Source organism: Haemaphysalis longicornis, unplaced genomic scaffold (genome assembly GCF_048455015.1).
Source record: "Haemaphysalis longicornis isolate Haplotype H1 unplaced genomic scaffold, Haemaphysalis longicornis Haplotype H1 scaffold_6, whole genome shotgun sequence".
NCBI lineage: Eukaryota > Metazoa > Arthropoda > Arachnida > Ixodida > Ixodidae > Haemaphysalis > Haemaphysalis longicornis.
In genome coordinates this window covers 163,719,728-163,863,906 of record NW_027526407.1, presented here as the reverse complement: position 1 = coordinate 163,863,906, position 144,179 = coordinate 163,719,728, and the positions used below count along the sequence as shown (strand labels likewise).

Sequence of the window (144,179 nt, the reverse complement as noted above, 5' to 3'; positions counted from 1 at the left end):
GGTTCCTTCTTCACTGGAGCCCATATGCAGTCCGCGCCCCCTGTGCTCTGCCTACCAACTGAAGCTGCGTAGACAGACGGGAGCTGGAAAGCGACATCTCCCATTTCTCTTGTTGGGTCGTTGACGCAACGAGAGAAGGGTGTTCAGGGCTAAAGTCGCACACCCCGATTATGTGGTGGAGTGCTTCTACTTGTGAGCAATATTTACATTCAGCGTCGTAGCGATTAGGGCGCATTAGGTGAAGACGCGTCGGGTGTGTGAAGGAGTCGGATTGTAAGTGCCACAGGGTTGTTTGTTTTTCTCTGGAAACGTCCGGGCAAGGCGAACGTAGGGTCTCTCTCTTAAGGCGATAATGCTGGGTTATCTCCATAAACGTGACAAGCGTGTGGCTGTCCTCGTGCAGCTCTAAAGCACAGGAGGTAAAAGCGCGGGCTTGTTGGTGGGTGTATTCATTGCCCTCCATGGAAGCGTGAGCGGGTGTCCAGATGAGCTGAATGGAACCATTTTGGGAGGGGTTTGTAGCACACGCAGTGCAGGTCGGGACACCCAACCCGACTAGTAATCCCGGTAGGCTAATTGGGAATCGGTGACTACCTTCCGAACCCCTGCTTGATTTAGAGCCAAGGCTATGGCTGCTTCTTCTGCTGCCGTCATCTCTTGCTTCTTAAGTGAGGTACACGCAAGGGGGTTAGTTCTTGAGGTAGCCATGATGATGGTTTATTGCTGCCCTCGATGTAAGGGGGGCGTCTGTGTAGATAACTGCATGATCCCCACCGAGGGTGGTGTTGAGTGCTCGAGACCGCGCTTGTCGGCATCCATCGTTATGTGAGTGGTTCATATTTCTAAGCAAAGGGAGCATCTTTATTTCTTGTCGCCAAGAGTACGGCAGTTCAGCAAGCTGAGTGACATTCTCTGCTGCCTAGCCAATCTGATCAAGGATGCGGCGGCCCTCCGCGGTTCTGCTCAATCGGAGCTTCTGGTTAGAAAGCTGGCCATCTATCAGCTCTTCCCCATTGTTGTGGAGCCCCGTGCTAAGCACGGCGAAGAGCACGGCAAGAGCAATAGCCTCATGAGAAGACCAATGGCCTGCTCAACCACCTTTCTAATCAATATAAAGCATCTTTACGTCCTCCTTGCCGAGAAGTCAGGGGGTTGACGTAAGTGGATCTCGAGAGGACCAAAGCTTGAAATTATCGAAAGGTATCGGAATTTTTTAGCCCTAGCTTCTTGTTGGCAATTCGCCTGATCTTTTGTATGATTTATGCTGAGTTTAAGGCGCTGAAAGGATACGTCACTCGAGGTGCTCGCCTGGAGACGTAGACCCAGGATCTTTATGTTGGGGCTTGGAGCGATGACCTGGCCATCAAGAAGTATTTGAATGTGTTCCTGGATGTGTCGTTTGGTGTGAGGGCGTACGACAAGGAGCTGTGATTTTTTTACGTAAACACTGGAGGCCAGAAACTACGAGATTGGCGTACTAGACGTGAGATGCTATGCGAGCTTCCTTTATTTTTTTTAACTCTTAGCACATGCTCAAGGCTCGCAGAGGGCCGCTAGACCTGCCGTGGACGGACCGCATAGTGGCGCTAGAGATCGCGTGACGCTATCACGTGGCATTCAGCGAGAATGCAGGGGGTATACCCGTACATGTGCTTGGTGGGTGCGCCACCTGTCTTCCCCGTCTCCGCGTGGGAACGTAGCGGAATCGGTAATACAACTGGATCTCGCTTTGTTATTCTGTTAGTTCCAGGTTGGATTCATGGCATGGCCAGTAAACTCTCTTATTTGTTACCAGGCGTTTTCTGTTGACACCAACGGTCGGGAAAAAATCCTTAGGGGGTAGACGTACAAAGCTTTGCTTTAAAAGAAAGTCACAAAATGAAAGAAAAAACAAAGGTGTTTCAAATGCGACTAGCAAATCACGCAGTTTCGCTCCACCTTGGCAGTAGCGATACATTTTTTAGTGCTTCAAGAAGCGGCAGAAGGAGTGAAAGCGTTTATAGAAAGTGTTGAACAGTTTGAACAGTTTATTTAACTGTAATATGCACTGCAAAGTGTTTTCTATGGTGGGCAACCATAACAATACTAACTGAAGTGAAATAAAGGGTTCGCAGGGACACTTAAGCCTGCATATGTGAGTAAATGTGAAAGCATTAGTTTTCATGGCCGCAAGTCTATTTTTTATATTTGGTTCTATTCGTTTTAATATTTTACTTTTTTTTCCTCCCTAATAAACCCGCAGTTCCGTATCCTGGAGTCGCTTTCTTGAGGAAACAAAAAATGGCTTACGATTACGATAGTCGCTCAAGCGAAATTTCAGTGCAGTGCGAACTGCAGTGTCCTAGGCAACAGCGCATAGAGGCTGCGTCTTAGGCAGCGATCGCGTTTCAGCAAACGCATCGCCGCTGGGGAACGTTTCCCTCCCACACTCTAAACCTCCGTTTTCCTACAATCTCTATCTTCGGTGGCCTCTTTGGTCTCTCGGTTACAACGAGGCCGACGCCGAGGGAAGACGCGAAACCACAGGAGTGGGCGCTTAAGACCTGCGCTCTAAACCATTGCCCTACGTAGCCGCCGCAGTGCTCCCTTGTGATCCACTTCCTCGCCGACCAGTGATGGTCTGCACCTTGTTCCAAATAATGCGTCCTTGCCCCAATCTTCTGTAAGGAAAGTATGCAGCCTTCCGGCTAGTCGGCAGCACCCCGTTGCCTCCGATGCTTCCTGCATTTCTCTCCTGTTGTGGCATCCTCGCCAGAATCTTCAGGCAATGGGCAGTATACCTACAGCATGTCCGTTTACCCATCCGTACACTAAGCAGGCGACCCGTCCGTCCACCATCGCTTTTTGGTACTCTCAAGTGTCGCCATGGAGTGGCTTCGCGCCCTTCCTCTGCCCCCTGACATACCGGCTCTTGATGGGCCGACCCTCGTCTCCAAATCCCGCATTGTCGGCGCAACCTCCTGGCTCGTAGCAGGCAGACTGGTATAATTTATGGACAAGAGGAAAGCCTCTTTTTAGGGCAGGCAACTATCTGGGTAGCAGACAGCCTGCGCGCCCGCCACCTAATTTGGTACCACCAAATGTCCACGCACGCACGCGCGCACGCACACATATTTTGGCCCAGTGAAGCAAAAATTTTGCATTGAAAATAATTTCCATAGTTTGAACGGCGTTTAATCTTCAACACGATATCATTACCAGCGCTTGGTATGCCAAGCTTGGTATGTGGCGTTTAGAGGAATATCATTCTCCTGCCCTACCGACAGCTAACAGACCGGCTAGAAGGAATGAAGCGCTCACTGACTGACAGAATATAGGGAAGCACCGCCCATTACAACTTGCTAATAGCACTTCAGTGACAGGTGGCAGCGATTGGGCTCTAGGAAACATAGTAGCTTAGTGAACTCACAAGCAGCGGTAATGGTCGCTCGCAGAGAGAGAGAGAGAGAGACAATAAACTTTGAATAAATCGAGGAAAAGTTTCGAAGAGGGGTCCTCATTCAATGATGCCTTGAGCAAGGGCAGAGCTGACAACCCCTTCGATCAGGCGCAGCAGATATTGGAGGCCGGATCCGGCGAAAACTCTCTGCCAAAGCTCCATTGAAAGGTGGAGGGTGGGGGGAGGTGGGGCTGGGGTAGATCTGTAGCAGCCACCCACTAGGTGTGTCAGTTTCCGAGGCTTTTGACAGAGCATTGGACTCTGAGCCCGCAATTTTCCTCGTCCGGCATTTCCCATAGGGGACAACCGCTTTTATTTTTTTCAGAACAAACAGGCAGGTGCAGTTGCTATTCCCGTTGGCAAACAAAAAAAAAACATGCGACCTTTGTGTGAAGTTTGAGCGCGGTCCGAGCTTCGGTCCGCTCAAGAAATGTTTTAAGAAGTTTCATTTATCGTCGTAACACCTTGGATACCTGTTTTGAAAACCGATGGACAAATATAAAATATGGACTATGCAATTACTTACTAACTCAGTTCAAGATGTCAACCATATATAAGCTAGAAACAGCATGCTAGCGCAAAATAAGCATAATGAAACACATTTTACAGCATTCACGTGGTCGTTACATAACTTTCCAGATATTTTCGGCAGTAATAAAAATTTTGATTAATAGAGGAAAAGAGCGCCGCAAAATTTACAAACACAAAGGACCACAAAGTTATCGTGGTTGGTACTCACCTCTAATCTACGATAACCGACCCGAAAATTCCTCTAGACCAAATGTTTCCACACACTAACCCAACTAATTCCTCTTAGCTCATCCACTCATCTCCCTAATCCACTCGATTCGGCGTGCAAATCCGCATTATTCAACTTTTTCCAGGCTCCCCTTAACGTTAATGTGGATAAGATTCAAGATGATATGGAATTACTTTCGGTCTACTTTAAAAATAGAAATGAGAAGCCACCCAAAATATTTTTCCGTTTTCATGCTCTCTGATAGCAGAGACGACACAACGGCACTGTACATATATGGTGCCGATGACGTAGAGAACTAAGAGTATTTGTGTCTTACTGCTGTGTGTATATAACTTCCCATTCAATCTAGAAGAAGTGGAATATATATATTTATTGTTGATGATGTCCCTGGAGGCCCTCACAAGAAGGCAGGGATGCATTCAAATTAACAACACATTGAAAAGTTTACACAATATTCAATACATGTAGACCGAAACCAGCAAGAACAATCCACGACATGCTGCGTCGGATTATACGTTCTGGCTAAACTTATTCTAAATGCAAAGGGACTTTTGGGGAGATAGGCAGTATCTAAAGCTAACTGATACTGTATACGGGCAGCTATAGAACAAATTGAGGGTAATAATATTAAGAATACCTGGTGGGTAATTGTGAGGACACAGACTATACAAAATAAAAAGTGGTGCTGTCGGCCAAATGGTAAAAATATCTTATGATGCATGGTACGGCCCCATAATCGAAAACTAGAAGTTACAGTTTTGAAGTCCCGAACGGGTTCAGAACTGTTCCTTTGATTCGTTCCGTTTCGGGTTCAGATACAAAATTGCAAAACAAAACTACGGTTAAGGTTCAGTTTCGGTTCCAAGCAAAAGTTCGGTTTTTGTTCCGGTTCCAATCCAACACACTGCTGAAGTGTAAAACGAGTGTATGGTAGAGTAGGGGCAAAAAAGGTGGAATATCAACGTTTTGGGTGGTGTACCGAGAATACTTACTGGCAAAGGTTGTAAAAGTACAAGACTTCCATGTGAAAGAGGCAAGGGTACTGTCAAATCATGTTTAACAACGTTATGATGAGGTGCTCAAGTAAGGACAAAAAAAGGTTTATCCGCAAACAAAATCTTTTTGAATATTTGTTATGGGTTTTAGTCAAATGAGTAAACGATATTCACTAGCTCACGCCGAGAACAAAGGTCTACATTTGCCACAAATAAATGTACCTCTTACTTGCCAATTCAGCACCATATTAAACAGGAAAAGACAAAACAGCCAATTATAAAATATTAAAAATAGTTCACTCAGACTATATCTGCGGGAATAAAATAGCGCTGCTCATCGGCCTGGCTTGGTGCTCAAAAAGGCACTTTGTTTAAAAAATACCTCTCGCTGTCACCACTCCAGAAAAATATTGAGGAGGTTTACACTTTGATGCGCATCGTTAGAAATTCCGACCTACTTCAGGGATGATGTTGATGAACAAAAAGTAGGAATACTTGTGGCACTGTTCGGTTGAGGAGGGTACGAGGAAGATGTGATTAGAGGTTCACTGGTGAAATATCGCAATCACGTTGTGAAATATTATGTTTCCTCGGCGGGTAAATTATTTTCAAACAGTGTTCTAAGGTGGTGTATGCAATTTTGCCCCATGATTCAGTGTTATGGCGTCTACTGTAAATAGGGTATTTATTTTCTCCTGCATGTAATAACGCAGGGAAAGGCTAGAGTTTGGCTCGATTTCGTCGTATAAGTGCCATGCGAAAAATGCCAAGTAACAGTCCTTTTTATTATATGCTGCCAATGACATTCTAATACACTAACGTTTCAAACAATACTGATAACTGCTCGAGTAGCTACGCAGTCCGAGTCATGGTGGCATTGCCATTTAAATTCCATTGAACGCATTCGGGGCTGAGCTCTTGACGGCCACACGGGGCAACGGCGTTTCCTTTTGTACACCTAAATAAATTACAATACAATTTCAGCAGATGCTGCCTTTTTGGTATTGCATCTACGCCATGCTCGATCCAACCCAAACTTGAACGCCTGATACTCGACAGGCCTGGAAGACAATTTTTTCGCAGAAAACCTTCATTTCCGATCTCAAAATCGAATTTATGTAGATACTGCCGACGATGCTTACGAGTGGACCTTGGTTGAACATTTCACAAATGTACTGCGGCTGAACAGTGCAAAAGCACTTGATCTTTATTTGTCGGTTGTTTCAAAATACACAAGGTAGCTTATTGGTTTGATACAACATCAAGCAATAAAAACAGCGTCATCGTGTTAAATCTCGTCGTCCTCACTTGTGTCGTCGTTGTTGAAATGGTTTTTGCCGTTTTCTTCCTCATTTTGTGTTGGGTAGTTGCCATGTTTCAGAACTGTGTTTCGTCTGCTTAACACGTTGTGACCAGGTGTACATATCTAAAAGGTCTGTGCGCCAATATTGAATAAACGGTAATCTACAGATGCATGCAATTTTATTTTTGGGACAGAACTGAACTGTTTAAAAAAATGCCTGGTCCAAAATGTAGAATCCACAACGGTCACTTTAAAAAACCATGCATTCAACAGGAATGCACTTTGAAGAAAGTTGACGCTCACTACATTTTCGAAAAAAAAATCGAAGTGCTTGGCAAGCGAGTTAACAAACAGGTGCGAATGACTCGGACAACAACGTCAAAATTGCTTGTACAAATGGCTGCAAGTGCACCTTTCCCGGCATGATGCCTATAGTTTAGTGCACTCGGCGCTGTTCCTCTACATTTATTTCTGACAGCGTTGTGAAGGCAGAACAAAGCCTCTCTGTCAGGCATGGTCATCAAGATCACGGGTGTGCGAATTACCGTGCCTACCGCAAAATTTCGAGCAGGCTCCTATCTGATTGATTCATTGTAGGGTTTAACACGCCGACGCAACGCAGGCGATGAGGCGCGCCGTAGTGGAGGGTTCCGGAATAATTTTGATCACCTGGGGATCTTTTCGTGCGCCGAAATCTCGTACACACGGGCGTTTTTGCTTTTCGCCTCCATCAGAAAAGCGACCGCCGCAGCCGGGAATCGAACCCGCTACCTCGTGCTCAGCGGCGCAACGCCATAGCCACTGAGCCACCGCGGCGGGTCAGGCTCCTATCTGTAGGCGAGTTAAGATGGCCAGTAACATGGGGCTGGGGGCGGTGTTTTGTAACTGCACCAAAATTTACGGCGACCACGACGAGGTAAAAAGAACGGAATGCACATGCACCTAACGTTATACCGAAAAATGTTAGTCATAGCAATCGAAACCACAAAAACACTCCTCTGAGTCAGTCCCGAAGAAAGGTTCGCAGCACTCCCCTTGAAGTACGCCCCGGTGTTCGGTGGGCACGGCTCCAGAATCCGCCAGTTAACCACGCTGATCGCCTCCCTTCGCACAATGTTTGCGTTGCTTATGCCACAGCCTGTGTAGAACCGTGCCACACCATGTCGTCATAAAATCTCAAGACGTTTTGTGCATGTTTTTACTGTTTCCTTGATTCCAATAAATGACCGTGATATTTTTCCCCCTTCGTAGAAATGCATGGGAGCACGGACACCGCCGAACGAACAAGGAGAAATAGAACGTGGCGATCTAGCTATCGGGCTGCAGCCAGACTGAATTGGTTGGCATTAAAGAGTCGACGTGGCATGCGATGCTCACTTGGGTGCGGTGAATTTCGGGGCGAGGAGCGAAGTAGGGGTTCGGGGCGTTCTCCGGGAATATCGTGGAAAGTTGGAATTAGCAGTGTATTTAGGGAGGGGGTGGCCCTCTACGTTGGCGGCGGAACTTCTTCATATTACGATAGGCATTTCGAAATCAAGTAAAGAATATGTCAATTGGTGTTTTCACGGTAGTCTTTCCTGGCCTTCCCAAACAGCGAAAATGTTTGTTTTGCTGCGTGTTGCCTGCCTATCTCTAGGCCGCTTTACGCTGCCCCTAAAAAGATTCACCCACAGCTAAAGAACGCAGTATCAGCAAAATATTTCCATACTGAAATCATACTGTGAAACCTACTTTGTAAGCTGGCTTTGCCGCTGTGCATTCGGACGCTACATCTAACCCTATTGTTGAGGAATATAAAAATTTGCTTTATTAAAACCACCCTGATGCTTCAAACAGGCGGCCTTTATGCAGGCCCAGTCAAACCACAGTCGTGTTTTTGGAGAGGTGTCAGTAGATTACCTCCAGAAGCAATTCGTTTTTCGCTGAAGTAAGCAATACAGTAACACATACAAAGAGAAGTTGCACGCTCCCTCAACGGATTTCCCGCAAACCGTGCGAGCTCGGGATAATTGGAAAAAATTAAAAACACCCAAATCGCATTGCAATTTAGTAAGTGAGAGAGGAGGGGCAGAACTTTTAGATAAAGCGAGACTACGGTGCGAGTTTGCGACAGAAGCGATCATCTTACTTGGCAACGACGGCAGAATATAATCGCGTTTGAAATTTATTTTCAGCGGAGCTCGCCGAAATCCAGCAACGTTTTTTCCCATCAAATGCACCTTTATTTAATTTCGGCTATCTATGAGAACCAGTGTGATCTCTGAAAAAATTGGCGTTATTCTTCCAAAAACACACACATTTTCAGCCATCACATCCGGCGTTGGGGTTACAAAAACGGGCAATGATCGTCTACAGCTTTATCGCGAGCGCACAGGCAGTTCTGGAAATACGTCCGTAAAGGAAATCCGGCAATTGTATGCACTCTCGGTATATTCTGCTTGGAACACGTGGCTGACGCAGTACCTACGACTATAAGTTTCCCGCATCATGTCCAGGTATGATGTCGTATGAACGTTGTTTTTACACATTATGCGCGCTAGGTAGAGTCGGCTGCCGAAAAGTGTGGATATTTTTAGAAGAGTGCCTTCATGCAAAGTATGGACACCATTTACTCTCGGAGGGTTGCTTGGTTAAAGTTTAAACAATTTAAAGAAATATGGGTTGCTCCTTGAAGGCGCTTCTTAACGTCGTCGTAATTATTGTGTTCGCTCAGTTCCGTCGGGGGTCATTTGCTACAGAGGGCTCCACTCACAATTACGCTGTAAAAGATGGTCTAGGGCCACTGTCGATGGGATTAAACAATCCGTACTTCGACGATTTCTCGCATACCTCCACAACTGGAGGAGGGCACGCCATGGGCAATTAAGAGTAAGATCCCCGTTCTACTAATTTCTAAACTGAACAGCATTTCTGTTACGTGCCATGCCTCGTAAAATATCTCTAATTGTCCCTCAAATGGTCTTTCAAGCGTAAGCAATACTTTTTCGCTGCTGCTCTTCGCTCAGTTTAAGTTTACCGTACAGTCGCAACATCGCCGGCTGTCTACTGGCACCGGGAACGTGTTCGACACGTTCAGGGGCGCGAACTTCCTGTTGCGCCACATTATTATCTAACAAATAACAGCTTGTTATTTGTCTAAAGGAAACAGGAAATTGATAATGTAAAGAATAAAATGTTTCTTGTTTAATTGAATGATACCAAATTGCCTTTATTGGCCCAACAATTACAGCACAGGGCCTACAAAAGAGGGTCCGCCAAATATGATACTTCATTTTTGGTTTGATATCTTGGTTCAAACAAAGCGGTGATCCTTCTATTATTACAAACTAAACACCGGCTGTGACATATCAGTACCTATGTTTTTCATCGGTGCCACTTCCGCTTCTTCCGTTATTTTACGTACGCGTAAACGTTAAGCGCGCACGGCCGCAGAATTTTCTCGTGACATGCATTGACCCCCATTGTGTTCATTTATGCGATATAGATTGGGAGACGCTTTATTTTATTTATCGGTAAAACCCGAGCACAGGCTGATGCACAACTGTTTTGCGTCAATATGGCTTTCCGCCTGCCTTCTCAGTACTGAAAGACTACTCTCAAGGGCACCTCCGTTGGAATACTTATCGACTTGTTCTCGAGTTTTCCATTCCCTCTAACTCATGGCATAAAACAAAAGCTGCGTACTCTCCTTCGTCCCCCCCCCCCCCCCGAACTTAGTCTTGACCCGTTTTAATACAAGCACACTCATTACCCGTTTCCTTCCCTAGCGTTATAAGTTAAAGTGTCCACGTAGCGGACCCGCATTACTTTTAAAGATTGATTGACTGTGGGATTTAACGTGTCAAATGTAAGTAAACCGGCGTTACAAGGCGCACGTAGTAACGGATCTGGATTACATTTGAACACGTGGGGATTCTCGCGTGCGCGAAATTGGGAACATTTTGTCGTTTTCGCTTTTACCCTCAACAAAAAACAACCACCCTAGATGTTATCGAACCCGAGTCCTTCGGCTCTGCAGCATATTGCCTTAGCGAGGGGTGTGTTACTTTTTATCCGCAACAATGACATATTCTGTTCTTGTCATGTGTTTTAACAAGTGCGGTTATGTTTATCGGACTCGATATGACATGAATAAATTAGGGCACTCCGTTTTGGCTCCTTTTCTAATTGTTTGGAAGGTGACGCAGAGTGACGTTTGGGTCTGCTTGCTAGTTGTTGTTCTGTTGTCTCAGCCGAAGTGCTGTGTGGTGCAGGGTAGCGCCTCCTTGACGACGTACAGCGGCGTTGAGCGGCTCCCGCAAAGTTCAGGCTATCAGTAGTACTTCGAGGTGGCAATATTACATCGCCCCCTCGTCCAAACTTTTTTGGGTAATCGCGAAGAAAAACCTCTACACCGTTTTACTGGGCAGTTTGCTCTAGAAGATGGTTTTCTGGATGGGTAAGTCCAACACTCCCGCATGCCATGGCTAGGCTGCTGAAGTACAAGGCCAATTGCAGTCTGCTTTGGTCGCACTTTATTTGAAGTACTTGCGGTATGCACCTCCTACACTTTACTAAATACCTGAAGAAAGACTCTTCATTCTTATCTAGGGACGTACTTTCGAAACTTATCAGAAGCTTGGGAAGCAACCACCGCCTTTTAATGGTATATCATTTGAAGTATTGTGAATCGCATGTGTACCTTGCCAAGCGTACACTTGAGAGACATTACTGCAATGGAATAAATAAAAAATGGCGACAAAGTAATTAGGCTGTCAAAAATAACAAACTTACAGGGTGCTAGTAGGTCTGCGACCTTTCAGCAGGTGCGCCGGAATTTCGATGCTTGAGGGGTAGGGAATGAGCCATGGTGTCGCCGGTACGGTTGCCTTCAAGCCTTCGAAGATATTTGTTTGCTTTTATCTCTAAGCAATTGAATAAGAACCCATGTAAATTTTATTAGTCTCAGGGCCATCAGCTTTACATCTCCCTAATCTCATCATAACCCCAAGCCAACATCACAATTAGCAATCCGTGTCCTGGGCCTGAGCCAAGCATTCTCACAGAGCATATGGAACACGATCCCCCACAGGCTTCTTAGCATGACTTTGCCACTCGCAGTTTCTGCCTGCCTTGGGCACCCAAAACAATTTCTTGCACCGGTTCTTGTAACAACGTTAATCAAGTGTTTGATCCGCATGAAACCGTTTTATATCCTCTACTGGTGTACGGTCTATGCTGTTATAACTCAAAACCAAAGCGTCTTGTGGTCCTGATGGCATACCTAGCGTCTTTCTCCAACGATACGCTGAACATATTGCAAAAGTTCTAGTGATCATTTTTCGCTCCTCTTTGTTGGCGTCCACACTACCACCGGACTGGAAGGCCGCTCGTGTCACTCCCGTATTTAAAAAAGGTGACTGCTTGTCACCTCAAAATTATCGTCCCATTTCTATAACATCTTCATGCTGGAAGCTAATCGAACATATAATAGGAAACCAACTCTTCAACTTTTTAAGTGAACACTCAATCCTATCTGATAAACAACCTGGCTTTACAAAGGGATATTCCACAGTTACGCAATTAGTTACAGTTATTCACACTTTTGCCTTAAACTTTGATAACAGTGGACAAATTGATGCAATATTTCTAGATTTCAGTAAAGCTTTCGATAGGGTTCCACATGATAAACTAATAATAAACTTCAACGAATTGGCCTTCCAGCCGCTTTGGTAAATTGAATCGCGGATTGCTTGAGTAACCGGGAACAATATGTTTCCATAAATGATCACCAATCAGCATCTCTTCATGTTACATCTGGCGTACCCCAAGGAAGTGTCGTGGGTCCAATACTGTTCCTCGACTACATCAATGACATCGTCAATATTATTGATTCTGGTGTGCAGATTAGACTGTTTGCTGACGACTGTGTTCTATTCAGGGAAATTAACTGTCCTGGTGATCAAACCGAACTTGATAACAACCTTGCAAATATTTCAAAATGGTGTAGTATGTGGGGATTGATGCTAAATACTGATAAATGTGTCTATATGCAGCTTACCCGAAAGGAACGTGATTGATTGGTGATTGATTGATTGTGGGGTTTAACGCGCCGACGCAACGCAGGGATGAGGCGCGCCGCAGTGGAGGGCTCCGGATTAATTTTGACCACCTGGGGATCTTTAACGTGCGCCGAAATCTCGTGCACATGGGCGTTTTTGCTTTTCGCCTCCATCAGAAAAGCGGCCGCCGTGGCCGGGAATCGAATCCGCGACCTCGTGCTCAGCAGCACAACGCCTTAGCCAGTGAGCCACCGCGGCGGGTTTTTTAAAAGAGGTTACAAGCTACAAATACTTAGCACCAACGATTATTAATACCCTCTCTTGGAACTTGCACATTGAAAACATATGTGCAGCCGCTCTTCGTAAACTTGGTTTCTTAAGGCATAAACTGCGCAATTCTCCCTCAAAAGTAAAACTGATGTGCTATTTATCATATATAAGGCCTAAACTAGAATATGCCAGTGTCGTATGGGACCCGCACACGAAAGGTAATATTAATAAACTTGAACGAATACAAAGGAAGGCAATTCGATTTATCTACTCCGAATACTCACGAACCGATTCCCCAACCCAGCTAATGTTTGATAACTACATCCACACGCTTGAATCACGCAGGCGTGATTTGCGACTTGATTTTCTTTTTTTGTTGCTGAACCGCAAACTGTCGGTAGACCCATTCCCGTACTTATCTTTTCTTCCAACCAGGCCAACTCGGCACTTCCATTCTAACTTACTAACCCCGTTTTTCGACAGAACTGATACGTTTATGTATTCGTTTTTTCCTCGGACCGTGTCTGACAGGAACAAGTTAAGTGAACCGTATTCTGTGCACATTCTTTAGAGTAATCGCAAGTCTTGTTGCCCTTTTGTTGTTATTTTTCTTGTACCTCTATATCTACCAAATGCCCGTCCTGCTTGGACCTACTGTGGTCTGCAGTATGTATGAAATAAATAAATAAAGCATTGCAACTCACAAATTGAGGGTGAGGCTGCTTTGTACAGGTAGCGCCCAGGCGCCACCTGTAGAGCGTGGTACGCCTCGGACTCTGTCGACAGGAGAACGGCATGGTGACCATCGCCCCACTTAAACAGGGGTTCGAAAGCCGCTGTCGTGGAGCGTGAGTTTTCAAGCTCTACTGTACTTTCTCAAACGGCTCGCAAGCCCTCCAGCCTCTCGGCAAAGCTTTCGGTTGAGTTCCGGAGCGTTCTCGATGTATTCCGCCAAGTTCAAAAACCTACAAAATATCTTCCGCTGCAGGGCTCACACTCTACACGTTCAGGCGCAGCCTGGCGGCGCCTGCAGCGCGAGAGGTACCTCTATAGCATACACCTGCTTCGCTGCCGTTTATTGTACCTTGTGCACCACCGGCGTTGTCTGTTGCCACTATCGTCGGTCTTCTGGACCTTATCTCCTGTACGGCTTCCGTAATCCTTTGTACACAATTGTACGTAATCCTTTGTACTTCGACACCCACCAGTCACAACCCACCTCGCCCTCTTATACCACACAGTGCGAGGTCCACGGTGATGATTTAGCGGTGTGACCGGACACCTTTTAGTAGATTGCCTACAGCAGCCGAAGTACATAAAATAAAGAAAATTTGATTGCGTGTTCATATCTGTGTATGCCTCTAGATCACTTTTCTAAAGAAAAAGGTTACATAGTGGGACCCTTGGCGTTCTTTCTCATAGACAGGTTGGTCGGCCGAAAAGCTCCGATAAGATCTCTTGACAAAGGGCGCGTATTCGATACACGCATTTTCTTCGTGGATGCCTTTATTTACGCAGCGAGAAATTGCCGCATGGGTATGTTCTTCGTTGGAGAGTTGATTCTTGGAAATTTGGACGATTAGGGGAAGGCTTTGACGCACTGTTCATGCAGGTGTGCTATAGAAAAAACCCTATGCGGCGTTTCGCAACGTGCTTTATGAAGCCTTGGTATTTTAAACCGTATTAGATGCAAAGCATCTCTTAGTCGACCCTCCGTCATTCGTCGGCGTCCGGCGTCCGCACCTCTCCCCGTCGTCCCCCTCTCTACGCCAGCTGTGATAATGCCGCTCTCGTCCTCGCCGCTTGGGTCGTCTCGTGCGGGCTCAGGAAGACACCGGAAACACTGTCGCTCCAGGAGCCCTTAAAGGGGAAGCGTGCTCGTCTTGTGCCGGCCTAGGAAGACACCGACGAACTGTCGCTCCAGGCGCCATCTCACGGTCGGGGCTATGTCTCACCATTGTGGTTGCGCCATCCACACCACCACTGCGCATGCGTGTCTCTCTTCCGTTCTCCTCTCCTCCAGCTGTATAAAAGCAGGTGCGCGCGCTGCGCAGCGTTCAGTCGGCTCCGAGACACCGCCTTCGCCTGTTCTGCTCCGGTGTGTGACCTACACGGAACCCCCATGCTTTGCATCACCACATAGTTCCCTTCGGAGAGATGGTGTAATTTTTTCTACATTTTCTTCATAGCAAACTTCACCCAACCGGTTGATCCGTGTAGTGGTGACACTATCATCTGCGTTTAGAGCCACTACAATAAACAGGAGCGCACACCATCACAATCAGCGGTGCCAGTCGTATAGGGCGTGACTAAAACCGTGTCACAGATCAGAAGGAACACTTCCGCGCGCCCGGGTTATGGAAGGACCTAGCTTCTCGGAGCTCCGACCGGGCATCGGCACCCAGAACGTATCTAGGAAGCCCACACCAAACTTGGTTTACGACCTCCTCCATTCCATGCTCTGCATTAAAGACTTTTATTTATCATTGTGTTTACCATATTATTTATTTATCATTTATTTATTTATCATTTTATTCATCATATGCTTGTGATTGTGAACAAGGAGTGTGAACAAGGCTTCCGTGCTGGAAGCCGAAACGTCAAGAACGATCTTTTTTACTGGTCGGCATCACGCGTGTTTGAAATGTATTCTCCCGGCCAGACGGGATTCCGTCATTGTTTCGACTTCAGTGTAAAATTACACAAAACCTCAGGACGAAAGAAGGCGGCAAGCACTAAGAACGTGTTTTTATAAAAAAATCTGATTTTCAGAATACCAACAGCTGCATTCCCCAACATCAGGAAGTGAAAGCGCCGAAGGTCAGGACAATGCGTAGTAAAAAAACACACTCTCTGATTGGTTATATTGATACATCAACCTCAATATTGCCGATGTGGCATGTTTACCACTTTTGCTTCAGCCCACGCTCAATGAAAATGAGTGGCAGCACTGGTACGCAATTCCCCGCACATGCAAGCGGGTGTTTGCTTTGTCTTAGGATGATTACTAGCTACTAGTGACCTAGTCGCGTTAGTGGTGGCACCTAAGTAGAATTACCGAGCTGTAGGTCCGTCGCCTCGAAGGTTGGTGCATCTGTTTAGTGTTGGTTAAGGAATGCATAACACAATTATGAGGTTCCAAGCGCACCCTGAGATAGCTATGTATTGTTGTACCGGGGTTCTTGCACCCGGCCGCGGTTCCCCAGAAAGACACTGCACCCAATAAAACCACACCTTTACTAGGAGTCCTGTTCCGGCAAGGTCCGCTCCTCAGCCGATCCGGCTGCGCACACCTAACCCAGCCGAGTCCACCATGTTCTATCCCAGCTCGTCTCGCCCCACATCTTCTTCCTCAGCCGACACAGGTCCATCCCATGAGATTGTCCCCCGCCACTATTGCGGGATTGCCACACTCTCCCCCCTCCGAAGAAAAGGCCAACGCACAGTCCTCGAGCCAACCAAGAATAGACAAATAGCAATTCGAAGGCATCGGCATCAGAGCCCCAAGATGACGTCACAGTCCACGAAACAGCTGTCAACAGCAAGCTTGAAACTCGGCACATCCTCCGGGACAGCAGCCACAGGATCAGGTCAGCCAGGAACAGCCATGGACGCCGCTGGATCGCTGGCGCCACTGGAGGAATCCCACCAACCGATGACGGTATGTTCAACAGCACCAGAGGGAGGAGATAGGGCCTCCCGGCCAGAGGTACGCAGCGCCGGAGTGGAACCGAGAGCACCACCGAAAAGTCCGGTTCAAGGCCCACAGCACACACGCCAAGGCAACACAGAGTAGAGGAGAGAGCAGGAACGGCCCGGAGCAAGTGCCGTGAAACCGAGGTGGCCCCAAGGCCAGGGAGACAGGAGCTCAGGATGCCACCGCGGCATGCCAGCGCGCATGTTGATATGGGAGTGGTGAACGTCCTCCAAACTGTGCGGCGGTGAATGCGGGCGCAGCCTTAGCGAATGCCAAAGTGGATTCGGGACGTGAAAAAAAGCAAAAATGAACGCCTTTGAACGAACACAATTCTATCTGGGGAAAAAAATGAAAAAATAAAGAAGCGCATCACGTGGGACTGATAAAGCATCAAATTCAGGACCAATAAAAGGTAATCCGAAACAAAAAAAATGCCTAAAAAGGATACTCTAGAAACATCCCATAGGAAGTTAACATGACGGGTGCGCAGACGCCATTGAGAAACAAGAGGCGTTGCGGCCAAAAGTAGATCAGTCCACGTGGTACTGTTTAAGGTCTGCTATATTAACCGGGCCTGCATGTTCACCTGTACTGCTGTGGCGTAACAGATACGTTATGGAAGACAGCTCCTCGCTTACGGTAAAAGGGCCCTCCCATTTAGGGGCTAGCGACACGGCAAACTTGCGTGAAGCATCGCTCAGCGGATGAGTGCGCCGGGAACCATGTCGCCAACCGAAGCTGAACATCTCGACTACCCCGGTTGTACTGCTCCGCCTGCTGGAGACGAGCAACGTCAAGCTACTCCCGGGCAGCCTGTATCGCGTCACGCAGGCGCTGACGGACGGCCACAGCATGAGGTGACAGACGAGAACCCGCGTCCGTTTCTGTAAGTGTCCTGTCGAGAAGAAATGGCATCTCCCGACCGTAATTCAAATAGGCCGGCGTAAACCCGGTTGAACGATCCACCGTGGCGCGAGTGGCAAATGCAATCTCAGGCAGCGGAGCATCCCAATTCTTGTGGTGCTCCTTATGAGCAATTAGCATCGCCTTGAGGTTGCGATTCACACGCTCAGTTATGTTTGCCTGAGGGTGAAAGGTGGTCGTACGTTTGTGTTTCACGCCTAGAGCTCGGCAGTTGTCCTGAAACAATTTGCTCGTAAAATACGTAGCATTATCCGTTATGAGCTGTGCGGGGAACCGAAAGCGCGAAAACACTTCCACTACGCACCTCCATACACTCGGTGTATTGACGGTACGTAGCGGGAACAGCTCTACCCAGTTCGTGAAATGGTCCGTCACCACAAACAAATAACAATTAATACGCGGGCTGCGGGGGTAAGGGCCCATGATATCGCAAGCAACGATTTTCAAGGGGCTCTTACTCTCAACAGACTGCATAAATCCGAGCGGGCAACCAACTCGGGGTTTCGCTGTCTGACACACGTGACAGGTCCTGGCATACCTCAGCACATCCTGCCTCATTTCAGGCCACGTGAGAGTCCGACATAACTTCTCATAAGTTTTGCTGCCAGAGCTGTGACCATCCAGTGCTGAATCATGAAAGTAACGGATGAAAGCCCTCCGAAGCTTACGCGGTGCAACAGCACGGAATGGGGAATTAGCTTCGTCATCGTCCTGCGGGATATACCGTAGCAGCAGACCGTCTTCCACCAACACATATGTATCAAACTCAACGCTGTTGCTGGTGAGAGCAGCGCCCTGTGCACCGACGTGCTCAATGATCTTGCGGCAGAGTCCGTCGGCACGTTGCGCCACGAGAAGATCTGCCCTGCTCACCAGCGTACCCCAGCATGCGTCAGCATCCACTGCAGCCACCAGCGCCGGCGCTTCCGCGTCCGAAGGTGGCGGCAGGGGCGCACGCAATAGCGCGTCAGCGACTTGGTTCTGTGAACCCTTCCTGTGCTGGATAGTAAAATCGTAGCGCTAAAGCGCAAGCACCCAGTGCGCAAGACGACCAGCAGGGTTCTGCAAACGCTGCAGCCACGTTAATGCCATGTGGTCTGTCTGAATGGTGAAAGAGGCACCGTCAAGATACATGTCAAATTTCTTTAGTGCAAACACAATTGCTAGACACTCACGTTCTGTGACCGTGTAATTGCGCTCAGCCGGAGTGAGCGTATGGCTAGCAAACGCGACCGGACGGAGAACGCCCTCAAACTCCTGCATCAGCACTGCGCCCAGTCCATAGTTTAAAGTTGATCGAAATGCCTTTGCTGCTTTGGTACACAACACAATGACAAATGAGGCAATGGCAATGCGAACAAAAGTAACAATGCTACCGTTACCGATTTTCGGTTGCTGAAAGAGGAGGGATGGGGAAAGAAAAATCTAAGGGTATGTGACGCAGACTTTCCGAAAATCCGCTGTTTCAACGAAAGTGCGCGATGATGCCGATGCAGGAAAAAACAGCCAACGCCGAACAGTGATGAAATATGCAGCATCCAGGCGGTCATGCTTTTGAATTATTTACATGTTTGCGTACAGAATTATTTTCAACTTGCATCTCTCTCTGCTGAGAAAGGGGTCGTTTTAAATTGAGGGGGACATCACTTTTTTCGCAGTCATCCGCACTCTCTCCGGCATACAATTGTTGAAAACATTTTTGTTGAACATTGCAGAAATTATTGGTTTTGCTGAACACACATTCGCTGAGACCGTTTCGAAGGAATCTTTTTCACCGAAGGTCCCAGTGCAGTCATACACACAAGCTTTTGCCTTGATTCTATGCATATGCAATACATTTTGCTGGTTAAAAACAATACTCCAGGTGCCGTAATGTTCGGAATGACATGAGGACGCCCGTGATCCATATTTTCAGCCTAAGGCATCTTCATTTTGCACCCGCACATTGCCTCATTAAAGGAAAGAAACAATCGCTGCAGCAGGTGCAGTACACAGCGAACATTTTTTTTCTCGGTTCTTGGTTACGACATCATATCGGGCTAGAAGACCTAGACGACAAGAAATGGAAGGCCGGCGGTGCCTACATCACTTTCCTTCGGGCTTTCCATTTCAACGATGCTCACATAAGAGGAACCACCGCCACTGCCCAAACAATAGCAACAAAACAGTTAACGGGTGGTGGGTTCACATTTTCAACAACAGGCATGCTTGCTTCTGCCCGAGGTAACCGCGATGCCGGGGCTGACGTAAACCTCTTTCGTGCAACACAGAAGTGCGTGTCTTCAGCAGCGCCTAATCCCGCCGCCGCCACCGCCCATGTACCAATTTCCGGAGCCACCAAAGCTTCCGCCACCAAAGCCGGAGTGGGCCATCATGCCGCCAGCTCCGGAGCTGTAGCCATGAGATCCCTGGCCCATCGATCCCCAGATAATGCCCCCACGTTGGGCGCCAAATGTGGTACTGGGGTTCTTGCACCCGGCCGCGGTTCCCCAGAAAGACACTGCACCCCCTAAAACCACACCTTTACTAGGAGTCCTGTTCCGGCAAGGTCCACTCGTCAGCCGATCCTGCTGCGCACACCTAACCAAGCCGAGTCTGCCATGTTCTATCCTAGCTCGTCTATCCTAGCTTCCTCAGCCGGCACATGTCCATCCCGTGAGATTGTCCCCCGCCACTATTGCGGGATAACCACAGTATTGATTTGATACATTTAAAGATAGTAATAACGTTCTGCCCTAACTGGGCCTGCTGTGTTCAAGCAACGAGTTTCTTATATCCCTCTTGCTAGCAGTGTGGTGTCCAGAAGTTATTTTTCACCCTAGGTATAGGGTTTGTCCTTCCAGCTGTTTAATGATCTCTCAAAAAAACCCTAATGACTGTTTTTTTTTTCACAGCCTAATCACGATAACAATGTGACCGGACTTTTTCTTAGTTTATTCTAATACCAGAGTAACTTGTTGGTCCCATTTCGCTCTAAATTTAGTATTAGTGAAAACCTGAGAGGAAAAATTTGTTTGCAAGTTTTCGCTTCGTTCAACCTAAACCTGCAAGAGCTATTCTATATTTTATATTTCTAGAATTTGTTCGGTTACCTCCTATACACATCTCTATCTGTCAAAAAATACCCATAAGCCTTAAAACAAAATTTACCATCTTTGCAGTATTTGAGAGCTCCTGCAAGCCCGAGAGCGGTGTGCTGAAAGGTGGGTGTACCTTCCTGGGATTTAAATTTCAATGCCTAAATGCACTGCACGCAAATGCGGCTGCCCTCGACGCACCCGCTGCCTCGTCAGTAGAGTCTGACTTCTCGAGCAAATACAGTAAAGCCCGCTTATATCGACCAGCGCGAGGATTGTAAAATAGTGCGATAAAGCACAAATTCGATAATAAAGTGAAGCAAAAAACTTACGTGAGAGAAATCCTGCCGATGGAGTCATAGGATTACGCTGAGCTCATACCACCACGCAGTTCACTATTGACACGAGATTTTCCCGGAGACAAAACAATCATTTATTGGGGCGGAAGAACTGCGTGAGTATAGCCTGCTTCTCCGAGCGCACCGCGTTGCTGGTGATATCTTGCTCCGCGTTATCTGAACAGTCGACAAGCACAAGACCTATGCCCTCAATGACACTGCAGTATTGCCGTAGCAGGGCCATGGCAGCGACGGCTTCGCTCGTGCTCGGAAGCGGTACGGAGTCCTCGGCGTCGTCGACAGAGCGGAGATAAGCACGGATACAAGCGAATAAGGGCGAACCAAGCAAACCGACAAGTGAGCGCAGGGAGTGGCGCGGACATGAAGATCGGTGACACCACAGACCGCAGCGCCCAATGTGGCGCTTTCGGCTCCAACGGCATGCATGCGTGGAGCTGGTACACCCTCCCACGGCCGGTTTGGACGCGCTCGAGTTCGCGCGAGAGTCGCAAGCGACACCCGCACCACCGCTGTGCGCCGATGTATTGCGGGAAAGCCTGCCGCACGCCTTAGGAGAGCGAAAAATTTGGTGCGGGAGAGTTCGATATATCCATTGTGAGCAAAATCGCGTTCGATATGAAAAATGATAAATGCATGTATTTTTATAAAAATTATACAAGGGTTCGATATAGGCAATATTTCGATATATCCTTGTTCGACATAAGCGTGCTTTACGGTACTGCCTGTCAACCTTGGGCGTCTTACACAAGCATAAAATTGTTGTCGAGGTATTTGAACTCTTCTGTTATTCGCGGCTTTAACGCAACTCCGTATCGGGGAAAACAACAGACGGATGCAGACCACAGAAAGGAAAAAAAAGCAATCAGGGCTGTACAGACCCTGACTAACAACTGGGCGTACTTAATTGCGTTGTGCAATAAATACCGAGGCACGAGTGACGTCACAACATTACAATAAAAAATAAGACACAGAAAACATATAAAAACAGTGAACTGTATAATGGACGCTTTGGACAACGTTCCAGTACTGAAAAAAACAGTGCAACGGAGGGCTGACCAACACAAGTTTTTCCTTTTTCACTACTGTGCATGCTTCGAAAGGCTAGCGCATGCACCAGCCCAAGTACCTCTTCAGAACCCCTGTGCTCTCAAAATGTGATTTGCTACCACGGGCCTTACAATCAGAAACAAGGCTGCTGCCGGTGTCATTTGTTTTGTGTTTAAACTATTCCGTGTTTTTCTTTTAACAAGGAAGTCATTTAGCAAATGCTTTTTTCGTGTGGGCAGCTAAAAATACCAAGAAATTGCCTTGCCAAGCGCGCGTGCCTGAGCGCGGGCCTCGCGGCCGCTGTCCGGCTATTACAAAAGCCAAGCAAGTGCCCAGTGTTCGTGTGTGCGCGCCTTGCGACGACCGCCCAGCGTCCCCGGTACTCGTTTGTGATGTCAAGCATACCCGCTTAGGAAGATTAGCGATGATTCGCCCCAAAAAAACTTCACTGTTCACCGCAATCGTGGCAACAGTTCCTCCGGACAAGAAATACACGTCATAGCGTATGGCCCTCCAAGGTGATGTCCAATGTTTATAACTTCGGAAATAAGAATGGGGCTCACAGCTCACAGTTATACCGATGATGATGGAGTCATCATCGGTATAACTGTCACTGGGGCAGCAAAGAAAGAAATCGGCTACAATTGTAGACATAAACACCTGTGATGGTTGTGATGGTTACCTACAGCTTCGCTAAATAAATTCGTGTTTTACGGGATTTTGTGAGCTGCTCTAAGTTCTTTCTTTTAATTTTACATAGAGTTGTGGCGTCACTCATACATTTGTAGATACTGTGAAACGTAAATAAATTGCGGCCAGTTTTTATTCAGTGCATGTACAGGCTTTATCTTTTCTTTTTCTTTCTTTCGTCCTCATCCCTGTGCTGTTTCCTGTGATATTTTATGCAACAAACTAGTCCAAACCAACAGTAGTTTTGTAGTTTACTTCTCTTCCTAAATACATTTTAATCGCATATTGGGGTGTGAACTGTTGTCTTTTTTGTGGCGTGCAATAAGGATGAGCTCTTCCGGTACCGTAATCGTAAATCTTATATTTTAATCATATATTTGGGTTGAAGGGCTGGTAAATCCACCTTATGGTATACTCGTGCTCGCTAAGGAGCCGTGTTTCTTGTTGTTAATAACAAAGGCAGGCGCGCTGGGGGTTCAACTTCCACACTGCTGTGTTTCTTTGCCATATTTCTATAATACAACCGTAGGAAATAAATATTGAAGGTTAAGTGAGGGTATCTGCATGTAGATTGTTGTGGAGAGAGTGACTCTTAACAGGGAAAAAAAACAGGAGAGTGGTCAAAAGCATCTGACTCTGCACACGGCGCAGTAAACGGGGCGCTGATGTGGGTCTGAACGCAAATGGAGGTATTTGTGTCAGTTTTAGTGGGAAAAACAGGTAAAGTAGCATCCAGAACGACAGTCTGAACAAAATGAAGCAAGACGCTTTTCAATTCCTTCAACGCCATCGTGCAACCTGTGTTTTGTTATATTGGATGTCCTGGCACAAGGGTGGCGAGATTACTTTCTGCTAAAAGAGTGTTGTTTGTTCCCTAGAAATATTTGAACTTAGATGCGGGTACATGTTTCAGCGTTACTTGAACCCCATTATACTGTTTTCACAGTACCAAGTATTCCTTCAAGCCTAGGTGTTCATATCTCGAAGGTCGCTGATAAACTGACATCAATAGCTAACACAACAAAATCAGCCTGCCAATGATAGTTTCGGGCTAAACTTCTGTTGCAGGTTGTCTGAAACATTTTGTTTTGAGATTTAGCTGGAATGTTTTATTAAGGGAGAGTGCATTATCGCTTGAGCAAAATACCTCTGTCAATAAAAAACTGACTCATCTCGAGCGGAGTACAAAACAACAGCCAGGACTGTACCAAAATCACCATTGGTTGGAGTTGACGCCTGGAGAACTAAGAAATCCGGGGGCAATTTGATGAATATGTCAGGCTTTTAAGGAAGATTTTTGTAGAGGGTTGACACGAAGTTTTGTCAGCTCATGTGCTGCTTCAAATAGGTTTATATACAGGTTTTCTCTGTTACCACTGGAAACGGGCTCGAATGCCGCTGGTCTGCGGCAACTGCAGGGCAACCTGGCAAAAATTCAAAACTCATCAGTTAAACAGCTTACCCTAAAAAGAAAGCGAGAAGGCCGTTTTCATGAAGTTTTTACTTTTTAGGTTCTCTCAGAATACGAGCTGACATGTGTCAGTTTCCTCGTGGAGAAAATCCGCACTTTTTTTAGCTTTGCATGACTTCTATGTACCAAAACAAGATTTAAATAATCGACTAAACAGCAGAAGCACTTCAGGGATGTTTTTTCAGGCAGTTTCTGAAGCCTGATTGGTATGGATCGAAATATTAAAAATGGCTTGACCAAGAAGTTTAGTCCGAAGGGTCATCAAGATGGCTTTTACAAAAAGAACTTGATATCTAATATAACGAGCACGAATTGTTCATGAAGGGGAAATTTAGGAATAACTGCTTGTCTAGTAATTTGAGCCACGTAAGTATAGCATTTTGTTGCAATTTATTCTGCTGAGTTAATTGTCTTGGTAGTGCTCACAGTAATAATGGCGCGAAAAACCATACGTGTGCATTGGACGTTGTCATTCCTCTTAAATCCCTGCGGATAATTTTCTCGCACGCAGCATATTTGTGTACAGTGCCTAAGCGAACCGCGCACGCATACTTCACAGTGACAGAAACAGGAATTATCCGTCTGCCCAGGTAGTGCGGAAAATACATTACTGTCGGAATCGAATTCCCTGGCTCGGAACGTCGGTTTTGATGCGCAGTCACTGCTTGGACGGATGTCTGCGCTACACCAACAGCAAAACATTAGATAGTGTCGGCCTTAACCTTTTGAGCACAACGCAAAACGTTCGTAGCGACGCAATCAAGACCGACAATGCAATGCCTCTCTTAACAAGCATGGGCGGGCGGCGGGGCGTGTTGGTGCATTAGCACACGTGTCTTTTCTCTAACGGAACTTTTATCACGTCCATCATCGAGAGATTTTTCCTTCCCTTCCGCTTTGGCGGCTCGAGGACTCGCATGCCGAGCCACCGAGGAGCCTCCGCTGAGGTCGGGAAGAGACCGCATGGTCTCATACAGGGAAATTACTAATCATTACAGATTCGAACGGGCCCGTTATCCTCCCGCTCATCCATCCCTAAACAAAAGGCAGTCGGTGGTCTGGCGTCTCCTCCAAACGAATACCTACCCAAACCCCATGGCATACAGTCACTACTACCCTGGCCAATATTCAGGCATGTGCGCACTATGTAAGGACCGGGCGGACCTGTCACATATACTATGGGCTTGTCCTCAGGCGACCCAAGAAGGCCGTAAAATCGCGAATGACGAGCAGTGGGAGACCGTGCTGCTCAGCTCTGACCCAAAAGACCAACTCTGGGCCGTCCAGTTGGCTGAAAACGCCGCCAGGGCCCAAGGGCTGCTGGCCGCCGTTTAGGAAGGAGGCCTCCTTACAAACAACTGGACAAAAATAAAGTTCTCTCTCTCTCTCTCTCTCTCTTCCGCTTTGACTATTTTACTCAACACCATAATGACGATCGTGCACAAATTTTCAATTTGTCATTTGTATTTCTCCAATTTATCAAATCGACTAATGTTTTTCATTATCATCATCAGCAGCAGTAGCACCAGCAGCAGCAGCAGCAGCGGGGGCGGCAGCATTGCCAGCCTGTCTATGTCCACTGCAAGTCTGAGGCCTCTCGCAATGATTGCGATCCTTCCCAATCATAAATTTGTCGAGTAAATTATGTTCTCCTAGAATCTTTAGCTCATCGATAACTAGAATATGAACTACCCCTACGAACCAAACTCTTCCCCATGTTGCGCTTAATTGTCCTTTACATTGCTATAGTCATTGTTTTTTCTTCTTTGTATTCAGTCTTGATTCGCTAAGTCGGCCACGTTCATAATATTTTCCTATCCTATTTTACTTTCGTTCACGTGGGTGCGCTTTCATTCAAACTGTATAACTTAGTCATGTGCTTTATTGAACTATTTGTCACTTTATTTCCTTCATTTTTTAATTTCCACTGATTCCTTTTAATTCACGTTGTTATGCATTAATTCAGCTATTCACACACTTAGTATAGCCGTAAGCAACCAGCTGGTCCACACGCGGACTAGGCGAAATGATCGCGCTTTGTAACGTCCTTGGTCCGATTCTGAAGATCTAGATTCAATTGACACTCAGTTGTACCGAGCTTTCTTTTGTGCGTCCAGAAGTGTGTTAGCACGTTCTGTGTAACCGATGTTTTTTCGCTAGGTCGACAGAGCGGTCAGCTCCATACGACGTTTTCCCTAATCAAATCGCATGTCTCATCTGAGAGCAAATAACCCTTCGCTGAGAAAAGCAGTGGCACAATCAAAAAGAAGACACACACAAAACGCAGGAGGGCGCATCTCACCGACAGCCCCAGATACGTACACACGTGTTTCGCGTATGCCAAGAATGCGACCAATGATGACGTTTGCCTGTTTTTTTTTCCGTACAAATCACTGTCTACTGAGAGGGGGTATAGACACGGACTGATTGGTTCCTGGAAATACCCAGCACAGAGCCGTTGATTTTGATTCTTCCAGTTCCGCTCATTATTCTCGCTCCCGGAGACTTGTATTCTGGCATCCAGGTAAAGGTTGAAATGTGCGCTCTTGTTTTTTCCTTTGTATATTCTACCTGCAGAACGGGGAAGGAAAAATGGGAAGAAAATATGTACACAGCGTTTTTTTTGGGTCCTAAAAGCTTTTGGAGCTGTACTGGGACTGCTTAACCACGTTGATATCATCTAAAAGAAATCTAGCCATGCCAAGGCAGAGGCACATAAGGCACGCCAAATCAACCGGATCTGATTATGAACACCAGAGCTTAGGCTCTCAGCTATATCGCCAAATTTCAGACATAATTCATAGTCATGAATAAAAATTGTGTATTGTTTTTATGTGCATTTATACCAAACTTATTATATACATCTAAATATTGATAGCAGTTTGAGAGATGAAATGTAATCTTCTACGGCCAAAAGTGGCCGGAGCTGTTTGCTTCTACTGGTTATGATGAACCTTGCTACGCGAGTTGAAGTTGTCTTAGGTGAGAGGGCTTTATGCGAACAACTTGAACAACGTGAGTCTTACGGGAGCCATGCTTTGTAAGATTGTTAGGCATTGCTCAACCAGCGAAAATTTTGAAAATGCTACATGTTTCTATTAGGGCTACACACTTGGCCAAAATGGTTACCGTTCTTTCGGAAAAAGCAACTTTCATTTTTTTCTAGATTCCCAGAAGTCTTACAAGTTTGCTAACACCAGGTGCTGCTGCTTTGTGTTCCACATCATTTTACTATTCACAGCCTCCCATAAGGACAATACGTGACGCACTTGAAGTCAGAGACCTTAAATTTGCGGTGTGTGTCCCTTCTATGTGCAACAAAAAAGACGTAGGAAGAATAGCAGCGTCTTGAAAGAATGTCAAAAAAAGATATTTTCACTTACTTTCTTTTCGAGCTTACACGCAGCATCCAATTAAAATATGTGTTTTAATGAATCTTTGGTAAACAAAGAAAACATTGGCTCACATATTTGCAAAATTTCCTTTGTCAATTGCTTTCACGGCAGCAAAAGGCTATCTTTCCTTGAAGCAAGGTCATATAGCTCTGCCTAGTAAATTGTACTGTATTTCTATGGCATCACACAACAATGTTTATGAGGTTAAGGCGTCGTTCTCTTATCGATGTAGTCTTGAAAGTATATCGACTTCAGACATCACAGATGTATTTGACGTATTACGAGTCTCCGATATCACAGACCTAGAAAATATCGTTGTCCGATGCGACATCATTTTATGTATGATGTAACAAGGTCAACAATATCAAACAACTGTGACAGAGTGCGGTGTTCCACAAGGTATTACGGGGGAAACTACTGGAGAACTTTACAAGCACCACTTTTTTATGGAAGGGTCGAACGGACGCTTGATGTCATCCTGGGTCGAGGTACCTGCTTATTTATGCAGTTGTATATATTCGACTATAGTTAGCAGGAATCCCCGAGTCCGAGTGAGATTCTGAGAAGAAAATTTTGACATCCACCTCAATGCAGCTCTAGGGCTGCATTGAGGCGGATGTCCAATTTGTCTTCACAATGTATATCATCAACTCGTTTGAAAAAAGGACAGCTTCAAATTTTGTAGACTTCCAAGATGAGGTTGGTGATGTACCCATTCCCACGGTTTAGCAGCTTTCCATGAGGCGTTCACTTAGTCCATCTGGCGTTTCTCTAAAAATTGATTAATCGGTACCGGAAGACAAAATACAACTTTGCCGAATTTAAAATATCTATCATTTGGAAACTGTCTAAACTACATTCCAGCTACCAATCACGTTTAAAGGGGAGATGGGTGGTGAACGTCTTTTTTGTGGCCATTTTAACTACCCTCACAGCAATTAGTCCCTTTTGCTGTAGCTAATCATACGCCCACGAATGAACCCAAACAATTTCTAGCCTTGGTGCTAGACTTTAACCTTTACTAAACAATAACTACCCCTACTAGAGGTGACAACGTGGTGGTTCTTTTGCTCACCAACTTCCCTGATGATATATGAAGTGTAACAGTACTGCCCGGACTTAGCGACCACAACCTTCTTCATGTAGCCCTCTCTATGCCACTAAAAAGACGGTCACCTACGAAGGAATTAATCACAGACGATCGTAGAGGAATCTTTCAAGTAATCTTTCAACTTACTCGCTACTATAAAATTTTTGAAACGTCGTACAAAGCTCGTTTTGTGAACGCCAACTGGAAACTCTATAAGAAATTTCTCTCAGCCTAAAAACGATATATATACCTACAATCACTGAAAAGTCAGAATCAAAACACCCACGCTTCAACAAACACCTAAAATCACTGCTAAACCGGAAAAAGTGCCTGTATAGAACCGCAAAAAGCCAAAAAACTCCAGAAGTATGGGAGCGACACCGCCTGTGTGAGGCAGAATATATCAAAACATTAAACGACGCCAAATACAAATATTTTGAAGTTGACTTGATTTCAATACTCCGCACAAACCCAAATAAATTCTGGCGCAGCAATTCGACGAAACCACAAACTAACCAGATAAACCTTGTCGACGCATGTAAGGAGCCCATTGGCCTCAATGATTCCGCAGCAGCGCTAAATTAATTCTTTACATCGGTCTTCCACGATTTTAATTCTTGCCCTATAGAACCTTTTCCCAACTTCTACTCCAAAACAATGCCTGAAATACAAATAACCCTGGATGGCATAAATAACTTAATTCGCTCTTTTAAAATATCGTCATCAGCAGGCTGCGACGACATAAGTGCAAAATTACTTAAAGGCACTATACATATCTCTAGTAAATTTCTGTACATTATATTCAAGCAATCCTTAAGCACAGGAAGCTTCTCTGAGGGTTGGAAAAAAGCCAAAATAGTCCCTATTTTTAGAGGAGGTAGGCGCAATACACCATCCAATTACCGTCAGATTTTTCTTACCAGTATCTAATGTAAGCTCCTCGAGCACATCATAGCATCTAGCCTAGTGGATTACTTAGAATCAATCAATTTCTTTTGCACCTTACAACACTGCTTTCGTAAATCTCTGTCTTGCGAAACTCAATTGGCCGAATTCATACACAACCTACAACACATGAACGACAATCTTCAAATTGATGCCATATTCTCGGGTTTTTCAAAGGCCTTCGACCACGTTTCTCAGAAACACCTGCTTGCAAAACTATCTTCCCTTCGTATATGTCCAAACATTATAAAAAGACGAACATGTTTTTAACAGGACGCGTCCACTTTACCTGCGCTTACAATTTCCAGTAAGTCCTTACCAATGTAACCTCAGGTGTTCCCCAGGCCGCAGGCTTAGTCCAACTGTTGTTTTTGATTTACGTGAACGACCTCCCTACCTACATAACATTAAAATTGCGCCTATTTGCGGACAATTGCAACCTGTATTATCCCCTTCTTACATCTAATGACACTATCGCCCTGCAACATGATCTAGAAACCCTCGCTGACTGGTGCGTAAATGACATATGTCTTCAAACCTTGCAAAATGCAAAGTAATGTATTTCACGGGCAAAAGCACAACCATAGATTACATTTATTACATTCACTCGGTTCCTATTGACCACACCAGTGCTTACAAGTATCTAGGACTTTATATGACGTCATCACTATCATGGTTGACCCATATTCAAACAATCCGCTGTGAAGCTTCTAATACACTTGTGTGCTTGCGACGCAACTTAACATCCGCATCCTCCGAAATAAAGAAAAAAACTTCCATATTTAACGTATATTAAACCAAAACTTGAGTACGCATCATTCATTTGGCAACCACCCCAAGCTTACCTCACTGACGACCTAGAAGCCGTGCAAAAGCAAGCTGCTCGTTTAATTGCTTCCCAATATTAAAGACACATCAGCATACCCGCCTTAAAACCAACTCTGTCACTTAAATCGCTTGCTTCGCGGCGCATAAACTGTCATCTCTGCTTTCTGCACACCTTCTTTTACTTCACCCGGTCAGGACACGAACTCATGAAAAGGCCGTTTCGGACATCATCCCGTATATCCCACACTCACTCCTTGGCGGTGATAATGTGACGCACGACGCCGATGAGCAGCTCATTCTTCCGGCATACCGGCACGCTTTGGATCGCGAACGCGGATTATATTGCCTCGTGCACCGACCGCACAATATTTCGTGAGAAACAAACCTATAACAGCAACTAAGGCGAAGCCACCTAAACACCACACTTGCTTTCTTCGTCATGTTTTTTTTATTTGTTTGTCTTGTAATTACACTGCTGAAAATTTAGTCTGTCTTGCTGTTGTCATTGGAGTGTTCACTGCCTATGTTTATTTCTTTTTGGTGTGGTTTCTTGTTAAAACGTGATCATTGTCACATTTTTAGATGTTACAACCTCGACGTACGCCCTCTCACTTCAGTGTTATTTCTTTCCTTTTAATTTCATTTTTTTTGTTCTTCCTTGCTAAAACGTGTGATCATTGCCAATTTTTTATGAAGTGGGTGAAACCGTTATGTACGCAGTCACTTGGGTTTTCCTTCCTGTCTTGTTTATTTCCTTTTTTTGTAGCATTCTTACCTTCTTCTGAAGCTGTTGCAACCTTGATGCATGCCTTCCTTCCTTCCCCCCCCCCCTATGTAATGCCCCAGGCCCTGAAGGGTGAATAAATGAAATGAAATGAAATAGCTTATAGCTTATCGTCTTTCGAAGGCCATTGGAGAGACCAAGCACACAGGTGGCCAACCCTTTTTTCCATCAAATGTAACTAGATTTTGTTTTTGCCGTTTTCAGACTTTAGCCACGGCGAGAACTCAGCAATGCTCACCTGGACACTGGTCATCCGTAAACAACGGGCAGATTTTAAGCACTTTCCTCCAGAGCACGGGTTAAACATGGCAATAAAATTTTTTCCGAGCTTCGTCCGTAGCACTGAGTCTGTTATCTAAAAACGCTCGTGAAGGAAATCCGGCGTTTTTAGGGGCACATAAAATATCCTGCCCGAAACGAGTGGCAGACACATTACATTCCCCTATGACAGAAAACCTGAGCCAGCAATTGTCATCGCAGCTGTTCAGTTTATTCGCATTTGACTCATGCTACGTACAGTCCACGAATACACCATCCTAAACTCATTTGAAAGCCTGCCTTCGTACCAGGTCTCACCATCGTTTACAGCCCGGCTGGAGATTTTCGTAGCTCGGCCCATTGCATGAAACAACATGCCTTGCTTCTTTAAGATAGTTTTTTACGTCGTTGTACTTATTGTGTTCACTCAGCTCAGAGAGACAACATGTGCTAGAAAGAGCCGGATTCAAAATTATACTCTCAAAGAACGTCGAGCATCCGCGTCGATGGATTTAAGCAAACTGTGCCTCGAAAACTTCAATTTCTATCTGCAAAAACTCGAAGAGGGCACGGAATGGGCGTTAAAGAGTAAGATTCCCTTTTCCCTCATTTCTAAACTTAGTCACCTTTCTGTCATGAGCTGTTCCTCACGGATCAGCTAGAACTGCCCATATTATGATGATCACTGCGTAATCGCCACGGCTACGCCGCTACTTCAGGCTGGGTTGGCGAAAGACGGACCGCGCCCATATAAGTGCCTCGCCATTTGTGCCACAATACCTTGGCACGTCAGGGAGCTGCGGACGTGGAGATGCGCTCCTGTGAATAGCCATGATGACGCTGCGCCCCATATCACTTAAGAAAAAGGGTTGGTTATGAAATTCTCAAATTTAGTGGTCTTTTTTTGTAAAAACACGAAATGAACATGCTCCCTCAGGAGGCCGTAACAACACATGGAGAGAACGGGCGTAAAAAATGACATTTCATTTGTAAAGTGCACGGGGCATGGAGTATTTTAATGAAGCACGGATTCCATTGAGCAGCCCAACCATGAAAAAGCGCCGTACACTTTTAGTATCAATTTTGTCCACGAGCACCAGGGATATTTTTACCAATGATATCAGCCTTGCGCAAATAATATTATCCTAACGCAAATTATTACCCTTGCAATTTCCTCGTGCCAGGCATAATAAGGCAGCCAGTGTCGCATGAATTTTTATTAGTAGAGTAATACCACATGAACTTTGTTTTAAGAGTAAATTTGCAGTAACGCTGCTATTGACAAAAAAACAGCTAGAAAATTTGTGTCTTCTGCCTATTTTTCATCTGAACCTGGTTGAGCTATTCCCACCTCTTATCCCAAGCCATCGTTCCACACCTGTTTTATATCTATATATTTGTAACCGAATATCAGTTAGTTTTAAACAGCATATTTACCTTCCTTGCAGTGTACGATAGCTCCGGCAAGCCCGAGAGCGGAGTGCTTAAAGGTGGCCACACCTTTTTGGGCTTTTATTCTGAATGCTTGGACGCACTGCCAGCAAATGCGCCTGCTCTCGACACACGCACAGGCTCGATCGTGGAGCCCGACTTCTCCAGCAAATATTGCCTGTCAACCACGCGTCTGACACCCGAGGAAAAAATATTTCACAAGGTATTTCTCTTTTTTTTTTGTTTTGCGGCATTGAAGTGACTCCGGAATTATGCAGATAAAGCCTTTCACCATTTCCTTCTCGCCTGGAAGCTTTTTAAAGTGGCTATTTGTGACTTTGCCTTAAGACCGATTGTGTTCACTGCATGACTAAGGTCTCTCCCAAACATCCCCAGTCATGCCTATCAAATGCATGGAGGCCGATAAGGGTGATTCAGTGACTCATATTATAAAACCACGGAAACTTTTTTTCTGAATCACACTATCACACTGAATCCTCAAATATGGCTGCATAAGCAGCCACATTAAGTACAGTGTGAAGACAAATGATAGGAGGTTGCACCTTTCCATGATAGCTGGTGCAAAATAAAAGTTGTCAAACCGTACACCCATGGCACCACGCATACATTGTAAAACATTACTCCCACCTCCCCTCGCGGGAACCCCTGTGTAGATGCGACGCTAGCGGGTTCCGTTGTTGTTTCCATTAGGTTGATTCTCCCATCGCGTTAGACGTGCCGTGAACCCCCTGCCGCGGCTATGACGCAACGTGGCGTGGCTATGACGCAACACAATCCAACTTTAATCCAATCCAAATTCAATCCAATCCAAGCCAAGCCAAACCAATCGAATCCAACCCAATGCCCCTCGCGAGAGAGTGTTCGCTGTCGGAGAGGAGATGGGGTGAGCGGCGGAGAGCGCAGCTCGCTCGGAGAGGAGAATGGGGGAGGGGTGTGGACGGAAAACGACAACGCCGTATGGAGGGACAAGGCGAGTGAATGAGATGCCGTCGCATCTAAAATTTTATCTGGTTGATAGAACAACCCGGAGGTAATGTATTGCCGACCACTTTCCCTGATTTGGAAAACGGGAACTCTGTAACACGGGCTATTTGACATTAGTACTGAACTTCCGTGCAAGCTAAATGTAAGGTGTCCGTTTTCTGCTAACAAAAACTGCAATCTGAAATTTTACGTAAGGAACCCGTTCTGTCAAAATAACGATTCCTTTACTCAAATGTAATTTGTCCGTTCTCGGGTAAAGGTCCCGTAACTGGTATGTATAAATCGTGGTTGTACAGCGGCTTAAGAGACCAGGTGTCAAAAACATACATGCGTTCCATGCGAGCCCAGTATATTTGATCATGCACGTTCACTATATGTATGCACGTAGGCAAAGTCTGTAGCTCTGTCTGCAAACGTTTTTGACACTTGTTGGGTTGGGCGCAAATACATGCAATTTATTTTTTTACAAACTGGACCCTCTGCCTTGTTTCGTGGCATCACCTAAAAGGAGAAACAAAAAAAACACAAGAGCAAATAACCCTCCACACTAATTTAAATTGGAAACTAATTTTTTTGTTACAACTTTCTCACCGCCATAAATAGAAAATAAAGGGAGTGACGGAAAAAGCTGCAGTGTAGTAGACAGCTTGACAAGGACTCAGCCGCCTTTAAAATAAACAACAGTGTCGTGAGAAAGCCAATACAGTTATAACAAAGACAACCAGAAAATATGATAAAAGCTTCCAGTAATACACTTCTTTGCAACACATGTAATTCCCATTATCTTCAATGGCTGCACACAACTAAGCAAACAAGAAAGCGAGAAAAATACAGAAAAAAGGCTAACCACACACACATTTTGCTACACATACTACACATTGCACGTAGTTGTTTGGTTCGGACATAAGTACACATCAAAATCAGCACACTCAAACATATTTGAATGAGAAGCCAGAGTATTCAGTAACCCCTTTTTCCCAGTATTCAAACGAGCCGTAGAAGCCACTCAAGGTTCTTGATTCCTTAAAACGTAGTTTTTTTTGTCAAAACAGTGTTAAATTACGCATATGGTTTATATTAGTGTTTTTACTTTAAATGGGGCGTGAAGGTAGAATGAAAAAAGTTCTGGTTCATTTGAATGCCTCGTTAGAATAACACTGACTTTTAAGAAAAACTTTACTCACATAAGCTATACAAGTATGGGAAAAGAGAATGGTATGACCCAATAGCTCATTTCCCACACTAGAACCTAAAACGTATTATGGGTAGCTGAGCGACTGCCTGAGGACGCCAAAAGCAAACAGAAGTTAATCCAGGCTTATCAGCTTGTAGAATGAGCTTATTACAATTAAAAAAATGCATAATATTTTTATAGCAGTAAGAATGGTGGGCTTCAACAACGGAAGCTACCAAACTACGCATAATTTTGTAAGTGGTTTTTCTTTTGTTGCGGTAGACAGAATCGTTCCGTGACACATTGGCTGCACTCGATAAGCAGGGTCACGTAAGACAATTTCGCTTATGCCAATTGGTCAGTGTCATGTGAGACAACCAAAAGCGCCGGATTGCGCTCTGCAGCTGTAACAAGCACAATGCGCTCAGTGCGCGCTGGTGCTTCTAGTACACGTAAACATAAAAGCATCTACTAGCTGTTTGAGCGATTTGTAGCCAGTTTCTCTGCTATAGTTCATGTTTTGCCGAATTCTCTTTAGAATACTTCACAGGCTGCAAGCTTTCTTCTCCAAGCCTTCTGTAATCGAGGAAAACCAGTTCGGATTCCAGAAACAAGAATCAACCGAGAATGCTCTTCTGCGTATAAAAGACCAAATAATTGAGAATATTGAACAACGACACTTCACTTTAGGGCTTTTCTTCGATATAAGAAAGGCCTTTGACTCGATAAATCACAGAATCCTAATCAATAAACTGCAGATTTATGGAATACGGGCACCTTCGATTGACTTGATTGACAGTTACTTTAACTGTAGACGAAAGTTCTTGCAGACCGGATTCAGCTATTCTACGACCCTAACACTTCTACAAGGCGTACCACAAGGGTCAAAATTAAGCCCATTGCCATTTTTATCTATGTGAATGACATCGGAAACCTTCGTAATTCTTCGCAAATACTTATGTATGCGGACGATACCAATGTGCTTTTATGTCAGACAGAATAGACGACCTTGAAGATAAAGTAAATAGGTACTCGAATTGGCTATCAGTCTGGTTAAAACAGAGCCAACTACCACTAAATACTTCCAAAACCACTTACATTATATTCTACCCCATCAATAAAGTAATAAAAATGCCACTTACGATTGAATTTCGAGAATATGTGATCAGTAGGGTCAAGCAGCAAAAATGTTTAGGTGTGTGGTTTCAAGAGGATCTAAAATGGAATGCACATGTCAACCAACTTTGTAGTGAATTATCTAAAACCGTTAGAATAATGCACAAAATAGCGCACCTTATTCCTAATTTGTTGAAAATACAACTTTACGATACTCTGTTCTTTTCAAACTATGCTATGGTGCAGTGGTATGGGGCACAACAAGTGCGCTCAACTATACAATGATAATTAAATTGCAGAAAAAAATTATTCGGATCGATATGAATTACAACGGTCCTATGATCAACTTGGGAACAGAACCCCTCTTTTTGAAATATAGCATGCTCAGATGAGATCAGGTTTATTCTCCTGAACTGCTACAAATTGTGTACAACGACAAATTGGCCTTGGCAACAGACACTGCATCAACTACGCAGTACTCACTCCGATGCATAACAAGGTATGCGCCCAAACCGAGGACAAACTATGGCAGGCAATCCTTCTTGTTTCAGAGCGTCAGCCTAATTATTAAAACTACAGCAATAATTAATTTCTCTTGCGCTCCCGGTGTGTGTAAGAAACAAATAAAAAATCTATAATGGAAAATAACCTATGTTATACGTCGTAGAATACTATTGTATGTGAATTAACACTGTTACCGAAAGAGTGGATATGATGATTTTCATTTCATTTTATATTTGACTTTCGCATGTTATGCGGATCTTGGAGGCCATGATGATTATTCAAAGTATTTTATAATCCAGTGTGAAAACAAATTTAGTTATGTATAAGTGTGTGTACGTTGAACTTGTAAGTGCTTATGTATGTCACAAGATTTCTTTTTTCGGAGTCATTTGTGTTTCATTATTAGTGTACTTTATGGCTGATGGGAGGCAATGTGATGCACACAATATCTCGCGAGTGTTTTTCAATTTCTCCAATTTTTATTAAGATATGTAACCTTGCGCCTGTGTCTGGGGCAAAAAGGGGAAAAAAATAAAGAATACCTTCTTTGTGTCACATGGAACAAAACCGTTCAAGCAAAAAAAAAAGTGCCCCACGTGCGATTTGCACTTGCGGCCGCCGGGCCAACCCAATGTTACGGCCAGCCTGCATTGAAGTCAGACATTTTAGTTATTACTACACTACCGATGCGGAAAGTGGGCATGACAGAAAAATGCGGCATAAAAGCTGCTTCTGGTTTTCACCGAGTACTCTGGTGTGTTTTTATGAATTCATATCAACCCAGAGCTTTAACCGCAAACTTTATGTGGAATAGTTTCTGCAGTAGGCGAAAGGGGAGCATATACCATCAACGATGCAAAGTTAACCGTATTTTGTATTGGGGGAAACCGGTAAGCAACCACACTTCGTGATGGTGGAACTCGGCGACTCGGCACGGCTCAGCCTTCGGCGTCTCGGATGGTCACTAGTTATTTTTGTGATTGACAAGTAAATGGCGGGTTAGCTTAAGTTCCGACTATTCAAAATTCTTTCGATAAATGTGTTTATATAGTAAATACTCGTTTTAAGCTTTTGGTCAATTATCTTGTCAGGTCAGAGGTTTCATGTTCACGCAACTCACATTACAGGCTACATGAGACGGACATCGGCAGTTTGGACTGGTGTAAAACAGCGTAAACAGTTTACAAATACCCAGTTTTCTTTAAACGTGGCTACTTCTCATTGCGGCACTCGCTCCCGTTGTTGACAAAAAGTTCGACAATGTTGATCAGTCGTATCGGAGATTAGACATCTCCCGTTAAGTTGTAGGGTGAGTTTCATCATGCCGCCTGATGTTGTCGCTCTATCTGACCCTTTGCGAGCCCGCTCATAGCCGACATGTGCACACTAGGGGAAACTGTGATTGGCTCCTTACCAAGACATCACTTCACGAGTTGAGGTAGAGAGCCTCGGTAACCCGGTAACTGCATTTTTTCCCATATTTGCCGATATCCGGCAATGAAACGGGTATGCATTGTTTTGTTTATCATGGCTCTACAAGTACAAGTACCAAAACAACACATTTTTTTTATTTATTCCTGGCCCCTTTTAATTGTTTTAATTTAAAGTGGATAAAGCACTGCTCACTGTCAGACAAGCGGTTGGTCACTATAAAGCAACAATCCGAAGTATAAAACATATTTTCTCTGCACGGCCCCTGTAAAATCAAAATTTTTAAGTAAATAAATTTATTCCCCCTTGAAGTACCACAAATAGGTTGAAATAATTTATATTGGCATACCGAACAGAATTATACAGTAGCATTTTCACAGGCTTGAGGCAATATATATTCTAACAAATGCTGTAAGGGACACTTTTTCTCGGTGCAACAAAACACTAAAAAAGCTGATGGTCTTAAATTGCTTTATATTTGATTCACTTGAAAAAGCAAACACTAGAAAATAATGGCCAGAGGTTGCCTAATCAACTGCTGATTTGTAAATACCTGTTCAACTCCAGCCTGTCACCGTCCTATAAGCATACTGAGCCTACCATGGTGCAGCATATAACATCATGCCCAATGCTTCAATTATGAGCTTGTTTTCAAGAAACAAATTCTATTTTATTTCTCCACTTGGTGCAACCAGTTGCTGGCACCCTGCCTGGCTGCAGAGCCAGAGTGAAAAAGTTGGCGGTGCGTGTTAAGGTTTGTATAACAAATGTTCGGTCTAGCTAGAAGACCTCTTAAATAAGCGTTTCGAGTGGGGCCATTTGGTTCATTCTGAACTTACAAAACAGCGCAGACGACCAGGGCTAAGAAAGAAGACACCGAAAAGTGCTGACAAACAACTGAGCGTAATTTATTGCCGCTTGCTTATAAATACGCTTGTCACACACAAAATACACTACAACAAAAACGAAATATTTACACAAACATGAGAAGACATAAACACATCTTGTCGTATCTACACTCCCACGTTTACCCATTCAGGTAATTTATCGCTTTCAGTGTTAAAGCCACCGACGGCTCACTGGCGCATTTTTCTTTCTGTATCGCACTTTTGAACGCTTCGTGTATCTCCCTCGTGTCTGTATATCTGCACCTCCTCAAAATGTCGCAGCCATCCAGACGGGGCACGCAGCCGCATGATGTGCAATCAAGTGCGAGGTTGCTTCCCGTGCGTGTCTTCAGCGAGTTGGCCTGTTCACGCAGCCGATCATCACGCATCTTCCAGTTTTCCCGATGTACGAACGACCACAACGAAGTGGAATGTCGTAAACAACTTCCTTGGTGCACTCCGTGGAGCGTGTGGCATGATTCCTGGTACACGTTCTTCAATCTTCATTATGCGACTCAGCATTCACTTTGCCGCACAAGTTACTCAACTTGTTTTTTGCTTAGAATACGACCTCTACACCCGTTCGGTTTCCTACCTTCTTGAGCCGTTGGGATACACCATTAATATACGGTATAACCGCCACGTTCTTCTAGACTAGCTCTGGCTCCTCCTGCCTTCGAGTCCTTCGTCCCGTTAACTCAAATAGGAGCCTTTCCACTACCGCTGTCAGGAATACAGCAGCTGATGTGTTTGAATCTTCCCAATGTGCCTAAAGCGGACTGGGCACAGTCAGAGTTAGCATGTTCCCAATGTGCCTAAAGCGGACTTCGCACAGTCAGAGTTAGCATGTTTCCAATGTGCCTAAAGCGGACTGGGCACAGTCAGAGTTAGCACCCAACACAGATTTATTGTGTGGTATAACCTTTAAGCATCACGGGCATGACTAAGATGCGAAATGTAGTTTGACGCAATAATGAGAACTGTAAAATTTTAGTCATACCGGCAAGATCATATGTTTGATAATACGCTTTCTGGTTTTGATAAATTCCTGCTTGAGCCGGTTGTTTTATTGCTGCACAATGCTGTAACTAAAAACAACAACAAGAAAAGATGACCGGCTAGCTAAAGAACAGTGGTGATATACCTTTCAGTAGCCACCATGTCAAGCTCTTTTTTCAGGAATAAAACTTTGTTTATGGTTATTCAAGGTTGCTTTATCTCCGGTATAAATGGTTTGGCCATATGCCTACCAAAATAGAGGTGCAAATCACTATTTCTTCAACATTGAATTGTGCTCTGCTTGTTTTTTTCTTTGTCCGCAGCTTCTGAAATGCTGAGGTTTGTAAACACCAACAGGGCAGGCAGTGCCTTTTGAAACTCTGAAAGTGCTTATGGCATCACTTCTTTCTGCAAAACCAATTGGAAATCTCTCATTAGGCACAGATAAACACACGCTTATCCTGTCGTCCTAAAATTGTCTTATAGTGGCATCAAAAAATATGGCTAATAAGGGAAACTGACGTATGTCAAAGGACAACAATAAATAAGACCCAGAATGCTTTTCTTCTGTAAGCACTTGTGCAAACCTTCAAGAGTTATACACTGAAAATTCAGTTAAATTGTAATATTTAGACTCAGAAATAGCTGATCAGCTTTAAAAAAGTACAAATTTAAGAACGCTGCCAAAAGAAGCATCACATTGTCATGAAGCAAAGACGACGCAGTTGTTTTCAAGGAAAACAAGTTTATTGGAGAAAACTTGTGCTCCCCTAACAACTCAATAACTACAGGCGGTGAAGCAGCAGTCAACAAAGTGACGTGCGAAGGCGGGGACGACGATTCGAACTAAAGCCGCGGCGTCTGCTCTGCAGGCTTTTATCTTGAGACGCAAGTGTTTCTCGCACCGTTGATTTACATTCAGAACAAAGATGATTATTCTAGGTTGTTCACGTTATTTCGGAACACATGCGGCTTAGAAGGAAAGAATGTAACACGCGCTCACCTTGGCAAGAGAGTCCAGTTGGTTAGCGAGGTTTTATTGTTCTCGAACCACGTTCGGGCTGTATCTTCCAAATAGAAGAAAACATGGCGGAAAGTTTCGTCGTCATCCCACCTGTTAAAGATGCGGATGTGCTCGCTTTCTTCAACGACTCCTCAGGGTCGTCTCCGGGGATCTGTAGAATGGTGGTGGTTCCCGGGGCAGTCGCCGGACGAGGGCAGGATTAGAAGCACTGGTCATTGTGCCTGCGTTGATCATGGTGGTTTTCACGTTGTCTTCTTTCTTCACGTTATCCGGAAACAGTCGAACCTCCGGCTGAAGGCGACTGACACGAGTTCGGCTCGCTTGTCGGCTTGATGAGGGCTTAGGGTGCATGTACCCCACATCTCTACCAGATGTCACGAAGCCAAAGACGACGCAGTTGGCTTCAAGGAAAACAAGTTTATTAGAGCGAACTTGTGCTCCCCTAAAAACTCATAGAATACAGGCGGCGAAGCAGCGGTCAACAAAGTCACGTGCGTGGGCGAGCGCGACGATTCGAATTAAAGCTGCGGCGTCCGCTCTGCATTTATCTTAAGGCGCAAGTGTTTCTCGAACCGTCGATTTACATCCAGAACAAAGAAGATTATTCTAGACTGTTCATGTTTGTTCGGAACGCTCTCCATATCAGAAGAGATAACACATGCGGCATGGAAAGAAAGAATGGAACACGCGCGTCCTTTGGCACACAGATAACACAGACCGGCGCAGCCGGGCGGCAAAAGCAAAACACAAACAAAACAATCCCAATGCATGCTGTGCGGCAATATAAAAAAAGTAAAATACTTGCCATCAGCTTGATTCACTGGTCCGCAGCCTTTGCATCAACTCCGTCAGCTTCCAGTACACGCTAGTGCGCATCCTTTCGCTGCCTGTTTGTTTGTTTATTTTGTTTGTTTGTTTATTTATTTATTTATTTATTTATTTATTTATTTATTTATTTATTTATTTATTTATTTATTTATTTATTTATTTAGATTACCCTCAGGGCCCGGGTAGGGCGTTACAGAGGGGGGTGGGAACAAAACAATTACTTGCTGCCCGTGGCGAGTTGACTTTCAGCAGCTACCTGGAAAAGATGGCAGGCACGATTGATTTTCTTTATGCTGCCGAAATTCATGCTGTACTGTATTCTATACAGTGTAGGCACTGGCCACTCAGCCACACAGTGGAGCCGATTTTATTTCTGTGGTCGGAGAGGTGCGCGAGCAGTGCCGTCGATAAAGTGCCATCGTTTCGTGCTAGCTTGGTACCATCCCGGAGCGTCCGTTTGCTTATTTCTTGCATTGCTCCAAACGAACCTGCTGGAGTTACAAAAATGTTTCTACCAACACTTGTGATAATATTGTATGTGGTAGGGGCATGTGCCATGAGCCGCCTCTATTACCATCTCACCAAGGCCTGCTGCGTGCTTCTTATGGAGCGTGAGAGACGTTGAGGAGCTCTAGCGACAATATTCGTATGCATTGAACAAGTGACCATCCTCAAACTGGGTTTCCAACGAAGTTAAGCGATTCAGCAAACCGTCTGAATTGAAGTGCTTGTGAAATGCGTATGTACTATAAATAAATGCGGCGGGGACGATTCGCTCACATAAGGTGACGACGATATCGCCGATCGTTTCCAAGTGTTTTTTTCCGATGAACACGAAGCAGAAATTAGAAACAGAACAAGCTCACAGAACAGGCTTGGCCAATAGGGAACAGTCGAAAGCAAATGGTTCCAGCCCACAAATTACCAGCACGTTCACTTCAAAACGCTCAAAATAGCCCAGGTTGATGCCCAGTGCCCGAACGGCGTGCATAATCTGTAAATTACGCTGTGTGAACTAAATATTGTAACAGGATGGAAAGTTGGGCGAGTTGATGTTGATACATCTTGAAAACAGGCGCGGAAAGGCGTTGACTCTGAAAAAAATACACAGGATGACGCATCATTTCGCACTAATTGAGTTTGAGCACTAATTAAGGTTTCAAGCATGTGAAGCGGCATGAGATGAGAGTTTCAAAATTGCGTCGTCCTCACCTGCAACTAAATGTGCACCGGAGATTTGGTATTGATTTACCTCATTAATAATCCCTTCTTTGCGAATTCGTTGCATGCGTCCATACCGTCTTTGAACAGTACCCTATACTTCGCTTTGAAACTTTGAAACAGTCAAACACCTGGCGGGTGTGTTCATCATGCAGCCTGTTACAGGCCAACGGTTGTAGGGAGCATGCCCATGCAGTCTGGCATCCCGAAGTGAAAAAAAAATCTGGGTACTCGTTACGACAAGGCCTTTGTAAACCGGCGAATCACGCAGGCAAAAAGCGCCACCCACACATTGGTTTTTTCAAACACCAAGCCACATACCATGTTTGGCGTCGGAGAATGCGCTGTCGTCTTGGCAGCATTTCACTAATAATAAAGTCAGCCCTCTTGTGAGGGTAGATCCGCCATGTGGTTTAGGGACCAGGGCATACAGCCTATAGTATACTGGGTCCTCTTTTTTATATGAAACCGGGTTCTTATGCCTTGAGCCGAGCCTGTGATATTTGCCATACAATGGTCCCCAAAGTATTTTAGGTCCCATTTTAAACGGGATAATATGAACACTACACATCCGAAGGCGAGATAACCATCAGTCAATAAATGTATTATAGTGGATCCCTAGAGCAGGCAGGCATGGCAGGGGCAGCCGAAAGTTAGATGGGCTGGCGTGATCAAGAAGTATGCGGGGATAAATAGGTCACAGTTAGCACAGGACGGGGTTATTAGAGATCTATGGGAGAGGCCTTTGCCCAGCAGTGGACGTAGATAGGCTGATGATAATGAATATGAACACATGAACAACTGATTTAAATACACCCACTTCAACCAAGAACCCCACCGTTTTGCTAAGGAGGACAACAGGTTTCCTAGTTAACAACCCAGGTTAGTCTAGGTTTATTCTGGTTCATATTTTTCATAAGAAACCTATGAGACCAGCAAAAATTTATGCGCTCGACGGCTGGACTGAATGGCGTGGCTGACACAAAGAAAAAAAATTGTTAAAAATTTAAAAACTCATGTCTGCCCCACATGTCCAAACTATACCAAGAAAATTAGGGGCATAATAAGAAATAAACTCAGCACCTAAGTATACGCTAAAGAATAAAAGAATGCTAGTCCTGCTGAAAATGTAACTAACCTCTGGAGAAATGCCAGAGGAGTAGCTGCTGGCTCAGCATATTACAGGTGAAGTTCACAGCACACGAATACAAAAAGGCGCGTTCACTCCCTGTGGATCGTCAGCTCCATTTATAGTGACCCTTGCTCACAAAAAACAGTAGCACCACTGATAGATGCTGCCGGCAAAAAATTGACAAAGCTTGTGATAAACCTTGCCTTGCCAGTGTCTGGGTAGTGGTATTTGATTAAAAATAAATGCCGGGCTCAACGCTCGTCAGCTTGCTATGAGGCGGGCTATAGTGACACACTCCCTATTAAAGGCCAACTTCACTCATAAATGTGAACTCTTGAAAACCTCATTTCTATTTTTTCTGCATAAAAAGACAGCAAGATACAAAATATGGCAGCTGACATACGCTTATTCATAGCATAAACGACCATCAAAAATCGGCGACTCTGAGACCGAAATTGAGAAGCGTGCGGACATTACAAGCCAGCCAAGGTGACGTCACAGCCAGCAAGCCAGAGCAAACCTCAACCAACAGCTTCACGTATGCAGCAGGGCAAGGGGAAGCGCTCCCACAAGAGCTTGACCGGTTCCCCAGGCTGGCTGGAGGACCAATCACCTGGCTGGCTGCAATGTCACTTCCGCTTCATCGTTGTTTGCACGACCCGCTTGCTGGTCTCACGTTGTCTGCGATAGAAATTTTTTTTATTTTTTAAACGTTTCCAGCTGATTATCAAGGCATTTCCAGGGCTACCAGTAATGTCCCACTTGGTTTAGTGATAGCACTGTACGTCCAAAATAAATTTTCCCCACGAGACATTTGAGTGCAGTAATTGGCCACCTGGAGTTTTTTTTTAATGTGCACATAGCACCTACACAATCCTTTCAATACTTCACCAGCAGAAACAGGTTACAGCCAAACATCAAACTTGAGACCTTGTGCACAGCAGCACCATGCCTTTGTCTCTGAGCTACGGGCAGGTCAACAAGCTATTCTGAGTGGCTTGAAGGTAAACACGTACAGAATTCACTATTAAAGCAGGTCTCCAAAACAAATCTTATATATGTAATACATTTATGGGATTAAGCGTATCAAAGCTACACCGGTGCTATGCGGTGTGATTTTGTGCAGGGCTTCGAATCCATTTTGAACACCCAGAGACCTTTCACACGGTTGTTTTAGATGCAAAGCACCTCTTGCTCTCGGCTCTGTCGTCCGTCATCCGACCGTCGTCCGTCCGCACCTCTCCGCGTCTCCCCACCAGCTGTGCGATAGCGCGCGCTGCTCCTTTACTCCCTCTCTCCACGCCAGCTATGCGATAGCGCGCCCGCTGCTCCTCCCCTCACCCTATCCACGCCAGCTGTGCGATCACCGCAGCTGCGCGATAAGGGCGCATGCGCGTCTCCGCTCTCATCTCCTTCTCTCCCCTCCATCTGCTCTACATAATAATCCCGGTCCACGCGCCGCTCCCTCAGTTGCTTCTTCGGTCGAGGCACGCTGCGCCATCCGGAGTTTCGTAATTTTCCGTTATTTGGTTACATAATCACGTAAACGTTTCGGAACCTCCGAGATGCTTTGCATCAACTCAGGGTTCCCTCGCGGGAAGGTGGTGTCATTTTTTTAAGTCATTGTTCACACAGTTCCTTTAAAAATTACATTGGATAATCTACCGTCACGGAAAGCCTAAGCTGAAACGACAGTACGGGAGCCAGGAGCCAAGAGGTGCCGAGAGGGGCACGAGGGAAAAGAACAAAGTAAACTCCATCTCGTTCCAGCAAAACATAGTTATGCGTTGCAATTTATTTTATTCTTGTTCTCAGTATTTTTCTTGTGCGAATATTAAATAAAATACCTCTGGACAGCCATTACGGCACTTGTTGCTGGCTCTGCACCTGGAGTGAAACAGTGCAAAATTTGCTGTAATAAGGTCGCATCTTAGCACGGGCTAACAATGTGCTCTGCTTGCGAATTAACGTAAATGGGCTGGGGCCCTGTGATTGCCTTAGGGCAGTTACTTGAGCCATTTCAATATTGTTGTTTAGGACGTCAGAGTGCACTGATGTATCCTTCTCTTCTTTGTGGCACCTAGTGTCACTAGATAAGGTCACAGAGTATCGGCACTCTTTTCTGCTATTGTTCGGTGCCGCCGCTGTGGTCATTGGTCAGTTTGCATCACGTGACATTTGTTTACACTGCAACTAGAGTGAACTAGAATAGGGGAGTGGCCCGAGCGGGCGGAGACGGCGTTGCTTTCGGCGTGCCGCGCACCGTCGACCACCGCTAGGGTGGCTAGGGGCGCTCGTGCACGATCTCGCAGCCGGTCAGCCGCGCCCGCGCTGTCGCCGCAGCCCTCAGACCGGACGAAACGTAGAACTTGGAAGGCGGTGGGCGCACGTGCGTTCAGTAGAATCGGTGTGGAGGTTCTGACGTGTTTTTTGAAACAGTGAGAGAGTGCATTTCGTCAAGGACCAGCATGTGAGGAAGATGGCGAAAAGAAGAACTGATGCGCACTGTTTTGACCAGGCTGTCACGCCGGCTATCAGGGCGCTCCAAAGGCGTATTTGTTCGCCGCCCCAAGAGACCAAGAGGTTCGAAAAAAGTGGAAGCGCAATTTCCGCCGGCAGGAGAGAGAGAGACAAAGCTTTTTTTATCGAGCTTTTAGGGGGTTGGTTCCTCATTTCAGGTAACCATGTGCCGTCCCGGCTCGACTGGCCCTCTCGACCAGCAGAAGTTGATCTTGAGAAAGGGAGCTGGAACGGAGTATGTCCCACTGCTCAGGAGTAGGGAAAGGAAAAGGAGGTGGGAGGTCTGGGTTCTTGACGCACTCCCATTTTATGTGCCATAGAGTGCCTGGTTGAGTACAGAATTTACATTGTGCGTCGAATTGTCTGTGAAATAACAGATGCATCCTGACTGAATGGGCAAACGTATTTGTAACTATTAGGACAAGCCCCTCGCACAATCGCCGGCTGCAGTGTGCGAGCTCCACTTGGTGTACAGGCCGTTCTGCACCGGTTTCTGCTAAACATAGAGAACGCGATCACTGAATGCTTCAGTGTTCTTGAGCTTCATTGGGATAGCATCCTTGAAATTTTGAGTGTGGTGAAGGCTAAGCAGCAGTGGGAACTTGGGTGCAGTGATCATTGTAAGGCTGTTGCGGCAGAGGTGCGTTTTACCTCACGACCCGCATTCACTTCTACATTAAAAGCATCAACAGAAGCAATGCAAAAAGACGGCAATCTGCAAAGTATGCTAAACTAGGTGAATGCCCGTAGTACTGGACCAAATTGCGAAATAAACATGACAGCACACTGAAAGGTAATCTGTTCTATCTCGTTCACTGTATGTATATTATAAAAATTGTAATCGGGTTTGAAAAGGTCAAGGTGGGTCATTATATAGCTCTACACAACTTTTCTTAACATGTAGCATTGCATGTGTTAACATTAGTTACTGTTCTTTTTTATAGTAATTATAACAAGAAATAACTACAAAATAATTTGCCTTTCGCCTTATAGCACCCTTGATCTCTGAAAAATAGTAAACACTCCATACCATATTGGCAAGCAAGCAGCAGTTAGTTTCGTTTTTGTGCTATGCGGCGGGTCTAATCTTCCTTTTAGGAGATTGGGGATGAGGGGGGTCAACGTGCTTATTTGCGCACATGCGCCGAATAATACATCAGAGTTTACTGCAACACCTCGGCTGCGGAGAACACAGGTGACAGTTCATTGACATTCAGAAGCGCCCGCGCCAGATATAAAGCTTGAGGTGAATCAAAATCGTGGATAGCGGAACTAAAGTACCTGCAACCATAACGGCTCACCACATCGAGGTCACAGGGGCTCGACTTGGAGCAGCAGTAAGTAAAGCAAAAATTACATTTGTCCGTTTAGAATTTCGCTTAGCTTAGCTTATTAGGCCAGACGCGTAGTCTCACTGCCCCAGACCAGCTGCGAAAGGGCGCAGTCGCGCCACCTCGTGGTGTCGACGCCAACTGCGACTGTTCATGGGCACCGCCATTTTGTTTCTTATGCGTTTTCTGTCCGTCAACTGTGATAGTATGAGCTTGTCCTCCCTGCTCTGCGGCTGCGCGCGACAGGCGTCGTTCCGAACGTGAATCACAGATAACGCGCTTCACAGCATTTAAGCTGCAGAAGTGTGTCCGAAGATGCCGTGTTGCTGCGTCTTCGGAAGTGACAAATGACCTCGTCAAAATGAGTGGTGAGGCCGCGCAAGCGGCAATCCGGCAACACTGATAAACACCAAAATGGCCGCCGTTGCTCACTTGCGCGCCTCAGTGACGGTACTCTGTAGCTTATCTAGTGACACTAGTGGCTCCTAGACTCGCGAGTCATAAAAAAGCCAGCTGACCTCAGCACGCTGACACAGCCTGTGAAAGAATGCAGAACAGACTGTCCTATTCTTAGAGTGGTCCACAATGTGGGGGATAAGCTTCATGCGTCCTGACTAGTGGCTCTCGCATGACGGCAGAGAACACAAAAATGTAACATTGTTTGTTTGTCAACCCTGGTATTTTCGTGTCTGAAAATGTGGCTCTTGAAGGTTTGCATTTACATAAACACCTCACTACGTAAACTACTGAAACAAAGCATGACCCTAGGTACACTGCTGAGACACGCAAAATATTCAAAGCATGCGAGACACGAAGTAAAGGTTTCTCTACACCAGCTGCAGCTTTTCATCTCGCATTACTACCTGCGAATGACATTATAATTAAAAGGCAAAAATCACTGCAGCCAATATTCTTCTGTAAATGTTCAGTACATCACCCCTTTTCTACACCTGGGAGAGATTCAGCTGCGTAGTTACACATTTGGCACACCCGTACCCGTATGACCTGTACCTTTGTTAATACAGAAATGCGTTGCTCTGATTCCAAAAGTGAGCAATGCCTTCGACGTTAAAATGAGGTTCGTAAAATCAGAACTGGCAGATTCGCTGCAGCAAAAGATGTGCGAGTAAAACCTATTGAAGAAGAAACAGCAAATTCTCGCCGCATGCTCGGAAGCGCGCTTCTCAAAGGACATTACACAGTAATGAGAACTGAACGTGTACCCGCCGCGGTGGCTCAGTGGCTAAGGCGTTCTGCTGCTGAGCACGAGGTCGCGAGTTCGATTCCCGGCAGCGGCAGCCGCTTTCTGTTGGAGGCGGAAAAACAAAAACGCTCGTGTGTACGAGATTTTTGCGCACGTTAAAGATCCTGAGGTGGCCAAAATTAATCTGGAGCCCTCCACTACGGCGCGCCTCATCGCCTTCGTTGCGTCGGAGCGTTACACCCCCACAATCAATCAATCAAGAACTGAACATGTATGCGGCGATCGGACAGTTTTACTGGACGGCGGAAATACTCGACAACGCGACATTTATGGCCAGCATAGGTTTGAAATACACGCCAATTACAACCTACGGCTGTTTAGAACCGCCAACTAATTTGTTATGCTTTCCCGTGCAAGGTGCACTAAGCCCCATAAGCGTGTTTTGCAGTACAGCTTGGCAAGTCATTTTATATTTCATTCGCCCTGCCAACCCACGCCACAAATAACTCGTGTGAGCGTGCAAAGCTCGTAAATATCAGGCTTGCACTACGACTAGCATAGTGGGGAAAGTCTTAACACTTCAAGGAAAGATAAAAAGCGAGCTCACTTTCTGGAAATTGGTGTCTCGCGGCGACATGTCGGTCACGGCTCTGAATTAGGGGACAACAAAGCCAGGTTCGACCAAGGCATTGGTTAAATGCGCCCCGCGCAGTACATGAAACCAAGCAATGAAATGACGCTTACCTGCTGCCACGCTTTCGGTCGGTTGAGCGATAAGTGCGAGCATGCGAAAGATAAAAAAAAACACCACAAACGCGGCGCGAAAAAATACTTCTCCCGCCCACACCCAATGCCACAGCAAAAACATCACATCCCATGCGCGATGGACGAATGCATTGGCGTGTGCACAAAGTCCTTGAAAGCAACCAGCGATGTGGTGCGGTAACCTGAGCCACCACGATTGCCGGCCACGTTTGAATTTTGTTTCTGCGACGCGTTGTAGAGAAACGATACTGCCGCGAACCATGCATTGTATATGTTTATTTATGTTGTGTTTTTACCGCCCGGCTGCACCGGGTTGTGTTATCTGCACCCCAAGAGAAGCGCATGTTCCACACGTTCTTTCTTGGGCTGCATGTTTCCTCTCATTTGATCAGAGGATGTTTTTGCCGCACGTTCATTTTTAAAACACGTTTTTTTCACGCACGATTGGCGATTGGAATAAGCTTCCGGAAAACATCATTTGTGCATCTGGTGTTAGGTTTGACACCGCTCTGAGGTGTTATCTGAGGGACGACATTGAAAGCGGTGTTTCTTGAATGGCCGCGACCTTGTTCCTCCAATAATTTGTTTTTGTTTTTTTTTATTCATTGTTTTGCTGCGTGTTGCTGCCCATGCAAGTTTTGATGACCGTTGTGACTTGCTTTATAGAAAGCCCTTTTTTTAAATTTCGTCTTTCGGCTGGTTTTCTTTTTTTGTCTTTTATATTATTTTTGGTCGTTGGCTCTGTTATCCTTTGATGTTGTACAATGTTCCTTTCTGCAAGCTTTTAAAATAAGCCTGTGTTGATTGGTATCTTTCTATATTACGAGATTCCTGATTTTGTTTCTGCACTGGTAGCTTTTTATGTATCTCCTACAACAATGCCCTCTGGGGGAATGCAGTAAACTGAATAAATGAATATTATTAGAGAAAATGTTTCGCCCTAACGTCACTAGCCTAGAATAGTCTTCTTTGAGCTATAGTGTTCTCGATGTAATTCAACGGTTCGAGCAATACCCGCGCCAAAAGATAAATGCCGAAGACCAGAAGTAGCGGCATTCAATTCGCCGACAGCCTCCTGCACACGTCACTTTGCTTACTGCAGCTTCGTCGCCTGTGTATTCACTGAGTTGTTAGGGGAGCACAAGTTCGCTCCTATAAACCTGTTTAGCTTTCAAGACAACTGAGTCGTATTTGGGTACGTTACAATATATTTAGGAGGTCTTCATCACGACTGAAGGTGACGTAATTACGTTCTGCTAACATATTATTTCAATTAAGCCAGATGCAATTTTGTTTTCCTCATTCTTTTTTGTCAAATTACGGAAATTGTCTTCGTTTTGTAAAATACGGAAGCTGTTTGCGTTTTTTTATAGACACTGTTCTCAAATACGAAAGCAGTTTACACTTTTTGACGTATGCTTTGTTCGTAAAATACGGATGGGCAGAAAAAAGTGGGTTTGGGATAAGGTGTGCAGGTTGCTATAACACCCCGTAAGAAATTTCGCTCTGTTTGCCCCAAAGCTGATAGTAGGACAAAGCGTAGTCCTGATAAGTCGCACGTTCCGGTGTTATACATACCAACCGCTGTGTTGCCTGCTGATTAACTGGTGTTGTTTATAGAATTAAGTGGGCCAAACGAGCGGGCGCCTGAATGTGCGTTTTTGAACCACCACTTATCATTGAAAGGTCCAGCCTTCCCTCATCTGTCTTCAAACTGCATTAAATGTAGCTACTTACCGAATCTACGTGGCACTATCCTTTTGTGTAAACATCTTCGGCAGCTTACACGGGAAGTGTAAACCTTTCCACATTGCGGACGCAGAAGACACAAGCGTAAGCCAAACGAGTTCATTGCTCCCTTCAAAAGAGATTGCATATCTGAGGGGCTCATAATTGATTTTTGGCGCCTGTATTATTTCACTTTCTTTCTATGTCTCTTTTTTAGTACTTTTCTGCGAAGTGGATATTTTCGCTTTTCGTTTTTTTCGTTGTTTGGTGGTGTGGTTTGTTTTGCTTATGTATTTCGTTTCAGCCTAAACAATTCACTTGTGACACCAGCGCCTGTCCCGAGTGCTCTTCTATGCGTTCCGTATTGTCTGCGCTGGTTTTATTTATGATCCACTTCGAACCTGCCCAACTTGCAACACTTCCTTACTCCATCAACTTGTTGGCCTTGCCCTTCTAAACCTGTCTCTCGGTATCCACTCTGTATCCTGGTGGCCCGCATATTGTCAATTCGCCTCACTGCGTGGCCCGCCCCGAAAAAATATCTACTAAAGTTCCATTCTTGGCCTAGGAAGCACTCTTCCTTTCCCAAAAGTGTTACTCCTCTCCGTCATGCCAGTTGGCCCTATTTAAGCTTGCTTTCCACGTGTGCAGTAAGGCACTACGTTTGCGCTCCCCACATCAACCCTGGCAGGATGTATTTGTTGTATATTGTTGTTTTGTGTAATACAGGTAGCTTAATTTCTATTATTTGGCAGTGCCTGAGGGCGGTAACTGTAGCGGCCGGTCTAATATTTACGAAAAATTCTCTCGAGACATAAATAGGTAGCCGCGGTGTAGTTACGCTTGGTCTTCACGATTTTGCTAATGGCGGATGCGGCAGTGGCCTCCACTTCTTTCGGAGGTTTCACAATCATAGCACCGACGCCTATTGCACTGGTATCTCCAGTGGATGGGTACATCTAACATCGGTTAAAACGCGCACCACGGGACTGGATACCAAAGAATAGCTCAACCGAGTGACAAACAGGTGACAATCTGCAGTCGACTCAAAGCCGTGCCTTTACGAGGAAAACATGTGAGTGACGGGTAGTCTGAAACAGTCGTGTTTAAACCGTCAAAAGTATGAATGCCGTCCAGGAAACTCCGTCAACTATTCACGGTTGGCGGGTTTCCAAAGCAGGCACGGCAGAAATGTTCTGTAGATCTAGCTGAATTACGTCACGGTCAAAGGTAATTGGCACTCAAGCGCATTGCGCTTTTCGAAGTGGCATTTCTGGGCCTTTCAGGCAAACTTACCCTGATTGATGCGCTGAGAGACTACGTCACCCACAAGTTGGGCTCCTCAAAATTCATCCCAAAAATTATTAAATTACATAACTAAAATACGGGAACTTTTTGTATACGGCCCGGATGGCCGGTATGAAAATACACCTTCAAGGTCGCAGTGGTGTTGCACAAGCCCAACGGGATCACCTTTAAATGCAAAGAGGCTATGTGATGCTTAGATGTTAGGAATAATATCTTTCTCTTGTGCGCTTACCGAATGTAAACAAAGCAGTAGCCCTATTTGAGATCGACTGAAAAAACGTAGTGGGCTTATTGCACATAAAAGAGGCGTCAGTGATTCGCAAAATTGGGTGGGTACCATATTTGCCGCACTCTGTGGAGTACTGTGCTGAATGTAAAAGAGTCACGTGTTTTGCGTCTTTCTGATCATACAGACAGTTACGCCCTTGGCACGGAAGACGCCACGATGATATCTTTACGAAGTATTTGTGACGTTTTGCTCACACATGACCATCCGATATTCTCGGGGATACCGTAAGGGTGGACGGCGATTTGTTGTGTCACTTCCGAATGGCCCAGATGCTGAATTTGAGGCTGTGGCGCCAGGCGAAAAAAAGGGTGTTTAACTTGCGCAAAGTATAACACCGTGACGTGCACATCTAGCCATTTTTGTTAATTTATGCCATTGTGCGTGATGCTCCAATTGGTTATTTCATTTCACAATAAAGATAATATATGACTAGACGTCTAGGAAGGTAAATGGCATCCAGCGGGATGTCACGAAATCTAGCGAGCCTGCAGGAACGACGAGGGTATGCAGGATTGGAAATGCAATTAGTGTCCACAAATCAGGTACCCGTCCACTTCATAAAATAAAAATAAAGGGCTGAAATTTTTCATTTATTGTTCTACTTGATCCGACCATAAGCTGGGCCTTAATATTGGTTTGCTAATTCCCCGCTAAGGGTTGACCCGACTTGTATGGCTATGCTTCACGGAAATAAACATGGCAGGAATGGTTGGGAAGCCCCGTCGTCACAACCAGCGAGCAATACCTTGCGAGATTTTTATAACATCCGGAATGCCAGCCCGCATAACGCTTAAATGCGAAATATCGTCACTTTCGCTATGTAACTTTGCTCGACGTTGTAATAGAGGTTGAACCTCAAAATGATGGCCTCTGTTGCACTCACGCATACAGGGATGTTTGGTCAGAAGGTGTAGCTGACAAGCTGAACGTTTCCTGAAATTATTACGACAGCCAGCAAAGGCTCGCCCCCTACATCATTAAAATACCTCGTTTCATCCCACTGAAACATACGAAATCCACCAGATGACGTATGGGATGCGCCAACACTTCTCATATGCAGATGCGAGTCCTTACCTCACCTTATTTCCACATCTGTTATTCACCACTACCCAAGGTAAGGTGATGACTTGAGTCCCCCTCCAAACCTCCTGAACCTGTGTCCTGAACAATTTACTGTAGCGTGCTTGCGGCAGCAACATGCTACGATAAGAGGCGGATAAAGTGTTGCAGATCGTCGAGTGAACACAATGGTACAAAGACAGATACTTCCGGCTTGCACAGTCGCGTCAGCTGCACAAAGCAAGAGCGAAAAACCAAGAACTCGGCTGCTGGCAGCGACCACAGAAGCATGAAATGTAAAGTCCCCCCACAAGACGTACCACGTGGTGCACTATGCCAATATTTTTGTATTGCAGAACGGTTAACAGCCGGGAAACAATGGTATTTTATCCCAGTGGCTGGGAAGCTTGCTGAAGCTGGTACCACTGGTGCTGTGTTTATTACAAGCGTACGGAGTCATTCTACTTTGCTTCATTTAGAGGAGTACTACATATGGCAATACTCATACATCCCACTGGTGCTAAACGTCGTTTATGGACGGCGTGTGGCCGGAAGAATGGCTGAGGTAGAATTATCGAACTATCATGCTTTGTTTTTGTTTATGTTACACAAACCCGATGAAGTGGCGTCCTGGAACAAACCGCTGCCTTGCAAAAGTGACCGCGTTTTTATAAAAAAATTTTGGGCAATTTCCGGAACCTGGAAGGCCCGACACGCGGTGATGTCGTATGCCTTCACAGAAGCGGGAGCTACACTTTCCGTCTTAACGACAGTGCTAACGCCTTCGGCAATTGCCTGGAGAAAATTGCCTACTTCGAACTATTCATCTATTCTTACAATAACAAGTGTGCCCAGTTGCAAGATCTGGTGTTGTGTGGTTCATATAACTCCAGTTAGGGCCTGTCGGTGGCTCAGTGGCTAAGGCGTTGCGCTGCTGAGCCCGAGGTCGCGGGTTCGATTCCCGGCCGCGGCGGTCGCTTTTCTGCTGGAGGCGAAAAGCAAAAACGCCCGTGTGTACGAGATTTCGGCGCACGATAAAGATCCCCAGGTGGTCAAAATTAATCCGGAGCCCTCCACTACGGCGCGCCTCATCGCCTGCGTTGCGTCGGCGCGTTACACCCTACAATCAATCAATCAATCAGTTAGGGCCTGTGCTTGCTGTATGCGCGGTTCGGCGTTCTTTCTAGGTAGCGCAGAGCTGCCGAAACATTTCCTCTCTCATATCCCAGTGGACGCTAACTGTTCTCAAACAACAGCAAGGCTGCTTCAGGGAGAAAAAGCCGAAAACCCCATAACTCCATATTTGGAGTCAACCGGTTGCGTTTCTTGATTGTGACCCTGTCGTGGCATAAAAGGTACGTTTGTAATGAAAGATCCCCAGCATTTATTATAAGCAAGCAAATGAGTCGTGGTACGAAGGCACGGAAACAACTGCAAATTGATAAATTTTTAAAAGATTAAAAAAATAGAGCGAAAACCCGCGAGCACAAAAGCAAAAGAACATAATCCAAGAGGAGCACTCCGAATCTTCAGAAACGAAAATCTAAAAAATCAAATGTTGTCCACGAAACCATTGTTCAAAGGCCTTTGCTGGCTGTCGTAATAATTTCAGGAAACGTTCAGCTTGTCGGCTACACCTTTTGACCAAACGTCCCTGTATGCGTGAGTGCAACAGAGGCCATCATTTTGAGGTTCAACCTCTATTACAACGTCGAGCAAAGTTACAAAGCGAAACTGACGATATTTCGCATTTAAGCGTTATGCGGGCTGGCATTCCGGATGGTATAAAAATCTCGCAAGGTATTGCTCGCTGGTTGTGACGACGGGGCTTCCCAACCATTCCTGCCATGTTTATTTCCGTGAAGCATAGCCATACAAGTCGGGTCAACCCTTAGCGGGGAATTAGTTAGCAAACCAATATTAAGGCCCAGCTTATGGTCGGATCAAGTAGAACAATAAATGAAAAATTTCAGCCCTTTATTTTTATTTTATGAAGTGGAAAGGTACCTGATTTGTGGACACTAATTGCATTTCCAATCCTGCATACCCTCATCGTTCCTGCAGGCTCGCTAGATATCGTGACATCCCGCTGGATGCCATTTACCTTCCTAGACGTCTAGTCATATATTATCTGTATTGTGAAATGAAATAACCAATTGGAGCCTCACGCACAATGACATGAATTAACAAAAATGGCTAGATGTGCACGTCACGGTGTTATACTTTGCGCAAGTTAAACACCCTTTTTTTCGCCTGGCGCCACAGCCTCAAATTCAGCATCTGGGCCATTCGGAAGTGACACAACTAATCGCCGTCCACCCTTACGGTATCCCCGAGAATATCGGACGGTCATGTGTGAGCAAAACGTCACAAATACTTCGTAAAGACATCATCGTGGCGTCTTCCGTGCTAAGGGCGTAACTGTCTGTATGATCAAAAAGACGGAAAACACGTGACTCTTTTACATTCAGCACAGTACTCCACAGAGTGCGGCAAATATGGTACCCACCCAATTTTGCGAATCACTGACGCCTCTTTTATGTGCAATATGTGCAATGTGCAATACTGTGGACGCACGATAAGCGAAACTCGCATAAACGTAAACGTCTCTTAAATGAAGGAATTAAAAAAAAATAATTGTTTTCCCATGAACTCAGTGCAAAGTTGTGCTCTGCAATATAAACACTGTTTTCGAAAAAGGCGTATATTCTAAACCAGAACTGAGCGCCATTTTGAGTTTTTCAGTTGACTTGAGCCATATTGATTTCTATTTAGCTCGAGTTTCTCTCGGCCGATGTCACAGCCGTTCTTTGGCTGATAGATCTGCGCTTTATTCAAAATTTCAAGGTGTTTCACCTTCCCCGGGTCTTGCAAAGGATGATGCTGTGCATGGACTGGGACGAAGGGTACACCCCACACCTTCTTTCTCTCATTCACATCATAGCCTTAGGTGATTCCGCTCCCGCGGGAGGGTCCCCCGTTTGCTCTTGCCGGGCCAGCGCGTCCTCGAGCCGCTAGATGGCGAACAGCTGTGCCGCAGAGTCGGGCGAGCTGATGTAGTCCACAATGTCTGGCGGTAGTGAGTCCGGCTCGGCACCGTCTTGCTGCACTTCACAGCCCCACATGATGTGGGCTAGAGTTGTGGTTCACGCGCACAAACACTGCACTGCACTTGTACATAGTATCCGGGGCACACGTGTCCGGCGAGGGCCGGCGTGAGCACCGCGCGGGTCTGTAGTTGTCGGAGAAGGACGCCTTCGCGTCTGCCCAGCCTCGGGTGAGGCGGAGGCAGCGCTCGGCGCCCCTCTCAGTACCACGACAGGATGTCGCCGTACGTGGTCAGCGTTTCCGCTTGGAGGTCGACGTCTTCCGCGGTCGAGGCGCAGGGGGGCGTCGCACGGTTTGGAGGCTGAGAGGTGCGGCACTCGCAGGGTGACAATAAACGACACCGCAGTTAGTGAGCACTACTTTGTCACCCGCCATGCGGACACTTTACCAGGTATACTAAAGGAAATTAAGGAATCAAGGCTAGAGCTGCGCACAAAAACCAGACGATAGAAGACGAGAACACACACAATGCATGGTGTGGGTTCTCTTCTTTTTCTCTCGTGCAGTTCTTCAGCGCAGTTCCAGTCATGAACCGTTTTCAATTGTGCTTAAGTAGAAGAAGGCTCAAATGGCGAGAGTAAATAGGGGATCAAAAAATGACGACCGCAAGAGAACCCTATAGAAGCAAGCCCTGCAGTAGAAGTACCTTATTGGTACTTGCAGAAAGAGGGCTCCTGGGGGCATGTGTGCAGCCTAAACAATATGAATGCCAACTACGAGAAGCAGTGCCATGCCAAGTGAAGGCAAATAACCTTGGAAAGCATTTTGTGAGTCGTGACCCTTCTGCGAAACCCCTAATAAATAAGATTTCCCTGTCCCAATCGAGCTTCGTTTAAAGGCAGTGTAGTGTAAATGAGAAGTAAGGGAATTAAAAAGAACTAACCTGAACTCGCACAGTTTAGGATCGAGGTACAAACAGTTACGGGGATGTCAGGTCAAGAACGTTCTTTCGGTGGCGGACTGTGCAGGGAAGGAAAGTGATCTCTTTTGGTCATCTTGTTAGCTCGGCTGGTCGATACGCGAACAGGAGCTGGCAAGTAGGGTATCGCCTCATGCTTCCGTTCCTCTGACCGTCCACACAACCAGGATAAAGAAACCCAGGTCGCACACAAAAATGGCTAAATGGTCAACAACCTCCTCAAAGATGCACGCTGGCGGACTGCTTTTATGTCGTCACGTAATGTTGACCGCTGCGTCAGGGCCTCTAGCCGGCCCTCTAGCCCTTTTGGTGACATTCCAATATTCCCAAAGTCGGTGTTTCCCGCACCTACCGCCTCTTTTTGTCTTCTTTCCCGTTACCTATAGCCACTAATGGTTTACTCGACCATAACTACACGCATAAAACAAGGCTTCATCTTCAACAAAATCATACTCTTCTCTAAACTTTTTTATACCTCAACATATTAGTACTGATTTCGATATTCTTTAATATCATCGTCAGCGTCGGAGGAAACTTTTCTTGATTCCCTCAGATGACAGGCACTTCCCATAGTATAAAAAGAGTTGCATCCTTTCTGTCATGCCTAGTCAGCCGGCTTCGACGCCATGCGACGATGTGCCTACCCAGATTAAGACGTAGGGGTAAGTTTCCACCCACAAGATCCAGGTCACTCATTCAAGCCCCGTGCCACGTGATCGAGATTTGTTTGGTGATACCGTATCGTGGTAACCTGGGGCATAACCATCGGAGTGATGAGGTCGGACATTGATCACTGCGGGATGTCCTATTTCTGTTAATGTACAATAGGCTATACAAAATGGCATTCCTTTATGAGCCCATATTTTGGGAGACGCTATTACTTTTGTAAATTGTTATTTGATAATACACACTCACATGCGTGCGTACATATATATTATCCCAAATTACCAAAGTGGTGCGAGTAGACGTGAAATTTGCTGTCCCAGCCACCGGCAATTTTAGATATTACAGAATGACTGGAGGAATTCTAAGCATAGTTTTAACGAGACAGACGTGCACTATTTCTGGACTACGTATATTCGAAATCTTTTTACACTATTTGCAAACATTTACCACTGAGCGAAAATAGTGTCGAGCTACTTAACCCGTTAGAGCTCGCGACAGTCCGCCTCTCGGCCACCTCTTTCTGTTCATTTGAGTTGGCCTTTATGTGCATCCACGGTGGCACGTACACACGAAAGGAGTGTTCCATAAACTGACCACAATGTCATTCAGTGTACTGTGTTGTTACAGTACGATGTTCCCAGATGTCCCTAACAGTAGTGAACATTTGCAGAATGGATGTATTTAAAATGAAATTTTTCGCGTTTTAATTAGGGAAACTACGCTGGTTTTACGTTTTCTGTCGGAAACCGCTATTTTCACTGCGGTGAATAACTTCGCGTGTTCCTACTGTTTATTTATATTATTTCAACATTCGCAGGCTCCCCTCAGGCCAACGTGTGACCTACTTGAAGGTATCGACGCTACGTTTGCTCTCTGCGCCCCTTCCACGTGCAACGAAGAAGACGTTGGCAAAATGGCCGCGTTCTGTAAGATCACCCAACAATTTATATTTTCACTTACCTTAACCACAATTAGTTTTGTTGCCCAACAGTTCTAACTACACATAACTGGTCCGGACAGTGGTTACAGTAACAGTTAAAAGAACAAATGCTTGGCGCAAGACCGCATAGCCCTACAGAAAAATTGTGCAATTTTTGTAGAATGTTAGAGAACAATATCTTTGTATATCGGTGGTGTCGTACAGTAAATAGTAGTTTAACAGTTTGGCATAGGCTTCAGCAATACGTAACACATATTTGTAATTATAGGTACCGGGCGGCCATTGTATGGCACCACTGTTGCTTCAGCAAACAGCGCCGCTCGTGGCGAACCGCTCGTCAGTGGAATGCCGGTGGCGGTCAGCGCAGCGTTATTGTGCATGTCTTTCTGTCGTTTTTCTGCGGTGCGGCTTGCAAAGCGTAGGTAACCACAGGGACTTTTTTCAGATCGGTAAATCTTGAGCGTGGATGTGACTTTTACGAGGCATGCCATGTGTGTGATTTATGTCCATACTCAGTACTGCAAATAGCAGACGACGCACAATGCGCCTAGCTGGAAGTCAAGCTGGAAATGAAAGTCCTTTCTTTCACGTGATTTTGTCATGCCTGCATGTAGTTTCGCGTATGGAGGAATATATTGCAGCTAAATGGTCCCACAGAGCCGGTGTGTGCAACCGATCGAGGAATGCTGCGGCGCTGGCCTTTGCTGTTGATGACGAAACGGCGTCGTGCGCAAGCGAAACACAAAGTTGGGGGGTGCGTTTTAAGATTTACCTCAAAACAGAAATTGTAATGGACGACGCTTCCGTAACTTCATTAACTACGGCTGAAACGTGTTTTTATTTCCACTGAAATGCTTTTACTACGTCATCGGGAATCATTTACAAAATAAATACCGCATGATATAACGTTATTGCTTGTGATGGAGAAGCATTGCTTTACAAGAATTACAATGGTTGCTGGCTAGTATTGGTCAAAGGTTTTTCAAAAACCAATTACAGCGTAACTGAAGGACGATAAACAGGAGGGTACCGAAAACCTGTTGTAAGTTTAACAACTGAATGCTGCGGTCGTTTTACAAGCTGTCACGAAGCCTTGAAAAATCATGCACTTATCCGTCTAATGACGATGAAGGCTTCTCGCAAATCTTTCTCGTGTAGGTTTTATTGGTTGCCTTCTGGATTAAAACTTCGACTACTTGGGCTTCGAATTTGACCAGCACGCCGTTTGGTGTTTTGATCGCAGAGTCTTTGACGAATTCCCACTCGATTTCACCCGAAAAAACCTGTGTGTTCTACCATCGTAATCATTAGACGGAGGGCTAGATGATTTTGCTGTTTAATTTTGAACTTCCCTGCACCCCTCTCCAAATATAAACTTTTTCCAGCCTGCCGGAAATGTGTTTGTGCCGGAAGACTCGGGCTGATGCACCCATATTTGAGACAACTAATCGCGCGTTTTTGGCATGTTCACAAGGCATTACACGATTTCTTAAGTACTCTGTAGGGAATAATTAAGCATTAAAAAGCACCGGCTGACGTTAACGCTGCCACAGTTTTTTACCTATCGGTGCCAGACTTTTTTTAACGCAGGTGGTACAACAATACAGGGAGTAGGAATGGTTTGTAGCTTGGGCAGTTTGGTGGGTGAATAAGTTTGGCTGATAATATGACCACCACAAACGTGGGAGTTCCACGTCAGCATTCAGGCGCCCATGCTATCAAAGTGTCACTCCCAAAAACCGAAGACACAAAATTCACGGTTACAGAAAGAAAGTGTACAATACCGCAACATTTCTACGGCTACACAGTAATTCATCTTGTACGCAAGTGCCTTTCTCTTCAAAGCACACGTATCGATGTATCCAAGCGCTAAGGCTTGAGTGGAAACCGTAGTTATTGAAGCCAGGGAAGATTATTTAAAGTGGTAGAAATGAATACCAATATTTATAATAGTTTTATTCGTACTCAGACCGCGCAGGCCCATGCGCAGAGCGCTGCAGAAAGCGCCCATGTCAGTGTAGTCCGTTCCCAAACTTAGACGAGTGAAATACATTTATATAGAATTTATTGCATTTAGGAAGAATTGAATACTAATAATAGTAGTTTTATTCGTACTGAGAACGGCTGGGGCCAAGCGTAGATCGCTTCAAAAAGCGCTCATGCCATTGTAGCCGATACCAAACTTTAGAAGCGTCCGACAAGTTTACATAGCCGTTACTGAGTGTAAGAACCCAACACATCTGTTTAGACTTCGTTTCATCTCACATGCCCACCTACAAAGCCATCAAAACATTCGAAGTACCGAAGAAAACACGACAAAGCCTACAGGAGGCTGAGAAGTCCAATGCACCGGCTCATTCAACTGACGAAGGGAGCGCCGAGTGGTGGCGCCCCTGTCCAGCTGCCCGGTCAATATAGCAGTCGCCGGTATCGTAGGCAAATGCACAGTCGTAGAATGATGCGTTTTCCTTTCACGTAGAATGTCGCAAAATGGACCTCATTGCTGGTTATGGCATCGTATGGCGTTTGACATTGCGTTATTTGCAAACCCACTTCCGAACAATATTGACATACGAGCAAGAATTCTCCATGCAAGGATCAAAGCAAGTGTGATGTCCTCCATGGCGGAGGTACCTGCATCGTCGCTCATTTCCAAAAAAAAACACACTTCGTGCAAATACACGCCCAATTTTTTCACGTCGTATGGCAGGTTGGTCATGCGTCGGTTCCACGTGTTCAGCTGCTTCGTTTAAAAACTGTGTAGTTTGTGCAACCTGCTCACACCTACAAAGTAATTTGGGCACCCTTAGAAAACAGGAAAAAAACGACGTTCTGAAAAATACAACTTATCGAAGGCAACAATTTCTAGGCGTGGGTAGTTGCATCTCTCCCTACGAAAGCTACACCAAGAAGGATTGTCAGATTGCAGACGTATTATGAACTGTTCTTGTGTAATGTAGGCCGACGTAAAAATCGGACCACCCTGGGTTACTGTTTCCACTGAAATATTTTAGGTAATATTTCCTTAATATCTAAAGCAGCGAAAATTTGCGTGGAGTGCATCGTCTTTTCTAGTAGACCAGCCAGCCACAATGGTTCGTCCTCGCTAGGAATCCCAATGTCTAAAGGTAATCTTTACCATGAAACATGGTGTGCTGGCTGAGGGTTCCTAGGTTAGGTTTTTGTTGGGTTTTTGTAAAGTATGCAGTACCTTTAAATAAGACTTTACTGTGGTCTCAACCACGATTTCAAAGTGGCGCGTTTTTGGGCTGCTCTTCGTTGCAAGCTACAGCAACGCGCAAGGACGCGTGTGCTTATGAGCGCTTTGTTCTTTGGAATTCGTTCGACCTCACTAGAGTTTGAAGTAATCTTCAAGAGTGCGGTCACGTTGCCCCACAGGTTCAATGACGTTTTACAAAATTCCCACCCTTTTCTGAATAGAAAGATGGTTAAAACACGAATCTTTTGCAACCACGTCCCAATTGTGCTTCCAAATAGACGTCGGCTTTATGACACGAGGGACGCAGGAATAATTCCGACCACCGGAAACATCTTTTTTTCTAGAGGCGGTTTCTGTGCGTTCGCTGATGATAATCGTCGTTTCGTGAAACCCACTGTGAAAAGTTGGCTTTTCTGCATTGGGTTTTGGCGCGACACCGAACGTAACAAGTGAGGCATAAAGAGCTTTTTTCGCTATAAAATGCAACATGTTGCAGCCTTACGAGAGTCCGGATGCAACGCCAATGTCACCTCTACGGTATGCCGTATGCCGATTGAACCCTTCTTGGAGGATGGACCCGCTCTCGCGGTAGCGTAAGTGCGGCAATTTTTCATCATGCTTAAGAAAAATAATCCCCGCATCACAAAGTTCGTCGAATGGTTCAGGTGGAATGACTGAGAGTAGATCCTCCAAACGCCCATACCACTTACGCGCACATGAGTTTGGAAGCTGCACCCTAAATTAGAGGCGGAAAATCTTGCAGGTGTTATTGCTACCACTACTGCGTAGCTTCGAATTGTTCCGTTGTGTGGCTGTAATAATCACTATTAAAAACTTCTGCCGCCCTTTTATTGGCTACTTTGTCCTTGCATACCCAGAAAACGCCTATTTGGGTCTCTGACGCAGTACCTGCCGGGTAAATAGAATAAAACGTAGTTTGAGACATGTTGTACGTCCGCTAAGAAGCCTCCCGTAGTGAAAGTTGAGCTACCAGACACGTGGTAACAAGTTACTATTTAGAAAAGGCAGTTATATTCCACCTGAGGCACATGATTAAACCGCACGTGTGACAAAGTATAGTTTCACGTTAAAGATTGCCGGAAAAAAACATAATGAAACAAGAGTGTTGCAATTCCTGCACGACGTAGACCGTGCGCGGCATACACCACCATTAAAGCATTTTTAATTTTTCGCGTTTACACATATTGCGGTTAATATTTCACGACGATAGTATTCTGTAAGTAACGCAACGTTCACGTTATAAAGCTTTAGGCAACACGTAATAAATTAAATCTGCAGAGCAAACATCTTCACACATGTTAAATGAATTGCAGCTTCAACGATAAATATGGCGGCAAATTTCTATAGCCTCCTTTCGTCTATACAGTGTAAGCGGCATTCAGGTAAAATGTGTTTTAAGAAAATGGCGCCATTTTCGGTACTCCGTTTCAAACACATCTCATATAAACCTTCACACAACATTTGCCCGCATGGCCAAAGTCCAGTCTTCATCCCTTTTAAGCACGATATGTTGCTCAGACGTTATTGTGGTTCCATGCGTGTAGGCCTGGCGCCTATCATTGTGCCATGACAACGTTCTGTACGATAACAGGGGCTGCAGTTAGGCCCGTATGTACGACATGTGTGACGATGGTCTCCGACATCCTTAGCCTACTCTTTGCTGTCCTTGTGGTTTTTGTCAGGGCTATTTCGCCAACTTAATAGCACCGAAGCATGGCGGATTATAAAACCTTAAAACGCTATGGGGGGCAAAAACATTTTAGCTTGTTTCATTTGTAGCGTTCCCGTACGCAATGTTCTTTTTACTTCTAACGAGGGAATATGCTGGTCTGATATCTACAATTTCAGAGTGTTAATGCGCATCTTTAGAGCAGTTTTTTTGACGAGCTAGATGCCACACTTACGTCCCCAATAGCCCCAATGTGTCACGTGAAGCATTTGTTAAAATTTTGTAGTCCGCGGTGCCGGTGGACGGACTGGTCACATCGCCCAGCAGAGGCGTTTCTGTTGCGGCTGTCAGCGGGTTGCTCTGTAAAAAGGGTGCGACGAACTTTCGCTTTTGCCTTTGTTGAGTGGCTAAAAGGGCAGGTCCGGCTCCCGGCGGTGTCACAGCGCAGGCAATACAATGACGGAGGAGACAATGAGGCTCCAGGTTGAATTTGGTACGGCGATATTTCACGCATTGTTTCTCATCGTGTGAGCTTTTTTTTTCCTCTCTCTCAGAAAGTGCTCGAGCGCGTTTTTCCTACTCCTGCATTGCTATTTCTTGTAGACTTTTACTATATGCACGAAACACCCTTTGCAAGATCCACCTGAATTTTTTTTCGACGGCGCACATATTCCAGAACGCCCGAAGACACGAGTAAAACTGAGCGTGTCGCTACGCGGTCGTAGATAGCCGCGTGTAATAGGTGGAAATATTTGCTGCGTACCTGTCAAATCGGTCAAGTGTGGATAATTGCCAGATAAAAGTCCTCTGGCACTTCAGAGATGTAACACCAGAACAAAATGAAATCACGTGGCTCCAGCCGACAAACGCGACACCCTGCCAGAATTTCGACTTAACCTAGACAAAGTTATGTCACATAATTATTTTATGTAGGGGTTCGAAGGGGGTTTTGCGTCGTTGACATTTCGCAAATGTTAACCACTGGAGCTGGTTCAAAGGTATATCGAATCAAATAGACCGTTTTCAAACTTTTGTGATTTAGTCTCTTGTTCCACGATTAGGTGATGGACTTAAAGCGCAAGCCAACATGTTTATGCCATTACTGCTTTAAAGGATGTGTGTTATGCAAAAATAAAATCGGTTGTAGTAACGCCGCCTGACAGGACTGTCAGCTAACTTCGACTACACTCTTTTAGACTTGCGGTAAATGGGGGGTTTTACGGCCGCATGACGTGCAGTACTCGCGTTTTTAAACATGCAAATATTCCAGACCTTTGTTGTTGGCGCCCCGTCTGCCATCTTTCCGAACATCAGAATGTGGTAATGACGGCCACATTTGACAAGGCTATGCAGCTGTGATGGGAGCGCATGCTGGCCCACTTATCTTCGTTGTATTCAGCCTGCTATACGCGTGCTGAAGCCAGCTGCAACAAGCCTAGGCCGAATCGTTGCTCTTCCATAATTAGCGGGTGGTCTCAGCCATTAAAACAAACCCACGTATAGACACGTCCACGTAGAGAAAAAGCTGCAAAGGAAAAGCTAGTGGAACACGTGGTGCGAGTGACCGTATTGAACAAAAAGAGACTAAAAGAAAAGATATATTTTCTTCGAATAAAACTTTGAAGCTCCCACAAGCAGAGACACTGCTCAAGTCCTTTTCCGTCTGTAACTGAAAGTGGCGAAGTTCGGAAGACAATTCCTCTTTTTGTGAAACACCGTGGAACGTGAACGTTTATGAAGTAGTTTTAGTAAATTGGTGGCATTGCTGAGGAACCTAAGAATTTCCAGAAGTTGAGTACTAGCCAACGAGTGTGTCACAGCGACCCAATTTTGCACACGTGTTGAAAACAGGTCACTAATGTGCAGAGAAGCAGCAAATATTTCAACGTACTTTACACCCCCATCATTAACGCAGATAGAGTAGCTCTATTTTATTTATGTGTTCGCGCGCCATCGAATGTGTGCGCAGGCCAAAAAAACTTTTCAGGTGCAAAATGCGAAGGGCATTTCATGGTTCTAAAAGGTACTGCACAAAATAACAACTCAGCCTTGCACATACGCGTTCGCGCACTTTCTGTTGAAGTAAAAAGCTCGGACAGTGCATCGACGTGCCTGCACTGCGAAAACGGCCGTCCGCTGCACTTGTTCCGCAAGCCACACAATGAAGGCTACAGCGAAAGTTCCCAACGCTGTCTTTAGCCTCAATAACAAATCACAACCACAACCGTAGTGCCCCCTGGTGGGTGGCATGCCCATTCCGGCAACTAGTGACGTGGCCTACAAAATTTTCATAGTCTACCTTTATAGCAACGTCATCATTTCTATGTTTACAGCAATATTGCAAGAGGCGCAGCTGAAGGGGCACGCACGGGTATGCTCCTAAGTGATATCACTTCGCAATCTCCAACGTTTCATCTGTGACTATCACTCTGCCAAAACTGCATTGAAACTTCGTGACATCTCAACGGGAGGGAGCGACTGTTGCGAAATCTATAGAAAACACCGAAGGCCAAAATTGGCAATTCGCATCGCGACAGTAAAACACTGAATTATCTCCCGCCATTTCTTCAGTGAGTTGTGCCGCATGAAATGATGTTCACGCTGCAACTCCTCGCGAAACTATACATGAGTCAAAAAATTGAGAAACGTCGATCGGTATCCATAGACACATCATAAATTCAACTATAATGCTTCCTATAAACAAATCAGGAATTGATATCGTTCGCACAGTTGTGGGGTATTTAGGAATATTAGAAGCGTTTTGAGCTATCAAAAACATCTCCCCAATAGAAACAAGTACAGAGTAACCCAAGTGACCATCAGCGCACCTCGACATGTGCTTGTTTTGGATGGATTTTACAACAATATGGCCGACACTTATAAAATCGCAGAAGCCATTCTCCTTTGCTTTGACCGATGAAATGAGTTCACGGAAAACAATTCAGCCAAATCCCAAAGTAAAATGCCTTTACCAAAGGCATTGCGGTTGTGTTTCACCACTGGAAACACCACGATGAAGTTTTTCTCCGTGCAGGGTTGTTCTGACTATTTTAGGAGCTGTCGTTCTAGGAGCAACACTGTTCGATCGGAAGCGAAGGAAGGTTGTACAGGAGAGCAAAAGTTGCCCATGCGCGGTTGATGCTCCAACGTATGAAAACTCTGTTCCTCGTATTGAACAATCAGGTTGGTGCTCAAAGATTTTTTTCTCGGAGAAACATACTACTTATCACCATGTTGCACAAAATGAATTCAATTCATCCACTAGTGTGCAATACACAAAAAATACATAACTGCTTCGCCTATAACGTTTTGCAAAAGAACCCAGGCTTCTAGAAAAAAATTTTGGTACCAAAAAGAATGCTTCAAAACAAGCAAACATTTACCACACAATCTCTCTCATGCATAGAAACCTAATATGCTGTGAGGCTGAGAAGATGGCTTCCGTGCATTTTCCAGCCACCAAATGAATTCATATATCCACTTGTGCAGTACATCTGGGATCATGATAAATAATTTTTATTTCATGTTTCCCGGGCATTTACTTGTTTTTATCTGCTCGTCCCCATATTGCGTGAAATCACTAAGCCCACGCAATATGGACAAAAACAGATAAAAAGTAGAATGCATAGGCAACAAGAAATGAGCATTTAAGCATGATACCGGATGTAAGCACATGTGTAAATTCTCTTTCGCTGCTCAAAAATGCAGGGATGCCAGTTTCTCAGGCAAACAACAAATTCGCGAGTGAAACCACTTTCGCAAGTAAAATTCTTTTTATTCAGGGTAAGGCACCGTCTGTGCTGTCATGCCTGTTAACGTAATATATCCATTATGCCCAACTGCAGTAGGTATATCATACACCTCATACTATATATTAGCTATGCTAATTACTTGGCATGATATCAAATCCTATTGCGGTGCTTGACGCCAAGCTCAGGTAACCGTAATGAACAGTTCGCAGAAATATTATGTAGTATAGACTGTGATTTTACCAAGCCGCGTATATTGGGTAGAAATATGTGGGCTGATACCCAGTTTTAAATAGGGAGTAAAAAATGAGGGAAATAAGTACCGGAAAAGGAGGCCTGTATACATGGTCTGCGGAAGGGACCCAACACAGACGCCAAATTGTAAACTACAAAAGGATGGAGAAGTTAGTGTTTACTGTCAGCTCAGAAGATTGGCGTATAATACCTATAGGAAAAATGTGTTACTAAAACGCAGGGTTCCAGTGTTCGCATCTTTATTGCAAATGTGCATACTGTCCTCCAAACAAACAGTTTTAAAATGATCGGTCACTTTGAGTACATGTGACATATCCGGTTTGTCTTCAGGCATATAGGCACGTTAATGGTACAAAAGTGGTATAACGAGATTCAGAACTGTAAATAAGGGATAACTTGTTTCATTCCCGCATTCGTAATATGTGGTATTTGGGGGGTTGCACTTCAACCATGTGCAGCACTTCAAAGGGGTTTGGAAGTTTGATTGGTCATCATCAAATCCTCGAGGTATGTTCAGTTGGTTCCCTAAAAGCGTCATTATCGGGCTCAGAGCTCCGCAACTGCTCTAACTACAAAATAGGAGCGCTCAAGGAAGCTCGTTATGCCCAACCGCACTGCGTACCAATCAGCTGCCGACTATGCTAAATTCACCAACATTGCTCCTACCCCGCTCAGATTAGCTGATGAACTGTCGCAAAGTCGTTCCGCGAGGTTGGTGTTACAGTTTTCTTTGTCTTAACGCCACCGTTTTCCGCAACATGGCGATACGGTGGCGGTTGCTGAAGCCGTCTGCACTGATGCTGTAGCTCTCAATTGATTTTGCAGAGGGTAGCGGCTTACACGCCATTTGAAAGCAACTTTGCTTGGCGCGGCACGGATAAACGGTAGGCTGCTGCTCCGAAATCGGGTAAATCGTATGGTAGGGAGCTTCTCCTCTCGCTCAAATTGAGGCTGACCTCTAGATCGACGTTGTGTATTCAAACGATCAGGACCGGCCTTCCGGATCGAATATTATATATCAGCAATCCGTGACCACACACCTGATACATATGCACAAGTGTGATGTCCCAGTACTAAAACATACGGTGGCAAATGTAAACACAAAATGTAAAACATAAATTTAAGCAAGCTCAAACTTTCTTTGTTATACGAATTGCTCATCCAACCTGCCTTCTATCCTAAAAACACTACTTCACCGCACAGAAATCGGTTTGAGCCTGCCGCCGCTTCATTCGGTTCTAAAGAAGTCGTTGAGAGAAATTTCTGCCTCTGGAAAGGGAGGAAAAAATTTCGCGTTTGCAAATCTGTTTGAACAAAGAACGAAAACTATGGAACCTTCGCAAATGAGACGTCATTTTGCAAAGAAGACCACATGTAACACATATCTATTTGAATGTAACAGACGTAATACGCAAGAGTTTTATTTGTTGACTTCAGGCCAGTCATTGCGGGAAATAAAACCTCTCGTAAAACATTTTTTAGTCGTAAGAAGGTATTGATTGCGGTTGTTCACAACAATTAAATAGGTGAATTTGGTCTAAAAAATTATTCGATAAACCAAGATAAATTGCGTGATTTGTTGTTGTCTTTTCACTTTTCTAGAACCGAGCCCTGTCAGCTGCACAGAGAATGCACTCCTGTGCTTCTCTCTTTTTTCAAATGGGAAGAAAGTATTTGAGAATGACGGCACAAAAAGCGGTTCCATCCGAGTTCTGCATGGCCTGCGCTTCTTCTCAATGGCCTGGGTCATATGCATCCACAGCTGGAATACATCCGTAGAGATGACAACTTTTCGTACGTGAACGAACTTTCAATATTTCAACCTACCTTGTATTACAATATTAGATAAGGTTCCTTCTAAGTGCGCAATGGCACCTAAGGCCAAGTTGTGCCTGCGATTTTTAATAAAAATATATGTAATATAGGGAAAAAGAAAACTCACAAAGAGACGTACGAAAAGTGGGAGTTAACTTGCGTATCTGCCATGGTCTTGCCTTCACCACAGTACGTAACCGCCCTTGTTATTGTTCTTCTCGTGTGCCCTACTTTTACTCATATTAAATCTTGCACGCACGCGCACACACACACAGGTGCACGCAGCTATGTTAGTCTGTGCGTGTAAATATATTTATATATATATATATATATATATCATCATTACCAGTCTTTTCACGCCCACTGCAGGGCAAAGGCTTCTCCCACTGTTCTCCAATTACCCCGGTCCTGTACCAGCTGTGACCAATTTGTCCCTGCAAACTTCTTGATGTTATCCGCCCATCTAACTTTCTGCCGCCCCCTGCTACTCTTGTCTTCTCTAGGGATCGACTCTGTAACCCTTAATGACCAAAGGTTGTCTTGCCTGCGCATTACATGCCCTGATGATGATGATGATGATGATTGGTATTGGTCTCCCCTTTGAAGCGGGGTGATGACATGTCATCTTACCAAAAAGGACTAATATAATCATGTTTGACACTCTTGGTTTAATACTAGCGCTGCTTAGAGCAGGAACTAAAGCTTATTAGGCCCGTAATACTTTTTTCCCCCAGTTACAGGTGGTAACTGTCCCAGGCAATATCCCCCTTTCTGCTTTTCGTCCGCCAACATTCTAATCTTCTTTTCGTCCCCTCGACAGCCTCGAAGTCAACTTCCTCTGTGATACCCTTAAATCCAAGGGCTTCTGCAAGCCCAATATTCCCTTCATGTAGAGTTGGATGGATACCCTCACATTCTAACACTATGTGCCGCATAGTTTCTGTTTCTTTTCCGCAGACCACGCATACCCCATCATTTTGTGAATACTTCCCAACAAAACTCTTAGTTCGCAGGCAACCTGCTCTAGCCTCGAAAAGCAAAGCACTGCCCTGGGAATTATCGTAGAAATTTTCCTTTCTGATGTTCAATTTCTCAGCCCTATACATCTCTAACGACGTTTTACCTTCCATTTTTTCCCTCCATTTATTCGTTTCAATCTGCCTTGCCTCTTTTTTGGTTACCTTGGCTGTTTTGGATTCGCCACTGTTCTTTCCGTATTTCATCGTTAGCCTTCTAGTCTTTCTTACCACTGCGTGTCCACGCTTTTCAAGTATAGGTACCTAAAACCTTAGCTGCCCACCGTCGTTATTCATTGCCCTCAACCTAATCTCAAAGCATATTTTATTCTGAGCTCCTCTAACTTCAAACGACGCCCAGCCGACATCTACCTGAACTGCTTCTTTAGTTTATTTTCCATGCGCGCCTAGGGCCAAACGTCCTACCGTTCTCTGGTTTACTTCAAGGCCTGATAGAACGTCTGTTTTAGGCACAGTACAGCATTCGCAAACGTGAGACCCGGAACCATTACTCCTTTCCACATTCCTCTTACTACTTGATATTTGTTATACCACCACAAAGCTCTATGCTTCATTATAGATGCGTTTCGCTTTCCCTTAACCTTAAGTTGCTCCTCGTGAGTTCTTAAGTAGTTATCCCCTTCGTTTATCCACACTCCCAAATATTTATATTCCTTCACTCAAGGCAATTCGCCTTGCTGGATAGACACTACATCAGTGGTAGCGTCATTGCAAACCATTATTCCTGATTTTTCTGCACTGAAATCTAACCCGAGGTCGGTGGCCTCCTGGACGCTAATATTTATTAGCCGCTGCATATCGGTTTGGTTATCAGGTAAAAGAACAATGTCGTCTGCGTATAACATTCCCGGAATATGCTGTTGTACCACTTCACCTTGCAGCATATGGGTTAGGCTAAACCCTACTTGACTTTCTTCCAGTTTCTTTTCTAACCCTGCCATGTAAAGCATGAACAGTATTGGGCTCAAAGGGCATCCCTGTTTCAGTCCCCGATGGATGTTGACCTGCTGGGCGCATTTCTGCCCTTCCCAAGTAAGGTGAACTCTATTGTACTTATAGATTGCTATAAGGAACTGTACTAACTCGTTATCTAATCCTTGGAGTTTCAGCGTTCTCAACAGCCGTTCTCTGTTTACGTTGTCATATGCCCCTTTAATGTCCAAGAACGTAATCCATAGTGGTCTATTCTGTGGTCATTCTCGTGGTCTATTGTCGTCCTCCTAGTGGTCTAATCATAGTGGTCTATTCTCGTCCTCCTGCACTGTGTCGGCTGCAGGTCTCGTCGCCTCCGTTTGGGACGGAAGAGATGGAGAAGTGAGATCGTCTAAAACAGGGTTTAATTTTATGAAAAAAAAATTAATTTTATAAAACAATTTCCAATCTTGTGCTACACCAATACAGCTCAACAAACCACTATTCATGCATGATCATTTATTTAACCTTGCCAATAATATCTCTGAAATAATAAAGGGTGTGGCTAAGTGCGTTTTACTATTTGTAGAGCTACGTGGCTGAATTTGAGGGACGTCGCACAGGTAATCGTCGTGGGTGCCGTGTGCAGCTTTGCTTTCCAATCGCATTCACCGGGTGGATTGGCACATTTTTTTGGCCTTTATATATATATATATATATATATATATGTGTGTGTGTGTATTTGTATATATATATATATATATATATATATATGTGTGTGTGTGTGTGTGTGTGTGTGTGTGTGTGTGTGTGTGTCTGTGTGTGTGTGTGTGTGTGTGTGTGTGTGTGTGTATTTTTGTTTCCTGTGCTTGGGGGTGGTACCCAGTGCCACTCGGACTACTCGGGGTGCAGGGGACCTTCTTTTTAACCCCCGGGCCGTGACTCCTGAGTCAACGACAGGTCGAGGGTGGTCGACCAGCGTTGAACCCTCTTATGCTTCCTATGGCACCAAGACTGCCAGAACAGAGGCCCTCGCTATGCTTGTAGTGAATCAGAATAGGAAATGACAGGCTCTTTGAAAATAACACAGAAATAAGGGTTGGCACTCAAGAATCCCCGGAAAGCAAAGGGGAAGATGTGGTAGGTCATTCAAACAGATAAAGAATTTGGAAAGAAAGAAAGAAAGTGGAGAAGAAATGCCCGCCAGGTGGGATCTGAACCCACGACCTCCAGAATACCGGTCTCGTGTGATAACCACTACGCTACCGGCGGGGCGATTTCCCCTCCACTTTCTGGGGTATTTATGTTTGCGTATTTTTGTTTCCTATGCTTGGGGGTGGTAGCCAGCACCACTTGGACTACTCGGTGTGAAGGGGACCTTCTTTTTAACCCCCGGGCCGAGACTCCTGTGTCTAGGACTAGTCGAGAGTGGTCGACCAACGTTGAACCCTCTTATGCTTCCTATGGCACCAAGACTGCCAGAACAGAGGCCCTCGCTACTCATGTAGCGAATCAGAATAGGAAATGAGGGCCTCGTTGAAAATAACACAGAAATAAGGGTTGGCAGTCAAGAAAACCCCGGAAAGCAAAGGGGAGGATGTGGTAGGTCATTGAAACAGATAAAGAATTTGAAAGAAAGAAAATTGGAGAAAAAATGCCCGCCAGGTGGGATCCAAACCCACGACCTCCAGAATACCGGTCTGGTGCGATAACCAATACGCTACCGGCGGGGCGATTTTCCCCTCCACTTTCTGGGGTATTTATGTTTAGGTATTTTTCTTTCCTGAGCTTGGGGGTGGTTGCCAGCGCCACTAGGACTACTCGGGGTGAAGGGAACCTTCTTTTTAACCCCCGGGGCGTGACTCCTGTGTCTGCGACATGTCGAAAGTGGTCGACCAGCGTTGAACCCTCCTATGCTTCCTATTGCACCAAGGCTGCCAGAACAAAGGCCCTCGCTAAGCATGTAGCGAATCAGAATAGGAAAAGAGGGGCTGGTTGAAAATAACACAGAAATAAGGGATGGCCGTCAAGAAAACCTCGGAAATCAAAGGGGAGGATGTGGTAGGACGTTGAAACAGACAAAGAATTTGGAAAGAAAGAAAGAGAGTGGACAAAAAATGCCCGCCAGGTGGGATCCGAACCTACGACCTCCAGCGCTATGCTCAGCTTCCAGAAAGAGTCATAGCGTATGCTAGTCGCTCACTGACACCCGCTGAGAAGAACTACGCCATCACGGAACAGGAATGCCTAGCTGTCGTCTGGTCTATGCAAAAGTTTCGCACGTACCTCTACGGTCGTCATTTCACCGTCGTTACGGATCACCACGTCCTCTGTTGGCTATCCACGATGAAAAACTTATCTGGGCGCCTCGGCCGATAGATACTGCGTTTGCAGCAGTTTGACTTCACCGTTACATTCAAGTCCGGCAAAAAGCATTCGGACGCGGATGCCCTTTCGCGATGCTCGTTATCCTCCCCGTTGCACGCTGCGTCTTCCGAGCCACGGACGCCTCATTTACGCATTTATCCATGGCACCCCTCAACCATGCTCCAGTAGAGACGGCCACCGAGCTGCCTTCGCATCAGCAGGCCGATACATATTGCCGAAATTTAATGGACCGCCTGAGTCGCTCGGCGCGACCACCCAATAGCCGGTTGCGACGCCAACTGAACAACTTTCGGGTTATGGATGGCGTGCTCTACCGCGCCAATCATCATCCTTCGGGCCATAAATGGGTGCCTGTCATTCCTCGTCAGCTCCGCCTTCGCAGACTTGAAGCTTTTCACGATGATATGCAACAGCCGGGCACCTTGGCTTCCAGAAGACTTATGACCGTGTTCGGAGTCGATTTTTCTGGCCCGGCCTCTCCACGAGCGTCGCCAAGTACGTCGCCTCTTGCGCGTTGTGTCAACACCGGAAGCGACAAATGACACCTCCTGCCGGTTTGCTGCAGCCGGTTTCTTGCCCTTCGGTTCCATTTGACACAGTAGGCATTGACCTCTACGTGCCGTTATCTTTAACATCGACTGGATACCGCTGGACAGTGACTGCTGTCGATCACTTGACCAGGTACGCAAAGACCGCTCCTCTACATTCTGGGTGTGCTAACGACGTGGCCGACATCTTCCTGCGCAACATCATCCTCCGACATGGAGCGCCTCGAGTTTTGCTCAGTGACCGCGGCAAGACGTTTCTTTCACAAATAGTTGCACAAGTTCTTCGCGCTGCCAACACCATCCACAAAAATTGTTCTAGCTACCATCCACAGACGAATGGACTTACTGAACGGTTCCACCGCACGCTCTCTGATATGATCTCCGTGTACGTCAGCCCCGACCACCGAAATTATGATATCATTATTCTCTTCCTTACGTTTGCTTATAATACCGCTGTCCAGCGCACCACCGGTTATTCACCCTTCTTTCTGGTTTTCGGCCGCCTACCCTCTTTTGCCCTCAACACCATTTTTTACTCTGCCCCAGTCTCCGCTACTTCATCACTTTATAAACAGTTCGTCGATCGCATCGCCCAGTGTCTACGTATGGCGAAACATAACACAGATGCGAGCCAGCAAGTCCGAAAGGGCAAATATGACGACACCCACCGCACCGTTCAGCTCTCAAAAGGCGAAGAGGTCCTGCTTTAGACACCTGTTCGAACATCAGGACTCTGCGAGAAGTTCCTACACCGGTACATTGGTCCGTGCGTCGTCATCGACTAGAATTGTCATGTCAATTATTGCGTGTAACCAGTTAATTCTTCTTCAGACCGTCGCTGTAGTGGGACATAGTGCACGTCACCCGTTTGAAACCGTTCAACCGTCGCCAAATGTAACCTTTTGCGGGCAGGTGCCCGCTTTCAGCCGCCGGTGGAAAAGTGTGAGCATCAGGGATGTGCATTGAGAATATTCCGCGTGAACCTGGCATCACCATAATCTATTCTGGTCACCAAGAGGTATGCTCCTCGATCACTCATAGCCAGCCACCCATCGTCATTATCATCGGGGAATAATCATCATCATCATCGTGCGTTCGGCCTCCTCGGAACGTTCGGAGTCAGCAAGCTAATAAACGCGGTCTCCAGGAACAACCCATTTCTCTCAGTATATATATATAGTAATCAATCAATCAATCAATCAATCAATCATGTTTATGTACGTGCCCAGGAACAGCCAGAGGCCTGAGTGCTGGCGCACGGGCAGTTACATGAAAACAAAATACAAGAAACATATAGCAAGAAACAAACAAGCGACAAGACACACACAAATTGAAGTAGTGAAAATGATAGAAATAAAGCACAGGCGGAGCCTGGGTACAGGTAAAAAATAAAGAAAGAAGATGCCTATGTTGCTCTGCCTGTCAAAAAGGCCACGCGGCAGGCAGAGCAACAAAGTTTGACGGTAATACAACACAAACAACGCCAAGAGTGTACATCTGGTGCCTGCGCGCACCATTCTTTATTTGAAGCTCCGTTAAAGTTGTTCACTCACTCACTCACAAATGATAAGACGAAAAAATGACAGTAAACAGTTTCAAAAATAGGCAACTATCAGTTGGATAGACACAACTACAGAGAAACCAATTTCCAGAAAAAAAAGAACGACAGACATATCAAAGGTGTTTAACATCCTGTATTCAACACCGCTGTACGGTAAATTGTAAAGGATTTCTGAAAGATGTCAATGCGTTTAAAGAAGCGGGTGTAACAATTCTGTATTCTGCGCACAGGAGATTGATAGGAGTTGCACGCAGCGGTCAGGAACGGGCGATGCGACCTGGTGGGCCTTTGTGGTACACTAAACTCTAAACAGGTAAGCAGGTCTGCGCAAGAAAGGTCACCATGAACAATTTTGTGAAGAAATGTAAGGTCTGCACGCAAACGTCTGCAGTTCAAGGAAGGAATGGAAGGGACTATGGGTAAGTAAGAATCAGGATGAAAACTGTGATTGTGATGACGGTGCTTAAATATGGATAAAAACGTCTTCTGCACACGTTCTATTATTTCACTAGTAGATTTGGAGATACCGTTCCAGGCAACAGAAGCATATTCTAACTGTGGTATACATATTGCATTGTATAGCATTAGAAATGGATCTGGAGAAGAGAATTCCTTTGTAATCCGACACACATTTCCAAGACTTCGGAGGGCTCGCCGGGTGATGAGCCTAATATGACGATAAAAAGAGAGGGTACTGTCGAAAAGCACCCCTAGGTCCCTAATCTCCTCACCCCTTTGCAGAGGAGCTCCCTCAATACTGTACGTAAACAGCAGACGCTGGGTTTTCTGGCTGTAGGTGACAACCTTTGTTTTGGGGGGGTTTAAAATTAAGCAGTTTTTCCTGCACCAGACTACTAATTTCGACGCATCCCTCTGCAAGGCACAGCAGTCCTGAACACCGCTAATGTGCCTAAATAGTTTGACATCATCAGCATAGAGAAGAAAAGAAGAGTTTGTTAACACTGTTGACACATCATTGATAAAGACAGAAAACAATAATGGACCCAGCACGGACCCCTGGGGTACACCACTTGTTGCAGTGTAAACACTAGACTTTTTTGTAGTCATTATCTACATAAAAGGACCAGCCAAGGAGATAGTTGGACAACAAGGCAACAAGGCTTGCGTCTACACCGGACTTAGCAAGCTTGTTAATTAATAACTGATGGTTCACCACATCAAACGCCTTACTGAGGTCAAAATATATAACGTCCAACTGGCCGTTTTCACAAACTGCAGCCGAAGCCTGTTTCATAAAGCTTGCAAGATTTGTGACCGTCGATCGACCCGAGAAATAGCCGTGCTGATTTGGTATCACGACGTCATTGACGCAGGCAGCAAGAACTTTGTGCAGAGCTGACTCTAAGAGTTTTGAGGCGACACAAAGGAGTGAGATCGGGTGATAGTTAGAAACGGCTGACTTATCACCAGACCTAAATGTTGGAAAAATTCGCGCTATCTTCCATGCACGAGGAAATTTACCTAAAAGTAAGCAGTTATTATAAATGGAAGTTAAGAAAGGCACAAAAATGTTGCCGTAAGCCTTCATGAGGGCTGCTGGAATTCCATCTGAACCACAGGAAAATGATGGTTTCATCCGTTGAAGGCTATCATTGACAATTTTTTCATCGAACATAAGTGTGTTAAAATTAGAGTTATTAAAGGATAGGCGTTCGTCGTTGCCATCCGGCAGTTGAAAGACAGAATGAAAGTACTGAGCAAAACTGGTGGCAACATCCTCAACCTCTTCACCATCGGAATTAAGCAGGCTAACGTGTTCTTTAGACGCCTTAGAACGGCCGGGTACATACCTCCAGAATTCAGCCGGTTTCTGAGACGAAGCAGCCTCTAACGATTCTATATAGAAGTGGTGGTCACGCCGGTAGAGGATTTTACAAAGTGAGCGATACCGACTAAACTCCGCTTTCCACTTGTCAAGCCCAGATCGCTTGGCCTTTTAGTGGGCGCTGTCCTTAAGTTTAAGCGAACTTCGAAGTTCTTTAGAAAACCAGTGGGGAAATTTGGAAGTAACAGGCTTATAACAAGGGATGTACTTTTCCATGGCACTTCTGACGATTTCGGTAAAACGTCGAACCTGTTCGTCAACATCACTGACATCCAAAACACTAGACCATTCAGCAGATGAATAAAAGTGATACAGCCCAGCATAATCTCCACGCTTGAAAGCATATCGCTAGACTGCACAATTGTCAACACCGCCAGAGCGATGCTGGGTCGCGACCGAGACAGAGACAATAAGAGGGGGGTGAAACTTGTCGGGGTGCACAAGGGATATTTTGGAGGCACACACGTGTACGTTTTTTTAAGTTTGAGAAGCACACATCTAGAACTTTACCACAAAAGTTTTCTATGCGGCAAAACTGCTGCATGGAGGTGAACGATTGAAAATCTAATAGCATGCTGCATTTCTGTACTGCATAAAGGTTTTTGTGCTCAAAGGAAAGATTGTTCCAGCGAATAACTGGGGTGTTGAAGTCCCCAAGTATAATGAGCTTATGGTTGTAGTGTGCATTTGAGACATTTTCTATGAATGTGAGTGTTCGATTAAATTCAGAAGGTAATACATCCGGGGATATATAGAATACACCGATGAGTAGCATCTCGCCCCTCGTGAGGCCTACTTTAAGCCAGACTGATTCGTCTAGGGTCTCGAGGTCAGCACGCCGCATGCACTGCACTGAATAGTCAACGGCAATGAGAACCCCGCCACCTTTTTGTTTAGGTCCAGTTAATTTTCTGTCGCTTCTAAAGAGTTCATAGTTAGAAGGGAAATAGTCGGAAGACGAGATATCATCGGAAAGCCAGGTTTCAATAACGACAATAGCAGAAAATTTGGAGCATACAATGTTTCTAATAAATTCAGAGGACTTAGTTCGTAGACCTCGAGTGTTTTGATTGACCTCGAGTGAGTCTCGTACTTACTGATCATTTTCAGTTATTTCAGAGCTGTGCAGCATACCAGGGTGGACCTTGCCTTGGAACGGCTTGAAAAGGCAGCCTTTTGGCCACATAGACGGGTCGCTCAGGCGCCTAAAACATTCCTCCTAAACAGTTACGCAAAAAGAAGAATAGGAGTCGTACTTGGTCCTAAGGCATTTGCACGACAATGGCGTAACTTGCCCAGTTAACAAGTGGGCCAACAGTTGAGCAGATGTGGTGTTAGCCGACAGTTTTGAAACAAAGATGGTCCTGGAGCTCGGTGGTCGGTGTACCACAACCGACTGAGAAGCTTCCAACGCACCCACGCAGGGAGGGCTTCTTTTCTTCTGCAATTTGTCGGCGGGCCATTAAACGCAGGGTCGGACCTTGGAGGTGGGGCAGAGGGTAGGCCGAAGGGGAAACCAAAGTGCTCAAGGCCGTAGCAGGTTGACTGTTGGGGCGGTCAACGAACGGCGAAGTGGTGGTAGAGTACAGGAAGGGGCACCTTCGCCAGCTGCACCGGTGGCGGCTTCGGCGAACGACGACCTCGTAGGGATACCAGACTGTGGTGACGTCACCGGTGGCATGAAAGGATCAGCAGGCTTCGGGGAAGCAGGCGGAGAAGGCGGGGGACGCGCGAGCTCCCCTCACAGGCAGCGAACCTCTTCACGCAGGGAAGCGACGATTGCAGCCTGATGGGCAAGCCCAGCCACATTGTCCCGTCGCAGAAGCCGGTTCTCCTCGCGCAGCTCGGTGACAACATCCCCGAGAAAAGAGAGGCTGGCGCAGGCTTCGGACAGGAGATTCTTCAACGCAGCAACGCAGTAATAGTAATAGTAATAGTAATATTTATTTTCATCCCTTGAAATATACAAATCAACATCGGGTCAGCCCGAGCCATGCAAGGCTTGTCGGGCCGTACCCGGCCGTCAGCACAGGCAATAATTGGTATTAGTTAGAGGTAGACAAAACAGAAAAATGTTTGCGCAGATATGTTCTTAGGCCACGCAGAGAAGAAATAGAAAATATCTCATCGAATAAGGAGTTAAAAATGTTTTATACATAGTGAGGTCTAACATATGATCCAAACGTGTGTAGCAACGTGGTATAAAAAATCGAGGACTATGTCTAAACGCTCGCACCGGCACATGAGGGGACAAAAAAGAGCTGCACCAGAAAGTTTTTACAATATTTGTTTGAAAAAACAGGGCATCAAATGTAGGCAGACTGACATAAGTGAAGGAATCAACGTTAACAGGGATACCTACATTGTAGGCAACGCTGAGGACAATGTTTTTTAATATACAGTTTACTTTCGAACGCCAAGTGAAACAGCAATGATAAAACAAAGATATCCCATATCTGAGAATGCTGTAAGCGAGCGAGTGCGCAATAAGTTTGCGCGTTGGGACTGGCATGAAGGAACGAACATTATATAAAACGCAAGATACCCCCCGAAGCTTGTTACAAACGTAGTTCATCTGGGTGTTCCACGTCATGTCGCTAATAAAATATACACCTAGGTACTTCACGCTTGTCGAGAAGGGAAGAGGAATACAATGGCAATCTTTAAACCTTGAGTTATGGAGTAGAATCGGCGTACAGGCAATTTTTTTGTGAGGATTACGGTAACACAAATATTTTGCTTTTTTTGTGTTAATACTAACACCGTTGTAGGAATACCAATCCATAACCGCAATTGCATCTGCTTGAAGGGAGTGAATCGCTGAACTGTAAAGAGAGTGAGTAGACAGCAGAAGAGTGTCGTCTACATACTGATACAAGCGACTGCTTGTTGAGACAGAACCCAAATCATTGACGTACACGTTAAACAACAATGGCGATAAAATAAACCCCTGTGGCACTTCTGATTGCAAAAAAAAAATTTGGAACTCAAGAAACCATTTATCCGCACAACGTGTGCCCGGCTGTGGAAGTAGTTTGTTAAAATTTTAAGAAAAGGACCCCGAAAACCTACAAGTTCCAGCTTTTGAAGCAATAATGAATGAGAAACAGAGTCAAATGCTTTGCTGGCATCTAGGAAAAGAGCACAGGATACCTCATTATTATCGAAGGCGGAAAAGTATGATCACGGAACTCTTCTAAAAGCGTTGTAGTACTCTTTCCTGCCCTAAATCCAAACTGAGAATCTGAAAGAAGGTTATCATTTTCGAGAAAAGGACTCATTGTACGACAAAGATGCTTTTCTAAGATTTGTGCGATACAAGGTAGGATAGATAGCGGTGTGTAATTCTCAATCATTTTAAACCTTCCTCCTTTATGAAGCGGCTTGACCAGGGCGATCTTAAGCTCATCAGGGATGAAACCATTTTCCATAAAAGAATTGAGCATAAAGATTAATACGTAGCATAATACGCTGAAGGTTCACTGAAGTTCAATCACGCAAACACCGCCTATTCCTGGTGCTTTTTTACGCTTCAAACTAAATATTATGTCATTCAAGTCAGCGCAAGTCAAGGGAAGCAAGTATGCCGAAGTGATATTGCTATTCAAGGAACGCAGCGCTGCACCGGAGGAAACTTGTGGCCGATTTGGAGGTTTCGAAAAGTGGATAATAAAGCCAAGCACGGAGTGACCAAGATTACGGAAGTGTTTTGAAATCGTTGCATCAATCGACAGTTGTGTTTTGCAGCCCAGTAACTGGTGAATGGTTGTCCAAGTTTTCATCGGGCAGAATCTATTTCGGTAGAATGATTTGTTAAAGTACGAAGGTTTTGCCGATCTCAACAGAGCTGTAACTTTATTTCGCATAGATCTAAACAACATCCTCAACTCTGGATTAGAAAAGCGCTTACAGCGCGCCCAGAGCGCGTCCTTTTCTTTTATAGCTTGCAAAATTTCATTTGTTATTCAAGGGATGTTCATAGTGCGTTTCTGTATTAGCACGGTTTTTTTGTGCCTTTTGTTTAAGTTGTTCCCATATTTCTAAGAATTCGTGATACACGTCTTGAAATGTAACCGTCTGTAAAAAATCTTCCCAATCGAAATCAGCTATGGATTTATCAAATTTCACTATGTCGAGGATCACCATCTTCTGCGCAGTAAGTTGTGTCCTGTTGTATGATGTCCTATCTATATATATATTTATATGTATGTATATACATAAATATGTATATATATATATATATATATATATATATATATATATATATATATATATATATATATATATATATATATATATATATATATATATATATACATATATATCTAAATATAAATATATGGGTGTGCGTACGCGTGTGTGAGGTATGTGTGTGTGTGTGACTAAAGGCGTTATGGCTTGCGTTTAGATGGTGCCATGCATGACATTTTACACTCCCAAAATGCCAAAATTGCCGTTCACGCAGGTGATCTTCCACCTATAGCAGCTGCGTGCACAAAGGGCATCTAATACGCGCAATTGTGTGATTAGTGTAGCATGATGGCGGCAATGGGAGCAGTCCTAGTTAATTTTACCCAAATGGCCGATCCGCGTCCGCTCACTGACTAGCCAGAGTCACTGTAATTATTAATAATGACTCTGTCTAGTCAGTGAGTGGAAGTGCTTTGTCCGGTTGGGTAAAATCAAGACAAACTGATCCGTTTGCACTTTGGAAACGACGCCAGCGAAGATTGTTGTAATGAATGGGAGCAGTCTGTCTTGATTTTTACCCAACCGACCAAACCGCTTCCACTTACTGACTAGCCAGAGTCAGTGGTAATTAATAATGACTCGGGCTAGTCAGTGAGCAGAAGTAGTATGGCCGGTTGGGTAAACGTAGACAGACTGCTCCATCGCCGCCATCATGCGGCACTAATTATAACGTTGCCCCTGATACGTCTCCTAGGTAACGTTCCTTAGGAATCAAGTGAATAAATCATTTATTACTCTCTAATTGTGATTGCAAAAGTCCTCTCCATCTTGTATTATAAAAAGTTTTGGGCCTGTTATTATGGCTGAGTTACATGTCTATCGCCCACAAGCATTCGAAGACAAGATGTGGCGTTGATTTGGCTTAGTAAAAATTATTCATTTCTAAAAATAGACGTGGGTTATTGCTCTGGTGGGAAATATGAATTCTGTCTTAATTCACAATGACTTCCGTCAGTGTTTCTTGAAGCTAAAATTATTTTGCAATTGCCCTAGGTAACGTGGACGACCAGAGTGTTGAGAACATCAAGACAATGTTCGTACGGCGGGCGGTACTGGCGATAGACACGTTTTTCTTCATGGGGTAAGTTAGGCAAAGTTTCCTTTCTAGTGGCCTCTAAATATATCGACGCAAAACCAAACACTGTTACGTACGAGTACGACTGCAAAGGGATATGCGGCGTAGCACGGCCGCCATAGGAAGAACAGAAGTCTCGCTGACTTATTAGAATACGCAAAACAGGCCCCCACGAGTTTTCCTCTCCCAGAAAGTGCAATAGAAGGAGCTGAGTTTCACAAAACTTATGCCTCGACGAACAAGTTCACAAAGACAAACTCCTGAGTAGAGAAACAATATATTAGTCGGCTGCGTGACACCGCATTTGACTTGCTTCAGTCACAGGTTCAAACTTGTGGCAGCCATTGGAGGGCGCAGCGTTCTGTAGAAAAATCCATTAAGGTATTGTCCTGATGGGTAGGATTCTGTTGTTCTTTGTCGTATTGGCTGTTTATTGTTACGTACACCTTTCCCAGGACTGGCTCTTATTCCCAAATTTATTTAATCCCTTGTCAACTGTATCTAGTGGTTTTAATAAATACATGGGCACTTGGGCTACACATGTGGGTGCGTCGTGTCTCTGGCGTCGGCGTAGGTAGTTGAGAGTTCATTTCAGGGTATATTTTCGGCATGAACTGCTAACTACATTTCGGCGAAGATATTCGCACCAATCACTTGAAATTACATTCCTGTAGGTTTAAATTTGCTATGAGGGAGAGAAAAAGAAAACAAGTTTATTGCTGATAAGAATTACGCAGCCAGACTTTGTCTGTACCTGCGGGAAATAGCAGTCAGGACGCACTGCAGCTCACAGCGGGGGCATGACCTGGCAGCGAGCCATCTGAACGGGGTTTTGGTATGGGGAGGCGGGCCATTAAGGAACAATTCCATACGCTGGAGAAAAGTAAATACACGACCCTTAACGTTAATTCCACTAAGACGCTAAACAATTACGTGCACCTTGAAACACAACGCTTGGTAAATTTCAAAATAGGTTTAAATATAGTTCTAATAAAACTCCCCGCAGATCAACGAGAATAGGTCATGCCAAAACACGTCGAAACATTTGTTTGGGTCTAATCCTAATAAAGAATCCCACACATCAACGACAATAGTTTATTCTAAATCAGATTGATGCATTTCTAGTTGGAACGCGGAAAGGTGTGGGCGAAACGTTTCTGTCATTTGTGTTAAGGCATAACAAACTTCTTGATCCTGTCAAGAACTACAGTGCCTACTGACGGAGCTTCTCTCTCTTTCAATAATATATTCAGTTTCAAGCCAGGTGTACATTTTCTTTTATTTCTTCCCCTGCTGGGTTTTTGCGCCAAAGTTGTAGTCTAGTTGCGAAAGTGCCATAGTATTATTTCGTCACCATTGTTTTGGAAACGCTAAAAGTGGCAGCTGCAGCCTCACCTCAAACGCTGTACTACTAACGTTCTTGAGCTATTCTACCAAGGCGTCTGTTTTACTTCAGTAAACGTTAGGTCACTCATATATTTTCTATTCTTATAAACTCAACACAGCACAAGTAAAAAAATTAGTGCAATATTCGCCTTTTAGAAATCCGTCTATCAAGAGATGAATATTTTATAAGCAGCTTACCATGTTCTTACCCTGCTTACAATGAACTTATAGACCGAACACCGAAGGTACCCGAAATACATTATAGGAAAAATATATTACGTTGACACAGGCAGAAAGTTATTCCAAAAATGGTATGTTCCGTCCCAATAAGCATTGATTCAGAGCGAATTAACGGTGTCCGCAGTTCTTTTACCAATACAATAGATCAATGAGGCCACTCACGACAATAAAATTGCTCCACTTGTTCACTTACGCATTACTCGATAAACTTTCGTGGTACGAGTGTAGGAGAGGAATATTTCATTTTCACGCTCACTGTCCTAAAGACAACCAGTGCGCAGAAATGGCAACTTTATCTCTGAATTCCAAACCGAATTGACGGGCATCCGCAGAGCTCGGTGATGGCGAGGATGTTTTTCTCGATGTACGTTGTAGAAGATTGTGAGAAAGAGTGTTGTGGCCCTTCAGAAACGTCCTTTGTTTACTTGGTCAGTTACCTGTTCTTCATTTTATGTATTCGATGTACGTAAATGACGTTCCATGTATTGCAAAATGTTCTGAATTTTAATGTACACAACAAGTACAGCTTTATTTTCATGGCGCATGCATTATAAGAGGTAAGCGGTAAAATATGCTTGGACATAGAAAGGGTTCCGTAGTGGTTTAAAAGGAACGAAATCACCATCTTTGTTAATAAAATAAAACGCACGATGTTCGATTGCGCCGCAACGATTCAGTTACAAAGAGACAAACGTAAGTTTGAATAATGAGCTGGTAGTACCTGCAAGCTGTTGCAAATATCTAGTCATATTTTTTATTCTCACATGCACTGAGAAACCTTACCTAAATAAAACAAGTTTTTTCACAACCTTCCTGTAGTGGCCATATTCTTTTAATGGTGGGAAATGGATTTGATTGTTATTGTCCGTACGCTGTATTTTTTGTTTGTTTATAGTCGGTTGAGTTATTGGATGGAGTGTTCTATCTACACATACATTACGCATCTTCATCCCTTAGTGCGATTGAAAAAAGAGATGTCATCACTACGACGTATTGTGGTTGCAGGGTTCCTACGAGCCACTTTCCAGCGGCAAATATTCTGGGATATATTTCCATACATACGTTAAAAGTAGCTGAAAAACATAATAAATAAGCAATTACCGTGCAACATGTCTATAGTTTTGAGAAGAAACAATTGAAATGCATGGGATAATAATTTTAACCGGCGTGTGTCGCACTACTTATCGGCAGATTGAAAAAAGTTGATTGAGTTAAGCCGTGCTTTAAGTTGCAATGACTTTTCCAATGAGGTCAAAATTACAACGAATGTTCTAAAAACTGCCAGAATTTTCCCCGCATCCGTTAACGTGGGAGCGTTGCAGTACCCGTCAGCCGAGTGACGACGTGCTTGTGGTTATGGTGACTGACCGCGAGCTGCTATGCTCCTCGGTGTTTCTTGGCCAGCCAAAGACAGTGTTACCTACCAAGCCATATGGGGCCACCAAACGTAGCGGCCAAGAAATATTAGGGTCGGGAAGGGGGGGCACCACATACTTGTCACACCCCTTAACCCCCGTTTGTTTGTTCCACACAAGCACAACCCTACGCCTGTTACCCCCGCGAGTAACACGGTCTGGCGGCCTCCGCAGTCTCGTACTTCGCCTGAGCCCAGGTGTCGATTGAGGTGTGGCAGCGTCGGTTCTTACCTGTGCTAACCGCGCGCCATCCGAACGTTCTGCAGTGGCCGGCTCTACTGGTATCGCCAAACGTCCCAGTGGCGCCAAAGTGGCGCCACTGGTACCAGACCCTGGTGCTTTGGCTGGCAGCGGCCGTTGTAGTGGTTGGCTTCCCTGCCTGCTGCCTACCCAAAGGGGCGGATGAGGTTGCCAAGCGAGGCCTCACATGGCAGGTGTGCCGGTGCCACGTGGTCCCATCCGACAGGCGGACGAACAGCGATGACGCACTGGCAGGCACAACCGCCTGCCACGCGGAGCACGGCGGGCCAGGCAGGAAGTTCCTATCGAAGACTGGAGCTCCAGACTACAGAAAAGGCATTGGACGGCAACCTCGGTTAGCAGCCAGCTTCTGCTTCAGCTGCTTTAGGAGTGCTGTGGACTGGAGGTCTTCATGCCGCATATATAAAGGTTTCTTTCCCATCCGGGCCAACAGGAGCTCGCAGGGGGCACGGCCAGTTACGTAGTGGGGTATGGTCCGGTGCCGGAACAGAATCAGGGCACCCGGCGTACGGACATTTGTGTACTTGCTCGTCTTGAGTTTGTCATTAACAGTTTCTACCACCAGCTCGGCAGCACCGTTCGATGCAGGGCGGTATAGTGGAACCATCATCCAGCGGATTCTGTTCTTCCTCAGCCAGTCCAGGTTCTCCGCACTGGCGAAAGTGGGACCGTTGTCGGACGCGATGACGTCCGAAACCCCTTGGCGGCGAATTCTTGCCAAAGCGCCGCAATGGTGGCTCCTGCAGATGGGGTGGGGGCGGACAAACCCCCCACCCACTTCGAGAAGGCGTCCACCACCACCAAGAAGTCGTGGAGTTTGAAGGGGCCCCCCGAAATCCACGCGAAGGCGTGACCATAGTCAGGAATCGCCAGGGGATGATCTCCACAAGACGTGAGGCCTGCTGGATCTCCGGGCTGTCTTGGCAGTTCTGCACCATGCGAGCAATGTCCTTGTCAAGGCCAGGCCTCTAAAAGTGGGCCCGCACCACAACCCTGGGCTTCCCCACGCGTGGATGATTAGTGTGTAGCAACGGCAGGACTGTGTACCGCAGGCTCTCAGAAACCACAACCCTGGAACCCACAGCAGGCAGCACTGCTGCAGGCTCAACTCAGTGGATTTGAGGCTGTATGTCCGCTCCGCCAACTCATCCCCTCGGGACACCGCCTTGACCACCTGTGACAGGACTGGGTATCGGCTGGTCGCCTGCGACACCGCCGAACTGAACAGAACCTCCGGGTAAACGTGCTCCGGCATGAACACTCCGGTAGGTTCAGAACAGCAGCAGGCAAGTCGGGCAGGAGTAGTCCGCTCAGAGCACCAGCAGGCGCCAGGTCCTTTCCCGTACGCAGACCAGCTCGTAGCTATAGGCCACCAGCCTCAATGCCCAGCACACCACTCCCGATGACGCCTCCACTAGAACCGCCTTGTCAGGCCCTACCAGTCCCAGCAGCGGTTTGTGGGCCATGATCACCTCGAACTTCGAGCCCCAAATGTGAAGAGGCAATTGAAAGTGCTCAGCTCCGAACATGAGGGCGAGGTCTTCTTTGTCCAGCTGGCTGTAACATTTTTCTACAGTGTGAAGACGACGGGACACAAACGACACAGGGCGTTCCTGGCCATGCTTCTCCCGGTCTGCCAGAATGGCTCTAATGCCGCATGGCGAACTATCTATGGTGAGGACAACAGGTTAGTCCGGATTGAACTGCACCAGCACCAAAGCCTTATGACGAGCTTCTTGCTGCACTTGAAGGTCACGTTCTGTTCTTTATTCCAAGTCCACTGCTGTCCATCTGGAAGCTGAAGATGAGGCGATTGCAGATGTGTCAACAGGTTCGCTAGAATACTGTAGAACTTGATGAGGCTGAGGTGCCTCTGCAGCTCCTTCTTGTTTTCGGGCTTGGGCGCCTTGAGCACAGCATCAACTTTGCGGGATTGCGGGGCCAGGTGTGCATGGAAATGACGTGGCCCAAGAACTCAACACTGGTGGCTGGGAGAAAATGCGCTTCTTCAGCCTGATCTTGAGCCCGTCATTCAGTCGTGCCCTGACGTTGTGCAGGTTCTGAAGGTGGCCATCGTCGTCCCTACCTGCACAATAATGTCGTCTAAGTACACCGACGCGTGTACCCAGCCCCTGAACAGGTTCTCCATCTTCCTCAGGAAAATGGCTTGGGCTGAGGCCACGCCGAAGGGTAAGCGCGTGTACTGGATAAGTACCAGTGTTATTGATATGGTGACATACTTCAGTGGCGAAGCCTGGAGCACTAGCTGCTGGTAAGCATCTGTGAGGTCGAGCTTGGAGAACTTCGTCCACCTGACAATGCTGACCAGTACTTTTTCTACCATGGTGACGGGTTCGATGGCAGACTTGAAGTCCCCGCAGATTTTGGCAGAGGGCGAGTATTGAAAACCAAGGCTGGGCTCCCTCTGGGACATAAATGCTAGCCGCCGTGCCGGTGAATGTGTCCATCCCGGGCTGGAACAGGGCCTTGAATTCGGTGAGGAGGCTCAGGACATAATTCACCGCATGAACTGCTAAATGGTACTTCGACAACCGCCCGCTAACGCCTGGCCCTTGTTCCGACACCGCAAGGTAGGTTTCGGCGCCATTTTTAAGTACAAGGGCAGGCTTGCCTCACTGTCCCCAAGGTGAACGCTGACCTGGGCTTGACCGTCGACCTGGACGACCTGTCCGGAAGAGCCGCGCAGTATGACGTCTGAATTCTCGACACTTCTAGAAAGGTGCGCTTGAAGAGTTACCTGGCCATGACCGACACGCTGGCCCCTGTGTCCAGCTCAACAGAAATGGGTTGTGCACAGACTTTGACGGTCAGCATATACTGTGGCACAGTCGACTTGACTATTTCTGTGTGCCAGATGTAAAAATCCGGCGGGTCTTCGGCCTCAGCGTGAAGCCGGGCCGTCGGGGAACCCGAAGCTGCTGTCGCAAGTCTCCGCCGCCTACCCTTGCACGGGCTCCCTTGGCCATGGACTTGCATGGAACATGCGCTTCGAGGCTGCTGCTTTTCCCCATTCGCAGTCCACCCTTGGACGCCCAAGCAATGTGCCCAGTGTTGCGCTCGGGAAGCACTCTGCTCTCGCGATCTCGCACTGTGAGAAGGGTGGTCACCACCGCAATCACTGCATCTGCCACGCCGTGACCAAATCTTGTTGACTACTGCTTCCGTCAACAGTGAGCCGGAACGCACGTCTATCTCGCCTGCATCCTTGGCCGCAGTATTTATCGCCAGCACTGGTTTGACGGCGTCGTCCAGCGAGGTGTCGTGAACCTCGAGGGGATGCGTCTGCTAGCGGGATCATTTCTGCCACAGACGAAACTGTCCTGGACAAGAAAGCTCAGTTTCTATTGCTACATCAGCCCGTGAGCACAGATTTCTGTTGCCATACATCGGCGATATGGCGTATTAACCCGTTACTTCAGCCATCTCTTAGAGTCACGGTGATGATCGCGATGCGCATCTTCCAGCTTATATATCGAGCAGTCTTAAGAAGATCTTTTACCTAAAATCAAGCACCGGCGGCCTTATTCCGATTACATAACGTGTTACTCCGCCGAAAGGCCCCATATCCACTACCGGACGACTCGGCTAAATCTCGAATAAAGCAGTAACCCCTTCTCTGCAGGTCATTCGACCTCATGATATCTGAAAACACCGATATTTTAGTGGCGATATTAGGCACAGGAAGATAGCCATTTGCCTTTCCGGTCTCTTAACTTTCATCAGAGTCGGCAGACACGGCAACCTAGTTCACCACCTCGGCCTTCATAGACAAGCAAACGCAGATATGGTAGGGGGACGAATCATTCGTCTGCAGGTCTGAAAAAAAATATTTGTTTTCTTTACATGAACTGATTGTACATTCAATGCGTTTTTATTTTTTGCTTGATTTATTGGCTCACGAGTACATTTTTCTATATTTCGTTTCCCGCTTTGAATAGGGACGGAAATGAGTTAATCTGAAGCCCCGCTTTGAGAACTGCGAACTGAGCTCCGAAAATAACAAGTGTTGTTCAGTCAAAATGTCCTCATGTGTAAGCCACATTGTAAAGATATTGCAGTCGTTATTTTCCTTCCCGTAGCATCTTTCGACGTTCACTTCCTGCTGCCTTCACAGGGGATTGGTCCTCGCTTATTCCACTCTGAAGCAGCTTCATAAAACAGGGGGCAAAAAGAATTGGCTGCTATTCTACGCCCACCGCTACCTAAGGTAAGACCTAGCATGTTAACTCGCACCCTCCGCGGGGGCTCCATGGCTGCGCCGTAGTGTGCTTGAACCCGAGGACGCCGCTTCGATCATGGGCGTGGTGGATGTCTTTCAAATGGAGGCGAAAGCCGCAAACACCCGAGTGTCGAGATTTCAACGAACGTTAAATATTACGGGGTGGTCAAAAAGGTTCCGAAAACCTCCACTTATGAGCGCCTGTCACACCAGGAGTAGTTAGGACGCATTAAACCCCACAAACAAGCATTTTACCTCGCTGTATGCCCACACAATACCAACAACTGACAAGGTTTACCACCCGCGGCGGTGGCTCAGTGGCTAAGGCGTTGCGCTGCTGAGCACAAGGTCGCGGGTTCGATTCCCGGCCGCGGTGGCCGCTTTTCTGATGGAGGCGAGAAGCAGAAACGCCCGTGTGTACGAGATTTCGGCGCACGTTAAAGAACCTCAGGTGGTCAAAATTAATCCGGAGCCCTCCACTACGGCGCGCCTCATCGCCTGCGTTGCGTCGGCGCGTTAAACACTACAATCAATCAACAAGGTTTACTGCTATTAGCTCTGGACGCGCGACTCCATTGTCGGCTCATAAAAATCGCGAAAAAAATCGCCGGCAGTTTCGTTAACCAAGAGTACATGCACACCAAGGACTGTTGGTGGAAAGATGTTAATGGCAGCATCGCAAAAAAAGGAAACCACAGAAAAAAGTCTCGAGTTATTGTTTTTGGTCCAAACATAATTTTACAATAACATTGCAATGTCAGAATGCTGAGTTTCTGTTCAGCGTGTTCAGATCAGCGAAATGGCGTGTAACCCGCTACTTCAGCCATGTCTCAGAGTCACTGTCATGATCGCGATGCGTATTTTCCAGCTTAAATATCGAGCAGTCTTGAAACAATGTTTTACCAACAAGAAGTGCCGGCGACCAGTGGCTGCTGCTAGCGTGTGCTCTAAAGTAAAATCCATTCTGGTGTGGTAAACAGAAAAAGCTATTTTAAAATAAACTATTGATTGCAAAATTACCCTCGCATAAGTGAACTCGCGTGTGTCACATTTTTTGCAGGGATAGTGTACGAAAATATGCGGGTGTAATTAAGCCACTTTTTAAAAAGGATATCACGGGCAAGTAATGAACAGTTTAGTCTTCTTCTTTTTAGGGTGAGAATAGGTGAGATTGAAGCGAGAGTGTAGGAATATCCGCTATGAGCTTTGCTGAGGAATCTTGTCATCCATACTTTCAAATAAATGACACTAACTGGCCTTTGGGTCCTCTAAAGTGTTTTATTATCTATATTAGTTTCTGGGTCCGGTACAAGACAGACACTGCCACAGTAGCTCACGAAAAAGGGCGTTATACTGCTGAGCTCAAGGTCGCCGCTTCGATCCAGGCCAGGTTGGCTGCTCTTCTGATGAAGTCGAGTAGCGAAAACACCCGTGTGCTTAGATTCCTACGCACGTTAAATATATCCAGTTTCTCAAAACAAATTCCGAACCCTCCTTTACGCGCACCTCAAAGCCAAGGCATAGCTTAGGCGGGCTAAGCCCCCCAATCAATCAAATCAATCTAATGAGAGAGGGGTGCTCATTTGGGATCTAAAAAATCTGTGATTATCTAAGACCTTCAGATTACTTTGTGCATGCGAAAGCTTTTTTCAAAACACACTGTTTTCAAAAGTTTTCACGCAAAAGTCGGAAACAGGATGAAATAAAATAATTTTGGTAAAAGTGACGCCCAAATAGTGATAGGAGCAAAATGGCCGCGATGGTTCTACCACGAAGGCGATCATGGAGAACAGGGGTTGTGAAACCAGAAAACGTGGGGTAATACCAGAACACAGTATTGTTAGGACGTTTGTTTAGGGCTACGTCAATTTGGATCTTTTCTAACACACCCGCCAGGACCGTGCCACTTGTAATGGTCGTGATTGCCATCTACGCCTTCATGATGCGTCACTTCGGGGACGGACCTCGGTGGGCGGATTTCCTCGCGACATCAGAGGCCAATTGCCGCGTAAGCTGGTGGACGTATCCTCTATACGTGCAAAACTTCGTCCTTCTCGACCACCAGGTAAGAAATAACTTGCGAGCAAAGTGAATGTTAATAACGACGCCATCTCATTTGTAATAAATTCACACTATTCAATATTTTCCGCACTTTCTGCCCCGATGGTGACGAACACCTTTACGCAACAGATTTATTTTTGATACCGATAAACGCAACATATGCTAATTATTGAGTTTTAAACGCCGGTTTATGCGAGGGGTAAAATTCCTAGCTCGTGTTTATATGTCAGTTAAAAGAGATAAATTCCAAGTGTCTCAGGCTGCTATCAGGCGGCGTTTTTGGCGCGATAATTTGAGGTTTGTGGTAACGGAAGTCGTAGGCTGTGAGGCGATTACATTAAAACCTTTCCACTATCCTTAAAATCAATAAGCTTTCATTTGCTAGGTAAAAACAAAAAATTCTGGTCTATCTGTCTGCCTATCTGCTCATCTAGCACCGTCTTAATACAGGTCTCTTTATTACTCGGTTCCGGCACACTGCTAAAACCTAAAATAGCTGTCGGAATAGAAATTTCTAAATGCAAAACTTACCTGAAACACTAATTATTAGTAGAACACTAGTTACTTCTGCACAATATTGAGGAAAAAGAAAACAATAGTTATAATCGAGGAAAACTAGCAATATACAACTGGTATCACTAGTGTTTTTTGTGTACACCGATTACCGAAGCTCACAGCCTGGATGCAATAAAACACCGGTTTTATTTTGTTAAACTCCCAACTATGCTAGGCCAACTGTTTTATAGCGTGAATTCTTGGTCTGTCCCCGCAATTTGAAGTTCTCTAATCGCAATATCATCCCTCGATGCAAGGTTGTACACTTCCCATATATTTCTGCATCGTAACAAATGTTCAAAGTGTATGTTTTAGCGTTATTTATTCCTTCTTAACCGTCACCTGTCATTACACTGAATACTTGGCTGAATTCTTGAATTGTTACGATTATTTGAAGATGGGTTATATTTTAAAACGGCAAATTTCTGGTACTGATCCCTCTGATTTCTGTCTTGAAAGTTACCAGGTTGCACTTCTATCAGGTTTTACTTTGTACCAGGCAGTATCAGATTATACTGTGTAGCATACTGTGAATGAGAGCTCGTAAATGCGTGAAAAGAGCTGACCACTAGTCCTTGACGAGCTATTTTGGGTAGGCAACTGTATGAATACTTCTAGAACGTTTGGTGTTAAGATCTTATAAATATAACATTGCCTCACTATCTTACTTTTCTATTCCTTATCTCGAACTCAACGCTCGAGCCCTATGCATGAAACCACTATCTCGCTTCACACACGAGCGTGAGGGGTTACAACCCTGTCACACGGGCACTTTCAATCGCGATTGAAGTGAATTGCGATCGAGTTTTCGAGCGCGCTCGACGCACTGTCGCTAATACACGGCACGTTTCAATAGCGATCGAGAAGTTGCACGGGTTGCACTCGTGCATGCCAGATGGCGCTAACAATGTACTTGCGGCCGGCGTCTGGTAACTTCGCGTGGTCGTAGGTATACGTAACGATGTAAATGTTACCTCACGCTTATTTGCATCAAGTTATTTGACACAATTTGTGGCGTTAGTTGAAGTTGTCACATCCTTTGCCATTGCTTAGCGGGTACGAGAGTATCGTCGCTTTCGTTCGATCGCCCTTGGAAGCCTCGATCGCGCTTGAGAAACTAGGAATGAGTTCGAGCGGGATCGAGCTCGATCGCGATTGAGACTGCCGCGCAACATGGGCCCGATCCGGATTGAGCTCGATCTGGATCGACTCAATCACGATTGAATGTGCCCGTGTGACAGGGGTATTATTCTAGTCATTGTAAATGCATTACACATATTGTGTTGCTTCGTTGCAATCTGATTGCAGTGTCTCGCGCACACCTGGTACTCTGCTGTCGACTTCCAGTTTTACCTGATTTCCCCACCGATCTTATACGCCCTGTACAAGTAAGTAAAGTAAAAGGCACTCATAAAGCATGAACACACGTTGCCGCTCACTTTCACAAGAATTCAGAACCCTGGTATTTTATTGAATGCGACTGTTTCTGATCACAAGAAAGCATTGGCGATGGCGCGAACGAATTTCGGTGCATTTGTTTGTGAACTAATCTTTCATAACAAAATGGGTGTACCTCCCGAATGTTAACTCACCGATGTTTAAAATAGCCTTGACCTAAGTAATGCAGAGCAATTGGTTGTACTTCCTTTAATATAGCTAATTAGTTTGCGCAACAATTCAATGTATTGTACAAAACATATGTGCCCACCTAAATGAAAAGTTGCCTGTACTTTCAAAAACTCTCGCGTGTCGAGAATTCGGCGAAGGATAGAGATACCCCGGTGGTAAAGAATACTGCGAAGAACTGTATTACGGCGCGTGTCATAGAGCAGAGGTAGCTTCCCTATATAAAATGTTTAAAATTTGAATTTTGTTCGACCTCTTCTGCTTATATGGCAGGTAATTTTTGAAACATGTTCCCTGAAGCAAGTTCGATAAACACACATTCATGACAGATTATTTGTGACATATCGCATCTTTAATGTATAAATAGCTGGGCGATGATTATTGCAGAGAAGAGGAAAGGGGAAAATCTTTTGCGGTGGTTGCGTCATATCACAGCTCTGGGTCTGTGTACCTGATTGCTTCATCCAGCACTCAGCGCTGTTTTGCATTCGCGAGGAGGGTGCTACGCGGGTATTCAGCGACCCTACGTTAGTCAGTGCGTCCCGAGTTGCGGTTCACGGTAGTCAACCAAAGCTCGTAGCTCGTCATAAGATGATTGGGACGCCGCTTGCTAGTTGGTAAGGCCCAATGTGGCTGAGAAGTCGCGTTTTAACAGCTGAGCTCTCAATGCTTTAGCTAGGTCCACAGGTCTTAGAAAACAATACCTACACAACAAACTACCCCGGCGCGAACCGTACTACACAACTTTTGCGAAGTAGGCTTAGCAAGAAATACCGAGCGCAGGAGAGCGTGCGGCTCGTGAGGAGCTCCCGCCTTCAACGTCGCCGTCTTCGGCACAACGAATCCGGGCTGCGCCGGTGGCTACACTTCTCCCCCGTCAGAGCCGGAGGCTCTTGTGTTGCCCACGTGACGTTTTTGGTAGGTTGAGCTTGGGAATTCCGTCGTGCCGGCCTTGAAACGTGGATGCCGTGGATGGGTTGGAGGGAGACGACGTAAGCCGGCTTGACTCGGTCGGCGGCGACGACGTCATGGCGGATATTCATGTAGAAGTTCCCAGTTTCGGGTGGCCGCTCGCGTTGCGAGTAATGTGCATAAACTTGCTCTTTCTGTTTCCTCTTCTCTGGGAACCGCTGTCAATACGAGAAGACGATAGGGCAACTCCCACCTCGGCTGTTTCGCTAGCCTTGCTCCACTAGTGCAAGCTGTTCCAGTTTTTTTTTCTTTTTTGACAAAACAGGAAAACGGTTTTATTTTCATTTGTTCGACACTTCGGCAGCCCTCGATGTACTGCCGAGACGTATGATCGCGCTTCCAGAATCTCCTGGTAACGGGGCCGTCTCGTGAGCCGGAAGTTCCCATTGTGAAGGAAGTGCGGTTGTAGAAAATTTTGCTCTGGGGTACTCACCAGATGTGCGCATCCTGCCCAGCAATGTTAAGATGTATTTGCGGGTCAGGCTTACTAGAGCAAACTCTACAGTGATGGAGGATGCCGGAACGGTTTTACAAGAGAAGGTGCAGAACTCGACGATTGCTAATTGGGCCAATTTGTACGCACTCTGGCTGTGTTCGTGTGCAAGGTGGCAGGCCATGGTCCAGCGAACTTTGCTACATTTAGGTGTTTTCAGTAACCGTGCCTGTGCGCCGACTGAAGGGCATTTGCTGCTTCATCGGCCGACCCGCCAATCCTGAAACACTGACTTCCCACGCATTAATTGCTTCATTTGCGGACCCGCCAATCCTGAAAAACTTCCTACCTGCGGTGGAATGCGCTGCAAGTAGAGGTGCAAAAAAGGCGATATGCGGAAGCTGCGAAGTACCCGAAAGGCGACTTTTATTTACGTTCCAAGACACTATGTCTGGTAATTTAGGGGGCCATGCGAAAATAAGTACTATAATGCTGTACAGTACGCTCAACTTCTCCAATAACATCAACAAAATGCCAACAGGGTGCGCTGGGCTGCCATCCGGCTCTGTTTCCAAAAACGACATGAGAGACATTGTGGAGCCGGGCAGAGGAGCAGCTTCGCAAGGAACTCGGAAAGAAACGGGCCCACGTCGTTACCATAGAACTGTAGATGACACGCACATTTAAGGTGGAACATCGCGAAAGCACAAAAATTACACCACCTTCTCGTAGGGGAACCCTGAGTAGTATGTGATGCAGCCATGGGGTCGACTGAAGTTCCCATTATTTTCAGTTCGTCGTTTCCATTGACGTTCAGCTTCGTGTGCCTTCGTTGCATCAGTAGCTTCTTGACGTAGTTTGACTGATTGAAGGACATAAGGCGCATTCGTACAACATGCTCCTGTGTGGGTTTGTAGCGCAGTGAGAAGAGCACCACGTTACTCTCGTTGCGGCCAGAGAGTCGCAGGATCGAAACCGGACGCAGCCTATTTCTTTTTATAGTGGACTGCGCTGACCTCAGCCCAAGCGCTCACGGGGCTGAAGAGACACGCATGCGAAGTAGAATGCGGACGGCGGACAACGACAACGACAAGAAGGGGGGGAGGGACACAGCCCTGAGGATGAGGTGCCTCACATCAAAACAGTGTCTGTTGAGCATCTGTACGGGTGCATCAGCTTGTACTGCTGCTGTTTCATTCGGAGGAACTCAGGGGCCCGCAGCGCGAGCATTCGGAAGTTACTGCTGAGCGTACACCCCAGAGATGCGGATGGCGACTGCGAATGCGTAGTATGCCATGCCCCGCCCCGCCCCGACGATGCTTCTCTACGCACTCAACGGCTTGCTGCCTACAATGCCGTGTCAATTCGCGGGCATATACGAGCCGCTCTCGCGATACCCTGCTAGGTCGAGAAGGCAGCTCTCGAAATGACAGTTGCTCAGGCGGCAGAAAGCGAGAGTAACCAAGGTTTGATTGAAAAGACGGTGCGTCATGGGCTTTCTCCGAACGCGACTTCGTATCATTATAACAATAGTGCGGGGAAAAAAGAATTAACCTTATAAATTTCCACTACATGTGAATCAGGTGGGGTTATGCGTGTGCACGTAGCGATGGTGGAAGGCCGGCACAACCTGCGTACGCAACTCGCTTTTCGGGACCTTCTAAAACATTTACCATATCCGTCATCGCACTCCGGAAAGCTAATACAATTCTTTTAGTTGCGACAACCTAGTCAGGTTAATCGCTAAAGCGATGCGCAGCACGATATCTGCTGTATTATTTTGCCTGTGGCATCCACGTCGCATGCCATGCTCAGAATTTGTTACAGGGTACTGGGTCATGTCCGAGCTGAATAAGATGAGTGTACGCAGCACTGCCTCTGCATTTGAACATTGAGGCATAACATCACGACGGTCATACGGAATCCCCCTAAGCTTGAATAAACTTAAGAGGTTATGAATCGCAGGTACTTACAACGAAAGACATGCCTAACACGACAAAGTCTTGTAGAACAGCTACAATGTACCTTTCTTTCTTGTAGCGTTCAATAAGACAACCTCACATATATGGCATTGCGCTCTACACCACAAGCTGCAAGCATTAGCGTACACAACGAAAGACGCTGTACTTAAACGAACCAGGGGTCCGCAGTGAAGACCATAGGCTACCCTTTTACGGTGGAGAACATTCTAACGGCAGGAACAACAATATAAATAATTTTATTCTCCCTTGGCTAGCGTGCAAAAAACATCCAGAAGAGCCTGCAGCTCCTGAAACTGTTTGGAAGGTTATGCCAGTGAGAAAAAAGCGACTAATTGCCCACAAATGTAAATTCAGGTGCGGTTGGTTGGTGGGTTGGTAGCAGCAGACGGGCGAACTGTGGTAGTGGGGGTATGTTGAATGCCCTGCTGTTTATGCGCCATTAGCGCCATCGTGTACGTAGTAGCACAGGCTATAAAGCAATAAATCTGGTGAGGGGTGATTCCAAACGCTGCTCTCGGCTTTTTTTCCCCAACAAGATTCTTACGCTTAGAAGTCTCTACGTTTATACATCTCCCGTTGTTTTGTTGTTTTCTCAACGTATGCCCTGATTTGCACGCTCGCGTGTCCTACGTAGTGGGTTAAAATTGATAAAATTGCAGTCAAGATGGTAAAGCAATCTATGGCAATCCCACTTAAGAAAATGACTATATTGGAAACTACTGCGTCTGAGCAGATCAGTGTGAAACGATGTCATGCTTTTAACGTTAACACCCTTCCCCTGTCTATCTAACGCTGATAATATGGTATGTTTTAATCCCAAGACGGCTGTAGAATTTACCACAAGATAGAAGCTTTTTAAAGGCTATACTCTTTTAGTCTTTCTTGGGCTGCTTGAAAGCGAACGTTTGGTCTGTCGGTCTGCCTATCTCTCGATTCACCTGCCAGGGCAAAGTAATACAGTGGTCGAACCATTCCTTCATATACCTACAGCCGTGCTTAAACATCTAGGACCGGTGGCCATGCGTCCACTTGTCAAAATTGCTCAGCAAATGCAAAACTTCATGGATATCTGAGGCAACTCATCAATATATCAGTGGCATTTGCAGGGTTAATTTATTATATATACATGATTTTTTTCATTAAAGATCAAATAACCTAAAAAATACGAAATCGCGCGCTTGTACCGGAAACTGTTGTGAAAGGTTCCAACAGGTGGCGCGTGGAAGGCCCGTGGAGTGGCGTAGAGGTTCAGTGCCTCTATGCACGGGCACCTTCATTATACGATGGCGCTGGCACAGAGGCTCCCAAAGGGAAGCAGATGGACGCGGTAAATTTAAATGGACTTGAGCGACCCTCTGGCGTGTTTATCTATGGAGGTGAGAGAGGGAAGAGGAAGAGCATCAGAGGTGAACGGAAATAATGAGGGAGGCTTTTAACTGGCAGGGGCACCAGACGACTATCGTGTTTCAGCGACATTGCAACGAAGCAAGAAGATACTCGGTCATTTTTTGCTCTGTGCTTTAGCCACGTGGTATAGGAGACGATGTTTAAAGATGGGAATAGAGGACAAAGTTGAAAAGCACGAAAGAGATGCAAAGACAAAAACAAACTGGCTGAATTCATCTCATTTTTAAACTTCAATTCAATAAACCCTGCAAGAAAAGAGAGGCAATCAATTACCACAATCACGGTAATTGCAGTACAGCAGAATCTCGATAAACGGAAATCGCTTAAACGGAATTGCCGCTTCAACGGAACAGTTGCCTGGAATTTGGCTGGTTTTGTATTCAGATAACGTAAAAAAACTCTCGGTAATCGGAACTAAAATTTCCGCATCACCGTGTAAACGGAACCAGAAATGGAACTTCTTGTGAAATCCACTGGCATGAGAATCAGCTTTTTACGGTTCCGACTGTTTTGTTCTTGTTTTTTTTTCTTCCTCCATGCTTTTTTAGCCTTGTTGGCCTCGTAAGCCTCGTCTCGTAAGTGGTTAGCCGTGTTAGCGCAACGAATGCAACATCGCAGTTCTTGTTCCAGTCGTTCGGTCTCGATTCTAGGCGCCGAGGCTACAGGGCTCACCTCCTGTCGCCTAGTTCGTGCCATCGTTGTGCTATTCGTCCTTCATTACCACGTTACCGTCTTCTAATTTCGGTGGCTCGTAAGCACTCGCGAAGTTGAGGCCTGTAGGCTCCGTGAAGATGCAGTTGCAAGGACTCAAACAAAAATAATTGACGGATTTTGTAGTGCACAGCGACTCATTGTTGCCAAATCAACTTTGTCAATGCTGTGCTTACGCTTCTTGTAGTTTTCTTGCTTTCTGAAAACTATCAGCTACAGTCACTTTCTAGTGGTTAGAGTTCCATGAAATGCCCTTAGAATTGTGTGAGCACATAAATTTGCATCTTAGAATATCTCTCTCAGTAAACGGAACTCCTGCTAAACGGAACTAATTTTTCCGATCCCTTGAAATTCCGTATATGGAGAGGCTACTGTACTTGAAGAAAAACAAGCTATCACTACGTATAAACATCATTCGCTGAAGTTATATCGTAAGCGACAGCATTCCCGCCGCTAGCAGTTGGCGCCTCTCTCCTGAATACGAAGAATGTATTTTTCGGCAATTTATTTTCCCCCTTATCCACTAATGTCCATTTAGTTCCAACTTTCTGCACCACTGCACTAAAATATACGTACATTAAATCATTTTCTTTATCTTGTTGTCAGGGTATTCACATGACAAGACGAGGAAACAGAGTGTGAACATAGTTCAGAAATATTTGAACCATGTATATATTCAGCCGTATTCCTAAATGATCACGGAAACCCCAAAAGCGGCCAGTGATTTGAGGAATGCGGAAATACCGGCCGGGGTCCGAAACGTAATTGTTCTATGCGTCGTTTGAGGCGTAGCAATTAGCTATCCTGACATTTATCCATGCCTTATATACACCGTCGTGTGGACTTTTTCGCTCATTCTTATGTCAAATAGAAGTCTTACAACCTGACTAGAAAGGTCGATTCTAGTGCACCTCAGTGGTGGGAAATGACGCAGTAATCTTAAGTGTAATTTTGAAAAGACTGAAATGGCCAGATTTCAAACCAAAACGTCCAAACTTGTAGCGAAAATTCGGTCATTATGAAGTGCGGAGTTTACCACTCATGCCCCAGCGACAGCCGCGAAGCACACAGGAAGTTGGTGGAGAATGGCCACCTTCTACCCACCCCGACAAAGCCAAATTAGACGCCTGACTACCACTTGAAGCACTGTGACCTGCGCAATTGTAAAATATCTTGTCTTCATTCCCCACTAAGCTTTTTTGCCTTCGTTGTGACATTCACGACTATTCCCTGGACCATCTGCCCTTCAATACCGCTTAGGTGCAAATGACAAAGGGTGTCAAGATCAAGCTAGTGGGGTATGCTAATTTGCGCAGAAAAAACTCTGGTCTACTAGGCCAAAATTATTGTGCGAGCACACAGCGGGAGGAAGAATGTTTATTCCCTAAACTTGATAGTAGGAATCTCTACGATTCCTGAAATGATAAGAAATTGGTTCTCACGTTATTGTTGGACTGGAACAAGGTCCGGATCAAGGAGGTAAAATCACGTTTCAGGGCTCTCGCTGATTTAGTTGGCCCGTTTTATCAGTTTGGTTGTTCTTCTCATCGTTCTTCACCTGAGCACGTGAATACAAAGTTAAAGTAATGCTGTTTTTATCACCTTCACATGTAGGAATGTAATTCTTTAGGTGCCTTTATTGAAGTATTTTAAAAGACTTCCCTAACCTATTTGAAATACCTTTGTGTATAGAATCGCGGCATTCTTGCAGTGGGAAAATAAAATGCAATTGAGACTTGATCAAAAAATAAATTACGCACATTTTTTGCGTGCATTGCTATCGCCTTGATCAAGCAGCACCTTTAGTGACCCAAACAAATGAACGTTTTTTGGGGTGTGTGTGGGCATATCGCAGGAAGCCTCGAGTGGGAGTCCTCATCATCTGCATCCTTGCCCTGGCCTCCTCAACGCTTTCAGCCGTATACAGTAGCGTAAGGACAATGAGGTTGGTTTTTGCTTCGGTCACAGGCCCTCTTACAAAATGTCAGTAAATCCTTTGTGACAGCTCTTTCGGCTGCTTGCGATGTTTAGCCTGCACAAAAGAGTTTGGACACGAGAGAAGATTCCTTTCAGGAGTAGAACAGGATTCAACCAGACATGTACCAGACCCACAATATTTTAAATGAAAAACCGCCAAGAAGCAAAACAGGCAGGGAAGTTGCGCCTCAAGCTAGAGTTGTATACTTTCTTCTCAGTTTGTCAGAAACAAACTTGATTGTTTCGTTACTCTTACCTTTTCATACGTTTACCTTTTCATACGTTACGTTTTCATACGTTTAACTAAGTAAAATTCCCATGGGAGTATTGATGGCGTGTCATACTACCCTAGGGATAACGAAATGTTAGAATTTATTGTGCATATCTGTGTAAATAGCAAGGGCAAAATAGTTTCAATGAAATGCATTAGTATTGTGAATCAAAACTCAACCTGCAATATTGTATCATAGCAAACGTTCTACGGTTTTCCAAAAAAACACCTGAAACATTTGGCCCATTTTAATACCATAGTGTGGAATGTAGCAGGTATGACTAGAATATGTCAGAAATTCCTTGCATGCTATTCAACTGTAATACAATTATTGCACAAATTACAAAAAATACCGTAAACAATCTTTTTTAAGTAGAAGGGACGCATTCCGGCAATCGCACGTTCACACATCAGAAACAACGGCTAGACATCCCCTTGTGGCACCCGTTCACAGTAAAAAAACTTTTGTGCCACCATTCGTTCTTGACGTCCAACTTCAGGGCTTAATCATCCCCGCGGTGAAGTACAACGTGGCAAGGGAACTTTTCGCCCCCACGTTTCAACAATCATCCCTTAATCCCAAGTCACGCACCCGATTGCTATAAAGTACACACTAGCCAAATTCAAGTATTATTACCAACAACGATATCCTCCCCAATGTGCCCTTAAAAACGTAGCTGTATCATTGCATTCTCGTTCCATGCGAACATTTTCTGGCGCAGGGCTTCACCCACTATTCAAGAAACACCGCAGTTGTAAGCAGCTCAAACCGCCTTACATTCTAGCAAGCTTAACAAGTCCGCGAGAAGTTTTGGTTCATAGAAAGTCAACATTGAAGAGCATCAATAATTCCTTGGGTTGTTCGTAAAGGTTTTGGGGCAGTGTATTAGAGAATTCAGCACAGCATCGCTTCGGTGCCCATTCCTCCAAAGATGCAACAGCAATAAAAAGAAGCGCTAGCGCATATGCGCTCCGTTTCGTCAAAGAGCCCGCGTGTTGTCGACGGCGCACCTCTTCTCGACATGGGGCGATCGCGGTAAGTACGCCCGCACGGGGAAGCAGCCGCGTACCGACAGGCTCGCCGTTTTGATAATCTAGAACGGTCACGTCGACAGCGATCCGACATAGCACATGTATCCGTGGACATAGATATCCTGGAGCTCCGCTACGGTTCAAGCCTTGTGCGACGTAGTGCAAGCTTCCAGAGTTTTTTTACTGAATTTGAATAAAAGTATATCTTTATACATCCCGCATTAGTCTAAATAAGCATTAAAAAGCACGCAATCAAGCAAATTTGCAATTCAGTGGTGGTCGTAGTATCTCCATAAAACCTTTTTTCTATTTCCAGCGACAACAGTGACAGAGTGTATATTCTGTCCATTTGAGGACATTATTACTAGGCGCCAGATCACCAATCAATCCACTCATTGGAGCCCACACATAATAACAATATATTTTGGTGGCGAATAACGGGGGGACCTTGTATGGTGACTTCACCAGTACCAGACTCTAATTAAGGACAATGACAGTGAGGCTGCTACACTGTAGATAAGCACGGTTCGTCTTGTTTTGCTCGTAAGAGTGTACTGCTTACCGCCAACAGGGTTTTGGTTTTTGCTAAGTAGAAATGACGAACACGACATTTATATCATGCCGCGTAGCAAAGAGAAATATCCGAGTGCGCGTTTGCAGACCCGAGATGGAAGAAAAGGATGACCTGAATTGCAGACCTCAAATGGAAGAAGAAAAGCGTACAAATACAGTCCTTCGCACTCAAGTCTTTCGGTATACAATAGTTCATAGTTCAAATCGTGGATAGGCGATGTGCAGTCCAATTGCACTGCCGAACACAGTTGCACAACGCCGTACCCGTACCCTTAGCCCCGCCGCGAGCACCACTGTCCGAACGAAGGTTTTGCATTGCATTTAAGATGAGCGCATTTAGCTTCGCAATGATGGAGTCAGGTGGTGAAGAGGTCAGCAGCCGAGGTTTTCGGAGCCATAGGTGCCGAAGAGACAAAGCTCCGGTTTGACCAAACTGCCGCCTGCCCAAAAGGGCTCTCTCCCCATTGATTGGCCGATGAGTTTGCGTCCAGACGTAGCAACGCCCTCCGCTCGGCTTAGTTTGCCGCTCCGCGTTGTCGCGTGCCGATTTATCGGGGGCATGTTTACGCGGTGCTGTACACGACAGTGCTGCGGTTACCGTGAAGGTAGGTGCGTCGTACTGACCCACCTTGATCGCTCGGGGTTTGTTTGATGAAGGCATTCTATCCTGCATAGCCGGGGCTGCTACTAACTCTACCCCTTTCCTGCCAAAATGCGGGCAAATGCTTTTGCCGACAACGTGGCTACTCCAGCGTCGCCTCCGATCATGCCTTTCGCGAAGAAAGCGTCGTCTTAGCATGGCTCCTCGGCCTAGGAGACCCCTGACGGCTTCTGTAGCTTGGCCGAGTGGCCATTGGAGTACGAGCGATATGCGGGGCCACCGACGGGGCCACCGGCTCCCCTAATTCGAGTGCATGAAACTCGCTGGCGACCGGCGGTTCATCAGCAGCACCTCTAGTTGGGTCAGGGAACTCACATGCGTTCGACACGTAGTTGCCGGTGTCCTTTTGCGGCAAACGAGCGGCCAGTGTGACCAATTTACCACAGCTTGGGGCGAGTGGTATGAACTCGAGCTATGCGGAAGATGTGACAGGCTCACACTTGCCTGCCAGTGGCGTTACCTGTACTGCCGGCTCTACGAATACGCCCGCCTCGTACTCGCGCTCAATCGCTGAGCGAACCGTGCTGCCTCCGGCCGGGTCTGCCTGCTCAAAGGCATTCGTGTTGCGGTCGCATGCTCCAACCAGAAGTGCGGAACTAACCGCCAGTATAAGCTTGGCACTCGGAATGAGCGGTTCGGGCACGGAGTCGACGACGATAGGAGCTGTATTTGCCACGCCGGAAACGTCCTCGGACGGCCCCGCTCACGCGAACCAGCCTGATGCTCGAGCGCAACTTTCCTTCGGTGTGCTTCCAAATGCGCCCTATCGACTTCAACCACTTTCCTGGCAGCCTGAAGTTTTCTCCCCCACTCTTCTTCACAGAGTTCCCAAGTGGACATTGCTCTAGGTTTAGCTAACCTAGAACACAAAAGTCAGCAGTCATCGATGCCCCTATCGAACAGTCGCGCGAGCAAAAAGGGGAAGGGAACTCGCTTTTCCGTGATCATGATCCGTTGCGGAGGCTGTAGCTCCCAAACGGTGCTCGAGACCTAGTCGTTTAGGTGGTGACGATCATGTTGCTTTCCTTCGATGTCTTCTGGCACTCGTCGGTAAGGCTTGGTGGCTTTCTTGGTGAGCTAGAAATGCAGGCTTCCGCGGTAGGAGTGCTCCCCGGAAAGGAACGGTCAGTACTCGCTCCTTGAACAGTGATCCGCTCGTTCTCGTTGTCCTCGTAGATGGACTCGGGCGGGCGGTGATTCCTGTTCTGCCGACTGCGCAAGTAAATTTCAGGATTTCTCCCTATCCTGGAATGCCCCATGGTGTCTCGTGTCACAGTAAGGGACGAGGAGACTCCGATTTACAAACTATGCACAGTGTATGCACAGGAGTATTTAAAAGACCAGGAGGCAGAACTGGCCCTCAGTAGGGCTTAGAAGCTTACAGGGGTCTTGCCACCGTAGGCGGGACTCTATGCACAACCTGCAGCAAGTTCGAAAGCAAAAGACCTTCTTTCTCTTGCAGAGCTCGACATAAATACCCTCGGTGAGGGCAGAGTAAAGGTTAAAGAAAACGGTAAACGGCAAAGCACGCGTTTCGCGCTAGCCGAATTCAGTAACGTACACGCACGGAGAGTATGCCACCCAAGGTGGTGAAAGCACACCCCCGTCGTTTTGTCCGCGAGAGCGCTTCCGCGGCCCGCTGCATCCGGCAGCCCAATTTCTAGCGGTCCCTTTTTAGAGGATAACGATTTCCCCAATCGGCATCGCGGGGGGTGCAGGCAGTGCGTTGACCCCCTCGGTCAAACCTTACACTGGCTTTGGGTGAGTTATCAACAACTGCTGAAAAATGACTCAGGTTTAACACTTCCAAACTCTGTCATCACGAACAAAAAATGCAATGGTCATGCAGACCGTATCTCTTAAAAATTTTTATCGCTTGTAATTTCGGAGCCTTCCCTTCAGCTCTATCTAGTGGGGTATTAGACTCATCTTTCCGCGTGCGCTGAGAAGTACGCACACGCAGCCTAGGTGGAGCGGCATTGATGGCAAGACGGAGGGAGCAAACACTGTCCAAATAACATTTAACCCCCATAGTCAAGTGGTTCTCCTATGCTGAAGTGTACCCGCTGCCAGCCCAGCTGGCGCTGACTGATCAAGCGCAGTCGAATCACAGTTTCTCCTTGGCCTAGTCACGTGGCTCTGCACCGAGAAAGCCTCTAAGGAGCAGAGCGATAAAAAGGAAGACGCAGTTTGCCCATTGGCGCCTGCTGTTCACTTGCAAAGCTATGACTGGCCTTGAAACATGTAGCGTATTTGCGCTTTCGCTTTAAAATATCTTTTAGCGGCCTTTTTAAACGGCCCAGTTATGCCAAGAATATTTGCGACAGAGACAACCCTTTAATGTAATTCAAGGATAGTAAACTATTGTGTACGACGCCTGTTTCCTGCAACGCAAACATACAGCTTCTCAAACAAAAATTAAACCCTAAAATTTCATTTAGCGTATATCGAACGTACCTTGGTACATACATTACCGAATCGCGAAGCCATACCTAAGGATAATCGAGATGCAACAGTTACTTCTCGCTGTCAAAGCGGTTGGTGGAAGCACATAGAGGACGACTAGCTAATCAACAGGCGGTCAGCCAACAAAACCATGTCCCTGTGAACTTCCCTAAAGGGCCCTGAAGGCAACATATATTTTGGGACAATTTGAAACCAGCCTTTTTGGTAACTCACTCAATGCATTTCAGCCTCAAATGGTGTGGTTTCACCAAGAAAAGGGAAATAGTAGGGAAAAAAACATTCAAGTTTCGCCCTATAGGCGCGAATGCAGGTCGCACTGACGCAATGAAGGCTTGAGCTGAAACATGAATATCAGTGCGTTATATGCAAGGTAGTATTCAAGTAGTACCCACAAAATAAGGTAGAGACCAGCTACAACCATTCAGTCATGTCCCTTGATATGGGCTTACGTCTGCAGCCACAAATCGAATAAACAAGTTTCTGTGACTTCATGAAAAAATGACAGAAAGTGACAGTGGAGTCGCCTTTGCATCAAATCTTTTCTTTCAAAGTGCCGTATTGTTTTCGACACAAACCAACATTTTTTTTTTTCAAACACAGCTTGTATTGACCGACTCGTGGCGCTATCGGTGCTGCGGTTTTAGTAGTGCGTTAAAGCTTTCCCTTCGGCCGCACCGTCCTCTCTTGTTACCCGAGGCTAGCTGACGGAAATGTCTCCCCGCCCTCAGCAGGTGCCCACAAAGCTCCTGCTATGTCAGATGGCTTGCCGGATCACGCCACACTCCCATCCGATCCCCAGCTCTCTTTTTCACCGCTTCTCGCACGCCAGGTGCTCACTTTTTATCGCCCGTTCTAGGCCAGCTGTGCCGTGTGTAGGCCGCGCTTGTTCCCGTTGGCCGAAGTACAGGCATCGCTGAAAGAAAGGCCAAGACCGCAGGCCTGTGAACGTGAGGACGGGCCACGGGAACAGAGGCCACAGGAGCAGGCCCGAATCCTGAGTTTCGGTCATTGGAAATACAGGCGAAACGACCGCAGGCCCCTGGATGGCTTCAGCAAACTGTGTTAGGGCATTTGATTTTACAAGGTGTTAACAAGGCGCAATTTCCTGATTTCAATGGGTTGGACAATTTTTGCGTGCACAACTGTTCCAGATAGGGAAAGGGTTGGTTTTTAATAAAACTAAAATTGTATGTTGTCATCATGTAATTAGGAAGCCAATCCCGAGCGTCTTTTTAGAAGTTACGGGCGTTGGCACAATGTATCACAGTTGACTAACACAACCGGCCGGGTACACTTTGAACTGGTCCAAACACTGCCCTCGCTGCAGTTTCGTCGGGTGTCCCTCGGAGCATCCGGTTCAGATTCACATTACGTTGAATTTTGGTATGTGTCTGGTCTGTTGGTCTGGTCTGGTGTCTGGTCTGTTGCTAGTCTCTTTAAGGCCTGAATGCTTCTTTACTTCCATGAAAGATACTCCTGTGCGCACGCATAAATAAAGAAATCACTTTTCGGAAGGTATAAATGCTTAACTGATTCAAAAGGACGATCTAATCAAGCCTTTATCGTTTAGGTAATAACCCTGAGATACTAGTAAATTCTATGTACGTCCGATGGAACCCAGGTTCTCTGACAGAAACGAGCTATCCCAGCCGACATCTATTTGCCGGAGTAACCACAATATAATCAATTACTCTGCAATCCTGCACGAAGCACTTTGCTTTGAGTGAATGTCGTCTTGTTTTCTAAAGCCCAAACCGCTGAGAGTCTAACTAAACGTATCTGTAACAAAAATAACAAGGCGTGTAACTTTGGGATAGTTGTTCGTTGATGAAAAACACAAGCCATTGCTTGTTCGCACTCTAATATTTTTTAAATGGAGTCTTCTCTTTCTCTGCTTCATGGTAACAATCTCCAAAGACATTTTGGAAATCAAGAGTTCCTTGTCTTGTTGCTTCTAACTAACCTTAATTATTTCTTTTTTATCAATCAGTAATTGTTAGTTGCTTTGGAAGTGGGCCCGTCCAGCACTCTATCATGCAAGCACTTCAATTCAACAACCTGTTGCAAGGGAAAATACAGGGTCATTTCAAAACGGCTGCTTGCTTTCGAATTGTGTCGTGTTCTCTAACAAATTTCGCTCCAATCATAGGTCAACGTGATTATTCAAAAACCAATTGCTTCAATCGTGCCCTCACAGGTCTTCTTTCAATAGTGAAGACTACATAAACGACGTTTACAAAAAACCCTACTTCCGGATCAGTCCGTACCTGCTGGGTATGTTGATGGGTCTCTTTCTGAGCAAAAACCACAACATCGCTCCCCCAAGAAAGGTAAGTCTGGAGTGCGTGAAGTTTACACGATACACTATTACTTTCTTGTTTTATTGTTTGTACTGGCTGTTGATTGATGTAGTAGATTTTTCCGCAACAAAATTACATTTCGAGGGTAGCCATGGTAGGACTCGCATAACACAAGTAAAGCAAAACCCGTCCAAATGAGGCACCGAATATAATAAAAGGAACACACCTGCAGTTCTTACAAGGGCATAGAGAAAATCAACAAAAAAGACCCCGACGTAGAATACTGACTAAAACAGAGCAGTAAAAATCTAAATTGAAATTGTCCCTGTCATATACTGTAGGTGTCAATGTAAATTTTTGTAAAGACGGCGCAGTGAAGAGTACACAAGCCAAATGTTATTTCTTGAGTTCCGAAATTCTTTCCAGCATTGGTGATTCGATGTGCTTTAGGATGTCTTACGTTACAACCAGGGATGTATTTCTGTAGTCTTGGCGGGCTTGCTGCGCAACATATGCTTTTAGATAGTAGGTTTAATAAAAATTGTAGAGCATAATGTTGTTTTCATTCTTGTTCAATAATACGTTGCTCCCTGCAAGTTCTGCAATATGTCAGAGATCTCAACTTTGATATCTTTTTGTTAAATCTCTCTGTCGCATGGGCCCATTTTTAAAAGTAGCAACTTTACTTCACAATACAGGCAAACTACAGTCATAAGTGCGTTCATTCAACATATTATATCAGAATGTCGAGTACCGAACGAAAATAATTGACGAGTTTGTTCCAGAGAATGTATTGTTAAAAGGCAGCACAAACACGAACACTCTAGCATGACTCTGTCCTTAGAGACTAAGACGATGAAAGTACACAATTTTCATGAGTAACTTTGTCCTAAAAGCAAATTGTACATTTTGTGTAACTTTCCATACCGCATAGGCAACAATGTGCATATTATTAACCATTTAAATTGCTTTTTCACTTGTTGGACTAAAAAACTGTTATTAGGTAGCGTTGTATCTCCTTTTTTTTCCGCATTCCCCCTTTTTTCGTTCGCCTTTCTTTTTTTGTTTTTTAGATCCATTCAAACCATAAAACCTTGCTGAAATGCTGTTCCATGGCGACGTGGGGCACGTTGTATCTCTTTTTTGTATGTGCTTTATTTTTGTACCTGTTTTCTCTGTGTTTGTTTGGTCCGGCTTCCATTGCCGATACTTTGCATCGCATCGCTCCCCTGCGTCAGTACGTGGACCCATGTCTTGTACAAAGGTCAATGTCACCACCATTTCACTTCAAGGGAAACTAAGTGTCGTTTGTGACTCTCTCCGAACCACTTTGATCCCTGCATTCCCCAGCCGCGTTCATTGCCCTCCACTCACTTCACCCGTTTTTTTCTTTTCTTTTTCCCTTTTGACATCTTACGCTTCCCCTTATTGATTCAATGCGGACCCACACAATGTATTTCTGATAACACACTTCTTCTTGTTACTATTTGTACTAGTTCCGCATTTTAGAAACTCTGGTACCTCCTCATCTGCCTGTGGCCCGAATGCTTTCGAAAAAATAGCAGCAGGTAGCCGTACCTGGCGGTAACCATCCGGAGCTCGTCTGTGTACAAGCTCGCGAGCTCACTCCTCAGACCCGCGCGCTCCGGCTGTCACGTTGTATCCCCAGCGATACGCAGAACTTTCCTGTTAGACTAAGCCCCGCATTTCTCGTGTACGGCACCTTTTGCCTCGGCTTCACCGTACGACATGAATCTAACGCTTCTTCACTTCTCTTCACCTCTGCGGTTTTTTGCTTTTCTATACTTGTGCGTGTATCGCCGCACAGAACCTCCTTTTCGAATCATACATATATTTGAACAGGCAACCATACAACTGTATTTACACCCAATTCATCTAGAGTACCTGTATCTTTGAAAAAGACCTGTCCATGGTCAAAACGTTGGAACAAATATCATTGTTATGTGTTTCGCTGTAACTAATCAGTCTGAGTTAACGTCGTTCAAGGTGGATCACGTCGTTCTTCGGTGATCCGTCTTGCTGTAGCGTAAGATTCTTAGCAGGAGCTCCGCAGTGCAGGCCCTTGAGTGGTCCCTGATTAGCACTTCAGGGGCTCCATGTCGCAACATAACTTGGCTTATGAAGAACTTCATGACTTCTTGTATGTGCAGTCTCCCTCGGAAGAGCGGCGGTTTCTCCGTAGCGCGTCACGCAGTCTGTCGCTAAGGGCATCCACTTGTTCTCGGATCGTGACGTAGGGAACGGGCCCAAGAGGTCTATCCCAATCTGTTGGAAGGCCCTTGATGAGACGGTGATCGGATGCAGAAGTCCGCGCTTTTCGTCGATGGCAGTCACGGCAGCTCCGGATGTAGTAGGACACATCGGTTGTAAGCCGGGGCAAGTAGTACTTCGCCCTGATTTTTCCAATAGTGCGTGCTCTGCTGAGATGTCCGGGTCGTTGTGGCGCGGTTCCAAAATTTCGTCACGAAGGTCTGCGGGGATAACAAGAAGATAAGCTGTTCTCATTGGATGGTTGAAATTTTTCTTCACAATGACGCAGTTTTTCAGGCCGTATGCTGGTAACTTCGTTTGTAGACCCTAGGCACGGTGACATTGCGTCCTCCAAGGTAGTCGATAATGACGCGCAAATCTGGGTCGGCACGCTGATGGGCGGGTAGGTCGCTCTCTGTCACGACTCCGAAGTACGTGCTGTCTTCATCGGAGTCTTGAGCGGGGGGTCGACGGGGCGCGGGGCAGACAGTCGGCGTCGGAGTGTTTCCTGCCGGTTTTATAGACGATTGTAACGTGAAATTTTTGTAGGCGCAAGCTCCATCGCCGAAGACGGCCAGAGTGGTCCTTCAAATTAGCGAGCCAACACAGCGCATGGTGGTCTGTCACAACCTTGAACGGTCAACCATACACGTATAGGCAAAATTTTTAAATGGCCCATATAATGGCGAGGCACTCTCTCTCTCGGAGGCAGAGCAGTTTTTCTCCTTTCACAGACCACGGCTGGCATAGGCGATTACCTTTTCGCTACTGCTTTGATTTTGGGAGAGGACGGCACCCAAGCCTATATCACTGGCGTCAGTGTGCATTTCCGTTTCGGTTTTTTCGTCGAAGTGAGCGAGCAGAGGCGCGCTGTGCAGGCGTTCTTGCAGCTCACAGCATGCTTCCTCTTTGGCGCTTCCCCAGCTGAAAGGGGTGCTATCCTTCGTAAAGCCCGTGAGTGGTTTTGCAATGGTTCGATGAAGCGACGGTATTACGAGCATAATCCCAAAAATCTTCCGCGCCCCTCTTGTCTTGCAGTCTTTTCATTTTGCTGTGGCTGAAGTTTTCGCCAGGTCGGGCAGGACTCCCGCGGCGTTTACAACGTGGCCCAAAAACTTGAGTTCCTCGTACGCGAAGCGGTACTTTTCAGGCTTCAGCGTTAACCCCGACGTTCGAATGGCCTCGAACAGACTCAAACCTTTCGAGGAGTTCTTCGAAAGTCCGGGCGAAGACCACAACGTCATCGAGGTATACGAGCCAGGTGTGCCACTTCATGCCAGCTACCAGTGTCCATGACTCATTGAAACGTTGCTGGCGCCGTACACAGCCCAAACGACATCGCCTTGAACTCGTATAGGCCGTCCGGGGTTATGAATGCAGTCTTCTCTCGGTCAATCTCGTACACTTCGATTTGCCAGTAGCCCGACTTGAAATCCACCGAAGAGAAGTATACTTTGCGTGGCGGAGATGGTCGAGGGCGTCTTCGATTTGTGGCAGGGGGTACACGTCCTTTTTGGTGATTTTGTTCAGTCGCAGGTAGTGAACGCAGAACCTCAATGTACCATTATTTTTCTTCAAGAGTACGACCGGAGCAGCCCAGAAGCTTTTTCATGGCTGTGTAATGTCATCGCTGAGCATGTCATCGACATGTCTCCCGATGGCTGCCCGCTAGTGTGACGACATGCGGTACGGTGACTGTCGGGTAGGTCGGGCTCCATCCTCTGTTATTATCCGGTGCTTCGCCAGAGGTTTCTGACGTAATCTTGATTTCGACGAAAAACACTCGCTGTAACGAGGTAGCAAATATAACAATTTGTCGGAGTTTTCTTACGGCAACGCCGGGTGCACGTCGAAAGGTACCGGCAGCTTGACGGCATCTGCGCGTGCGCGTTCAAAGTTGGCGACAGGGATCACTTGACTTGTTTTTTGCCCCTTCTTCGAGGAACGCAATCGCCGCGCCCTTGTTTAGACGCTGGTACTCGGCGAAATTAGTGACCGAAACTTGGCATTTGCATTGTTCTAAACGCGCAATACCTCTTGCGACGGATACACCGCGGTCGAGAAGCAAACATTGGGCACTCTACGATAGCTTCGTTGTCGGGAGCGGCATCTTCACTGTAGACTGTGGCCATCAAGCTCGCGTGGGGTGGCAGGGTGACGTGATCCCCGGCGATCCTTACAGCAGCGCGGTGTTCAGGGTTCGCTTCCGGTGCATCGAGTGAGTGGAGTCAAAAGTTATCTACCTCTTCTGCAGATACACATTGCACCATTCTCCGCCAAAAAGGCCTTACCTAGAATTACAACGCGGGAGGGGTTAGACAAAATTACGAACGCAGCAGGGTCCTCTTTCCGAGCATGCCTGCCCAATGCACTCCGCCCCATTCTTATACTTCTGATTATTTCTGCCACATGGTTGGGATCCGGGGTCAAAACTTGGCCCAAGTTGATTATTCACTCATCACTTGAACTTTACAACCAATCTCAAACTGATGTACTGTCCTGAGGTTATTGATCAATGCTTTAGTTTTCTGCATCTTAATTTTCAATCCCACGGTTCTACTCTGTTTGTCCAGTGGGTAAGCATGCTTTGCAATTCGTCGTCGAGTTGCTTTGCAATTCCTCCTCGAGTTACTTAGCAAGGCAACGTCATCAGCAAATCTGAGATTTCTGAGGCATTCTTCATTAACACTTAGTCCCACCTGTTCACAATCCAAAGTTCTGAATACTTGTTGTACGCATGCTGCGAATCACATTGGAGATATTGTGTGTCCGTGTCTGACTGCATTCCCTATAGGTATTTTACTGCGCTCCTTATGATGGATGAGGGTAGCTGTGGACCCATTGTGAATATGCTCTAGCATTTTAACACAATGCTCGTCTACACCCTGGTTCCATATTACCTGAATGACTCCTGAGGTTTCGGCTGAGTCAAAGGCTTTCTTATATACTATGAGGGCTATATGTACGGGTTACGTATACTCCGCGCTCTTCTCTATCCCCTGATTCATCGTGTGAATATGGTCCATTTTTGAATAGCCTTTACAAAACCTTTCTGGTTCTTCAGGTTGAGGGATTTGTAAGGTGGTAGTAATTCTGTTAACAAGTACCTTGCCAACTACCTTGTAGATATCTCACAGTAAGCTGAATGGCACGTAACTTTTCAAGTCCTTCATGTACCCTTTCCTGTGGATTAGGATGATGTTCGCGTTATTCCAAGATTTCGGTACACTCGCGGTCGTTTGTATTGCGTGCACAGGTTTGCCAGTTTTACAAGTACAAATTGCCCGCCATCTTTCAAGAGTTCTAATGTTATCTGATTTTCAACAGGTGATTTGCTCCCTTTCATTTCTTTCAAAGCTTTACTTACCAATTCTATCGTTACCGGTGTGATATGGATCTCCTCTGAACTACGTACTCGTTCGGCATTATCCTGGATGTCCCGCACCCTGTACAGATCCGTATAGAACTCCTCGGCTACTGTGACTATTTTGTCTATATTTGTGATGACTTTGCTTTGCTTGTGTTTAAGTTGATACATCTGATTTTTCCCCACGCCTAGACGCCCCTCACTGCTTTCAGGCTGCCTCCATTCTTTACACCGTTTAGGATCATTTCCATAATATACTTCCGTATGATAGTTGTCTTATGCTTATTGATTACTTCGAAAGCTCCAATTGTTCTATTCTCTTGACTGAAGTGGATATTGTCGTGGTTTGCCGTTTCCTAATTAAAACTTTTGTCTCCTGGGAAAGTTTAGCCGTATCCTACCTAGCCATCGTGCCCCTGAAGTCTACTGCACATTCCGTGTAAAGCATGTAAGATTGTCGCTGGCTGCCAGTGTCGGAAGCTCTGCTTCCCCGGTAAGAGCTCGGCAGCGTGATTCCTCGGCAGCGCGATCCTGTATTCTTTAACTTTTTGTCTTACTGTTAGCTCATTGATCCGCATTTTTGTGCTAGCTTGTTACGCTCCCTCCCCAAGGCTAGCCTAACTGCACATCTTACCGAACGGTGGTAGCTACACCTTACCCTTCCGAGCACTTCCACATCCTTCACGACGCCAGGGTTGTCGCATAATATGAAGTCCATTTCATTTTGATTCTCCCCATTTGGGCTCCATCAAGTCTACTTCCGGCTGTCTGGTTTGCAGAAGAAGGTATTCATGATGCGTAGATTATTCCCTTCTGCGAAATCGGCTAGGAGGTCCCCCCTGCTCTTTCTACAGCCTAGACCTGGCAACATAAGCTGCAACATCAGTTCGCAGAACAGAATAATCTAAGCAATCAACACCTTCTGCAACACCTTCTGCAAAGTTCAGTTCCAGCTCTACCGTTTGCAGAAATTGTTGATGCGTAGATTATTCCGTTCTGCGAACTGGACTAGTAGGTCCCACCTGCTATTTCTACAGCCCAGACCATAGTTCCCAACTGCCTGGTCTCCAGCCTCATTCTTTCCTGCCTTAGCATTGAAGTCTCTTATATTTACGTTATACTGTGTTTTTACTTTAGCTATTGCCGATTCCACATATTCGTAGAAGTGTTCAACTAGCTGGTCGTCGTGGCTTGATGTAGGTGCGTAGCCCTGTATAACCTTCAGTTTGTGCGTCTCATTAGGCCTAAGTACAAGACTAGCTACCCTTTTGTTAATGCTATAGTTTTCGTTTATGTTGTCAGCAATGCTTTTATTCACTTAACGTCCCACTCCCGGGTCTATTCTGTGCACTAGACCATGGTAACATAGGACGTGTCCATTTTCAATGCGAAGCATCTCATGCTCAGGGCTGTGTTCCTCCCTCCCTTGTCGCTGTTGTCCGCCGTCCGCACACCCACTTCACATACCTGGCCAGGCACCGCTGATGATGATTGTGGCAAGATGCCCCTAGGGATGGGATTAGATGTGAAGCATCTCATGCACGGGGCTGTGTCCCTCCCTCCCTTGTCGTTGTAGTTGTCCGCCGTCCACATAACCACTGCGCATGCCTGGCCAGGCACCGCTGATGATGATTGTGGCAGGATGCCCTAGGGATTCGTCAACCAAAGAATCCATCACGAGATAGCTTCACGTTCAACCACCGTCGTCATCTTCCCGTAAGGGAACCCTGAGTAGTATGCCAGACATTCCTCCTCTCCTCTCGGAAGCTCCTCTCCTCTCCGGGATTGCGCAACGAATGGACACACCTGCGGCTGCGCGCGCAATAATGCGAAGCAGCTTACGGTTAGAAACGCTACGGTAGCCGTTGCATACTCCGCTGGGGGCGCCACTGTAGCTCGGTGGTATATATGACACACGGGCGCGCACTCCGCTCCCCTCATTCTACTCCCGCAACGCCACGATCGAACTGAAAACTAATGCGAACTTGAGTTGACCCCTTGGCTGCTTCGCATACTACTCAGGGTTCTACGGGAAGATGGTTAAATATTTTTTCACCACTGCAAAGGCTTCATCGGTTCTCCTAACCTAAATAGACCCTATTCAATCCTATTTATTGCCCTCTAATTTCTCGAACAACACCTCTAGCCTCGCTTTGCTAGATGAGGTTCCTGCGATAAACGTTGCCAGGTTCAGATTCCAAAGGCGGCCTGGCACCATTCCAATGGCACCATCTCCTGCGTAACAGGTCTTACCGCCGCCATGGTCAGTTGGTTCGCAGCCACTGGACACTGAGGCTGGTGGAATAATTTTGTTCATCAGATTTTGTGGTTATTACTCCACCATGGTGGCAAATCCTGCTCTGGTGAGGGAGTGCGTTGCCGGCAATGGTCGCCGAGATCAGGCCGCACCCCAAGCCTCATTCTGCAATTCCATCAACACGAGCATTGTTTCTTAATCTGGCGGGAATAATCCGGCACCGGGATTCGAACCATGGTCCTTCAGAACGCAAGGAGGATGTTCTACCCCTACGTCACCACTGCACCGGTGTGGGAGGTCATTTGTTGTCGTTGAAACAGATGCAGATTTTTTGAACGACAGAAAGAAAGCAATGAAAAAATACCCGCCGGTTGGGATCCAAGCCCACGGCCTCCAGAATTCTCCCCCAAGCTTTCCTTGGCATTTTTGCCAACCCTGATTTCTTTTATATATATATATATATATATATATATATATATATATTTAGATATATATATATATATATATATATATATATATATATATATATATATATATATATATATATATATATATATATATATAGATACAGAAAGATAGGGCAGCAGTCTACAACGCCAAAGGAGGCATAGGGGTGTGGTCAAACTCTTTTCTATTTCACTACGGTTAATGAAGTAAACATTTTTTTAATATACAGAAGAAAGAAAGAAAGAAAAACACGCGCCCAGAGTGGGGACCGAACCCACGCCTTTCGATTACATGTCGAATGCCTTACCAATTCGGCTATCTGGGCGACTGTGTTCTCCTTCACTTTCTGGGATATATATATTTACTAGAAGTGTATCTGATGCTTGAGGGTGGTAGCCAGCGCCACTCTGACTACACGGGGAGAAGGGGACCTTCTACACGGGGAGAAGGGGACCTTCTTCGAGCGTCTACAGCCTGTCATGAGCGGGTAACTGGCGGGAAGCCCTCTTAAATAGCCCAGAAAGTGAAGGAGAACACAGTCGCCCAGATAGCCGAATTGGTAAGGCATTCGACATGTAATCGAAAGGCGTGGGTTCGGTCCCCACTCTGGGCGCGTGTTTTTCTTTCTTTCTTTCTTCTGTATATTAAAAAAATGTTTACTTCATTAACCGTAGTGAAATAGAAAAGAGTTTGACCACACCCCTATGCCTCCTTTGGCGTTGTAGACTGCTGACCTATCTTTCTGTATTTTCCTCAACGAGCCCCTCATTTCCTTACTATATTATTCTGCGAAAGCCTAGCGAGGGTCTCGGTTCTGGCAGCCTTGATGCCTAGGTAGCATAAGAGGGCTTCCCGCCAGTTACCCGCTCATGACAGGCTGTAGACGCTCGAGTCACGCCCCGGTGGTTGAAAAGAAGGTCCCCTTCTCCCCGTGTAGTCAGAGTGGCGCTGGCTACCACCCTCAAGCATCAGATACACTTCTAGTAAATATAAATAGCCCAGAAAGTGAAGGAGAACACAGTCGCCCAGATAGCCGAATTGGTAAGGCATTCGACATGTAATCGAAAGGCGTGGGTTCGGTCCCCACTCTGGGCGCGTGTTTTTCTTTCTTTCTTTCTTCTGTATATTAAAAAAATGTTTACTTCATTAACCGTAGTGAAATAGAAAAGAGTTTGACCACACCCCTATGCCTCCTTTGGCGTTGTAGACTGCTGCCCTATCTTTCTGTATTTTCCTCAACGAGCCCCTCATTTCCTTACTATATTATTCTGCGAAAGCCTAGCGAGGGTCTCGGTTCTGGCAGCCTTGATGCCTAGGTAGCATAAGAGGGCTTCCCGCCAGTTACCCGCTCATGACAGGCTGTAGACGCTCGAGTCACGCCCCGGGGGTTGAAAAGAAGGTCCCCTTCTCCCCGTGTAGTCAGAGTGGCGCTGGCTACCACCCTCAAGCATCAGATACACTTCTAGTAAATATAAATAGCCCAGAAAGTGAAGGAGAACACAGTCGCCCAGATAGCCGAATTGGTAAGGCATTCGACATGTAATCGAAAGGCGTGGGTTCGGTCCCCACTCTGGGCGCGTGTTTTTCTTTCTTTCTTTCTTCTGTATATTAAAAAAATGTTTACTTCATTAACCGTAGTGAAATAGAAAAGAGTTTGACCACACCCCTATGCCTCCTTTGGCGTTGTAGACTGCTGCCCTATCTTTCTGTATTTTCCTCAACGAGCCCCTCATTTCCTTACTATATTATTCTGCGAAAGCCTAGCGAGGGTCTCGGTTCTGGCCGCCTTGATGCCTAGGTAGCATAAGAGGGCTTCCCGCCAGTTACCCGCTCATGACAGGCTGTAGACGCTCGAGTCACGCCCCGGGGGTTGAAAAGAAGGTCCCCTTCTCCCCGTGTAGTCAGAGTGGCGCTGGCTACCACCCTCAAGCATCAGATACACTTCTAGTAAATATAAATAGCCCAGAAAGTGAAGGAGAACACAGTCGCCCAGATAGCCGAATTGGTAAGGCATTCGACATGTAATCGAAAGGCGTGGGTTCGGTCCCCACTCTGGGCGCGTGTTTTTCTTTCTTTCTTTCTTCTGTATATTAAAAAAATGTTTACTTCATTAACCGTAGTGAAATAGAAAAGAGTTTGACCACACCCCTATGCCTCCTTTGGCGTTGTAGACTGCTGCCCTATCTTTCTGTATTTTCCTCAACGAGCCCCTCATTTCCTTACTATATTATTCTGCGAAAGCCTAGCGAGGGTCTCGGTTCTGGCAGCCTTGATGCCTAGGTAGCATAAGAGGGCTTCCCGCCAGTTACCCGCTCATGACAGGCTGTAGACGCTCGAGTCACGCCCCGGGGGTTGAAAAGAAGGTCCCCTTCTCCCCGTGTAGTCAGAGTGGCGCTGGCTACCACCCTCAAGCATCAGATACACTTCTAGTAAATATAAATAGCCCAGAAAGTGAAGGAGAACACAGTCGCCCAGATAGCCGAATTGGTAAGGCATTCGACATGTAATCGAAAGGCGTGGGTTCGGTCCCCACTCTGGGCGCGTGTTTTTCTTTCTTTCTTTCTTCTGTATATTAAAAAAATGTTTACTTCATTAACCGTAGTGAAATAGAAAAGAGTTTGACCACACCCCTATGCCTCCTTTGGCGTTGTAGACTGCTGCCCTATCTTTCTGTATTTTCCTGAACGAGCCCCTCATTTCCTTACTATATATATAGATATATATATATATATATCATAGCGAATTTGAATGGGAAATGAGGGGCTCGTTCCATTGAGACAGACATAAGGGTTGACAGTCAAGAATGCCTCAGAAAGCAAAGAGGAGAATGCGGTGGGTCATTGAAACAGATAAACAGATTTCAAAGACAGAAAGAGGAGGAAAAGTTGGAGAAAAACGTTGCGGGAATTTTTCTCCAATTCGTTTCTGTCTTTCAAAATTCTTCTTCGGTTTTAATGGCCCACCGCATTCTGTTTTGACTGCCAACCCTTGTTTCTCTCTCTCTCTCTCTCTCTATATATATATATATATATATATATATATATATATATATATAGGGAACGAGAGGGCTGTGAAGATGGTCACCACCAGATAGAAATCATACTTTTAGGAAGGTTGCGGCCTCAGACCACTGCCAACGTTTCGACAAGGAGACTTGTCTTTTTCATGGCATCAGGGTTCATCTCTGGCACACTGTTTTATAGCTACAGATTGAGTTGGAGACAGAAAGCTGAGGTTGTTAAGAGCGGGGCCGGAAGGAGGACAGCAGAGTGGGTCAACGGTCGGTTGAAAGGAGAGAAATAGTGACAGAGAAAGGGAGGTGTGCTTATCGTGACAGGGCCTCGCAGTAGAGAAAGAGGGAAGACGACGCGAGGGTCGGAGAAAACAGGGCGGAACGGTTTAAGCTTGGCTTCGGCGGGGTCGGGCGACCTCAAAGGAGGCTTCCGGGAAGATCGGGGACGAGAGGGGCGTCTTGGGGGTGCAATTGCAAGGTTACTGAACTGTGTGTAAGAGAGAAAACTCGTAAACAGCAACAGCCCTTATAGTTTGAGGAATTTCGACTGGGGAGGTCAGTGTTCGCAGGAGAATAGAATTGGTATGCGCGGGTGCAACTCACGCGGAGCTTTGCGGTTCATTCAAGGACTTCTCTTCTGTTTTCTTTTTTTTCCTTTATATATATATATATATATATATATATATATATATATATATATATATATATTTATAGCGGATCAGAAAGGGTAAATGAGGGGCTGGGTGAATTAAGACAGAATAAAGGTTGGCAGTCAAGAAAACTTCAGAAAGCAAAGGGGGGAATGGGATAAGTCATAGAAGCAGATGAAGAATTTTTTGAGTCAGAAAAAAAGTGGTGAAGTGTATGCCCGCTGGGTGGATGCCAGCTGGTTGGCATCCGAACCCGCGTGCGATGACCACCCTGCTACCGGCGGGGCTGTTTCCCCACCATTTTCTCGCGTATTTTTGCTGAGGTATTTTTTGTTTTCTGCACTTGGGGGATGTAGCCAGCGCCACTGGGAATACTCGGGGTGAAGGAGACCTCTATTTTAACCCCCGGGCTGTGACTCGAGTGTCTACGACATGTCGAAAGTGGTCGACAAGTTTTGAACCCTATATGTAGGTATATATATATATATATATATATATATATATATATATATATATATGTCCGACAATGTTTCTGCGCTATAAGCTTAACTAATCAGTATTCACAGCGATACACATCACACAACAGTGTAGTATTCGCACTCGCGAAAACACGGCTTGTATGCGTGGAAAGCATGGCGTTCAATTCAGAGTTCCGTTTTGTTATGGCTTTGTTTTCTGCGCAGCACTACGTGTACATCGGCTGGCTCTCATGTGCCTTCTGCCTGTTGTTTGCGATTTATGGACCGTGGATCATGGACCCGTCTGCACCAACTCCTTGGTACGGCACCTTCATGGTTATCGCGTCTGTGTTGTGGGCCACGGGCATCGCGTGGATTGTGTATGCCTGCGTCTCTGGCTGCGGAGGTGAGTGGAATGGAATGCAAAACCTGAACTAAAGCTTCAATGCGCGAAGAACACTGAGCATCGGATGTGTTTCTACAGCTGACTTTACTGCCCAAAATATTCTCTAGATTGCTTGTTGCGGAGGAGAGAATAAACAAAAAACAGGTTTAGTAGAAATGACTTTACACTCAACAGAAAATAGAGGTGCATTTGCCAACTGTCGACTTGTGTGTAGTATATGAGTCCACATTGTATGAGACATTTTATTCTTATATTTTAGCAGCAACACTTTGGTTTATTTAATTCAACTGTGGCACGGACAGAAGGACAGAACATAAAGTTTTGAATATGCGCAGAAGATTTTGGGGAAGTCGCTGTTCTAAAGTCGTTCCAGTTGAAGGTTATTAAGACGAGCCGTGCTGCACTTTGAATTATCCTCTTTCCCCTTTTTCTGGCCGATGGCGTCTATTACACGAACCGCACACGTCGATAGCACACCAGTGAAGTGGAAACGAGTTCTGCTGGAGTAAGAATGCATGCAGTGCTCCTTTTATGATCGTGCTATGCAGGCAATCGTTTTTTAAAAACATAATTTCAAACAGCTAATACGATTACCGCACGTGTCATAAACGAACGCTAGATTGACCTCCTTAGAAGTACAACAAGGCAGCAGTGTTTCCTCTCTGTATAGGTGCATGTACAGTAGGTAACGGTAAAATTGTTTGTTTACCTAAAGTTTAGGATACAAGCTGCTCACTGCGCAGCTTACGACATTTCACCCTGTAGTTGTCTCTATAATCAAATTTGCAAACACGGACCAGTGCGTCTTCTCCTCTAAATGCTACCATCATCTACGTTAGTTGCTGAGCTTGGTCTATCTGCTGATGGTGTAAATGGAACGGCCGGTACTCAATTTCCATTTCTCTTGAAAGTGGTGGAGCCGAAGTTTCATCGTGCACCATTCTTCTTGTTGTTCCCTTAGATTTTGGTTCGCGGCGACGCTCCGCACGTTTTGAAATACGGTAAAATCTCCATTAACAGAAATCGCTGAACTAAATCACCGCTTAATCGGGAAAGTATCGTGTAAGTTGGTTGGTATTGTTTTAAAATAACGTAAAACAACTCTCGGTAATCGGAAGTAAACTTTTTGCGTAGCCGCGCAAACGGGACCAGAAATGGAACTTTGTGTCAAACCCATTGGTATGATAATGACTTTTTTACGGTTGCGGTTGTTTCGTTTTTGTTTTTGTTTTTCTTCCCCAATGTTTCTTTTGCGTACTTAGCCTCATAAGCCTGGCCTCGTTAGTGGTCAGCCGTGTTTGCGCAACGAATGCAACATCGCAGTTCTTGTTCCAGTCGTTCAGTCTCAATTAAGACGCCGATGTCAGCGGGTTCAACTCCTGCCGCCTCGTTCGCGCCATCGTAGTTCTACTCGTGATTTATTACCGCGTTGCGGTCTTCGAAATTCGGTGGGTCGTACGAAACTGTGAAGGCGAGGCCTCTAGCCTCCGTGAAAATGCAGTTTCCAGGATTGAAACAAAAAAAATTGGGGCATTTAGTAGTGCACAGCGACTCATTCTTGCCAAATCAGCTTTGTGATTGCTCTGCGTAAACCTCGTGTAGTGTTCTTCCTTTCTGAAAGACTATCAGGCTTTCTGAAAAGCTATCAGCTACATTCACCTTCTAGTGCTCGATGCGTGGAGCAACAGCCCTCATGTAAGACGTAAGCATCGTATACGGAAGATGTTATCGCATTTATCAAAAGTTGTTGCTGAGCGAAATGGTGTCATGAAATGGTATGAAGAGTGTGTACGCACAAGATTATGCACTTTCACATTTATCTCTGTAAACGGAACTCCTGGTAAAGGGAACTAATTTTTTCGGTCCCCTTAAGTTCCATTTATTGGGAGCCTCCTGTATTGTAATGAACGCTTCACCCGTTCGGGTTTGAGGGAATGGAAGAACAACGAAAAAAAGCAAAGGAAAGCGTTTGCTTCGGCTGTAGTTTCTGTGCTGGCACGTGGCGACGGCAGCAATCGCGCCGTTTTCATGACAGCCGATTCGAAACCTTTGAATAGGCTTAGTTATACCGATTAAGATTAGGCCTTCGAAGGCGCGATTTACGGCGCATAAGCTGTCAAATACCACAAATATTGGTTGACAATGATCATCTAGACTTCCCTAGTAATGTACGCTGGGTGTTTCGGGCCACAGATTCGACGGCGTAAAATCAACGCGGCAATTACGCTTCCCACCCCAATTTGTGCATACAGAATATCGAAATGTATAACTTTGGAATTTTGGCACTCTCACTTTCTTTATAATTTTTTTTTGTTTCCCAGTGGCATATAACGACAAAACGAAATGAATTTCTGGCTATTCCATTGCTCGACTGTGACCAGTTACCAGCCTGACCCTCAGATATTAGCTTAGCATCCTTGGGATGACGGGGATGACTGCCAGACCATTTGCACCAGGGTCAGCACATTCAATAGCTGGGATGACTTCATGAAGCTGCTGAACGACGTCTGTTATCTGGCAGCCGCGGCCAAAACATGTTTTTCAAAACCGCGAAGGATATTTCACGAACTTCCCTACATTCGGAAGACAACTCCTTTAATTTTTTTTTTCACGTCGGCCACTGTAGTTGAGAGCGCGGAAAAAAAGCTCGATGCGTGGAGCAGCCGCCCTCATGTGAGACGTAAACCTCGTATATAGAAGTTGTATCTGCTTTTAACAAAACTTGTTGCTGAGCGAGATCGTTGATGTTTAAAAAGCCTGGCGCTACAAAGGCGTGACTGAAAAAGGGTCGGTGCGACGCATGCAAAGGAGACACCATGCGACGACAAGAAGGCGCCTGTGTTAGTCGTATCTCCTTCTTCAAGGTATGTTATCCTCCATGTTTTTTTTTTCTTTTTATATCGCCGTTCGTCATCGTGCAAAGAGAGATGTGGTGGAGCAGGATTGGGTTCGACACATAATGAATAGCATTGCCGCTTTCATTTTTAACGCACTGAACCTCCAGAATGAAGGAGGAGTGCATGACGGGAGAGTGAGTTTTCAATGCCTAGGCGGAGTCTGATGTTTATCAGTCTGTGGTTATAACAAATACATTTCACAGTGTCGTCCACCCCTCATCTTCGTTCGTCCTGACCCGTGTGCTACTTCTGTGGAATCCAGAGACACGTTTTTCGCGTTTTCTGTAGCCACCTTCAAGACAAAAGGCAGAAAAGCACTAGTCCATATTACCATGGCACCGATACTTGTATGGCTACCGTCAGCGTACCTTCGCATTCATCAATCCACCGGCTTCCTTCCCACAGATTAACTCCATCGTTCTCCATTCTACCTTTCTTCCAGACTCCAGCCACCGCCGCTATTCCGACGGTGTGTGTCCCCCCTAGTCCGCAGCTTAACGTTCCTTACAGCCACTTGAAAAAGTGCCCCCTGTCTGTTTTAGGTCAGCCTGCGGCGCGAAGAACATGCTCGTCGTCATCTCTCTCCACGGAAATTTCATAAGTTCTAGCGAAAGGATTTTGGTTTGAACGCCTTGATGGCGCGGGATTGTGTGCCAGTAATTCTTGCAGATTTATGTTAGTGTCTCCTCGTGGTTATACCTACGTACACTTATCTATCATTGTGTGCTGCTTAAACGGTCCTACTGCAACCTCGGGTTAATATACGGCACTGGCTTTCATAGGTGGTTGCCCTAGTCTCGTTCCCCCTGCACTGCTAAATTCGTTATAAACAAACTGATTCTGGGTTGAGGATTTTCATCTGTTTCCCGAAGTTTGAAAAATTATCCAGCACTGTCTCTGAAGCGCGGCTGCTTTTTTGTGATAAGTGCCATAATGTTTTCAGTACTGTGCAAGAGGCAGTATTTTCTGTTCGAGCAGAACGGTTTAAGAAGGCGACGTGTTAGTCATCCCTTCATCCACCGTTCTAGTAAAACACTCGTGATCGCTGCTTGCCTGCTATGGTTTTAGAATGTGTAAGCAGTACTTGCTGCAACAATACCACTACCGAACCTCTTTTGCTACCTGCATATGATACTATTGGGTCTGCTGCTAACAGCAGACTCTGCCTGCTGTGATGCTCCGCTGACCATCGACAGGAATCTCTACCTCGGTCCCTGAACACTCCTTGCCTCATCTAACTGCAAGCATCAGTTCAGACTGCAGTACTTAAAATAGTAATTACCTACCATGCATCACAAGCGCTAATCTCCTTCTCGCTATCATTTTGCTTAGCTTGAACAGACGACCGCAACAGAGCACCAGATAAGAACAACTTTCTCCCTGTCATCCGATGCTACCACTATCGTGTAGCTTCTTCTCACGGAAAGTTTATCGAGGACCATGTTTCTAACATGCTTCAGCGCAACATCATCCTGCCCTGCGTTCGTCCTTGCGTTCCCTGTATCTATGTTTTCCAAAAGGAAATGGTCCCCTGAATGTATGCGTTCATTGTCGTGCACTCACTAAAATTCGTGAATCAGGGTTCAGGGTCAGGCGGGGACATCTTCGGCTGTCCGCACAGGATCTGGATAAACAGGGTAGACGTTTATGAATGCAGCCTGTCTACACTTGGTCTTTCTAGACAGCTGAGGTGCGCACGGTTGAATTGCAGTTCCAGCGATTTATAGCTACGCGCTAATGCCCTCCCTATATACCTGAAAGTTTGACAATATCCAACTCTTTGTGCGGCTGCACCCCCTTCTTGTGCACTATTCCCGTAATGACCTTAACCATTTAACTTTGGGTGGCCCTGCAGCGACTTTTTGGATGTCCCTCTCGTGTTGACTTTCTCTTTTTATTCTTAGGCATCATCGATATTTTTGTCCTGCCTTTTGAACCGACGAAATGTGGAAAGAGGTGGCGTTCTGTTTTGGAAGGGGGTTGTGTTCACGTGTGTTTCTCTACCATCTGGATTTATTTTGGCGAGAATCACTTCCCGCGCGTCTCCTGACATTGTGTGTGCGTGCGTGCACGTGAGCGTGTGCATGTGCGCGCGTGTCTGCTCGCATGTATGTGCGCGTGTGTGCGTGTGCGCGTGCGTGTGCGTGCATGTACATGCGTGTGCATGCGCGTGTGGGTGCGCATAAGCGCGCGCGTGTGTGTGTTTGCGTGTGTGTGTGCGCGCGCGCGTGCGTGCCTGCGTGCGTGTGCATGTGTACGTGTTTGTGTGTGTGTGTTTGTGTGTGTGTCTGTGTGTGTTTGCGTGTGTGTGTATGTTTGTGTGTGTGTGTGTGTGTGTGTGTGTTGACTTCATATATCTTTCCCCATTTGACAGTGTTAAAAATCCCCTGATAAGCCAACTGAATCTTATCTGGAAAGATTTCAGCATCCGACCGAAACGTCGATGAGCAAATCGTTTTCCTATACAAGAAACCACTCCGCACGCGATGATGGAAAAGAAGGCGACTAGAGACACTTCACCCTGTGTGTCTAGTTGTGTTAATGTGTGCTCGTTTTCTGCGCAGTTCTTCCTTGTCGTAATAAACCAACTAGTTTAAGTTAATATTCTGCTGAAGTTTCTCTGAACCGTATACTCTTCTTACCGACCTCATGATACCCGACGACAGCCCCTTTTTGCCGTAAACGTATATTTATGGTTGGCACACCCAGGCGAACCTCTTCCAAAAACTTAAATTTGAACAGCACGCTAACTGCAAAAATGGCGATTATAGGACGGCTTTCTCTACTCGCTATTATATTTTGCGGTGATTATTAATGTAGTATTACTGAAACATATGTGATTTGAAATTCCCAGAAAAATACGACAGCGAGACATTGCTATGATTTTGCGTTTCAACTTTCTTTGCTTTCTTTAGTGGAATTTTTCGCAGGCTAGCAGGAACACCCGAATGTCGTATGCACTGTTTATTATCTTTGTTCATTTTTGTTTACAGGAATTTTTACCAGTGTCCTGACAAGCCGCGCTTTGGAGCCACTGAGCAAACTTACCTTTTCAACCTACGTCATTCACCAAGGTGTTGTGCATATATATTTTGCCAATCTGGAGGGCACATTTTATTACAGCTCCTTTTTGGCGGTAAGTATGAATTGGTGTAGTGTGGTGTCGTTCAGAAGGCGTCTTTGCTGCTCTTTGGCAGCTATGGCCAAAGTAAAATTTCCGTTCGTACGAGTAGCCCTCATAAAATTACTTGTCTGCGAACGGGTTGTTTATGGTAACTTGCTGAGAAATTTTAAATCTTTCCGTAAACGTTTTCACCGTATGTGATGCTCGCGGTTTAGCAGTCACATTCCCATCCCTATAACGTTGCCTTGAAACGCGTTAAAAATTGTTAGATTTCCGGTTATGAAGGTACTGCGTGAATTAGTAGAAAAGCTTCAAAAATGCTGTGAAGTATCCTGTTCGTACTCCCGCTTTAGGACTTAAAAGCTGGTTTACAATGAAGAAGCTTTAATGTCGTAGCTGTTCTGTTCAATGCCGTGAATAAGCACCACAAATTCGTTTCAGCGCAACCCCATCAATAAGGTTCATTTGGCAACAAAACACGTCACAGAAATCCCCCAAGGATTGAAATACTCCCTGGTGTGAGCACAGCTATTCAATACTTTGAACGTTATTTGGACGCGATCTCAGTAATGCAGTTCTTTTGCTGCGGGTATATGTAAAGCTTTCCTGTGCGCTGGCAGTGGCTGCCAGTCATGGAGTGTTATTATTGCCACATCTCAGAGGAATGCGAATAATCATTTGGCCAGCTACTGGGCTTCTTTGAATTGTTGATTTCTTATTTGCTTTAGGTTTGCATTAGGAAAAGGTCGATCTTTGTTCGCTGGGGTCGACACCGCAAATGACTCAAAAATATCGTTGGTCGACATCCTAACCCAAAAAAGCATTCTTTTCATTTTATTTTATCCTAATTTGTGTTGATTTCTTTTTCTTTCATCGAGTGTGAACTATGCTGTAATTGTGCAAGCTCATCCTTTTCCGGATAGGCTATTGTTGTCATTTAGTGTGTTTTAATGACACAGGGTGTCTGTGGCGGAACAGCGCCATGTCCATTCTGTATGGTCTGCAACTGCTGGCCATATAAAAAATATTGAATGGTATGAGGGCGATGTGCAACAAAACTATTAATACAAGTATGAAAAGGGTCCTACATCAAAAAAATGAAGTTGGTTACAATGTGAGCGGAAAATAGCAAGGGCAAAGCAGAAAGTGATCCAGGGAGTCCTGAACATATGGCCCTTGTTCATGCAATGGCCGTGAAGGCTTGGGTCACACAAGGGAGCCCACAGTGCCGCTTTCGCTCCAGAAGAAGCATGTGGTTACGTTCGATATGAGAAGGAGAAGGAAGTGATTGTTGGGGAAGGGGGGAAGGAGAGATAGAGGCCGATAGCTGTCTGACGTTACGCCGACACCTCAACCGGCGGAACGGAAGGGAGGAGGGGGATAGTAAAGGAGCACGAAGAGGAATAGTGGAAGAGAATGCGTATTAATTATAGTAAATTCTAAGTGGACTGACTTGAGGAATGTAATCTGAGTGATGAATTGAGAGCGCGTGACGGCCTCCCCGACCCGCGCAGTACCGGCACACCCGACGCGCGCCAGGCCCGGCCGCCAGAGGGAAACGCGCAGCACACCCCACCCAGACCCGAGGCCCACCCCCAAACCCTCGGACGGGGCCAGGCAAAGAAACAAAACCGGTTGACCAGGGGAGGAGAGGAAAAAAAAGTAAACAGAGTTCGAATACTTGTTGGCCGCGATGAATGGGTTAATACCGGTTCCAGTTGTGGGGAACACCAGAGAGCAGTATCAGTAAAAGTGGGTTGGGGGGGAAGCTCCGATACATGGAGACATAATGTGGGATAGCAAAACAAAAAAAAAGAAAACTAAGAGTGGTAATAATAATGGCCGTAATGAAATAATAATACCAGGGAAAAGAAAAATAAGGTTGATAATACTGCAAACAGTACTATACGACTGACAGTTCGTTACATAATATAACAAATGCCAATGAACAAAAAATAAGAGTGGTAATACTAATGACAGTAATAGGCGATTACATAATGTGGGATAATAATACTTAAGTACAGGAAAGTAAGAGTAAAAATATAAGCGAGAGTAATTTATGGTGACACAGTGGGGTGGCTACATGAGTTGGGTTATATGAAGAGAATACCAAAGTACAGAAAAATAAGAGTAATAATATGAGGTGAGTTTTAAGAATTCTGTAGCATACGCTACATTGGTCGAGGTTGAGCAGTTTCGCGGGACCTTGAAGGGACGTGCGGCGCAAGCGCGAGGAGCATTGGATTGGACTGGATTGAGTTAGATTGGACTGGATTCGATCGGATTGGATGGGATTTGGGATGGATTGGATTGGATTAAATTAGATTGTACTGAATAGGATTAGAAATCCAATCCAATTGGAGTACGGGTGTATAGAGAATTGGGTCAGCCCATTCGCGGGTGTGCGCATTCCAGAGGAGTGACGTCATAGCCGCGGCAGACGCACTGGCGCCGGCGCGTGCCCAGCTGTGCGCCTTCGTTGCACAGTAGCCAAGTCTGACGGTGCGCCGGATCCGCGTGATGGCCATTTCGCGTGGCTCCGGGAGAGCCCTGCTGCGCATGCGCGAGGAGCAGTGACTGGACTCGACTGGACTGGACTGGACCTAATTGGACTGGACGGACTGGACCCGACTGGACCAAACTGGATCAGATTAGATTGAATTGGATTGGATTAAAAATCGTTTTAGCAGCAGTAACCATGATAATGAGCTGATCCTCGACAACCAAGAAACCTAAGAATAACCAGCTGTGCCTTAGCTCACGCTACGTATATCCTGGCATAGCCGAGCTAAGCCACTACTAATCTTTGTCATGCACTGGCCTCCGCCAAGCCCCCCAGCGGAGGAGTACCACCGTCTGGAGGTGTCCGCTTTAATGAGTGACTCAGGTGAATATGATTTCGCGGGCCCGGAGTGGCATTGCGCGGCCAAGCATGGACGACGCCGGTGAGATTCCTGCTAGTCACCAAGCATTCCTTTATTGCGCTCCTTTATCAAAAACGGCTTCTGGTAGAGTTTGTCCATGGGGCTCATCTCTTCACTTGTCGCGTTGCAGGGACGTGGTTTTTGGCAGTTTGTGCCGTGCTCATCATGTTAACGGCACGCTTGTCATTCCACTGTAAATAGAGCACGCCACTGCGTCGCAGGCAGCGAACGTCCCCTCGCGTCGCTCTTCTCTCGCACTGTCTTTGCACGCTGTTCCGCAAGAGAGGGTTTTCCGCTAAATGAGATGTACAAAGAGGGACGTGGACTTGCAGAAATTGTCAAGGTAGGTGATTTACTCTTGATCAAAATATGACTCGCATAGGCCGGTTACAATGTCGTGAGCAAGTCTCCGTGGGCTGGGTGTTTCTCGATTTCCGTTAAAAACATTGAATTGGACTGTGTAGCCTTTCCTTCAGTATGCGAGGACCCAAAGCTTATAGCCCCACTTGACGGCCTTGTAAAGCGTACACTGCGGATTCCTGGTCGTACTTTAGACTTTACCATTCGTTCATCCACACACAAATTCCGATGTAGCTGAAAAAGCTCACAGGACAGGTCAATGGTATGCTGCAGTAGATGTGCGATCCTGTGCAGCTTCCGATCGCGGATGGGATCAGTTTTCTCCGAGTCCATGGCAAGGAACGAAACAAATCCGCTCTTGGGCATGACCGTTGTGATAATGAGACCTGAAAATATCTCCGATATATTCCTATCGAGATGAAGGCGAGGCAGCTCAACGATTCCCGTGTAGAGGAGGATTTCCACGCACTGCATCACTTCGTTCGAACTGAAGTTCCTCCACGACCCGCCTCTTTCAGCGTATGTCTGCCTCTCTGAAATATGCGTCCACGCGTATTTGTTTGTGTTTTAGAATGAGAGACAGCTGGGCGAGTTCGAAGGGGTTCATATTCAAAATTTAACTGCGCGAAAGACGGATACAAAAAAGGACACAGACGAGCGCAGTGCGTGTGCGCGCGTGCGCTCGTCTGTGTCCTTTCTTGTATCCACCTTTCGCGCAGTTAAATTTTGTTTGTGTTCTCGCAGATCATGTTGATCAGCTGCGCGGTAGAGAACAGTTGGAAAAAAATTGCCGGCACGCACGAAACGCCAGGCGTTACTCCAGAGTGCGCCGCCAACTTCGAACACCGGGTTTCTTCATTGGAAAATACTGCACGCGCTTTACAGATGCCGACACCAAATTATCTCCGTTGGACGTTGAGACCCTGAAAACAAATAATATGGTACACCCTCAGCCACTGATAACTATCTATTGTGATAAGAATGTGCGCCGCACGTACAGCTGGCATTAACCCACTGGATGTTGCGTCTTTCGTTGACGCATCCTCGCCATTCGTGCTGAAACTTGATGTGTCCACATCTTCAGGCTTACTGCTGCTGATTTTATCCGCAAAATCGGCTGTAGAAGCATTCGAATTGCGAGAAGCATGTCTTCTGCAAGGAGGAGGGTCCACGCGTGACAACGACGCCAGGATGTACGCGCGCGCACCGCAATCGGAAACTTTTTACGGCGCGGGAAATCCGCCGCGAATTAACAAGCCATTAAAACATCGTGGATAACCTTGTGTTGTTCCCACTTTGTTCTCTAGATGACGATAGGCGCCCGCAACGTGCGCGCGCGCGCGGGAATTTCAACTTTGCATGCGTCAATGAAACTGATCGATTATCGACAGGCGTGTTAGCGAAAGAGTTTTAATGTTTTAATTGTGCAAGATTTCTCTCATCTGGCTAGGCTTTAGCCAGTACAATTAATTATTTTGTTTTTGCCATTTCAGAGCTACTTCTTTGCTGGAAACCTGCTCTTGTCCTATGCTGTATCGGTCATATTCTGCCTTCTGATTGAGCTGCCTCTATGTGGCATCGAGCGGCTGATACTCCCTAACAAATAGCTTTAACCAATCGCCGAAATGAAGAGTGTATAATGCTGCCATCATCAAGTTGTGAGAATTTTTTTAAGATGTTTCAGTGCCTGAATAAACAATGTAGGGAAAGGTTTTCAAATGTTATGCGTTCTTTTAAATGCCATCTGAGTAGCCAGGGTTTCGCTATTGAGGCTGGCGGCATGGATTTACAGAATGTAACAAGGAAGCCCGCAAAGCCGCAAGCACGCTCCAGGCACTGCTGCAAATTAATTACTCTATCTTGTGGCTATCGCAACTGATACACGGCGGAAGGCTTTGGAGAAATAGGCTCAGAATTGTAGAAGTGTGATGTTTAAACTAGGTGCACTTTAGCATAATTTGAACTGAACGTAACCGAAGATTTCAACCTCGCTGACAGGGAAAACGGCACTATTCAAATAAAGCGCTTGTTTGCAGCTACTAGCGCCTTACAGGCTCTTCCGTCCTTGTTTAAAGATCTCGCAAGGCCTGCAAGCTTGCAATTAGTCTACTTCTGCAAACTTCTACCGACAAGCTAATGACACTTGGTGTGCACAAAACCTGGGACGAACTCGCTGAAGCTCACAAAACTAGCCAACTCGAAACACTCAAACTCAGCAAAACGGCTCGTCATTCGCTACATCACCTTGCATACGATGCACAGGAGACCTCTTATAGTACACAGTGCATGCTGATGGTTTTACGCCAGCTTATCACCGTTGCTGCTATCCCCAGAGATATGAATTCTGTATTCAATGCATGCCGAAGAATAGACAGGGTTATCACCCTCAGAAGGTAATACGGAGACAACGAAAAAGCGGTCCGCTGCACAGGTAGTGCGCGGTACCCCCGAAAGTTTGCACAAGCCATTAGCGTTGTCAACAACCATGGCACAGAGCTCACGTCGGCCACAATCCCAATCCTGAACACAGAGTCTACAGGGGAAACCGCCTTCCCCATCGCTGCCTCAACGGGCCCAGACTACCTCATGTTCATCTCAGACTCCAAAACTGTCTGTCACTATTACTAACTAGGTCGTGTTTCTGGTCAAGCCATTCGCAACCTGCGCACTCTGCAAAGCCCCGCCGACGCTGCACCGCCCCCACTTCCCAATCTCTACATAATCTGGACCCCAGATCATGCATCCCTCCAGTGTAATGAAGCGGCCCACTCCGCTCCCTGCCAGCATAGCTTCCGGGACTTCCCCTTGTTGGCAAACCCATCGATGACCTCCTGCGATAACATTACAAAAAAAATACACTAATGTCCCCGCCTATTACCGACTGCAGCGCCACAGTGACACCCATCGCACTCCAAGGTGACGAGAGAGGACGCCACCACGGTCAGACAGCTGCAACCTACACACCTGCCCCCACGGAACACTATTTCATGCCATCTACCCAACAACATACACATTGACTTGTCAACATTGCCCCACACCCAACACTCTCTTCCATATCTTCTAGGAGTGACGACAGTCAGCGTCTTTAGCCCCCCTACCAAACACAACCCTGGAGCAGAGGGAGGACCAGCTTCCAGGACCAGGTACGGCAGTCGAAGACCAAGGCTTCCTGGGCTGAGGAGGCTTCCCACAACGCAACCCACACAGCTGAACCAATGTGTTTTTAAAGCATTGCTTTCTAGCTCAAACAGCCAACGGTTCCTTCGTGGCGTGCGGTACAACAAACTCCTAACGCGGCGGCGGAGGCGGCGCCGGGGAAAGGGCGGGCGGAGGGTTTCACTCACGGAGCACACTTTAGATGGCGCGGCGAATTTACCCAGCGTTCCCAGCGCGGAAGTGCCGGCTCGGCGGCAGCGGATTCGGCGGTACGGCTTTGTAGTCTGCTTTAGCGACGGTTGTTCTGGGCCTGTTTTGGTGCACCTTCGGCTCCATTGCGCACTTCCTTCGCATGGCTTGATTAACTTGTTCGACAGCACCTCCTGGGTAACCCGGACCCGACGTATTTATATGGTAGTACGGAAAGATACGTTAAGGATTGGTTTCCAGGGTGGGAAAACAAAAGATAGAGGCCACGTACAGACATCTGGGCGCTAGAGAAACGCTACCTTTTTGCGCACTGCTTGCCACGAATAGGACCCCGTTCTCTTGCTAGGTGAGTACCAATTCGGTTTTGTTTTAAGAGGTATCACAAAAGGCGAATGTAGCAACAAGTTCTGATAAATAGCGAATATAAACATTCCCTCCGCTTTCTCGACATTCTTAAACTTGCTAGCCTAGCTAGTTTAAATTGGTATAAATGAGAATTACTAAGATCCAAGCCAAATTGCTTCGTTGTCTGCGTTTGTGTCTCGCAGTGGTGTAGCCTCAAGCTAGCACGTCAGGATGGCTAGCTTCCTCTGTCTCTCCCTTCGAAAGACGCTCGTCTCCGTTTTCTTGCTCTCGACTCACTGCCGGGTTACAGAGGCGGCGCCCGCCGCTCTAGCCTAGCTGTGGCCGACGCTGTTGCTGCATTCGGAACGTCACCCACGCGAATTCCAAGTAACGGCTGGCAGAATCTCTGGTTTCACTCTTTGTAGACCCGCGTGTGTGAATTCAAGTGACGTTGCATGTGCAATTGTTGTGGGTGCCGTTTAAAGCTTTGCTTTGCAAGCACCGTCACAGCATGGATTGCAGACAATTTTTTTCTCCTCATTCTCGTGAGATCTTGTCCATTTCAAAACAGCAGGAAAAGACAAATGCTAGCTCGTAAAATGTCCCTTGCTCCGTGACAAATGCCAGGACGGCTGTTGCACACGTATCCTGTGACTCTGCGTAGGTGACAGAGATAACAGAAGCAATGACACACCCATTTGACGCACACTGCGGCCCCCGAAGAGAGTACGGCGCTGTGAAAGTACTGCTTCACGCACCCATAACTGCTGGACACGTGTATTGAGCGGAACAAACAAAATTGCCACCATTGCGATTAATACATGGTCTTTTTGAAGAATAAGACGAAGAAAAATAAACAGAAAACACAAACACGGTGCTGCCTAAATACTGAATCTTGGTCTAGGAAACAGCCGCATTGTAGTAGTTCGTCAAATAAACACACAAATAACATGATGCCGTTACACACAAATTCTAGCTAAACGCGTAGGTCCACTGTAATGTTCCATTTGGCACCTGGTTTCGGAAAGAAAAATTGTAGATTGTCATGCACATAGTTCATCCTCTAGAAAGAATAAAAAGAGTAAGACTCGCCGGGAAAACCTGCTAGCTGCACAGTAACAGTCGTCACAAGTGGGTACAAAAAATATTTTTCGATAATAAAAATGCGAATATTTTTTATCCAATTTCTTATTTTGCTGTATTCGCAGAGCTTCCAATTGGAAGTTTCACAGGGTCTCTAAACATTGAATGAGCATTTCGTTCCGAATGAGCTACGCGTGTTTTATTAGCAAAAAGAAGCACAGAACCTAGAATACATTAAGAAGAAACAGAATAGTACAGCGTAAAGATCCCCAAACAGAAGGGTATTTTATTACACCGGCACACGCCCTTCCTTCGAACCTATTTATATCAGGCATAATCGTAGTGTTAAAATACCTGAAACGAATGCCCTGCCTGCTAAATGTTTAATAGCGCTGTATAACGGATATTGACCTGAAATGGGTCAACACTTTTAAACCCTATTCCCTTCATGACAATCCTGTGTTGGCGGGAATCGCCGAGCGTGCCTTTCACACGAGATGCATTCGACAAAATAGTCTCAAAAGCAACATTCCAGCCATAAACTTTAACACAAACGTGTCCATCCTTCATAAGTTCAACAATATGCAGTATCACACTCTTTTACGTTTCAAATACAATGCAATGTAATATTATCGACATTGACAAAAGATCGCACATGAAAGAATAACATCAATATGCAGGTCATCTCACTGTAGCCACTGCTAAAATCTTCGCTGGCCATGACAGCAAGGGTGTCTCGGCCTCCGTGGCAACGAGATCAAGACAGCCACAATTCACTGCCTCAGCGGGCATTACTATGCTTGTGGTGGTTGATCGTATCGCTTGTGCGTGTTGCGAAAAAGGGTAAACTAGGATGTTGAGCGAGTGCACGGCCGATTAGTCGCGAAAACAGGACGGAGGAAGAACAACGGAGGCATGAATCTGATGCTGCGGTAGGTTGCGACAGGTAGCCGATGAGGGTGCTGGTTTGGGCCTGTTGGTATAACATGACGGAGAATGAAAAAGGCGTTTCTTGAAGAAGGCACTTCCTGAGGTGCCGAATTCTGTGTCCTAGCGCTTGAATTCTCCGACACGTAGCCGATGAGGCCGCTCTGCGACAAAAGCGCACCGCTGCAGCAAGTAACAGGCTTTGCAATGGGGGTTTGAAATAACAAAAAGAATGTAGAGATTATGTCCACAATAAAAAGATTTTTTATTGTTCAATGTTTATTTACGTAACCAAAAATCTCCAAATGGAAAACTCAATACACTGCCGAATCAGCGATGGAAAGGTTAAAGGTGCACTACCATACCACATGACCGCCGCAAAAGGGAAATTTTAACACACGAGACCCATTTATTTAAACTTTATTATTCGTAAGGACAGTACTAACGTATACTTCGACCGGTAAAAACGAAAACGTTTTCCTTCTGGATTGCTTTTGGAAAGCGCTGATGCTTACAGAATCCCTCTCTCCGCAGAGTGAACTGAAGGAACACGAGTTTTATGAATTTCTCGTACCGTCGTGTACAAGGTTTTGACTTATTCTTAGGGTTTTAGGCTCAAAAAGTGTATGCATACTTAAGAACGTGTTCTTCAGTTGCGTACGAAAAGAACAGTATAATGTTTAGAGGACCACTCAGGCGAGGAAAAGAGACTATTGAAGGGATTTAATAGCTGGCTCGGTTAAGCGTAATCCATGCCTTAGTTATTTCTTGTGCTGCTAGGTGAATGACTGCAATATAATAATTTATTGCATATAGTCTACAAGGCAATGAGTTCCTTCCAGAAAGAAGGAATGCAGACAGGCTATGAGCCGTGCGTGACATGTGGATAGTAACCGGGGCGAGAAATAGCCACTCTGAAGCCGTATAAAGTCAAGAGGTAGTGAACGTGTTGAGGAAGTCATCGAGTTCTCTGAAGAGAGGAATACGATGCTAACGACTTTCAAACAATCCGGCAAAGGGTGTCCTCGTAAATACATTTGCCTACAAAATCACGGTTGCTTTAATTAAAAGGCGTGAAAGACGGCGCGCTGTCGGACAAAGTATTACTTAATAACGGGCGCCCACCGAAAAGAACCAGTACATGCAAAGCCCTCTCATTCGCCCGCTAAGTATACCAAAGCGGAAAATGATTGTTTACAGATGGATTGCTATCACCCAGGGCGTGATCTATTTGAACACGTCAAGGAAACCTCTGCGCTTAGAGAACATCTCATTTCCTGTTTAAAGTGGCCGGAAGGCCATATGTATTTGCCATATTGGGAATGTGATTGCCCCTAAGCCTCCGAATGTGATTTTCTCTGAGGTATTTCCGTTTTCAAGGTGCCGTCAACCAATAAGTTAGGTTGATGTGCGAGCGTGTCTTTCACCTTGAAGACACTCCTTTGTTCCTTTTAGTTTTTTTTTCACGCAATTCCCAGACGCAACAAGTACACAAAAAAGCCGGATGCAGCCGCTTCAAAAGTATGCTCGCAAAGAACGTGTAGCCGCCCTTCAGGAGAATTTAACCAGCCCGTATCTAGAGGATTACAGCCTGTGTCTCCAAGAATTGGAAGAAGTCACTTCCTGAGCGTTAAAAAGCAAGTTTCCCGTTTCCTTCACTTCCAGCTCAGCAGCAATGTAACCTTTCATATCGTGAGCATGTAATAGACTTCGTCCACATGGACTGAAAGTGAAGAGAACAAAATGGCCGCATTTCTGCTCCTTGCCTTGCAAATGACGAAGAAGGACGATAGTCGACTGGCGCACCTGTCATATAAACGGCGGTCTTCTCTTTCCCACTCGTGTCCCATGTTGTTTCTCTCCCGTCTCGTTCCTCCCAAGATAACACGCTAGAGGTTTGCTTAAGTCAATTTACATAAACTGCATTCCAAGGCTCCAGATACCAGCGCTGCCGCACGGTGGAGACGCGCGTGACCCGAGGCACCCTACTACGATGTTTATAGAACTATGTTGCCCTGCTCCACGTGCACTCCAAGCGGAACGTGGAAGCTATCTAGTGAACCTTACGTTACTGTAGCCGCTCCATTTCTGCAAAGTTCGCCAGGAGCTGTGGGCGCGCGGCAAACATCAGGAGATCATTTCCTGCAGTTCATGTAGTATTTCATGTGATACCGCCAAAACCAAGCATCTATGAATTGTTAATAAAGGAACATTGCAAATATTTCTTATGTATTTATTTTCTACCTTACCTTTGGCTAATATTTTTTTTCTTGTTGAACGGTGTTCACAAGTGGGAAGACTGCCACCGGACTTAGGCATTTAAATTTGGCGTTGGGTATATGAGACTATTGCGCAGATTCAGTTTCACTTTGGCCGGGTTGCTGGATTGAGTCATTGACAGACAGACAGACCTAGAGACTGACCAAAATTTCAGTGTTTAAGTAGCCCAAGAAGGAATATCGTCTTTAAAACAGCGAACGTCCAGTGCCGCCCCTAGGCCTGCCGCTGCCATCAAAACAGTCTGGCGGTGTCCGACACAGGTCTCCCAGATACATCACGGAAATTATGATCTCGTCCGCCATAGAACGAACTAGAATATCGGGGCATGTTCTGGTGAAGCGTCCGCAGCATGGGTTCGCTGTTACGGCCGAAGGCCGAAGTCTATAGGCTGACTCCAGGCAAGATCGAAATTGCTTTACCACGCGCATTTATTATTTTGCTTATATTTCTGAGTTCTGCACATGCCAGGAAATATCCGAAAGATGCAATACGTTTTCACCTATTTGCGTACTTTGCCACAAAAAAATTGGAAATGTGGAGCGCATGACGCGCGTTTTTCGTCAGCTGCAGTTTTTTTTTCAGCTGTTGTTTTTGCTTATGGAATGGTGTATTTCTTAGGACTACAACTTGTTTTTACTCTATGCCAAGATTACAAACACTTCAAACAACCTTTCAGTTCGGCAGTGAGCAAAGACGTTACATGAAATAATGAAATGGGAACCAGACGCTAAATTGTCGCTCAATTTGACGCCACCTGTCTTCGTATCTGCGTTTGTGACCAGCTTGTAAGTGATCGGTTAGGTTAGCCAATTTATTTATAAACATACAGTGAAACCTCGTTAAAGTGTACCTCTCCAGGACGCGAAGAAAGTACGTAGTAACCGGCACTACGGTTTAACCGAATGAATTAGGTTACACTGAAACCGAGTAGGGGATTCGGTTTCGGATAAACACAAGCTACAGCTTATTCGGGTACGGTTAAACGAGATTCCACTGAATTTGCAAAATATCGCTTGTAGAAAAAATATGAATGTACGCAAAAAAATGACTCGTGGTTTTTCTACAAATGCTAAGCCTAAAAATCAAAACAAAAACCCGCAACCGATTCTTTTCGAAATTGGGGGAATTAGACTCCTCAACAGGGCCAACAGGTCTGTTGCAAAACACGTTGCATTATTTTGTTAGTACGAACGTTTTATGCGGCTGAACGCACGCGTTTGCGACACGCCTGTGCACCATGTGCCGAGTACTGTGGCTGCTTTTCTTCCTTTTCTTGCGTTGCGCTTTCATACGGGAGTGTCTGTTCGCATTCTGCGACAATACTAGAGAATTTCGAACCTTTGACGTCCTTCTAATCTGCTTTTTATTTTTTGATTTGTGACTTTCACTGAATAAGCGCTAGCACAGCTACGCCTGCATCACGAAGACCCAACAAAAAGCAGGCCTTTGTGGTCGTCCCTCTTCTTTTAGCGAAAACAAAGAGCAGGATACGAAAACAGAGTTTTCTAGGTGTGACGAGTGCCGAAAATGCCCCGCGCTGATTGGGTGCAATAAAAGGGGGTGCATTGGCCTCCTAAAGGTAACTTTACGATGACTTTGCCTCGGCGACGGATGTTGGGCGCGCTCAAACGAAGAAATGACATCTCCTTTCGTGGAAGGTACAGATATACCGACCAGTAAAATAACCAATACGGCAGGATGCGTCTGCCCATGGACAGGCAATATGCCAGAAGCGGTTGTGACGGGCCCATCCAGGGGGGTGCCGCGAACGCAGGAACATCTCGTGAGGATAGGGCCAGCGTCGCGTGTAAGAAAGCACCAAACATGTTGATTTGTCCAAATTACGCTTCGTAGTCTTTTAAAGCCGTTCTTTCGATTCTTGGGTTACACATCAAAGCAACACCGGTTGCATGAATGTTCAAGTTGTAACGAGAGTGTTATAAGCTTTTGGCTTTATTTTATAGTTACTATCGTGGCTTTTGAGAGGCCTAAAGAGAAAATAAATGCTTTTTATCCTCTTCCCACACCCTTAAGCAAATTAATGGACTTCCGGGTTAATTCACTTTAATTGCGTTCGTGCCACAAAACTCACGCCTACGACATTTTGGTGTGAGTACGTTGCTCGTGCTGTGGCTTTAGCTCTGTTATAAATAAATTGAATGGCAAAGAGGGCTTTTGCATGCTACAGGTGTGTGCGGGTAGTTCTCGCTGTTCTTCCTCCATCGAAACAAAATGCAGTTTTCATTTTTTAATTTTTTAAAAGCAACTTTCCACATTTGGACAAGCGGTGTTTTTTTAAAAAGTGGCCAGTACAGGGTCTGTAAAGCCCGTCGGCACACTAAGAAAACTCTTTGTTTCAGTACCCTTCCCTTGTTTCAGTACCCTTCCCTGAAAACGGGAACCCCGCAAATGTGCAATTTTCGTGAGGTCTTCACCACAGTCGCAGCAGTGTCAACGCTTATTCAGGTAGACATACCACACAAAAAAAGATTTTCCGTTTAGAAGGACGCAAAAGGTTTAAAAGTCTCTGTTGTGGCCACAGAATGCGACCGGACACTTTTTTATCAAACCGCGAGGTCAGAAAAGCAGTGCCAGTAGCAAAACAGACGTGCCTAGAACCGATGAGTTCAACCGGGTATAATTTTGCTACAAACAAAATAATGCCACATGTTTCTCATCAGTGTTGTGTGCCCTGTAAAGGAATCTACTTTTCTCATTTATGAAAAACAAACGGACTGCGGGAGTTTTTATTTTCATTGTTAAAATCCAGCAATTTCAGGAAAACCACAAAAGTCCATCTTTTTTCCCGATATTTACATTTTTTATTTTCACAGATATATTTTTTACCAATGCTAATAAATATGTGGCCGACATGACATATCACTTACAACTTGGTCGATGTCGGAGATTCGGAGATGTGTGGCCGGTTTCATGATTTTTTCTAGGTATTTTGTTCACAGCTGCTGAGCACAAGGTCGCGGGTTCGATTCCCGGCCGCGGCGGCCGCTTTTCTGATGGAGGCGAAAAGCAAAAACGCCCGTGTGTACGAGTTTTCGGCGCACGTTAAAGATCCTCAGGTGGTCAACATTAATCCGGAGCCCTCCACTACGTCGTGCCTCATCGCCT

The 144,179-nt window shown here is 45.8% G+C and overlaps 1 protein-coding gene across 1 annotated transcript; it reads left to right on the top strand.

Moving 5' to 3' along the window:
- Positions 1-31,639: 31,639 nt before the first annotated feature.
- Positions 31,640-134,728, top strand: LOC144142048 (nose resistant to fluoxetine protein 6-like). Its single transcript, XM_077673477.1, has 15 exons — positions 31,640-31,961; positions 32,822-33,027; positions 59,840-59,948; positions 63,679-63,775; positions 67,907-68,055; positions 70,479-70,670; positions 84,228-84,315; positions 91,747-91,839; positions 93,748-93,916; positions 95,776-95,855; positions 103,454-103,543; positions 110,776-110,908; positions 123,567-123,747; positions 129,638-129,780; positions 134,546-134,728. Exons 1-15 carry the CDS (start codon positions 31,748-31,750, stop codon positions 134,657-134,659), a joined length of 2,058 nt encoding a protein of 685 aa, XP_077529603.1. The 5' UTR covers positions 31,640-31,747; the 3' UTR covers positions 134,660-134,728.
- Positions 134,729-144,179: the final 9,451 nt, after the last annotated feature.

Coding starts and splice junctions, on each gene's coding strand:
- LOC144142048 (XM_077673477.1), top strand. CDS start 31,748: ATGCCTTGCTTCTTTAAGATAGTTTTTTACGTCGTTGTACTTATTGTG. Junction 33,028..59,839: donor AGGAAAAAATATTTCACAAG/GTATTTCTCTTT, acceptor CAACATTCGCAG/GCTCCCCTCAGGCCAACGTG. Junction 103,544..110,775: donor AGTAGCGTAAGGACAATGAG/GTTGGTTTTTGC, acceptor GTGCCCTCACAG/GTCTTCTTTCAATAGTGAAG.